General features: G+C 42.7%; 1 protein-coding gene across 3 annotated transcripts; it reads left to right on the forward strand.

Moving 5' to 3' along the window:
• Positions 1–1,768: 1,768 nt before the first annotated feature.
• On the forward strand, positions 1,769–106,049 carry MAPRE2 (microtubule associated protein RP/EB family member 2). Of its 3 annotated transcripts, XM_082499332.1 has the most exons (9): positions 1,769–1,793; positions 2,631–2,675; positions 27,955–28,016; positions 66,226–66,353; positions 78,570–78,715; positions 80,717–80,930; positions 92,775–92,914; positions 97,321–97,479; positions 103,076–106,048. In XM_082499332.1, exons 4-9 carry the CDS (start codon positions 66,233–66,235, stop codon positions 103,145–103,147), a joined length of 852 nt encoding a protein of 283 aa, XP_082355458.1. In that variant the 5' UTR covers positions 1,769–1,793; positions 2,631–2,675; positions 27,955–28,016; positions 66,226–66,232; the 3' UTR covers positions 103,148–106,048. The 3 variants fall into 3 exon arrangements, with proteins under 3 accessions (XP_082355458.1, XP_082355459.1, XP_082355457.1); XM_082499331.1 differs by lacking the exons at positions 1,769–1,793; positions 2,631–2,675; positions 27,955–28,016 and adding an exon at positions 46,112–46,344 and having other exon boundaries at positions 103,076–106,049; XM_082499333.1 differs by lacking the exons at positions 1,769–1,793; positions 2,631–2,675; positions 27,955–28,016; positions 66,226–66,353 and adding an exon at positions 45,662–46,344.
• The last annotated feature ends 2,511 nt before the right edge of the window (positions 106,050–108,560 follow it).

Genomic DNA, 108,560 nt, shown 5'->3' on the forward strand with positions numbered 1-108,560 from the left:
AGGGATGTGGGATCCCAGAATCTACGCAGCAGGACAGGTCACATAAACAGTGGAGAAGAAGCTGGGTCTCAGCTCGCATAGAGCTGCTGAGAAGGGACCGGCACTATTTCCGCTAACATGCATAATGCTTTCCCATCTCTAAAATAACAGGGTTACAGCAAATTCAAGTTATTTATTTCATAGCTTTGGGGCTCCCTCCCCCTCCCCCCTTTTTAAATTTTGTCTTCATTTAAATGTGCTTTAACTTAACGCCGAGGGGGAAATATCAGGTTGCATTAAAAGGGGGGGAAGACTCTGCACCGTTTCTCTTTTCCTCCAAGCCCTACTTCATAGTTACCATTACAAAAATAGGAAAAAACATCCTACGCAGAGATCACCTCCCCGTGTAGCATTTATGGGTACGTGACACTGAGCTTAAAAACATAAACCACTAGACTCCACGTGGGCAGGACTTGACTAACAGTCCATCTGCGGAGCAAAGAACTAAAGATAGGGCCCTGACGGCTTCCTCCGCTCGCTCCGCTTTCCAGAGCAGGTGGGACGCTTCTGCCGCCGGAGGCCATTTCTGGGAGCCTGAGGAAATCGGCGTCTCCTTCTGCAGGGCGGGCTCTCGGGTGGGTGCGGGGAGGAAGCCGGGGACGGAGGGAGGAAGGCGGCCAAGGGGGAGCATGCTGGAGCCGCCTCCCAGCCCCGGCGTTGTCCGTCCGACCGCCCGCGGGAGCCCCGGGACCGGCGGCTCGGGGGGGCCTGGCTGCGACCGGGGCCGCCTGTGCTCCCTCAGAAGTCGGCGGGGCCAGGGGGAAAAGGTGGGCGGGGAGGTGACAAAGATTAAGGTAGAAAAGAAAAAAAGAAAGGGAGAAGAAGAAGAAGAAGAGAAAGAAAGAAAGAAAGAAAGAAAGAAAGAAAGAAAGAAAGAAAGAAAGAAAGAAAGAAAGAAAGAAAGAAAGAAAGAAAGAAAAAGAAAAAAGAAAAAAGAAAAAAGAAAAAAGAAAAAAGAAAAAAGAAAAAAGAAAAAAGAAAGAAAAAGGAAAACAAAGAAAAAAAAAAGAAAAAAGAAAAAAGAAAAAAGAAAGGAAAAGAAAAAGGAAAAGAAAAAGGAAGAGAAAGAAAGAAAAAAGGAAAAAGAAAGAAAAAAAGAAAGAAAGGAAAAGGAAAGAGGAAAAAGAGAAAGAAGAAGAAGGGAGAGGGAGAGGGAGAGGGAGAGGAGAGGAGAGGAGAGGAGAGGAGAGGAGAGGAGAGGAGAGGAGAGGAGAGAAGAGGAGAGGAGAGGAGAGGGAGGGAATGAAAAAAGAAAAAGAAAAGAAAAGGAAAGAAAAAAGAAAAAGAAAAGAAAAGAAAAGAAAAGAAAAGAAAAGAAAAGAAAATAAAAGAAAAGAAAAGAAAAGAAAAGAAAAGAAAAGAAAAGAAAAGAAAAGAAAAGAAAAGAAAAGAAAAGAAAAGAGAAAAGAAAAGAGAAAAAATAATAATAATAATAATAATAATAATAATAATAATAATAATAATAATAATAATAATAATGATGCAGCCAGACGTGGGTTGGTGCACTCGGTGCCCTGTGCGTGGAAAAGCCGCCGGGCGGGGTGCTCTCAGCGAGGCAGGAATAGGACACTCTCTCGGGGGGGGGGGAGAAGGGGGGGGCAGTGCCGTGCCGTGCTGTGCTGTGCCCGGGGAGGTTTACGTGGCGCCTCCCGCGTGGGGCGGAGCGGAGCGGAGCGGGGCGGGCGGACAAAGCCGGGGCTGTCAGCGGGGCGGGCGGGAGAAAGGAAAAGCGGCGGCAGCGGGGAGCGGAGCAGGTGAGGCGAGCAGCGGGGGTTGTGCCACGCTGGCACCGGGAGCGGCCGGGTGGCTTTGCCTTGCCACGCCACGCGTGAGCGGCTGTGAGGGGCGTGGGCGGCTTTGTGCGCCGCGGGCGAGCGGATCGCCCCGCGGGGGGACGGGTCGGGGGTTGCGTGGGGCGCCGCCGGCCGGCGGCGCCCCACGCAACCCCCGACCCGTCCCCCCGCGGGGCGATCCGCTCACCCGTGGGCAACTCGGGGGGTTGCACCCAGCGAGTCAGCTATCCCGTGGCAGTTAAGCCAGAAAAATCTCGGGAGTAGTAACGACGAGTAGCATCACTAGAGAGTAATTAGTGGTTAGGGGACTTAAGGATGGAGTAGCGTGTTTGCGTGTTTGTTTTGTCGCCGCGAATAGTTGGGGACCAGAGAGAGGAGTTGTTGGCCGGCTCTGCCAACGCCGTGTGTCAAAAACAGGACGGCGCTTACCACTGCATGAATGTCAAATCCTTCCCTACATAACCAGTTTGCACGTCACCCCTGAGTTGCGAGCGTCCAAAACAGCTTCTGGTAACAGGGGCTTGAAAGGAGCTTTTCCTTCGGCGTGCTGCGTGGTAGGGAAGCTCCGTAAGGAATACAGCCCATTCCAGAGAATGCACCTAAAAGCCTGATGATTCAGCATGCTGCATTCACTGACCGAGCGTGGCAGCTCCTGCGAGGAAGGATGCAGCGGTACGGGCAGATATTCACACTACCTGAAGCTGCAAGCTTCCTTTGCAGTGGTGGCACATGTGAGATTGTGGAAAAAAAAAATAAATAGAAAAAAGTAATTTACCACCAATTTTTTATTTTAAACAGCTTCTTCTGGTAATTCAAACAAACAACCCTCTGGTGCTTTCTACGGTGAGTGAGTTATAGTTCTTTTTGTACTTTACTTTCTTCCCAAAGGCATATTTGCTTATCTGTGGCTCCAAACTGCGCAGCAAATGAATTGAGGCTAATAACATAAGCTTGTTACTTAACATAGTGAGAAATCTAAAGTGGTAAAGAGGGTGAAAACTTTTTACAAGAAATACTGTAGCAATTTTGCTATGTTTTAAGAGAAGACAAACGCTGAGACAGAGATGACATTTTAGAAGTGGAACAGCAGAACAGTATTTCGAACAAAGCATCGTACAGCTTAAAGATTATTTTGTAAGATGCACTCGCTCTTTTAAAAGATACTGTCTTTTGAAGTCAAATGAACTGCATAAAAACTTCTACAGGAACGCTATCGCAGGGTAAATCTTTTAGTCAGGTTTCTGATTGCTTCTATGAAGGGCTTATTTAGAAGTACCATCTCAAGGGCATATTGAGATATTTATTATTCAACAGCGGTGTGAGCAACTGTACACACTGGCAAATCAGGATGCCCAGGTTGTGGGCCGAATGCTCTCCAAATCCTTGGCATACGCACGCTCCCTCCATCCCTTTTCCCTGAGATACAAGGACTCCTGCTTTAATCCTTGTTTATGTCTTTACTCACACAACTGGGTGTGTGGGGTGGGCCTTCACCCAACGAGTGAGAAGATATAAAGAGCACAAAATGTCTTTGTCTCATGCAAGGGTTGTCCTCAACCACTGCTGAGATTCAATGGCTGCTTGTTAGTAAAGCCCTCGTGGTGAAAATCATCCCCAAAGTGGAGGATGGGAGGGTTATGACCCCTTAACTCACCTACTGCCGTATCCTGTGGGTGCAGTGTTTGAGTGACAGGAATCTCTCCATCTTCCTAAAACACTCAAGATTTATGGTACTGCTGCTGCAATAGTAAAGTTTCATACCATCCCTAGCAGGTACAGAATGAACAGAGGTGCTATATGTAATCTATTTAAATGCAACCAAGGGCTTCAGAAACGACTAGCAGTTGACGAATTTTACTTTTCCTGAGGGCAAGTGTGGTTTCCTTCAGTCTACCTCAAATTCAGGCTACAGAATCCATGAGCTACTTCAGCTTCACAAGGAGAAAAGGATCAGCTTAGTAAGAGAGGGAAGGAGTCAGGGACAGCAGGATGTGGGGCAGTTAACATCTTGTGGGGTTGGTGTCTCTGAGATACCTACGCCTTTTGGAGATATTTCAGAGACAAGAAAATATGGATATTTTTCTATGACCTCACTTTGTGGGGTGTGCCATACCAGGTTTGTATGACGGCCAATTGCCCTATCAGACTGTATCAGAAGGCCTGGTGCTGAATATGGTTCGGGGTATCTTCTGCTCATTTAACGCTTTCGGCAAATGGCCACTTACCAGATACCTGTTCTTCAACGTTAAGTCTACCAGTGTGCCTCTTCCTCTGAGAAGCAACAGGGACTCTTGTGCCATCACTTTTGCTCCTCAGGCAGGAGAAGCTGCTTCTCCGCAAGGGCAGTGGGGACAGCTTACTGAGGAGGACACAGAGTCTCTCTAAAGTACGTTGGAAATAACCTAGGCAATTGCCGATGCCACCTGATAGTCTGGGGCTGGAATAGTTATTTCAGCCCTATGATTTCGTTTGTAATGGCCTGATTTAGTTTTAGTCTGATAGTCCAAATCTAAGGCCCCTTTCTGACAACAAAACTCTCAAATCATATTTCTTTGAGGTCTTACAAGTGCAAGAGTTCGCAACCATTTATCATTGTCTCTTTTGGCTAATTGGCATTTTTCTGTGTTATTTTCCTGACCGTTCCTCCAAATATTTGGAGGACTTAAAAAGCAAATGACACCCTCTCCACCCCCCACCCACCCCTACTCCCGAATGGATAATCACAAGAATTCGTCCTTGGTTAATCTTCGGAAAAAAAATTTGGGCGCCTTCAGAATTACTAAAACTTTTGCTAAAACTTTTCATTCAAATTTACCTTAAAACAGCTTTAATCCCGGCCCTTCTTCTCTGAAGCCTCGCAACGCTGAAACCTTAATACAGTCAAGTTTTAAAAGCATAGCTTGATTCCAGAAGAGGGAGAAACATTAGACTAACTAACACAATTAGGTGAGTGGAATGCATTTTTCCCTCGGGCACCTCTGGAGAGTGATACTCTATCATGTTAAAAACCGTCAGCTGCTGTCACAGGCGGAGCTGGGCCGGGCCGGTGGTTGCGTGAGCCGCGGGAGGGCAACCTGCCGCTGGTGCAGAAAGCCCCGGTGGGGAGCGTGCCCACGGCAGCACTCTGAGTCACTGGTGGCCCAAAGACCAACCATTGCGCGGTGGCGCACGTGGTGTTGTCGGGTGAGGTTTAAATGAGATCCTGAGCCTTTCAGCACTTTTATATATTTTTTATTTATTTATTTTTATGCACATATGTGTATAAAGTCCTTGTTTTGGCTTAGCTCCTTTGAGGATAGCTACAACTGCTGATGTGAAATCCTGGCAGCTTCAGTGGGGCTTGATTTCTCACCCATGAAAAGGTGAGGTGATTTGGGGAAATCCATGTACGGCTTTTGTGTCCTTTTTGTCGTGGAGTGGCTGGGGATCCCCCCTCCCCTGCTGACAGTCTCGATGATGTCCGTTTCTGGGACCAGTGACCTCAAAGACAGAGCAACGGGTGCTCTAAGTGGGGGAAGGGAAACTATGAGATTTAGTCTGTCTGCAGGAAAGGTGGGTGGGGAGAGAGCCTCAAACAAGGTCTTTTTTTTCAAGGGGTTTGAAAAGACACGTCATGGACTGTAAGGAAGCAGCAGTGACTCATCTGCATTTGGGAAAGTCAGGTGAGGGAAAAGGGGACTGGCAGCAGGGCTTGAGAGAGGGCAGAGAATGTGAAACCTGAACTGCAGGGAAAGGATCCCGAAAACAAGAATACTCTAGGAAAGCTGTCAGGGCAAGCGTTTATCATATTATTATCTAACTGGATCTCAGAACAGTTTCCCCTTGCATTTGTCCCCAATGAGCTGAAGCGTAGCCCCAGCACGCAGGCGCAGGACAGGCAGGATTAAGGCGCAGGCCTGTTCTGGGAGTGCTGCCCAGCGTCGGCCGCCAGCAGCGGGGCTGCCCTGCGCTATTTTTATTATGGCTGTGTCCAAAAAGTGTTTTAAAAAGGCTGAAGGGAAGCAACCCTGCTGCCTGACAGAGTCCCTGTAGCAAGAGCAGGGCTTCAAGTGGGGCAAGTATGCTCAAATCTGATCAGCAACTGCTGCCCTAAAGAGGGGACAGTTCTTCACAGTGGTCTGGGAGAGATGCCTGATGGTGGTGAAGAGGAGGAGGTAGAGAAGAGGAAAACATGACAAAGTTTGTGGGGACAGCCTTGATGATCCTGGTTGAACATCTCCTCAGTCCCAGAAACTCCCGCATCTGGTGCGGAGTTTTGTGTTCATCCAGCCTCATTCCACTGAACCTCGGATGACCCCAGGTTTCAAATTTGTCCTATTTAAAGTTTAGGTTCTAGTGCTTTACAGGAGCCTGGTCTCTTCTGAGAATGGCTCACCGTGTTACTTTTTCAACTTCTGGGAAGGAACCAGTAGTATTTCTTCAGCAAGGCAATTCCTGATATTGAGTACAACATTTACTCAAGTTTAGTCCTTTTTCCTTACGGGATAACATTAGTAGGGTCCTAACAGTGGATAATCTACCTTGTACATAAATGACAAGCTTTCAGGTTGATCTAATTACCAATGCCAAACACCTTAAAAATAACAAGTTGCCAGAAAATACAAATCTTGCATCGATTTGGCAGGTGAGAAGGGAAGAAGGATGCAACATGCCCGGTCTATCAGCTATAAGCTTCAGACACCTCAGTTGTTTTAATCTAGTAAATCTTAAATTGTTAAAGTCAGCAGGGAAAAATCTGTCTCTCATTTCACTGCATGGTTTGGTTGTGCAACATCTGATGTGAAATGGTGAATATCTTCTCAGGCTACTCCTTCCAGAGGAATTTTATTAAAATAGGCTTTGATCTGGTAACCATTTGATGTCCCAATTAATACTGGCTTGAATATACAGTAGTAACAGTCTCTTTGGACAGTTTGAATCACACTGCAAGCAAAGCACGTCAGGTTTTATCAAAGGAAAACAATCTGTTTTGTTTGGCTTTACAATATTCTGACTAAGTAGGAACGCTGGGAGTAAACATATTCTTGAAGCTTCATTGCAATATGGCACTTGAAACTAACCTTGGATGTCATGACTCATCTTTGCTGGGAATGCGGCATCCCTTGACCATCTTATGATTCTGAATCCAAGAATATTTGCAAGCCAGAGGCAAAGACTGAGACTAAGAGGCAAAACTGAAGCAATAGATGAATACCTCTCTTGATTTCCATCAGAATCTTGAGTTCTTCAAGTCTGATGTTACTTCAGAAGACACTGTCTTGCAGGAGTACCTGCAAATGCAAATATTGTTTGGCAACATTTAGGTCTTGTGGATTTAATGGCCAAATAAACACGTTTCCAAACACCTGCCAATATTGTCTGCTTTGCTTTGTAGAATTGGAAATAGCTCATTAGCAGATGGCATGAGCACATTGTTGGTATTAATAGACTGATACACACAAAAGGAGAACAGGTGACTTGTGCTTGTAATTAAGCTAATCACAGAGGCAGCAGAGAGCTCCTATCTTATCGGGATTACTGCTTAAACTCCAACTACTAGACCGCGCCAACAGAGCAAATTTGATGCTCGTACAGCATTGAGTGCTTTGGGGTTTCCCTGGAGTGGTTAGCGGCCAGGGTAGGACCTCCCACCCATGCAGCTCTGTTCCACTTCCACAGGTTAGTCTGCAGGTCTGCTGGAAAGCTAAATAATTTAGTTATTACTGAACAATTGGATATTTAAAAACCCTGACAGAAATAAAGTGTGCAACCCATACAGACTAAACCTTAAAGGTGTTCATTTATTTTTTTCCTGCTTTTACATATTTTTCTTGCAGCCCATGTTCGCAGCCATTATTAATTACAGTAACTTTTTATAGTCATTACCCTTCTATTTTTTTCAACTCCATTAACCCTTTAACTCCCTCATGAGCTTTGATGTCAGTCATAATAATGAGAAATATTTACCAAAAAAAAAAAAAAAAGGCAGGAAATGTAGAGATTGGCAATTGGTTGTGAACATCTTTACGGCACGTTAGCAAGCCACAGGAAATTTGCTAGGGATATACCTTTCTGTAGGGGAAGCGAGGGCTGCAAGGTGCGCCTGAAAACAGTCGGGGGAATGTCAGAGGAAAACTGTGTTTGCTGAAGTTTTGAACAGCAGCTCAGGGTTGCCTGATCTCTCGGAAGACTTCTGAAGGGCAGATTAAATGATTCCAGATGATGACAAAAAAACGCTGTAAAGAAAACAAAGAAGGTCGAGGTTTTCAGCCACTTCGGGCTTACTTTTTCTGTGCCTGCAAAAAACCCATACCCATCCACTGCTGCTCCTTCTGCACCTCCTTGCCTCTTATCTTTGGGATACAAGCTCCTCCCAGCAGGGTTTTTTACGTTCTTGTATCTGTGTTGTGTCTTTTATGCCCCGAGCTGAGTCCCGACTCCACCATGAGGCCGGTGGCAATTCAGCGAGGTAGCTTCATTTTCTTTTAGCCTTAAAGGCCTGGGTATTGTTTTGGCTTTTAAAGGAGCTGGGGTTGAGGTTGGAAACAGAGCCTAAAGATCACCCCCTTTCAACCCCCGTTGGCAGACAGAGAATGGGCAAATCCGTCCCTGGGTGGGCTCGAACCACCAACCTTTCGGTTAACAGCCGAACGCGCTAACCGATTGCGCCACAGAGACCGCCGGGTTGCGTATTTCTATACCTTGCTCAGGTGGGTTCCTCCTTGTGATCGGCCGTGATGTTTCTACACCCTCCCTCTAAACCGCCCGTTCACCAGGCGGAGTCTCGGCTGCTGTTTTGGCATCTGCCTCCCCTTTCCCAGGCCGGTGGTGTGTTCCGTAGGGAAGGCGAAGCTCCAGGAAAGGGGCACAGCAGAGATTTACAGGGTAGCCATCCCCCAGCCGTGCAGCGGAGCCAGGAAATGCTGCGCCTTACCAAGAGGAGCGAGAAGCGGTCTCTGCCTTCAGGGGTCAAACACGCTGCTTTATCGAACCGAGAGCTTTTGGTCCAGGCGGCTGTAACAAGGGAGGGGACTGTGGCACGAAACAGGACTAACGCACAGTCTAAGTTTTCCCCTGTAACTGAAGTGTCAGCAGACGGATTAATTCTGTCCTTTAAACATTGGTGCCTTGCTAAATACGAGCAGATTTACAGGACTTCTTTCGACCCTCCTTGCTCAGGAATGCAAATATGTTTTTAAGGCTTGCCTTTGCATGGTAGCAGCTGGCAAAAGCAAGATGACATCAATAGGGATGGGTAGGACTGAAGTGGCTTCTCAGTAAGGACTAACCTACCAGCCCCTGGCTTGCAGCTGGGTACTCCCCTCTCCTAGTTTCGGCTGCTAAAATATGATGCGGTCAGCTAAGCTTTAGCGATTTCCTCTGGGCATGATGACAGAAAGCATGATCGCTCTTACAGCTGGATAATGCTGCGTTTGCCATTAGGACAGCAATAAAGTAGTGCCAGCAGGCAGTGCAGGTGGGCCCTCGTACTTGTAAGAGGTGTTGGCGATATCCAGAAAATAAGATATTTTTTTTTCTATGCGTGGGGTTTATTAGGAGTGAATCCCAGGCACTGAGCATGTTCTTTCTTGATTTTATTTGCAAGCTGCTACAGGTGAGACCATACTCAGTTTCACCATTTAATGGTTTACTACTGTAGTATGGTTACTACCAGCTAAACCAGCAGATCCTTTAAAAGTTAAAGCATCATCTCAGGTATCTTCCCAGTCCTGTATTTCTAAACAGAGTTTCAAGCCGCAGCCTGGGAAGTGCATCAGTACAGAGTTGGCTGCACTGAGCACAACGCGCCGGTACTCGTATCCCAATCTCTGGTCTTGTCCATCTCCTGTGATATTCCTCCTCTTTTCACCCACACCTGTGGACTCCCCCAATACGCCTGGGAAACATCAATTCAAACTAAGTGACAACCCAGCCAAGGATGACAGAGCTGACCTGCTTTGTCAGTTGTTGCTGAAGCAGATAGAGAAGCCCACGGTGCGCCCCTCTGCTAGAGGACCTCGCAGTAGGAAAGAAAATGAGCTCGTCTCTACTTCTCCCAGCTCCGCATTTAAATAGAACCGCTTTCTTTACTCCTGCATGCTATGTTTAATTTATGAACTTGCCAAGATGTTATCTTTTTTTCCCCAGAATCATCGGACTTTCTTTAAAGAGTGAAATGGTTTCATTGCCCTTAGAGAACGCTGCAGAGTTTTTTGCATTCATGTACGGTAGAGCATGAGGTTACAGACTTTCAGCCACAGAAAGGGACATGGGTATCTGTCCTTTAAATATGGATTTTAAAGTAAAAGATGCTTTATTTTGCCTGCAGAAGTACAGAAGCAATGAGAAGTGAATGCTGTAGATTATTAAGCAAAATTTCTTGTTGCAATGAAGGCGGCTTTTTTCCTCCATCTGACACTCTGGGAGGTGGGGGAAGAGGAGCACAGGCAGCACTAAGCTTCTATTCTAATTTTATAGTAAAAGTTCCATGTGGATTGTCCTGGTTTGAGGCAAAACAGAACAATTTTCAGTATGTTCAGTATATTTTAAAGACCAGTCAGCATTTGCAGACAGAAATGGCCTGGTACTGTTCAAAGGGATGAATGTTCCTCTTGTACGACTTTCTAAAGTTAAGATTTGGCCCAAATCACTAATTCTCGAGAAAATACCTCAACTCTTCATATCAAGATGGAACAATCACTTCAGCTTAAATACAGGAAATGTTGGGCATAATAGCCATTACTTGCACAGATCTTGTTAACAAGAACATAATTTCCTAATCACTCCCTTGAAAGCAAACCCAGATGATAGAAGCATAGTTGAGCTCCTGCCAAATACCTCAAGAACTCTGATTTCACACCCAAGCTCCCGCAGGAGTGCCAGGATAACCTCAACTATTCAGTGAAAAAAAAAAAAAACACCTTAAGCGCTGTGCTTATAGTTCCTTAGACTTGTGTTCTTAAATACAAAATCTATCAGTTGGGATCGTACAAAAGCTTGAGTACGAAACAAGAGTGCAGACATCTAGATATGTTTGTATTGTGCACCGAGGCGCTATATAACTCTGCAGGCAACATCCTAGTCTGTCTCCCCAGCCTCTTCAATTAGGCCTCGAGAAAAAATAAAGTTGACTTTTTTTTTTTTTTTTTAAGATGTAGAGTAATTAGAGGACAAAAGAACAGATTCTAGTTTTTATTGGTGGTGGTCCCTCCACAGTGAAGGCACGCGTGTGATTTAACAAGGCGTGCAAAGGGCTTTCATCTTGCATCATCTTCATGATGTAGGTGATGAAAACAAGAGCCTTCACTGGTGATGGAGGCTCATCAAGAGGTGATGCAAGTGGCAGTTGCTGCAAGTCCATAGATGAGTTGGTTTTCCATGCAATGCATCTCTAATACAAATAAACACTGAAAGCTGTTAGACTTCCCTCAGGTTGTCACAGCAGTGCTTTTGAAAAGCAAACAACCGAGCAAGCTCACCCACTAAATGTTTGTAGACTATGTTGCAGGAACTGCGAATATTAGAGGCAACTTTATTTTTATTTATTTACTTTTTTCCCATTAGCTTGGGAAACTATCAACTAGTTACCTACTTTTTTTTTTTTTTTAAACAGAGCACACAACAAGTTAACAAAATTATTATCTTGCTTCAGAGAAGTCTTTTATAGGCTCTCTGGGTTTCTAAATGGGATGAAGGGTGGAGCTTGTCATTTAGCCACACCCATGGTGAGATTTATAAAAGGAAGTTTTCTAGGGGAAGCTCTTTTCTACCAGTCTATGACAGCTGGAAGTTTTATTTAACAGGGTTTTATTATTTTTTTTTTTAAATTAAAATCTTACTATGTCAAGGCCTCGTAAAGGTTCCCATAGTGGGGATGTTCCTCTAAATGAATCTTTGAAACAGCAAGGTAAGGTAAGTCATGGAATCTGTTTTACTATTTTAGTTCATTTTTACACATACTATTTCTGTGGCAAAGAGCTGAGTATTACTGTAATTTCAAAGGTCTGTATTTTCTCTGCCATGTGTAACTGGAGTTTTGTTCTCTGTGCTTTTGTTTTCCTGTAACACTAACTCAAATGGAAAAAAAAACAACCTTGAAACATCCCCAAACTTATTAGAGTTTGGAGAGGTTGCTATTTGTCACAGGGTGGTCAGGCTTTCAGGACTGATGACTTTGAGGCCTAATTTGCAGCACCTGTCCACAACACTAAGGTTAGTGTGGTGGTTGTAATTATGCTGCTGTTTGTAAGTCATACCAATATTAATTTCTCAAGCATACAAATAAAAGATATGCTATGCTTTATTGCACAACTGCTGTGACTTAGTCATAACTTTTTGATACACCCAGGAATCCTGCCATAATTTTTGGTTTATACTGTATCACAGTTTCCTTATGTATACATGCAAATACTTGCTTATAGGTTTTTCTGTTCAGCGGAGGTCTTGTGAGTTACTGTGGATGTCCCTCAATGAGATTAGTTGCTGTAAAGGTTTGTTTGGTATTGCACGTGGGTGTTCATATAATTCTGTAGACAGGTCTGTATCAGTTTACAAGATGACAGGGTGAAATCCTTCATAGTCGTCAACTGAAGTCAAATGCATTGTATCAAAAAGTGATCACAGCAATGTAGGGTGTGTAGCATGGATGTGTCAAGAATGCTGGTCAGCATAAAAAGTGCCTATCTCATTATACTGCTTACCTAGCTCTGGGCTTATTGCTGGTGTGACGGTAAAGCGGAATTGTAAGGAATTGGGGAGAGGGGAATGAACCTTGATAATATTTTTTTAGGATTTCCTTTCAGGCCTCTGGGAAAATGGAGGAAAATCCAGACTTCTTTGAAAACTTAATAAGCAACCAGAGACAGGTGTCTTATAAGTTAACTTTTTCCTCCAATTATTTTATCTGTACATAACTAGGTTGGAGAAGAACCATAAGTTTTCTCTTGCAAGCCTTCAACTTAGAAGGTGTAGAAGTCACTAATATTTTTATTTGTTGTGCACAAAACATGGGAAGTGTTTGACGGTCACTGGTCTACTAGTTGTTCTCCAAAGTATACTAGTATAACTACCACGTGCTACCAAAATAACCAAAGTAATAGTCTCCACAAAACTGGTGGTGTTGATGGGTTCTCTTTTTCAAGCTGTAAGCAAAACTGTCAATTAGCGTAGCTGGCAAAAAGCTGACCGATGGCTTCTTGGGCAAAATGGTATGATGCAAGTTGGAGAGGCTGTCAGAGCATTTTGACTTTGTGTGATTAGTAAACATGAGAAAATAAATGTCTTGCGTTTGAATAGACACATTTTCCACCTTGATAATACTGGGGGGGGGGGGGGGTTGGAGCTTTTCCTGTCAATATTATACTTGTAGGATGCTGAACTTGAGCAGTGTGGTCATCTCTGCTTTTTACCATGTGTTTTTACTGATATGTAGCAAATTGTGGCTGTTCTGGATTGTGGTGAGGAGTCTTGTTTGACAGCACAGCCATCTCCTGTGAGGGAGTCCCCTCGGCTTTATCCGCTGCCATTCTTCCGGGAGGTTGACCTGCTGCAGTTAGATTGTTTGTAGGTATTTTTAAGTGCATTGCATTTATTTTAAGTGCCTGATGTAGACCAAACTCTTAAAAAATATTTGCTATTATCTTTGTTGTATTGCTACCATAAATGGGAGAGATAAAGGAAGAGGAAAGTATTCAATACTGGCAGAGAATCTTAAATGTCTTTGCTCTTGGATACTTTTTGATGGGTTTTCTGAACCAGGGAGAAAGTTTCTTTCAAGTGGATAATCTAGAGTTACTTACTTTTTGATATTGCTGCATAGCTTAACATGTTTGTAAATTTGGCCATTCCTCTAAGCGGGGATTAAAGTGACTTCTGTCATTTAGTGACTTGAAAAGCATTATTCATGGAATAAAGTACTTATCCAGGGTAATTCTGACACTAACCTGCTATTCAATGTAAAGGAGTCAAGGGACACCAACTGTCTTATGGCCAATTATTTATTATATTTGATAAATTTAGATAAATCTCCAAAAGGCTACTTTTGGGTAGCCAAACAACAAGCCTTAGGGCACCATCTTCCTCTTCCGATTTGATTTTTGGAGCCACATATGTACTAAATGCAGAAAGTCCACAACGATGACTTCTTAGTGGCAAGCTGAGTAATTAAGAGGCAGATGGCCAATGACAATCTCTCAGTAACTTATTTCTTTGAGGTGGTGTACGAAGACTGACACTGACAACTGTATTACTCTGTGGAATTCTGTTAGTACTTTCACTTTTCAACACTTTTGCTATCAGAAGATTCAAGCACAAAACCTCAGCGTATTTGGGTGGAAGGAGGTTCCCAGAACGGGGATGGCAGAGTGGAAGGAAAGAGGCCCCGTCACAACGGCAGCTTCTGAGTCTTGGCCCAGCCTTTAAACCTTGCTGGCCCTGCAGTCCTCAGTGTCTCTCCTTATTTCCCGTCATCTCTTCCACTATCGCCAAGAAAGTGAGTTTTCTGGCTCCTGGATGGGGACAGAAGTGCGTTTTTCTCTACATTCCTGGGCCAGCCAAAGTCAGTTTTACCGGTACCCCTGAGAAGACCCACGCTGACCCTGCTTAGCTGGGTGCCTTATGGCTTTATGAATCACCACACCACTGGGCCCCCTGTTCAGCTGTCGTTTATTTAGATTGTGAAATCCTGAAATCAGAAGGGTTTTACAGATCCAAAAAATCACTGCAGGTTCTTTAAAATGGCTGGATTTCCTTAAATAATATTTTTTTTCTCTCAAGGCAGTGCTGTCAGACAAAAAAAGTCAGCCGGTTTTTGCTGCCCTAGTTTAGTTCAAGTAAAACCAAGTTGCTGAGTTCAAACAATGTCTTCTAGACTTGAGTTTTTTCAGTTTTTGTTCACCTGACAATCATGCATATAGACAATTCCCGTCAGAAGGAAGAAGCTTGAAGTTCAGCTCCTTTGTGCAAGCTGGAAGGGGAGTCACAAAGGATGTGGTATACAATGAAAACTCTCCTTAGATATCAGATCTAAATAACAAACTAGGAAAGAAATGTAACTTCCAGTCAGATGTCACTTGGCTTGAGACAATGATTTTTGAGGTGTGTTTTTAGGATGCTTGAAGGCCACATCAGGTAAAGGATGGGATTAGCATCCCGAGTATGACTTCAGGATGATGTATCAGCTCTGCTGCAGCAATAATCCTTCATTGGGATGCAGGGACTACAGGCAACATGTGATCGTGTTAGAAAACCAGACAGAGAAATCCTACGACAGGCTTGTTGAATGACAGGGAACTTATTATGTAGCTGTGGAACGGACCAACAAGAAACGTTTGTCTGACCAATGGCAGTGATATCTCTTGTCTTCCTTTGAAAGGAACGCGTGGCTACTGGTACAGTTCTGTCCATTAAAACAATGTGGCACAGAGGAGTGGATGCTCCTTTGTTTCAGCATTTACTGTGCGCTACTGCAAGAAATTCAAAGTGCTGCCTTCTGCTCTTTGACCGTGTAGATCTTATTCCAGGTTGTGTCAAATTCAGTGGTACACAATAAGACATGAGTAAAATGTGTATGTTATGCAGTAGCATAAATGCATCCATTTAAATCCACTAAGATTGGTGGTACAGGCTTATTTCCTGTATATGTCCTGCTGTGCAGTATGGCGTTTATCTATGTATTTTTTTTCATGACGACCTGTTTACATTTCATAACTCGCTTCTAAAACTTGAAATTGCAGGAAAAGGTTTGCTCAGGGTGATGTCTGAGGTAAAACTGGATGGTATTTCTGCTTTTCTCATAGCCAGGAGTGTACAAGCTGGTCCTGGAAGGTGCTGGCAAACCTGCTCGGAAGTAATCGCTGGGGGCTGGGTACCAGCCTTTGTGTCTGCAGAGTGCTGCTGCGGGGCCTGGAGCTGGCCTGAGCTTTATGGGGAACCACCCACTCTTTTCTATTATGTGACCATAAGTGAGGCGGTAGAGGCTTCCAGCCCACAAAGCTGATTTTGCTAGGACGTAAAAATACATGTTAGAAGAAAAAGCACTTATCAACAGGGGAGAGATCTGGTGGGTGAGATTAAAGCTCTTTAACAATATAAACCTTCTGTGTCCAATGTATCCTGTGCAGTAGGGTCCTTCCCTCCTATCTTTTCTAGTTCTCTAATTTTGGGGGTTCTGAAGCTGAAGAAATTCTGTGCTGTCCCCAAGAGAGTTTATTTTCACTTCTTGCTGAGCTTGCCTTTTGCTTCGAGTCCCTGGCATGAGCCCAGTACTTTGCTTGGGCATCTCCTGTTGTCCACTTCTGCATCACATTGACCACAGAGGGGTTTCATTCCTAGCTCGCCTCATGGCATGCACCCACAGCGAAGCCCCACAACAGTCAGATAAATACCTTTCTGTGTGTACAAACATACAAACTCCGAGTTGAGTTCTCTCGCCATGTTACCAGATGCCTTTCCGTTGGTATCAAGGAGACACAGGCCCACCTCTTCTGGGATGTGGGCTGCCAAAGCACGTGGCTTTATTCAAATTAACAAGTCAACTGTAAAAGAACTTGCGTTCCTGAATTTATTGAGTTCTTAGTGTCAGAAAACTGTTACACTGGCTTGCACATCCTGTTTTCCTACGTGGAATAGTAGGAGAAAGAACACAGCACTTCAAACAAGAGAAGGTTGTATCTCTACTGAGAGGCAGGGATTTCTGGGATTACAAATAGCGTACTTCCCAGTGTAACATTGTGTCACTTGGTTAAAGTTGAGACAGCTTCAGCTGAGTTATTCCGTACACACCTTGTATGTCAAAATATATTATCTCAATCATTTTCATATTCTGGAAATTAACCTTCAACATCAATTTGTCATCAAAAAGGAGTAGGAAACCTGAACCCTGACAGTCTTCTCTGGGATACAGCAGTTTCTCAAAACTGACACATTACACTGAGGGAGAACAGAATAACGCTGGAGTAAAATGATGTGCTTGTGCGCTCGACAGGCAAAAGGCATTTAGTCTGATAAGGTGCCAAACAGTGTCATTTGAGAGCACTGCAAAGACTTCCAGCTGTCTTGCGTATGCTAACTGAATATCTGGGTGAATTAGAATTTGTCCCTGGGAATATTTCACCAGAAGTGACCTTGCCTGATCTGGTTAATTCAAGCTCAAGTGCAGCTTGTTGCAATCTCCTGATAAGACTTCTGACCAAGACTGCATTTCTCTGAGCATCTTACCCGATGCTGAAGTGAAGGACTGTGTTTGCAGAAGCGCAGCGGGGCTCTCCTCTCGGCTGCTTCCCAGCTTGCTGTGGGAGATGCTGCCCTGCTCTGTTGACTCATGCGGAAGGTGTGGTGTGTTTTGACCAGGAATGGAAGGGCGTAAGAGTCGCAGCGGAGCGCAGCAGATCCTGAGACAGGCCCTGCAGGGAAATCAATCTTATGGGAAAGCGTAGGTTGAATCTTGCATTTTTGCTACGTGAGTTAACAAGCAAGCTGACTACCAAAAAGGGAGAAAAATTGGACTTATACCACGAGCATACATAAACTGCTCATTGGATTGTGAGAAAGAGACCTGCTTTCAGCTGATGTTGGATCCTTCAGCTGCGGACGCTATCCGGCTGCTCATTTGTTCCACAAGTTACTACTTTGATTCACCTTGGGCATGTTCAGTTCAGTAATATCTTGTTACAGGGACTTCCAATAGCTGACTAATCTTGCTGAAAAGAGAAGGGCTTTGTTAAGCCAGTGCACGCTCGGGGAATAGGGATTTCATTTGCAGTTTTATTTTGAGCCTCAGAATGCATGTTCACCTTTTGCAACGTATTTTATATCTAGCGCTGTTTATTAAAGCGGTTGTGCATGAAAATATCGGATAGTTGCCATCTTGGGAGCCCTGGATGCACAGAGAGTGAGTTTATGCAAGACAGGAGGTGTGCCGAGCACTCTTCCAAGGCTCAGCTGAAGGACACTCTGGTCACTCTGAAGCAAATCAGCTGCTAGGAGGCTGCCGCTACAGCAAGTGCCACAGTTTGAAGAAAACTTATCTAGCAAGATGAATAGGGGCTAGGTCGTCTAGGGCAGATTGCACGTGCCTGAGAGGAAAGAGTGAGACTGGTTCTTCTGTGCAGGATTTGCTCTACTGAAAGGTTTATGAAAGAGGGGGACAAAAAAAAAAAAAAAAAAAAAAAAACCCCAAAAAAAACAACCCACCAAACAAACAAAAAACCCCAAAACAAACACCAAAACTGCCAGAGTTTTGTTTCCCAATCTAAGTTAACAGGCTTTGTCTTCTAGATGTGAAAAATTGGCCAGTATAGAACAACTGTAGTCAACTATAAGGGAAATAGTGTGTGTGTAAATGGCAAATCCATCCAAAGTATCCGTTTCTCTGGTTAAGTGGTGACATCTCTTGCTTAGTTTGGAGAGCAAACAGAAAAGGCAGTGAGAGAAGTATCTACACTTCAATTGTGTATACTACTGAAATTAGTTTAGTGGTCCTCCAAATCAGTACTTACAGGCAGTGTGCTGAAGGAAAACTTTACGGAGCAGAATGTTGTGGAAGTTTAAATTCAATCTGATACTGTAGAATAACTTAGAAACTTCCCAGTTAGCTTTTGTCTAATGAGCAGAAGTGATGCATGTGCCTCCAAGTTAGTGGACTGGTCTAATGTGTTTTGTGGCTCTTGTCTCCAGAACAATGTAAAGAAAAAATAATTCCTGTGAGCTTTGCACTGCAGCTTCTTGGAGGGGATACTGCAGATCAAAAATGCAGCCCAGAAACTTGTGATTTGGTAGACTTCAAATACAAACTATACTTTCAGAACAAAGTGACGTTAACTTGAGGGGTTGAAGTTTGACAGCTAACCTTTTGAACCCCCTCCCATCTGACTTGCCTTAGTTGTGTAGTATCAGGGAGTACCTAAATGAGATAACAAGTTGTCACTCTTATCTCGGACTGGAATGTTTTCCTTCAACTTGAAGTTCACAAGCTGTGATCAGGTGGCAATGTTATTGTAACTGAAGGAGTAAAAGGTATTTATGCAGCTTTGAAATACAGTCCTGCTCTGAAGAATTCCTCATTGACACTCTTCATTTCCCTTTATATAGAGACCCATTTCTAGTTTCCAGCTCTATAAGCACTCAAGATCCAAAAAGCTCAGTTGGCTCTGTGCTACCTTTGTTTCAAATGCACAGATTTTGCAATTTTAGCTCTATTAATTACTTGTATGGGGTCATTACCACAATGCAAGTGCCCTCAAGCTTCAGTGCATTTTAGCTTTCCCATTTTGCAGGCAGGATGCAAGGTTGCCCCCCGGTTTGTGACAGACCTTTTACAAGTTCAGGCTTTTGATCCTTACTGAGAATATAGGTAGCTTTTATATTTGTCAGTCTGGTGATCAGAGCTACTGCCACCTGGGTAGGTTAAGCAAATCGGCACTCACTGTTTTGATACATGAATAAATACCAAACAGTGTTTCCCTGCCCGCTCCCCCAAGGGATCTAATTCTGTCAACATACCCAGATTGTGTTACCTGTGCCAAACACGGCAATTGCTGATTGCTGTCGGTCAAAATACGTGTGGAAGAGTGTGAAGTGATGGTGTGCTGTTCCTCCACCTTGTAGATGAGGATGGTTGAAAGACTGACTTATAAGAAACTAAAGGGGATCTGCCCCTCAGCAGCTTGGAGGAGGCTTAAAACATGCTCCTCAGAGATTCATGATCACCTGGCTGTGATAATGTCGTTGGGACCACCTGACCGCTTTTTTCCTTTCAGCAGAGATTGGCACCGAGGGATGATTATTGCAGTGTGGATCTGTGGAAAAGTAACTCTTATATACCACCTGGGAAAACTGGATGGTTGGGATTGATTAGGTGAAAATGAGAGATGAAGACACTCAAATATTTTTGGCTTTTGGTTTATGACTCGGAACACATGGGGTGATCTGTGCAGTACAAATGAAGTGATGCTACACCCTTCAATGTTATCTTCAGCTGTCATGTGAGCACCTTATCTAATCAGAGGTTCACAGGACATTTCCACAAACTATAGCCTTACAGCCTTCATAGGTTTGTACATCTGTAATTGACGACAAGTAATCCATTCTGCTCACACAAGGGGAGCCCAAGAACTCTTTATCTGCTTCACCAGTGCCAGAAAGAGCAAAACTTTTTTAGATTTATATATTGTATATTATGTACTCTAAATATATATTATATGTTTAGATTCTTAAGGACTTAAAAAAATCAAGATACAAGATTTTAGCTATTTTTCCCATTGCCACAGATACTGGAATCTGTCTTTACATCCTTGAGTTAATCCCATTTTTCTGGACAACTTGAGGCAGAGAAAGACATGCTGGAACTGTTAAAAGGGCTGAGATGGCAGTCCAATACCCTAACTAGGTGTTGGACTCTCTTCCCTGGGTAAGGCAAGCAGGCAACGAGCAGCCTGCAGTATTGATACTTTTACATGGAATGATTGGATGACACAGGCTGAAAGAGATCATCTTGTCCAACCCCTGTTGGGATTCAAAGCCATCCCAAACAGATCAGGCTGCTCAGGAACTTGTTGAGCTCTGAACGTCTCAAAAACGTTCAGACTTTCCAGCCTCCCTGGACCCAATGTTCAACCACCCTCATGATGAAAACACTTTTCCTAACATGTAATCAGGATTTGCCCTGTTGAAACTTGCCTGGTACCTCTTGCAATGTCAATGTGTGCTTTTGAGAAGATCTTGGCTCTATCTTCTCTACACCCTCTCCTTAGGTAGCTGTGGGCTGCAATGGTACATCCCCACACACCCTAAGCCTCCTCTGCTTCAGGCTGGACAAACCCAACTCAGCCTCTCCTGCATCATGTGCTCCATCTCCTTAACCATCTTGGTATAGTAGACTGGGCTCCAGTATGTCTGTCACTGGTTTGTGGCTCCCCAGTATACAGGGTTCACTTTCGCAAGCCCTGAATACAGGGGAATAATTACTGCCTTGGATCTACAAACCCAGCCCGGTGTAGGGTTGCCCTTCCCTACTGCAAAGGGCATACTGCTGACTCTTTTCCAACTTGTTGTCCACCAAGACCCCCAGGTCTTTTCTCTGAAGTTGGTCTCCAGCTAGCTGGCACCAAGCAAGGTCAGGGCAAGAATTTGCATAACTGCTTTCCAGACCTGTCCTTGCCTCTTTCCTGGTCTGAAATAGGCATAGATAGGGAATGTCGCATTGTTTTAGAGATTATTTTTACTTTTTAAGTAAAGCTACTGAATTCTGTAACTTAGTATAGATCACTGGTAGGTAAGGCAGACAACTGGCAGGCATGGCTGTGTGCTCATAGCGGAGCAGTGTATTACAACAGAGGGTTGGCAGGAGCGTTTATTCCCCTCTGTGGCCACCAAACTGATTTTTGCTGAATATTCTCTGATATGCTTAATTTTCTTTGCTCATTGTAAAGAGAGGTCTGAAAAAACTAATCTCACAGTAGCGGGGGTCTCAGCCCATGTAATCTCGGGCACCCTGAGCTACCTGCACTTTTCTCAGGCATGTCTAGATGTGTAAGGGTTACAGTGAATTTAAATTTAAGTTACTTCCTGAGTTTAAACATCTGTCTTTTAAAGCTCTTAAACCAACTTGTGCTTCTAAATATTTTGCTGGTCCTGAAGCTGGTACGTTTTAGATCCCCGAAGCAGTTCTGAGAGTCCCTCGGTTTGCTGCAGCTGCCTGTATAACCCTTCATGGAAGTAATCTTTGGGCTTTTCCTACCATGCTTGTTCAGTAGGCTTGTTTTCAAAGAATGTCAACCTGGGTAACTCAACATATTATTATGCCATCAGGACTCCTTGTGTTAATCTTCAAGTTTAATTGTCTTAAAAGAACTTCAAAAAAATATCTCTCGGGTCAAAACGCAGACACAGGTTTTGGGGTTTTAACATCTGAATGTGTACCTTGATACTTTTTCCTTGAATCTTCTTTGTAGTTATAAGTTGCTGATTAGCTTATAAATATTCCGCCACAAAATGAAGCCTAAAGCTGGGCACAGGAAATGATAAATGTACTGGAAACTTGTGGTGGGTTAACCTGGACTGAAGCAGTTGCTGCTAGCTGGCCTTCGTGTGTCTTTCACCCCTTTCATATGAAAGAGGGAAAAGCTGATATGTGTTCTCCCATAGCTCTGTGTACCCGCCAGTCTCCAGGCTATGTTTGAAGAGGAGATCGCGTCTGCTTTTAAAGCTTAATAATCCAGCCCACTCGGTGGAGTTGTTCCCTGTACCCATTTCTGGTCATCAGTACCAGCCAGTGAGTTCCTGCTCTCCCAGTTACGCCAACCCAGATGTTGACGGGGCCATGCTGTGTACTGAAACAGGGAACTGCCCCACATTTATTTTTTTAAATCTGCCAAAAAAGGTAACTTTGAAATTAGATCCCTTTTTGCATCTGCTTCAGAGTGGATTGGATTCAGAGTTGTTCCAGAAAAACTGAGGGGCAGCCCAGGGATATAAATAAGGAAGGAGCAGTTAAGGCTGGAATGCCTTAAGGCCATATTATTGCCAAATTCTTCATAATATGAAACCTTAGTGCTGGCTTTTGTTGCCTCACTATAAAACATATGCATCACAGCAGCATAACTTTATGTTTATAGAGGAAAGTATAAAAAGAAATGTGTTAAGCGATTCTAGTATATGACACAAAGCAGGCACTTAATCAACTCTGGTTATTCTTAAACCAAGTGCATTCTGTAAGATGGTATAATGCCTACCAGAAAAACCCATCAAAATGCATAATATATACAGAAGCACATCAATAGTAAACTGCGGTCAAACGCGCAAGCCACAAACAAAATTGGTGATCGTAGTGGATGCAGAAGTCAGCAGATGTAGGCACTGACAACACAAGAACAGATTTTTAGTTAGTGTCAACATTTCAATTTCTATGACATCAATGACTCTGAACTAAAGTTTAGGCAAAAGGATGCCTCAAATAATTGCAGGAAAATTGTTTTCTCAAAAAGGAGAAAAGAGATACTATTTTTTTTTTGGTTGAAATGGAGCTAAGTGTAACGTGGCATCCTGCTGCTGAATACAAAGAATGACAAATACACATTCTCATCTGTTTGTCCTATTAGGTCTGCCACCTACTGCTTGATATGCAGGTTTGGCACTGCTTGTTATGCCAAAAAAAAAAAAATTTACCAAATCTGTCACACTAACTAAAATCACATGAACTGAGCTCTGTTACACCCTTTTCAAGTTGGAAGATAATTACTGCATCTCGAAGTTACTGGGCAGGAAGGCAGGGAAGGTATTCGTTAATAGGAGGAGGGCAGGTAGGCTGCTGCACAAAGGTAGGTGTGACACTGCAGTTGGCTGGAGCTTTGAACCCAGCATTGTCTCCAAGGCACTTGCATTTTGGAAACTCCAGTTTACAGAAGGCTGAGGAGGGACGGGAGAGGACAACAGAAATTACAGAAGTTGATTTACTGCTCTAGGGGGAGGAAAAATCTAGTGGCTTCCCAAGCAGGGTTAGAAGAAACCTTCCTGAGAAAGGATGCATATTCTTGCTTACAAAGATGTTAAGCAGGACATGCTTGGATTTACTTTATATGTAAATGACCCAAAAAAGATTGGTAGCTTTGCAAATGAGAGGGAGGGAACAGAGTTTTATAAGAAGTCTCTAGGACTTTTTTCATGCCAATAGATGACTTGAAATCAGAGCACTGACAGAGAAGCAGAACCACTGGGACAAAGCCGCTTGAAATGGCAAGAGCAAAAGAGGTGGGAAGCTCTGTCGTGCGTTCGGTAGCAGCATCTCGCGTCTTCTGGGACTGCCTTCCCTGTGAAGCACTCCAGGTCAAACTAGGGCATTTCTCACAGGTTTAGAGTTGGAGATAGTACTAAACTCGGCTCTGTTACTTGATTTTTTTGCTTTGAGTCTGTCTTTGTGCCTTCCATATGCTGCTGCAGAGCCAGCCCTACTCAGGGGGAGAGGACTTACCCAGGAACAGTGAGACAGCATAGGGTTGGGCTGTTAGTTCACAGTAAGTTGAGAAATCTGCCCAACTGTTAAGCGTATGGGGGGGGTTGTTTTGGTTTTTCTGATTCATGCAGAGCTCATGAAGACAGCAGTTCTTTCCTTTGACACTGGAAGCCTTAATCTTTCAGTTCATCTTTTCAACAGGAAAGCGTATGTAAATAGTGGTATACACTGTTTTGTGATTTACACTCTGAGTTTGTCCATTTCTGTAATTTGTCGAGCTATTCTCCACTCATTAAATGCCTGGATAGCAGCCACAAGGGGTTTGCTTGAATTCTTTCAGTTGCTAAAAATAAGTTGGGTTTGAAGTTGTTTTCTGTAGCCACTGAGGATATTTCAAGCAATAATAGGTGACTGTCAGCCTATATTACAAATTGTTTTCATGCAACACCACATTCCCAGCCCTTGGTTAGGGGTGGGGGGAGGAAAAAAAGACCTGTGCCGTATGGTAGAAGGCATCTAGTCCCCTGAGACACAGTAGCAGAAGACAGGGTTCTGCGCCCATACGGGGCATACAGCTCCCTGTGACAAAGTTTTGAAAAAATATCATCAAATGTATTAGAAGGTATTTGATTTAAATCCTCTTAATAACATTCTATCCTAACTTTTCTTCCTTAGTCCTTCAAACTAACAGCTGTGGGTAGTACTTTTCATAGTATGACTTTACGATGTGCTTCTAGAACCTGTTTTATCTTGTTTTCTGCAGATTGCCTTTGCTTCACTGTCTTTTTTTTTTTTTTTTCACTTAGTTTCTTGGCTTTTGGCTCGCTTTCTCATATCCATCTTGCCCATTCCTTGTTTTGTTTGGGTTTTTTCTTTTTTCAGTCAGTATTCATTCAGAATAAAATCAATGTTTTTCAGCATTTTAAGGGATATTGTCATAGAAGCCCTTCTGTGTCAGTTTGTGTGAATGGGTTCAACAGGTAACTAAGTTTGTGGATGAAGCAATAGCTACCAGAAAACAACTTCACAGGGAGGCTAAGTATGCACTGAGAGGGTGCAGGTGAAAGCCTCCCAAGATCAGAGAAACCCTGAAAGACAGTGGTCCACTTAACATCCCAAGATCCCATAAACTCCAGACAGCAAGAGTCTGCCAAACCTGTCCAAGGCCACCACCAGCACACACTAGGATCACCGGCAGGTTGCGTAACTCAACTGCATCTGAGAAAGCGGCAAGGGTAGGCTACAGAGCTATAGCCTGGCGAAGCGAGGACACCCCTGAGGAACTTCTTGAACTCCCAATGGGAAACCAGTGGCCCACCAGTCCAACCTCCCATGGCTGGGCTTGGCCTCCTGACTGTTGCTCAAGCAGGGTGACACAAGTTGTTTCAAGAGTGGACTGCAGGAGGAGGGTAACTGAATGCACTGTGTGAATAGTCATTGGCTGTTAGCAAAATCTGCCCAATTCTTTTAACATTTTTCTAGTAAATACTGGCCTGTTTCCCCCCAGCACAATCCCCTGATCAGGAGAACAGAGAGTATAATACAGGGAACTTGCACTATGTGTAACTTTAAAACATTAAGCAAATCGTAATTTCCTGTCTTGAAAAATATGTATGCCTTTTTTCTTACTTGTTTCACTCTGTGGGATTTTCTAAGATTCCTCTTTAAATTGTTGTTAAGGAAATCATTTTTTTTCCCCTGCTTTAAGGTCTTTCCTATTTTCCAGATCTTGTAGATCTTTATCCTCTTGCTTTTTACCCCTTGACCTTTTTCCTATGGTCACCAATGTGGAAGGAGTAAGTTCTTCAGATGTCTTTGTAGATGAGGAGACAGGAACCTATATTAAAATCAGTGCAGTCTCTGTGTGATGGGGAATTCAGAGTAACTGAATTGCGCTCACTGGTTTGTGTAGAGTGGTGATATGATGCCAGTGTCTGCAGCTGAGAGCTATGCATGGCCTGGCATGTAGTGGGAAGAAAGATGGCATCCTTTCCTCCCCCTTGTTTTCATTGCACACTTTTATCCCTCCACCCTTCCAAAGAAGACACCAGCTCCCCATTGTTACCTTCCTCACAGCCACTAACTAGGACCTCTGCTGCATTCCTTTGTCCACCTAAATTAAATTCCACCTTAATGATCTGGTGTTTCCTACCACTCCCTTGCCTGGGTGCCGCTCCGGCATCTCAAGCCAGAACTACAGGTTGAGGTGTTGGCATGGCTTATGGAGCAGGTGGAGACCTGGCAGTGGTACTGCACACAGCAGCAAGCAAGTGCTAATTATCTCATCTGGCTGTAGCCATCGCACTGCTCCCTGTACCTTGGGTAAGTACCTGTATGCAGGCAAAAAGTCAGGAGCCGTTGCTGAGACGTGATATATGTACGGATCAACCCAAAGAGGTACACCATCATCAGTTTTCAAGTTTTAGGAACCTCTGCTATGAGGACTTCTGGTTTTTATTTTTTAAGACTACGTGAATGAAGTTCAGTGTGGTGTTATTATTCAAATGGCTCTCAGACTGAGGTCTACTTACTGAAGGCGATGAAATAGTTGTCTGTCTTCAATATGCCATAAACATCACTCTCTTCAGAAAGTATAGTGTAGAAAACGTTCCATGAGTAAATGAAGTCTCGCATTTCTAAGGGAAATTGCTGTGTCTCTCAACTGCTGTTCCCTGTTAAAAGTTCTGGTCAACGCTTTCTGATGCGAGATTACTACTTCTAACCATTGTCTTAAGAGTGTCCCATCCTTACAAGTTGTTGGATTAGTGCTGTTGGGGCCCAGCTTAAGTTTGGGCGGGTGGGGGGGAGGGGGTGTCTATTTGAGTGAAAGCCAACATACCATGATGGATTTGCTGTTCCGTTGCCAATAGGATGCCTGAGGTTTGTCAGCTGTGCTGGAATCACTTTCCACATTAAACAAATGGAGGAAAAAGAGTACATTGAAAAGCAAAGCTTAAGAGGGTTGGAGAGATTCAAAGAAATGAAACAATAACATGTTTAACAGTGAATTCCCATTCTGGTTTGGCTTTAAGGTAGCCAGGCTGCTAGCAGCCTTCCTAAGTTCTCTGCCAGGATGAGTCACAGCTCCTGGAGCTGAGATCCAGTCCTTTGGACAAGCCATCTTTAAAGGTCTGTTTACCTTTCCCAGATGATAATGAATTGGAGTGAGATTTGCTTTATGTTTTCCTCCTCTTAAAAACATGGTTTATGACAAATATAAATTCACCTGTGAGAGCTTCTTGCATCCCTCAGTCCTGATTCAACCCAAGACCCACTGGAACCCTGTCTGGTGTAGTTTTGTGCTGTTATGCAGAGATGGATGCCTTTGGAATACCCCTCCCTGCTGGGCTGTCTCAACTAGTTGACAAGGAATGCAAAACAAGCAATAACGAGAGCCCTGGTCTGACTGTAAACCATTATTTACCTGCTAGGAATGATATTTCCTGCTGACTGGGAAGGCGAATTAAGAAACTTAGCCACGTAACCCTAATATGTAATTCATGGCACAAACCGAAACCCATATATGGCTGCTCCTGCTGATGTTTCTGGAGCCTGTAACAGAGCACTTGAGAGAATGGATGTGAGGACAAATCTAGCAATTGTAGGCAATCACATCTAGGAACACAGAAGGGAACGGGTCTTGATGTAGCTTCTACAAGTGGGCAGCATCAGGACTTCACTGCTAAGTGAGGCACTTCAAAGGATTGCCAGTGGTTCTGTGTTGTATTGGCAAAAGTGTAGTCACTGAGTATCAGTTCATGTGTTTCTCAATAGTAGATTTATTTTTTTTTTTTCCCCCCTCTGAAAAGCTGTTTGGGCAAGTGAGGCAAGGCCCCAGTTGCATGACGCAATGGTCATAACTGATTGCCTGTGCTCTGAAGAAGCCTGGTCAGATGAAGGAACAGCAATGCGCCTGGTAATTATTCATAAACTCTGAATGTAGCACTGCATAAGGGACCTCATAGATTTGCTACTATATCAGAGGGACATCTGATTGTTGTGCAGATGTGTTAGACACTGGGCCATTGTGAACGCAGCTGAATTAGGGTATTGTAATGAAGGACTTCTCTTCTTGTTTCATTTTTAGTGTATGGCTATTGCATCACTGCCCAACTGATAGAAAGACCATTCAGTCAGTCTTTTTTTTTTTCCCCTGCTTGCTTGTTGAACTGAAGGTTTTCATGTTTTTCTTTCCAGTACCAAATTGCTGCAAGGAATTGTTCAAGCCGGCAACCAGGGAAAGTGTTTGGATGCTCAAAGTAAGTATGCTTGTGTGTTTGTGTGTGTTTGTTACAGTGCTAGAGACTGAGAAAGTACCCAAGAACTTGTGGTTGTCTGTAAAGCAGTAGCTAGATAAGTTTGGTATCAATAACTGATATTCCTTTGCAACATCTTTGTGTAATTAAGTTTCAAGTCATCAGGACTTACTCATTCATGAAACAGAACTGATGAAAGTTAAACTGGATGCCACAGAATTTTTTTGAAATAATTTGTGGTTTTGACTGGAGTAGGAAGGAAATGCTGGCAGAAAGGAATACAAAAAAAAAAAAAAAGAAAAAAAGAATACCAAAGGTGGACAATGAATCTAATTTCTCTCTCCCCTTCTGTTTGGGAGCTTTGAGAAATTGTATTCTTGCTTTTTTTTTTTTTAGTTAAATGTTAGCTCTTCTGCACATTATTAGTGCTGCGTTCGTAAAGTTAAGTAGAAAAAGAGCAAAGTACATGAAGTGCCACTGCACCAGGGTTAGTAATTTCAGATAGAATTTGTAAGGTGCTGTCCCTTTTTTTAATCCCCAGCTATGGGAGTTTAAATGGCACTCCACCCGAGTTGGGTGTTGATTTAAATTGTCCAGCCACCAGCGTGGCATCTGTGAAATCCGCGCAGGGAGTCACCTGTGGAGAGTGGAGAGATGAATGAGAGGAGGAGATAGGAGGCCCACAAGGTGGCAATGTTTAGAAAGCCTTTGGAAAAGATGCGCCTGGAACAGATCTGGGCTTCCCGCCGTTGCCATCGCTCGCTCACTTTGTATTATTGCTGCTGCATCTGCGCTATTAAGCAAGAAATCTTCACTGTTGCCAAAAATGGAGCGTAGGATACCCCGTAATAAAGCTCCTATTTGAACCGATTCACTACCGGCAGTGCTCACCGTCCTGTGATAGATACCGTACGTGCCTTTTTCCCTTGGCAAGGAATAAGCTGCAGCATTAGTGGTTTGCAATACAGTGTGGGGTTTCTTTATTCATAGCTAGTGCTGAAAATATGCCTAGCACTGACATGAATCTAACTTTTCTCTCCCCTTCTGATTGGAAGCTTTGAGAAATTGTATTCTTGCCTTTTTTTAGTTTAATGTTAGCTCTTCTGCACATCGTTAGTGCATAATTTTAAGTGGAAAAAGAGCAAAGAACACAAAGTGCCACTGTACCAGGGTTAGTAATGTGTAGTGAAGAACTTTCATTTTAAAACATACTGTTGCATTTCTGCTAATACTTGTAAAGCTGTTGCACTGTATAAAAGCTAACTTTGGATGTAGGAGTCATCTCAGTTTGCACTGATGCTTTGTAGTTAAAAGTAAAAAGGTTTGAGTTATTTTAAAGACTTGTTTCACAGTGAAACTAGGTATTTTCTCCAAGTTATTTAATGGTCTGAAAAAGAATAATAAAAATAATAATAATAAAAAATATGTTTGCAGAAAGATTTCTCCAGATACATGATAGACATGAGAAATTATTTGGGTTAAGTTCTATGGGAAATATAGGAATTGCCTGTGCTCACCGGCACAGAGGCAGGTAAAGAGATGAGACTGACACTGGGAGAGGGAGAGTTAAAAGAGGAGCCACAGAGTTCAGATTCATCAGGCTGTGAGAAGAGTTACTTTCAGAGCAATTAGAAGATATGCAGGGCTTGAGTGCACCTGGAGATTCTCAGGAGAAGAACAGAAGTCTATAATTTAGAGCTGAAAGAGGCTTGTATGCCTCAAGGATGAAGCAATAGCTCTAGACTTTAAGAGGCATCTTGAAAGCAAGAACTAAGAAAATATGAAACGTCCTCCCCCCGTGGACACGCTCCTTCCTGTGAAGGTGTCGCAGATGGAAGTGCTGCGGGGCAATGCCCTGTGCTGGGCCACGGTGGGTATCGTCTGTCGCTTTCCACTCTGGCACAGAGTAGGTGCTGCTGCCTAAAGTCACTGCGGTTATACTGGTGGTGTCACAAGTACTTTGAAACAACAGGAAACCTAAAGAAAACTGAGTGTTGAGATAGTGTGCAGCCACAAAATGGACATTTATAAAAGCAGACTGCGTCCTACCTGTCTAATAGAAACTTATCTGACATGTGCAGATTTCCTGCAATGTGTAACCCTCTCTGTGAAGCAACAGACAGCTTTCCAGTGTATTCCCTGTGGATTGCTGCTTACTGTGTAGCCTTTCCTCTCCAAATCCCTTAGTCCTTATGGCCTATTATATGTCAAAATAAAGATCTAGCCATCAGCCTTCTAATACCAGAGATTCATTATATTGCTAGAGAATTAGTTGAGCTATTACAATTGCAAAAGCCAAATCCATGTAACATGCTGTTATGTACTAGTCTCCACTCGGGAAACCTTCCGGTCTGGTTTCAGTGCCTTTGAGCCTGACAAATGGGCATACTTTTTCATGGCGTTAAGTTATATGCACAACAACATGAGGAATGGATGTTGGAACATCCAAGGAATTTTACACCTTTTACACTGGGCTTTTGGCAGTTACAATTCCTTGCTTGATGTATTATCGCTAAAACATTTGCAGTGTACCCTAGCGTTAGAAAGCAATTCTGGGACCTGTTGTATTTCAGTGATTTTGAGATACAAGAGAAATCAAATACGTATAAAAAAAAAAATGTTAATGCACACGCATATAAGGTATGTTTGTGTGATGAACTACTAATTCATGAGGTGTTTAGGGGAGACCTGAACAAAAAGACCTGTACGAGCTTTTCTCTTCCTTGCACAGAAACAAATGTTCTCTGGTCGCTCATGCAGAAGCTGCATATAATTACTTAAACCAGGCAGACTAATAAAGCATTTCCTCTCACTTCTTTTTTCTCTACCTCCAGCACTGGTGCAGAAGAAAATACTACTTCTGGCTAAGAGCACTCTGTTTCCTACTCAGTTCCCCACTGCTTGTTTCCCCAAACGAGTCCTCTTAATGTCCCTCAAAGGCAACGTGACTTTCTTAAGGGCTGTTTTTACCTTTAGACCTTCTTAAGAAGTATGAAATAGGTGAACTTCTGGGCTGAGCAGGCTGCTTTGAAAGCATTTTCATTCTGTGGAAACACCGCAAAGTCCCCCAAAATGTAGTGGACGACATCTGTTTAGGACTCATAGGACACAGCTGCTGGGTTTGATCCAACATGAGAAAACTGGAGATCTAAATCCTGAACCTCAGAGACCAAAGTTGACTAATTGGAATGTTTGTTTATGGCTGCACACTCACCAGCCCCGTTCCCTTCTTAACTTAGGAATTGGGTAGCTTGGATAGCCTTTTATGGTGCTGTCTGAAAATATTCTGAACTTTGGGGTGATATTTATTTTTTCAGTGCCCAATACCAAAAATTATCCCACAGGAGCTCAGCAAAGCGGCTGACTCATCAGGAACGTAACTTTGCTTTTCAAAAAGATAACGTGTGGTTTTGTTCAGAGTTAATAATGACATCCTTTCCAGCGCAGAAGCTGTCAACAGTACTGACATACATTCACAGTTACAAAAACACATAGCCTTGTGGTTGGGGGGTTTTATTAAATAGAAACCTCATTTTCTACTGTAATGAGGAAAAGACACTGTTTTCATGCCACTAGTACCTTTTGTGCTCAAAATATTACAGAAGCCTTTTTTCATTTTATATACAATATGACTGTTCAGAGGTTACAAAATGTTGCTGCTTGTGTCATGACTGTTGAAGCCGTGACAATATACAATAATATAAAAAAAAAAAAGATACCCTTATTTCTAGTCGTCTTTTGTTGCCTTCTGCACTTTGTGTATCAATGGTGCTTCATTTAAAAGTTGGAGAATGTTTATTAAAGGATGTTTCAAGTAATGATTTGAGTTTTGCTCCAGCAAAATGTCCTTTTATTTTTTTTTAAGGACCTTAAAAAATATTAATCCTTGTCGGATACATCAAGTAGTGGTAGTGCATCTAGATACTGTTAAAATAACCGTGTCATTTTTCAAAGCAGTTTCTAGATGTAATAAATATAAACTAGCAAATGAGCAGGACCTAGCCTGATTCTGTGCAGTCATCTCGAGTCTGCCGTCAGGCTGGATCTGATAGGAAACCAGGATCTCTTTCTAGTGGCCTGTGTCTTGCCAGTCTGTTTGCAGTACTGACTGTGAGTGAGTGTGATCACTTGCTGACCACTTTAATGTTCGGAAGGTGCTACCAGCGAAGTCAGTACATAGCTCTAGATTTCATCTGGTGAAGGAAAGGCAAAGGCAGGAGAGATGGAGAACGGAAGGCAGATGAAGGAGTGTAAAAGGAAGATGGGAAGAGAAGGCTGGGCTGGCACAGTGGTGACTCCCAAGAAAAATGACAAAGAACTGTGCTGAAACCAAAATGCTGTTGTAGATGAGGTGGGAGGCATGTGGAGCTCGGAGTGCCATGGCTGCATTCTCATTTTTACCTTCTTTTCTGTGAAGCATGCATGTCCCTGACCTGTGGTGTAGCTTACCTGGCCTCTTCTCTAGTGCTGCTGCTAAAGCAGGTACCTGCACATCAGGCACCGGGATGCTGAGCTGCGGTGCTCAGAGCCTCCAGCAGCAGAGTAAAGTCCAGGGGGTGGACAGGCTCCCAGAATCCCACCATGCCTGCTAGGAGCCCAAGAGTAAAGAAAGGCTTGAAAGAGCTAATTCAGATATTGCACTTTATTTTAAGGAGGGGTTTGGGGGGCGGGGGGGTGATTGTTGCTGGCTTTTCTGGTTTTGTTTCTTGGATTTGTGTGGGGTGGTTGTTTTTGTTGTTTTTTTTTGTTTGTTTTTCTTAATCTAAGTATCAACATTTTCCAACACTGGGGCTGGAAACTTCGGTTTTCATTAGCTGACCGCTGGGATTCTTGTATAATTAAGTTGCTCCATGATCTGCCGCTTCCAGAAAATCACCCTATACACTGAGTCACAGCAAAGCGTGAGTCGCTGGCAGCACGCAGTACGCTAGTGAGGTCAGGTGGAAGCAACACGCGTTTCATTTTATAAGTTGTCCTTACAGTAAAAATGTTGCTTATAATAATGGCTTCTTCAGCCTTCTTGGAGACTTGTTTAGCCCTTAGGTAGAGTGTGGGAAGGCCACTGTTGTGTGCTCTGCTGTTGCGTTGCAATACAAAGTGGCAAAATTAGAGGTTTTCAGTGTCTTGGGACATAGTAATTTGTTGTCCTTGACACGTTTCCTTTGCTGTTAACTCAGGGCTTGCACTCAAGCCCAAATGTTGTAATCATCTGTATGGTCTTGCACATTTGTTCCTACCTAAACCTGGAGCAGGCACAGAAACAGGCGTGTGGTGGGAGGCACGCACACGTGGGCAAAGTGGGTGGCAGCTGGCTCAAGCCTTAAGAGCCCCAGCTGGAGATCTGCCACCAAAGCATGCACAGCCGCAGTCCGGGTTAAAAATCCTCTCCGAGTGATTAGATAGGCCAGGTAGATGTCATGGTTAGCATTTAGTGTGGGGAGCGCCAGTTTTACTTCTCTATGAATACCCGTTCCTCGCAGAGGGACGCTGGCAGTGCCCCCACGTTAAGGTTTATGCAGTGGCTTCCATTAGAGCTTCATCCTCTTATACGAGGCCTGGATTTGGCTCACCGCTAATGACCTGAGCAGGCTGCGTGGGATAAACACCCTCTGAACAGTGCTATAGGAAACACCCTTACGTTATATTACACATTTTTAAAAGAATAACTTGTCCTGGTGTTGAGTCTGTATAAAAAACCAATATTGACTGTGCTCAATTATTTTCAGACTTGGTCTGATTTCATAGCGAAGATCTTTTTTGTCTAATATAAGAGGCTTCATGTAATCACTCTTTTAAATCTACAGCTTATGTTTGACAAGTGGGTCATTGCTTAATGGAAGCAAGTAAATCCAGCTGTTTATCTTTTCAGGAAGACCATGCACTTTCTGTATGCTCTTGTCTGCTCAGAACAGAGGTGTATACATTTTTTAATGGTCCTCCCTCTATTTTAGAGCAGGGGTGTGAGCTTTATATTGCATTCCATCTGTTCCCTACATTTAAATAAAATAAAAGTCACAGTAGTAGTTCAGCTGGTATCACATTTGATCCACAAATTTATGGCAGCAGTTGTGGTACTATTAATTTAATTACTATGTGTGATTTTAAGAAGTTATTAATTTGGCTTTATAGGCAAAGTTTGCTGTTGTACATTGCTTGCAAGTTTTCCTGCTTCCTCGTTTCTCTTCTTCAAGCCCCAGCATCTGTGTGTGGTGGTGTTAGCTGATGCACCTTCCACTAGAGCCGGCCAGCGGTAAGGTTTCTCCCAACTAGCTTTGCCTTTTAATAACCGGGCAAGGGCATTTTTTGGCTAACTGGAAATTTCAGGATTGCAGAAAGTGCTTGGTAAGCTTTCTGTAGGGTGCTAGTATCTAAATAAAGCACTTGCAGTGCTAGGTTAATAAAGGGCTCAAAGCATTCGTGGAAACTTGGTCTAATATGTCAAGTTCCAGAAGTCCTGTCAGGGAACGCCTGTCACCGAGAGAAGTTTCCTGATACGAATTAGCAATTTTTTTTTCTTTTTTAATTCACAGTGCTAACATAAGTGTAACATGGTTAAAGCTGTCTGAAAAGTATTTTTCCTCTTCATTTGAAAGCTATTTTATTAACAGACTTTGGATAAATACTAAGATTATAATGCACATTGACTGTTGCCATTGGAAAAAGTCTGTTTTCCATTAATAAATGAGGAAAGGAAAATGTTATGATTAGTAATGGTATTGTGTAAAGTGGCAATGGAATTGTACTTAGAAGAACAGTTTCTTGCTCCCAAATGCTCGAGCATTTACAAATAGTAACTATTACTTACAAGTGTGTTAAAGATCTAAATACTTAACAGCAAGTTAAAAAGCATGCGTGTAAGAAATTATCAGAAATTAAAGAACAGAGTGCCTCAGATGCTTGCATTGGGTCCAGAAGGAGCCTGAAATAGCTTAGAGCAAGTCTACTTGAATGGCAAGACAAATTTCTTGTTAAAAAAATGGAGTGTGTGTAACATATATATTTGTTCTTGCGCAAAGAGAAACACTCCTCGATTTCTCTGTGATTTAGTGATCACCGCAAATCCTCGCAACCTGGTTCTTCAGAGGTGCCGCAGGGGTTTCAGCTCCTCAGTGCAGTAATGGTGGCAATGTGTCACAGGAGGTGTGCGAATCCTGGGTGTTATGCAGCCCCTAAATACAGGTGTTGCTTCATGGGATGGCGGTGGGCGAACGTGCCCTCTGCTTAGCAGGCAAGTACTGTAGCACATTCCTCTCAGCCTGGATGAAATGAGGCGTAATTAGCTAATGACAGTATGTGAGCTGGACAATAGGTATGCCAGGGACTTTGAGAGAAGGAAATCAATTTGATCCAGGTTTTTTGCAGGTGGCTGATGAAGGAAAGTGGAAATTGCCCAAGTGCTACAAAGGATTATGCGTGACAAAGGAAGGGTGGAAAAGAATGGGAGAAAGAACAATGGAGGGGAGTGGAAAGAACAAAGGGAGGAGTTTATCTAGTTGTAGCAATGGAGAAAAAGGATAGGATTTGCGTAGCTGCAGAGCTGGAAGCACTGCATGGATCAGGAAGGAAACCATGGAGGAAAGGATGGGGACCCACCACGGTGGTGCTGAGGGTGGAGCAGAGGCAGCTCGCACAGACTTGTGACAGTAAGCGTGTTGAGGAAGCTGGTTGTAACATGGGCCTGTTTCTGCACTGGTAAAATGCAGAAAGCTGACAAAAATTAGTTTTTGTAACATGCTGCAAATGCCCCAGATAAAAAGCAGTTACCAGGAGAAAGGGCAGGTGCCATACAAAAAAGGACACTGCTGTCTGTGTAGCTTCTTGGCATTTGCTAATTTGATGGGCACACGAGACACATTTGCTGTAAGAGGATGATTTGTAGGACACTGTAAGGACACGAGGAAACTATTTGTAGAGTATTTTGCAGCAAGGCACCAGGTTCTTGGGCCGGGGTTTGCAATCGCAGAAATTCTCACACACTACTGAATGACTTGGCAGTGGGATTTTGTTCCTGGTCAGGCATGAATACTCTCTGTATTTCTTTCACATTAGCTAGAGTATGTAATAATGTTTATGTTGGCTTTTTGCTGGGTGTGGGAGGACAGACGTTTAATTAACAGTTTCCTGGGACAAAGTAACCCCTTCAAATCTTGGTTTGTAATGATCCAGTCCTTTGTCAGCTGGTTGAAGCACTTTTGATTCAGTAATAGGTGTCCAAAAACTCAACTGACCATCTTTTGGAACCATGACTTTCTTGTGCAAGCCTTCTCCCTTCCTCTTTAGCACAGGTGAGTGTCTTGGACAGTTCGGAAATGCTGACAAATGCAGCATTGCTTGTGACAGGTTATAAACCCTGTGCAAACTTCATGTCTTCAGTATCTATAATGGTGATATTGGACAAGGTGCAACACAATGCTGAACAGATCTTAGCCATTTGATTTGCATGTTACCCAAGTAATTTAATGCCCCATATGACTATTCAATACCCGCATTTAAGAAGTTTAAATCCTTTGGAATGATTATTGGCTATCAGCTTCACAACTCTTGTTGTACACTACTAACAGAGAATCATTGATCCCAAGAGCTGTTTTTAACTATTCTTGAATTCTTAGTCTGCAGTATCAATGCCAAGCCAAGTTTTCAGCAGAATAACCTAACAAGTAGTGTTGAAAGTCATCATTGGCCAATAAGGTGTCATTTTAGTGTGGGATACAACCACATCAGATTTTCATGTTAGAAACCTTGTCAAATGGTGTTGCAAAGCTTCTCATTTGTCCTCCCGCATGCCCCAATGTTGCTTGTATGAAATATGTTATTAGACTGAAGTACCTTCAAAGTAAGGGGTACCTTCACGGTGTCCCACAGCATCCTCATAGGGAAGCTTAGGAAGAGTGGGTTAGATGAATGGACAGTAAGGTGGATAGAAAACTGGTTGCAAGACAGCTCAGAGGGTTGTGGTTAGGGGTGCAGAGTCTAGTTGGGGGTCAGTGATGAGTGGTATTCCCCAGGGGTCAGTACTGGGTCCAGTCCTGTCCAATATATTCATCAACGACTTGGATGAGGGGATAGAGTGCACCCTCAGCAGGTTTGCTGATGATACAAAGCTGGGAGGGGTGGCTGACACACCAGAAGGCTGTGCTGCCTTACAGAGAGACCTGGACAGGCTGGAGAGTTGGGCAGAGAGGAATCTTATGAAATTCAATAAGGGCAAGTGTAGGGTGCTGCACCTGGGGAGGAATAACCCCATACAGCAGTACAGGTTGGGGGCTGACCTGCTGGAGAGCAGCTCTGTAGAAAGAGACCTGGGAGTCCTGGTGGACAACAGGATGACCATGAGCCAGCGATGTGCCCTTGTGGCCAAGAAGGCAAGTGGCATCCTGGGGTGCATAAAGAAGAGTGTGGCCAGCAGGTCAAGGGAGGTCATCTTCCCCCTCTACTCTGCCCTGGTGAGGCTGCACCTTGATTACTGTGTCCAGTTCTGGGCTCTCCAGCTCAGGAAGGACAGGGAACTGCTGGAGAGGGTGCAACATCACAGAATCACAGAATTTTCAGAGTTGGAAGGGACCTCTAGAGATCATCTAGTCCAACTCCCCTGCTAAAGCAGGATTGCCCAGAGAACATTACTCAGGACTGCATCCAGGCGGGTCTTGACAATCTCCAGAGAAGGGGACTCCACAACCTCCCTGGGCAGCCTGTTCCACTGCTCTGTCACCCTCACTGTAAAGAAGTGTTTCTGTGTAGTTGAATGGAACTTCCTGTGTTCCAACTTGTGCCCATTACCCCTCGTCCTGTCACTTGGAACCATTGAAAAGAGCCTGGCCCCATCCTCCTTCAACCCACCCTTTAGATACTTGTATGCCATAATAAGGTCTCCCCTCAGCCTTCTCTTCTCCAGGCTAAAGAGTCCCAGCTCTCTCAGCCTTTCCTCATAAGGCAGATGCTCCAAGCCCTTAATCATCTTAGTTGCCCTTCGCTGGACTTGCTCCAGCAGTTCCCTGTCCCTCTTGAACTGGGGAGCTCAAAACTGGACACAGTATTCCAGTTGTGGCCTCACCGGTGCAGAGTAGAGGGGGAGAATGACCTCCCTCGACCTACTGGCCCCACTCTTCCCTATGCAGCCCAGGATTCCATTGGCCTTTTTGGCAACAAGGGCACATTGCTGGGCCATGGATAATTTACTGTCTACCACAACCCCCAGATCCTTCTCCTCCGAGCTACTTCCCAGCAGGGAAGTAGCACCTATACTGGTGCTTTGCATTCTTCCTCCCCAGGTGCAGGACCTTGCACTTGCTTTTGTTGAACCTCATTAGGTTCTTCTCTGCCCAGCTCTCCAGCCTGTCCAGGTCACGCTGGATGGCAGCACGGCCCTCTGGGGTGTCAGCCACCCCTCTCAGTTTGGTATCATCAGCAAACTTGCTGAGGATACACTCTGTCCCCTCATCCAGGTCATTAATGAATATATTAAACAAAATTGGACTGAGTATTGACCCCTGGGGGACACCACTGGTTACAGGCCTCCAACTCACGTCTCATGATTAGGGGACTGGAGCACCTCTCTTATGAGGAAAGACTGAGGGAATTTGGTCTCTTTAGTCTGGAAAAAAAGACGGGTTGAGGGGAACTTTGATCAAGCTTACAAATACTTAAAGGGTGGGTGCCAGGAAGATGGGGCCAGGCTCTTTTCGGGTGGACAAGGAGGTAACGGGGCACAAACTTGAGTATAGGAAGTTCCTCCTGTGGGTGCCAGGAAGATGGGGCCAGGCTCTTTTCGGTGGACAAGAGGTAACGGGCACAAACTTGAGTATAGGAAGTTCCACCTAAACATGAGGAGGAACTTCTTTACCTTGAGGGTGGTAGAGCACTGGAACAGGCTGCCCAGGGAGGTGGTGGAGTCTCCATCTCCGGAGACATTCAAAACCCGCCTGGATGCATTCCTGTGCAACCTGCTCTAAGGTGGCCCTGCTCTGGCAGGGGGATTGGACTAGATGATCTCCAGAGGTCCCTTCCAACCCTATGATTCTATGATTCTATATTGCTGGTATTTTCAGTGTAGTATGTAAGAAGGAACATCAGAGGGGTAGATTGTCCACTCCTACATGTTTTTTCACTTGTCTGCATTTTTCCAGATACGTCTCTTTAGCCCCAAGAAAGCCAAAGTTTCCTCAACGACTGAAAATATATAAAGATATGCCAGGTTTTTCTTCTACTTTCTCACATTTCCAAATCCTTCTAGGCTCTTTGCATTTAGAACTTATTTCATTGGTATTGTTTAGGCTATAGATGTTTGAAGTTCTGACTTTTTCCAGTGATAACTCTCATAAGCTGTACTGTATGGAAACTTGAAAATCCTAAGTCCTTCCCTTCTAGAACACGAGTCTCACCTTCGTTTAATTAAGGTTTTGTCATTCTCTGAAAAAGTCTAGGAATTCAGACTACCTGAACATTTTGAATGTTTTTGGTTTGGCCCTTTGTAGTCTCTACATCTGAACTCTGACAAAACAAGCCCAGAAAAGTTAACACCTCGCTGTAAATGGAAGTGGTAATGGCAAATCTAGAAAAGCTCCAGCCAAATAATTCCATGTAAATGCATGTGAATGAGCCATGAGTCAGCCTCCTGCCTGAATTCCATTCAATCGGTATTAAAGGCAGAGTGAGAGGAGTTGTTACTTAAAGCATTTATTGATCACAGCCTCCGTTAACAGGTTTTCAGATGAAAGCAGCTCCCCAAGGTGTGCCTGAAACTCTGCTATAGCATCATGGATATCACAGAACGCAAATGTAACAGACACTAAAGAATTCAAAATTTGGGTTTGGTCTGGAGTTAATGGAAGTAAAAAATTCTTCTCTTTGCAGCCATCCTTCACGGAGTGCTTCCTGCTCTCACTAGAGCTTTTTGTTATGTAGGAAGTGTTGGATATTCAGTGTGAACTTCTTATGTTTTAAGTACAGAATCCTTTGATGTATACTCAAGAGTGCTTCTTTCTAAATACTTTTTTTTTTTTCTTTAAAACAGCTGGATTTAGCTAAACCTTGAAAGGGTTGGATTTAATAAATGTCCACTAAACCTATTTATTATTTTTAATCTAACCATTAATATTAAAAGTATATAACTAGTCTTAAAATATCTCTCTACTCAAGGGTTTATGAAATCCTGTTTCTGTGATCAAAAAAAAAAAATCCTGGTTTTGTAGACAGTATTTGAATCTTGAAATAATCCTCTGATTTCTGTTTGATTTATACAGTAACTATAAAAGGTAGCTGCTGCCTTTTTAAAGAAAAATACCCACAGGCTGCGGCTCTTCAAGACCTCTCTCTTTAGCGAGGAATTCATACGCTGATGGTCAGATTGGATTTGCAGCTTATTAAGCTAAGTTTTCAAGAATGCTTAGCTCACAAAGACCCCAAGTTCTATTTCACTCTTCCTCACAGGCACAGAACGCTTCTTAAAATATGAAATGTGACCTCTGAAATATAAATATGTCCGTATATTTAAAAATAGACTTGAATTACCTCATAGGGATGTGGTCCGTGCACATTGTGTAATTGGGACAGCCCCCTCTTTCTTTCTCTTTATCTGTCTCTCTCCAGGGAAGGCAAATAATCAAGACTTTGCTTAAAGTGGCAACACTATAATCCCCAAGGGTGGGAAGCTCATTCTTTATCTACAGGATGTCTGGAGTGATAAGTAGCTGTTTTATTAAAACTCATGCAGTGTTTCTTTGTCCTGACAAAAATATCATTTGCTGTTTGGTATGGTGAGTTTAAATACAACGTGCCCTGAAATTTAAGGCATAGCATGAAGGAACAGGATGGAGGTGGGAGAATTTATTCAGTGCTGTGTAAACAGAGAAAGTCTATAAAGTCATCGTTTTGAATTTTCACTTGAAGTGATTTTACGCCACAGTGGGAGCTTTCCTTTGGCCTGATTGGTGCGGTTGACATTGTCAGGGAAATGGGAAATGTGAGTACTTCTGCGTAACCCAGGTTCGCTTGAAACTTATCATACACCACATAATATCTGATATATGTTTACTGTGTTAGTAACACTGCTGCTGTTAATTCCTTTACAGCCGTTTCTGTGTAATACATTATCATTACAGGTTAGAAGTGTGCACTAATTTAGGCTGGCACAAGCCAGTGCTCTCTAATAGGCATGCAGTTGCAGATACCTCATTTGTACTTCCTGTAGATAACATGCAAATCTGGATCTCCTAAGCCATCTGTTACTAATTTTCTAAATGAAACTTTTATTCATGGTGTATACTATCAGAAATTAGGCTGATTCTGATGCAGCCTGATTAAGTATGCTCGTGGTTATACCCATCGTACTGAATCCCCTCATGCTGGGAGTAAAGTATGTCTGTGTACCTTAGTGAACTGGAGCTTCCTCGAACGAGCAAGATGTGCCCAAGACTTAACAAAGTAACTTTAGCTCTTTCCAAACTTTCTTCCTGATATGCTTCATTCACTTATTTTCAAATCTAAACTTTGTTGGCCAACTCCTTCAGGGACAGCCTGTTTCTGCACGTGTTTCTGATAAACACACACGCTTAAATGCTAGAAATAACTTTGATCTTGCTCTACAGTGTGCAAATCTGTTGCTTTGCAGAATTTTGTTAATCTTTATCCTGATAAAGGAGGACTATGATAACAGTTAAATTAGAAAAGCAGACACATTAATCAGGACTGCTGCTTTACAAAATCTGTTGCTACCTTCTAACTGCTTGTTTGCCTGAAATCCGATTTTCTTATTCTCTTTCCCAGTGGAAAAACTGCACTTTTGTGACGGGAGTGTTCATGAAACTCATCAGAAAAGTGAAGTAGATGGCCCCAAATAGTTATACTTTCATGGTGTCTGCTACAGTTTGAAGTTGTAGCTGTGGTGTATTCTGAGAGCAGTGCAACGAATATCATACTGATTCTGTTATGAACTTGGCCATGAACAGAGGTGTCAGATGAGGGATGCTCATTGGCCACTCCAGGGTTAAATGTGTTTTTCTTCATCTCTGCCCCCCTCCCCCCCCTTCCCGAGTTATCCCAGCAGTGGGGAATTTCTGCAGTCATTAATTGTATTTATACTTTGGCTGTCACATACAAAACTCCCTAAAACTGTGTTTGTTTGTTTGTTTGTTTTTTTTAATCTTCTGACAAACATAGCAGCAGAAGTTTCTAGTGCGGCCATCAACTCTGTTTTCAGAGGCTGCACATTGTTCACTTCTTATCAGCATTTAAATACTCATAATTTATTTCCACATTCGCTGCCTAGTATAACATTCTGGCTCAAGCATGCCAAAGGTCTTTCTAACACTGCATTTTGGGCTTTTAGGGGATTTCACTCTCAGGCATTATAAATTATGCTGCATGGCCTTTTTACTTCATTAAGTGAGGCCTAGAGCAAGTAAGGAGAGAGGAACCGAAAACGAAAGCTCTGAGGAGGAAGGAAGAACCAGATTTTTGGAGAACGATGTTTCGGCCTGTTGCAGTGCTCGTTAGTGTTTGCTCTGCCCAGCTCACTACAGCAGAAATCAAAGTACCAGTGTGCATGTGCTGGGGTAGGTGGTGCCGTTTTCATCCTCAGCACAGCTGGGACTTGCTGTGTTCTCCAGGGGAAGTGTGGGATCACCTTGTAGCCAAAGTTGGATGGGAAATGGGGAACAGCAGGTTAACATGGCATGGGAGCAGGTTGCCCTGAGAGGATGTGACATCTCCATCCTTGGAGACTTTCAAGATTTGGCTAGGCTACCATCATGTCACCAAACCTGACCTGATCTCGTGTTGGTGATAATCATGCTCTGAGTGGGAGATAGGGCTGAATGACCTCCATAGGTCCCTCACAGCCATTGCTTCTGTGGTTCTCACTCAGTGCTTAAAGATCTATGACATCAGGTTTTGTAATTCCACCTTTTGGCATTCATTACTTGCCTGGCTCTTCGCTTTGCTTAGTCTGCAGATCACTTGTGGGTACTAGATTTCAGTACTTTCAACATATGTTAGGTGGGGGCTTTTATCAACACCATGCTGACCTCTTATTCTTCAAGCTGTTTTTCTATTTGTATGCCTACTGCATGTAGAATCTATAAAGGCAGCACAGAGGCACAGGCGGCACCTAATAACAGCAACAGGTTCCTCTTTCACGTTCTGTGTTGCTGGATCCACACCCCAGACGTCTTTGCTCAGAACGATGAAAGTGGGAAGAAGACGCTGGTGGTTTCCTGCACGTAAAGATAAGAGTCGTGTTTGTGGGCTGTGCAGTGCTCGGAAACAGAGATGTTAGTGAAGGCAGTGCCATGCATACGGAATCCATATTGTTGCCCCCCAGGCTGTGCTAGATCAACCGAAGCAGCATGTGCTTTCTGAAAACCAGCAGCAAGCTGCTTTTGCCGAGGCCTGGCTCAGCCTCTATAAAGGTAAGGTACTGCGTTGAGGCAGCGTGTGTCTTCTGACCTTGAATCCTAATGCAGAGGCAAGAAGGGGTCTGAAGCGAGGTTGCCGCGCTGTCCTCACCTGCACTCTTCGGTAGCTTTGCCAGTACGTGTTCTTAAACAGCTTTGGAGACTTCAATAAAGAAGCTTCTGTTCTTTGCCACTGGTGAAGAAATAAAAATATTTTTACAAGTTAGGGCAGCAGAATGTTTTACTGCTCGCTGCCTAGCAGAGCAGGTAGGGTTATGTCTGGCCCCTAAAGACCTACTGTAGATTATTTTTATATTCTGTCACCGTGTAGCATTTCTGGCTTCTCCGTGCTTTTGAGTGTTACTAAGACATTTACTGGCTTTTTTAGCAGAATGTATTTTGTTGCTTGTTTTGAAAAAGACTCAAAGGCAACTTTCTCTGGTGGGTTTGCTGTTGCCAGATGAATGGAACGTTTTCCAATAAAGTATGTCAACTGCAAGTGTCCGTAGGTTGGTTACTGAAAGTGAAATTTGAGTATATTTGAAAACCTGGCAGAAAGAATAAATAAAGCCTCTTGTCTTGGGGTTCAGAGGACCGTGGCAAGTTGGCAGAATAATTTGAGTTTTGTTAGAGATTGCTCTGTGTGTGTATGAATGTATACGTCTGATTCAAATCCAAGTAGATTCTCAGCGGTCCAAGTGCTGTGCAGTTGATGTTTAGTTATTGATTGTATTCGCCTTACAAGCCCTCTGTGAATCCAGAGTCTATATCATGAGCATAATCATGTAAACTAAGCTTTCAGCAAAGTGTCATTTCAGTCTGAAAGGTTAGATAAAGATTAATTAAAATTTTGTAACATCACTTTCTTCGTGCAGAAAAAATCTGAGGTATAAACCTTATAAAACTCATGCTCCAGAACTTTTGAGTTCTAATAAAATATCAGCATGTGCTTCTGAGAAAATATTAGAAATACTCATATTGTTTCCATTTGATCTGCCACCTTAAAACTTGTTTTAAAAGAGTTGGATTTGGGGGGTGTGCTTATTTTTTTTTTTTTTTTTTTTTTTTTAAGATGTTGGTAGATCCGCCCAAATGTGTGTTTTTTTGCTTTTTTGCACGTAACAGCCTTGAGGTCATACAGACCTGTTTAGAGACTGTGCCCATGGTCACTCTTGCTGGTTTCTGTTTAGATAAAACAATTTGTAAACAGTTGGATGGTTTGTTTTTCTGATGTGGTAAATGTGTGAGTTTTGATCCACTGTTGGGACATGAGGGTGGGTTTTACCACGGTGAAGTTCAGATCTGCTTCTGAGGACGACCAGCATTGCTCTGTGGTTAATGTCAAACTTGGAAGGATGTTGCTATTTAGGCAAGGGGAAATATACAGAAATCATAGAGATATGCAGAGGGAAACAGTCTGGGGGGATAAGAAACCTTTTTAAATGAAGAGGAGGAAGAGATGAGGGGTCCTGTGAATGGTAGTGCTAACAGAGCTAGCAGTGCCACCAGTTTGGTGCTACTGCCTTGGCAGGTTTTTTCCCCTTCTTGTTTCTGACCCAAGCAAGATTTTTTTTTTTTTTTTTTTGAAGGATGTGCCATCAAATGGTTTCTCTGTGTAAACCTGAGAGCAGGAGAAAGCTGGAAATGTGCAATGCAGCTTGAAAGGCGTTTTACTGAGCTCTCCAGCAAAGCTGTAAGTGGGGATATAGAGCTTGGTGACTTGGATGCTCTGGTGCTTGGGGGCGGAAATCCAGGTGGAGTAACAGATACAGGAATGGGGAAAAAAATAGCATCAGTGAACTTAGACCTTATGGGTTTTGTACAGTTAGGAGTCCATGATTTCTGACATAGTGTATCCTTGTACCATTTAATATTTGAGCACATTTTTGTTAGCAAAATGTCTACCGTATCAAACGCAAAACCTGTTCTTGTGAGCTGCGGCCGGTGGAGCTGGCAGGCCAGGGCAAGCTGTGTGCGGGGGAGATGGCCATTAGCCCAGGCGCACCAAAACGGAGGGGAGATGCTGGGGAGAGCTGGGGCTGGGCGGTGCGGTTCCCTCTTCGGTTTAATGCCGCTGCCATCTGGGCGCTGCAACACAGCAGCGTGGCGCGGGGGCTTGTTTCGTGCGTGGGGGCTTGTTTCGTGCCGATTGCCGAACCGCGAGCCCGAAATAGCCCCGCGGTGTGGGGAAAAGGCATGTGTGGTGTGGTGCCGAGGCATCAAAGGGGGAAAGGCGGGTGGTGCTGAGCTACGGGGCTTCGAGCTCTCCGGTTGTTCTCGTAAAAGCGGGGCGAACCCGCCGCTGTCATAGGGAGAGGTGGGCAGAGGGAACGGCATGGTTCCCCTCCCCGTTCCTGGAGAAGGACGCGTTTCTGTGCCGCCCACCAGTGCAGGGACACGCGTGGAAGCGGCGGGATAACGGTGTGGCCGCCGGGGGACGGGGGGGGGAAGGCTTTGTCTGCCGTCCCCGCCGAACACCTCGGCCCGTCCCCGCGCGTCCCACCCCCCGCACACGCGGGGGCGAGCGGCTCTTTTGTGCGGGGGGCCCAATCCCCCCCCCCTCTCCCCCCCAAATCCCCGCTCCCCTCCCCGGGCGCAGCGGGGCGGCCGCGGCGCGGAGGGAGGCGAGGCGCGGAGTCGGCCGGTTGCCATGGCGAGGGGGCGGTCACGTGGGGCGGCGGCGGCGGGGCTGACGTGCGCGGCGGGGCGGGGCGGGCGGCGGGAGTCGGGTGCTGCTGCTGCTGCTGCCGCCGCCACCGCCACCGCCGCCACCTTCCGCACACCAGCCAGCGCCGGGGCTCTGCGGAGCGGCGGGGAGCGCCAATGCCCGGACCGACCCAAGCCCTGTCCCCAAATGGCGAGAACAACAACGACATCATCCAGGATAACGGGACCATCATCCCCTTCAGGAAGCACACGGTGCGGGGGGAGCGCTCCTACAGGTACGGCGGGCGGATAGCGGGGCGGCGGCGGCGGCGGGAGGAGGGGGAGCTGCAGAGCGGGGGGCGGTTGCATAAGGCGGGCGGGCTGCAGGCCCCCGCCGGCTCCCGGTCCCGCTGCAGCCCCCCCACACCCCATCCCCGCCCACCCCGGCCCCGGCGGACGGTCGGGGGGACTGCGGCGGCGCTCGCATTGTCCGGTTGGAAAGCGTTTGGTGAATAGGCAGGGATGTCTTGCGGGGGCTCGCCGGGTGGAAGAAAGGCGGTTAAAAATAATAAAATTTAAAATATATATAAAAAAATAAAGGGGGGAAAATAAAAAAATTTAAAAAAAAAAAAAAGGAAGGAAGGGGAGAACCCCGCGCAGGCAGCCAGCTCCCCCCTGGAAAGATCCGCAGCACCTCGCTGCGGATCTCGGAGGCGGCGCCGTGCGGGAGGCGGCGGCGGCCGCCGGGGATGGCGGGGCGCGGGCAGCCCCTGCCCGGCCGGCAGCCCGCACCGGGCACGGCCCTGCCGGGGGGAGGGGGATGGGGCGGTGGGGGGACACACGGGCGCCCCCGCCCCCGGTACGCCGGTCCGGGGGTGACAGCGACACCCCCCCACCCCCGCTCATCGGGGCGGGGGTGACAGCTCCCCCTCCCCCGTGCTTTGGGGGGGAGGGGGGACGGCTCCATCCGCCACCCCCGCCCGCCGCGGCGGTCGGAGCCAGCCCCATCTTGTATTTATTTATCTTTTTTTTTTTTTTTTTTTTTTTTTTTTTTTTTTTATTTCGGGGAGGTGGGGGCACGTCCTTTGTCGCAATTGTAGGCATTTTTGACGAATCGCTTGGCATGCGCTGCTGGCAGCGCTTCTGCATTAACATCTCTGACAATATGTTCCGGCAGATAAGCTCATTAAAATTGTTTGCATTGTTTGATAAGGGTCGCGGCGCAGCCCGGAACGCAACTGGTTTTTATGTGCTCCTTGCTGCCGACTCGAAGGGTGATAATACGGCCGGTAGCTCCCCTTATGTTAATATACAGTTATTTTAAATCCTGCCTGGATGACAGCAAGCAATGCCTCTGCAGAGAACACGCCCCTTAAAGCTGATTTTTCAAACCGCAGGAAATGATGCTGCTTTCAAATATCTGACTAAAGTGGCGAGTTGTATGCTCGATTAGATGAAAACAAATGTGGATGACTTGGCTTGTTTGTCTGAAGAAAATCCCAGTCTTTTCTTTCTTCTGCTGAGGAATAACAGAGCTGCTACCGGTGCAGCTGACCATTAATAACCTTAACACTGAATCTCATTGTTGATCGCACACTGACGGGTGATCGTGAAATGTGTCGCAGACCCAAGTGTGAGGTTTGTTTAAATACCACGAAATTTAGGCTGTCCCTCCCTCTGAATCTGTTGATACTTTGTGTAGCACAGCCCCCATGCACACATTTAGCTCAAAGTAGCAACGTTGGTTTTGTAAAGACCTATTTCTACTTGCAGAAAGATTAGAGCTCTCACTTCGCTGTATCTGAATTTCAGCTGAGCAGTACAAGATTCTGGTTTAGAGGAAAGCTGTATTTTCATCATGTACCTAAGCAGAAATATGGAATAGATTTGAAATTAATTACCATGCATCTATCTTTAGTTATTCTGTCATGTGTCATAGGTGCTACTGATTGCTGTCTCACTGCTTTCCTTCAGAAGGTTTCTTTGGAAAATGTCTGTTGAATGGGGTTCTCCGTTATCCTTGGGCAATATGTTTGCATGTCATTTTCTGCAGCCATCAACAAGTCAGTTTCCTTGTCCTTCTGCCTGTCGTATCGTACATTGAACTAAGACTAGAAAAGACATTTTGTGAGGCTGCTGTGTTAAGCGCATGATGACAGAAATGATTATACCGCTTGTCCAGTTTTCCAGAAACTATGAAGTTATTCTGCATCTGAATAGTCTTTCCTCCAGAGGAGTACTCCTTAGTCTTGTAGAGCTTTGTATCCATTTGTATCCATATCTAGAGCAATATAAAGGAATGGAGAACTACTAACGCTAAGGTTACATGTTATTTTGGGGCAGTAAACAAATAATCCAATCTTTTTTTTTTTTCTTTCAGAAGTAGACCTTTAATGCACAAATAAAATCTCCACTGGAGAATCCTGTTTAGGTTCTCTTTTCTTTGTGGAAACCTACCCTGATCTAGAGTCATGGCACCCAAATCTGTTGATTCCCCTTTTCTCCAGTAGCTCTAAGTACTTTGTGAGGTAAATATCAACCATAACAGAAAGAAACCTTAAAGAAAATGTGAAAACTGGTGAAACTTGTCCTTGATACTGGAATATAATGTGCTTTTAACTTCCAACTTCCACAGAAATGTTTAATAGCTAGGCTAGTTTGGTCCTTGCTAGGTTTGACTTGGAGCAGAAGATCACTAAATAAAGCAGATTAATACCATCAGGATTGTACCTACTGTCACGCTGGACTGTTGCTGCCATACTGACTTCGGAGCAGGCTTATGGAGCAGCCTGTACAACTTCACCATATGACACATCAAGTTGCTATGCCTCTGATTGTCGGGCTGGTTTGTTCTATCTGCATCTAGAAATATGGAATAAATATGTCATTAAACACAGCCCGAAGCATGACATCAGATCAGCAGTTGTACAGATCTAGAAGTACATACTTTGCTCGTAATACCCTTCTGCATTAGCGCAGCTTTGCTCTTAAGTTAAACTGCACTTACTTTATGTATAGAGGTTCGGTATTTGCCTTTCACGTCTCTCTTCTGTAACATCAGAAATGTTTTCTCATTTTTACTTTTAACAAACTGTGTTTCATAAAGATTAGTGTTGATCAGACTAAATTGGTGTTTACCAGTTTAGATATTCTTGTTTAGATATTCTCAGGCCTAAAAAAAAAAAAAGCTTTCCTGTTTCAAATACCAGCTCCTACCAAAGATTTGATATCCAGCTCCCAAAGCAGATTTAAAAAGAGGTAAAGTTTATACTGTTTTGCAGACTAGGAAGCTGACGTGAAAGGAATTGCCCTGAGTTATCCACCGAGTTAAGGACGTAGCAGGGAATTGAACCTATACCACATGAGTCCCAACCATGTGCTCTGTATGCAAAGCCACAAATAGTTTCCCCAAGTCTTCCAAAGGACATATTATATTTTGCAGACAGGGACATACAGGCCCGAGGTGTTAAGTTTCTCATCCAGCCTCACTTAGCTGGTAAATGGAAACTGGGCACTTTGGCATAAAATTTAGTCACAGGGAGATGTTAACTTTCAGAGTAAAAAAAAAAAAAAAAAAAAAAAAAAAACCAACAAAAAAACCTCTAATCAATCTTTATCTCTCTAGTGAAATGCTGTTTCAGGTGCTCTGGATCAGGAGACTGGCTTTAAAATTTGGGTGGAATTGAGGTGTCATTTTGTTGGCCAAAAATAAATTTGGGCTCATTTCTGAGAACGGCATTACATTCAATTATAGTTTTACTTGTATGTTCAAAGACAACTGAAAAATTTCAACGGGAAACCAAATCAACAGCTGTGTGGAGAATTTTTTTAAGCAGGGCATGTCTGCAGTGCTTTTTTGCCAGACTCTAGGCATCTTGTGTGGTTGATCAGCTCATCATGTTTTTAAAAGCTGGCTGTACAAAGAATTTGAATATTTCCAGGTTTGAATGGCATACCTAGTGTAAACCACTCCAGTCTAAAAGGCACAGACTGTTGTACCTTCCTTAGCAGGATATCACATGTAACATGGTTCATCTGTATGCTGCTAGAAGAATGTTTTCCTGGTCCTTCGTACACTGGATATATGTAGTTTTATACCCAGAATTTTCACAAAGGCGGAGAGAAGAGGTTAATTTCCTGATTATTTTTCTTCAAATTGCTAAGCTAAAAAAAAAAAAAAAACTAAACCAAAAAGAAACACAGACAACTTTCCTATCTTATGAGTATGTACCTTTCTAATGGTATCTGTTTTAAATATTTGGTTTTCCGAAGTGTTGCCTTGCTTTTAGAAATCATTAAGCTGCCAATGTGCAATGGTACAGTGCCTAATAATGAAAAGTGGGCGGAAGCTGTGATTTCCTCACCCGCTGCTGAAATGCTCTAGGGTGTTACAGCGTGTATCTGGCCGTCAGAGTTTACTGCTGTGGGAGCTGAGAACTTCCACGCTGAAAGTTGAGATTTACGTTATAGCAAAACCTGTTTTGATCTTTGCCTTCCCAATTCCTGATGAATTGCCGGATGCAGGCTGGCCCCAGGTGGCAGGGAGCATCCTTCCCTCGGCAGGACGCATCCCTGCCACTGTTGCTGGCGTCTCGGTGCCTTCCACACGTCTGCAGCTTTACTCGGGGTACAAAGCGGGGGACGCTTACTGTTTTGCCTTACTCTGGGCAGAAGGCATTTCTTGCTCTAAAATTAGGTTCCACTGAATATGGTAAGCAGGTAATTCTACTGAAGTAAAAAAAAAATAAAAATCATTTGTGGTGTTAAAATTAATAGATTGAGGCCCAAACTTTTCCTGCTGGGAGGAACATACAGAGTAAAAGCAGTGAGTTGTCTTCTCACTTCATAGTACAGGGGGGCATGACTGTCTTCGTCCTCTGAAACTGTAAATGCTGGTCAAAGCAAATGCTACTAAATGTATTGGTAACAGAAACATTATTTCCAGAGGTGTTTGCCCTTGGCCTAACTGCTCCTGTTGCAGATTATGAGAATTTTGTCCTAGGTTTCACTGGAAGCAGGAGAAAGGCAATAATAAATGTTTGTTTAAAAAAAACAAAAAACAAAACAAACAAAAAAAAAACAACAAAAACCCTTGCCCTTAAATCACACCCTATAAAATTTGTCTTGAGCTTTCCTAAAAGTGGTGTTTGTGATAACCCCCTTGTCTGTCAAGCATGTGGATTGCAATAAGATAGTTACTAGCTATCCAAGAGAAGACCATCCTGATGACTGACAGCCAGCAGCTACTAGCCAGCATAAGAGGTACCATGCAGAAATCTTTGCTTGGTTCCTGGGGGCTGAGGTACCCTCTATTTTCTCTTCTTTCACTTTCATAAAGCTGGCTTCCTGATGCTGCTGCTCTTCTTTAATCTTACTTTTTGGTTAGGAAGTACTCTGCCTAGGGAGAGCTGTTTTGGTGAGTACCTTCTGCTGGGTGGTCCAGCTCTCAAAGTACAGGGTGAAACTGTTCGAAGATTATTGGGAATCACATGTGAGTGCGTGTAAATGTCTCAGAGGGTTATGATGACTCTGCTCAATACTGCATTGATGGTTTGAAGCCTAGATAGCCTGTCCCTGCATTTTTGGGCTACCTCTCTTGACCTGGATTTAGATCTTCCTTGAAGGAAGTATCTTCTTTTGTGAGTTGAGGCTGATTCTGAAAATCAGGGGCTAAGAGAGAGAGGTAGCTTTATGGAGGGGGAAAAGAAGAAAACACTCCACAGACAACCCAGTTTGTGTAAGGAAATGAAAGTAACTTTCAGACAGCACCATCTTCTCAGCTTGCACCCAAGCGCTCTTGCTGAAACGGTCTGAGTACACCTCACTTGCACCCAGCCTCCGTGGGTTTCGGAAACATCCTGTGGGTGGGAGGCTGCATTCTGTTTTTTTGTTACGTGGTGTAGTTTTTTTTTTTTAAACTACCTTGTTGAGCTGCATAGCAACAGTACTGTGTTGCTGGCATACTAACGAAAAAAAAGAGTGAGTTTAGGATATGCAAGAACTGAACCTGATGCTGTCACTTTTAAAAATGAACATTTTGGCTTCTGCCTAGTTGTTGGTTTTATGGTTGTGTGGTTTTTTGTTGTTTTTTTTTTTTCTTCAATCTAGCCTCCCTGGAAAAAAGGCACTGAAAAATATGCTGTGTTGTGAAAGAAAAGTGATTTGGAGGTGGGGCTGTGGACCAAGAGAGCCTGATTAAAGCTATTTCTTTGAGGTTTTTTCCTTTGCACGAATGGGTAGTTTTAGGGAGATGCAGCTACCTTGTGACAGGCAGACTGGAGCACAGGAATGTTCTCCCAGGTGACATACCTGGTCTAACCTTTTTGAGATATAAAACTTGTTTGGGGAGGCAGTAAGAAAAAAAATAAGTGTAGTAGGTCTACGTTTCAAGCCTTGGCATTTGAATGAGTGACTCTTTAAAAATATCTTCAGAGGTTTTGGCTTTGGGGCTTGCAGGGGGAGGTTAGTTTAATTTGACAGTCTTTTCTCCTTCCTCATGCCCTAAGCTAATTATAGCAAAGGCTTGGTAAGGAGGAAAATAAATCGTGTGCCAGCCTTCTCGTTTTGGAGATGCAACTTTCAGCCTTTGTTTGATAATTGAAAATGAGTGGTCTTGCCACATCTGTTCTCAATCACGCAAACCACTGCGCGGGATGGCAGGAAGGCTGTAGCGCGGGCGTAAGCGTGGTGGCAAGACTCGTGCTGCACCGACACAGCATTTGGATAACCACTGCCTCCTCGCCCGCTGAATCCTGGCCTCCAGCTAGCGGCACCGATCGCTCGCTTCCAGTATCAGCGCTAGGGAATGTAAATGGAAAACATCCGTGTGTCTTTTGTGGATGCTGTTAGCTGAGCACTGCATAGCTGTTTGGGTCTTGCTCAGATCTCTGCTGCCTGACTCACCAATAAAGCATCTTCTTCATATTGTTTCATTACAATAAGGTGGGAGGGGAAGGGGAGTATCAGCCATAAAAGTTTACTGAACATGCGTTTAACTGTTGTTTTTTTTAAAGTAGTGGCTTTTTTTTTATTTTTAATGCAATTCTGTTGTCTCCATGCTACTGCATATTTAATTTAAAATGAAAATCATGCCTGTAATATGTTGTCAGAGGTTTGTCTAGTTTTCTGGTGGTATACCAAGTCGTTAAATATTCGATAGAGAAGACTGTATACTGAAAGCACACTCATTAAATGGCTCATCTTAACCACTTTGAAGTTATTTCTTGTCTCCCATAGAGTCCCATGCTTAGTGAAGGGTGCTTTTGTGTTAAATCTGTTTTTTGCTATGCTATCCAAACAGGAAATGTAAACATTCATCAGTGAGTACAGACTTAAGGATGTAGCTTCCGTAGGAAATCCTACAACTGTGCCAAATTGTTCTGCCTGGAGAGGAATATGCCATGCAGGTTGTGGTCTTGATCTTCTGGTCTTGCTGCCTTATATCGCTTGTGCGTGTTGACCGGGAGAGGGAAGGGGTTCAAAATATGAGTGAGGTGGTGGAAGATGGAGCCTGTGGATCTGGATCCTGCACATGTGGAGGGCCAAGGACAGAAATACTGGTGTGACCTCATGTGAATTTAAATAGAAACTTAGAGTGGTCTGGAAATATATTTAAACAAGCTATGTAAACTGAAAAATTCTCAGTTTGGAGTTTGTTTTGGGATTTCTTCTGTGTAAAAACTGGGTCCTTCTGCAGTGTGGCAGCTGACAGAGTAAAGGAATAGCTTATTTTGCTCTAATGGTATAGGGTAAAGCAATGGTGTATGTTCCTGTTTTTCCATATGGTTGTGTGCATTGTTTCAGAGGTTTAATTTTTAGTATTATGTTTCTTGGTGATTTGGAACCCTGAGAGGTAGTTAGTGAGATCTGTGGACTTCAGTCCTATCTTTTAGGAGTAACTCAAGTGAATATCCCCCCTACAGCAGGGTTCCTCGGTACCGTACAGATTTCCTACCCAAGCAGCTGTAATTATTCAGAGATGGACATGAATGCAAATTCTTGCCTGTCACTCTGGAATGCAGTGTTGATGCTCAGAAAGGCTTGCTGGCAATATGTATTAAACAATTTTGGGGGAATGAAAATTCATTTTAGGCAAATCTTACATGGTTGTTATGCTTCGCTTCTTAAGGTTAATGTCTGTGGAGCTAGTCCAGTAATATCATGAATAGGAAACACTGAAATATTTGAAGTAGAATATGCATTTGCTTTACTTATGGATTCAGTGTTATACAAATCATAGCTTATTAAAATAACTATACAGTCTGTGAGTCATTGTTTGTATAGGAAGCAGAGCACATAACCCAGTGATATGAAAGTCCTGCCGGAGCTTTCGTATACAGAAAGACTATGGTGTGTAGGAGTGGAACATGGAGGCAGCGAAATGGTAATTGGTTGAGTAGAAGGGATACATTTTCTTAAAAGGACAACATTCACATGTAAATAGCTGTTCTGTTGAAAACCTTGTTATGCAGAATGGTTTTTATGATATTTTACTGAATTATTGTTTAGGGTCCATGTCACTCCTTGCCAATATTAATGTTTTAAAGTTACCCAAGATGTAGATTGTGAATCAGGATCTGAAAACACTGTTTTCAGTCAACATGTTCACATTGTGCCAGTTGTCAAACTCAAGGTGGCAAAAGGAAGATTTTCTTTTTTTTTTTTTTTTTTTTTTAATATATATTTCTGCCTGCAGAAGTTTGGCTTTCCAATGGACACTTTTAATCTGAGGTCCACAAGTGTAAAATGAGTTTAACATAAACAGGGATGCTGTAGAACTGCCTTGTCTCTTAAGCAGCTCTATTTTTAATATGGTGAGGTGGTTCTTTCCACTGCCACCTTAAGCACTCCATCTCTAATTGTTCCTGAAGTGCTAGACAATACGGACCTGGTGGTGCTGGTGAACAAGACGAACATGAGTCAGCAGTGTGCTCTTGCAGGGAAGGCGGCCAATGTTGTGCTGGGCTGCATTAGCAGGCATCTAGCCAGCAACTCTGCAGAAGTGATTATTCCCCTCTGGTGCTTGTGAGACCACATCTTGCATACTGTATCTGAATTTGGCCTCTCCAATTTGAGAAAGACAGTGACATACTGAAGTGAGCGGGATGGAGGGCCACCAGGATGGTCAGGGGGCTGGAGCATATGAGCTGGGTTTGGTCAGCGTGGAGAAGAGAGAGCTCAGGAGAGGGGAAGATCTCATTGCAGTCTTTAGCTGCCTAATGGCAGGGGGTGTACAGAAGATGGAGCCAGGTTCTTCTCTGAGGTGCATGGGGAGAGGATGAGAGGCAATGGCAGTCAGCAGCTGCAACAGTAGAAATAGCTTTAGATATTGGGAGAAAAGTTTTCACAGTGGGCATGGTCAAACACTGGAAGAGGTCACCCAGAGAGGCTGTGGAATATCTGTTCTTGGAGAACCTCAAAACTCAACTAGATGGGACCATCTGCAGCCTTCTCTTGCTGGCTCTGCTGCAAACAGGAGGTTGGAGCAGATATATATGGAGCACTCCACTGACCCAAGTCACTTTATGATCCTATTTTGTAACTCTAATAGGCATAAACAGCTCTTGAGTTCAAAACAGCACACAAATCAAAGTCATGAAATCAGGCACTTTACAAGTGAAAGGAATAGCATATGATTACAGATTTAGTACTGCCACCAAGGTGAAATCATCTTATAATCAAAAGTTTCAAATGGAAAAGAAAAATGTGTGTATGCAGTTGAACTGGGACTGCATCAATTTCAACTGTTTTCTAGCTTAATTCTTGTAAAAGCTGCAGCTGTAGTGCATTAATTACTTCATATTGCATTCTCTAAACCACTGGGAGCAACTTCTGCAATTTAGTACCCAGGGATGACCAAAAGCTCATAGACACGCAGTAGAGCAGAGGGGTAGTTTTGCTTTGTCATAAAATTAATTATATACATTGCAATTAAAGATTATGTCTCGAAGTTAAAAGCTGATAAATTACTCCCTCTGCTTTTAATGGATTGTGTATTTTTTCATGCAGAAAATATTAATGTTATTGATAAGATTAATCTGCAGAAAATGTTTATCTATAAGCACAGCTCTTCAACTGTCAGATGTGGGCTTAGTTTGATGTGCTTTTACAGGGAGTGGTGCAGAACCGTCTTGTCGCATGACCTACATTCAGAGGGTTGAAGAAACTAAATACATTGCAGCGCAGGTTATTACCTTCTTAACTGCACTTATATGTAGTCAAAGGTAATTCAAGCAATAAACTTTTTGGTTTTTTTTCCCTTGTTTATTGTGGGAGTTGAACTTGGTAATGTCACCATTCACCAGCTGGAAGCAATACAGTTTAGGAATCCACCTCAAAATATTCCATGAAAGGAGGTCAAATCCTATTAAACAGGACATCTACGCTTCTCTTAGCTTAAGGTACAAGGCTTTACTGGGGCTCGTAGATAAAGACTGTTGTAACTGCCAGTAATTCTGTTTTTACAATCACAGTTGCATCAAAGGAGTAAGCACCATCTAAAGAACATTATTGGGGAAAACAAAGCTTCGGGGATTTCCCCCTTCAGATAGGCAGGAGATTTTAAAAGCCAAAAGAAGACTCTGACTTCACAGACCTTCAAAGACCAACATGGTTGAAAAAAAAAAAAAAAATCAGTTTAGGGGAAGCTTTACTTGATAGTGGTAGTCTCAGCAATTGCATTGGTAGTGCCGCAATGGTAAAATAAGTTTGTGGTTACTGGCACACTGCGAGAATAATAAGTTACATAAATTACAGATGGTTGAGCTAGCATGTTCATAAAGGGCAATTTACTCCATTAAGGATTAGTGAATTCTAGTTTTAGTTGCTCCAAAATTAATTTAGCAGTTAAGCAATTGCACTTAGAAGTTCATCCCTCTCCTAGATAGTCCTTGGTAGGATTAATTCTTAAGTGCAAGTCATTTACTGGTAATATCTTGAGCACCAGAATAATTTCAGAGTGTCTCCTTCTTTGTTATAGTATTAACTCATGAGAATGAGGGAAGAGGTCAAGTTGCATTGGTATCCAAACCCAAAATTAAGTGTCGTGGCTGGTAGCGTTAACACTTGAAATCTGTATAATATTAATAATGATTTGTGGGGAGTTTGTACAAGCCAAAGATGGGGTATTTATTTGGGCCTGTTTCAACAACATGAGAGATGTCAAAACTCTGAGGGTTTTTTTATTATTATTATTTTTAGTCTAGCTTTCACCAGTGGGTGGAGGCAGAAGTGGGGGAGAGGTTGACCGCAGAGCCTGGTAAAAAGCTAAGTAGTCTGTTGGCCCAGTGGTCTGCAGAGGCAGTGCTGGCAGGGGATTTACATGTGGTTCAGGTAGCAGATGTCTGCTGGTGCTTGGCCCTAGAAAGCTGCACGCCGAGTGCCCCGCGTACCCAGCAGAAAGCCTGGCCCTTCTCCTTTGAATCCCAAATGGCAGCAGAGCTGTGGTAGCAAAGGGAACCCTGGACAACCATACCAGAGCTTAATATTTTATGCTACAAAAACCTCATAGCCATGTTATAGAGTGATGCACCAGTGAAAGCAGCTAGCACGGTTGCCTGTTGCTTCATCTGTTGTCACCTGCTTGTTTACAACCTCAGGTTAAAGGTGGCTTAAAATAAACGTTGTCGTCATCTTATACCCCTGCTCAGTGTCGTCACCTTCGTGCCACGATGACTGGTTCAGGGATGGAGCCGGGCTGGCTGCCTGTCTGGCAGCTCGGCAGCTCTGTCGTGCAGGCTGTGGTCCGGCACCTCTGCCTGTGGGTCCTGGGATGGTTGCGTGGGCAGTCGCTGTGCTGTTTCTCCTCCTTTTCCAGGTGTCCCACCATGCGCCTTCAAAATGCCTACTTAGAAGGAGGCCACTTTCGAAGGGCCTCACTGTCGGGAGCAATGGGGAGTTGGACTCGGTGATCCTCCGTGAGTCCCTTCCAACTCTGGGTATTCCATGATTCTAACATGTGTGTATATTAAGGTTAGAATAAATGTTGCAATGCATAAATCGGTGTGTATTTACATTTGCTCTGTATGTAAAAGAGAAAAGTTGATGCATGACAAAGTCCTTGTTCTCTGTATCATATTACATCATTTGCGAGTAGAAAAGGTGCATTGTAGTCCCTCTTTAGCTAGCGCAAGACCTTTCCCATGAGAGTGCTCTCCGGGTTAACTTCGCATGCCTTGGACAACCAGGCTTTATGAAGTGTGCTGCAGCCTCCTCTTAGCAACCGGCAGCTACGTGTTCGCAGAAAGGCGTTGCATTTCCCCTTGTTTAATCCTCCCCTTTTCCCTTCTTCCCAGACTTGTCCTCCTCTGACACCCCTGGATGCTGAGTGCCCGTCTCCTGCTGAGTCACTGCCTGGCTCTGGGTGGGGGCGTGAGGCGCTTGGAGGCCGCTCAGGCCCCCCATCAGGAGGGCTATATAGTATTACAAAATCGCATTTGCCATTACGTTATGCTTGGAGTGAACCCGCGTGTTGCTTTAGCCTTTCGCCTCCGAATGTACACATGTCAGAGAGGGGAAGGGGGGGGTGGGGGGGGAGGCGGGCAGCAAAACCCTGGATAGGTCAAAACTAAATTCATTTGGTGACTTCATCTGACTCTAGCTAGTTGGATCTCGTCCCTGCTGAAACTCCCAAGCCTGCCCACTGCGTTTTCTGGACTTAAAAGGCGGAAATGGCAGGAGTGGGGAGCAGCGGGCTGCCTGCCCTGCCGGAGCTGCTGCTGGGCTGCGGCGTGGCTGCTGTGCCGGTGGGTTATGCCTCCGACATAGTGCCTCGGGCTCCCGGCAGCGTTGGTTTTTCTTCATCGGGGTTTCTGATTATTTTTATCCCTTCCTCATCGGGGGCAGATGTTTCCCTGGTGTAGGCGCTCAGGTGCGTGGGTGTATCCGTATCATTTTGCCTGGGAGTTCACTTGCTGCGCTCAGGTGGGCAGTGGCGTTGGGGACAAGCTCTCCTCAGCTGCTGTCTTCATTTCCCAGTAAATCTGCATTTGCTGAAGCGCTTAGGAATCTACCGTCTCAAAATACTCATCCATCATCTAGCAGGAGCAAAAAGATAGGAGTTTCCCCTGTTATCTGCAGAACGCAGGCCAGGAACTGAGGCTTGCTAAAACATGCTGCCTCTCAAGGCATCCTTTTCCATCAGCTTTTTGAAGGTTTTCTAATTACAGAATGGCCACAGATCCTCTTCTGTTTTCTGAAATGTAGGTGTTTCTAATTGACTTGGGTTTACTATATAACATAAGGCTGAGAATCATCTTTCTCTGAATCAACTGTTCTGTTGTTGTTTTTTTTTTTCCTTTCTTCCCCACAATCCCCTTGCCTGTTGTGAAAGGTAGACTAGTTGCCAGTGTCTATTGTGAACATTTTACATGTTGAATGTCTTTAGGGCATCAGAGCAGCAATTCAAGCTTAAGATCTTGGAGTTGAGAGGAGGAAGGGGGAGGGTAATAACTGTAAGTAAAAGCAGTTTATTTTTTTAACATTGCAGCCTTGCCACACTTACGTTCCTCTCATTCGGCCCACTTCAAAGGCTTTTGTGGTTCTCCATTAATAAAATGCCTTCTTAATTTGTAGTAACATTCATTTTATACTGAAATTTGTGTGTCCTTTCCCCATGTTAACAAGTGCCTGTGCGGCACCAAGCACTGCTATTGCTTCGTTGGACTAAGGTGCGGCGTGAGGAGGCCGTGCACAGCTGTGGTTCACTCCTAACCAGAGTGAATGTACCATTGTGGAAATGGTGGCGGCCAAAGGGTCTGAATTGCCCCCATCTTGTGCAAGCTGTTGATGTCTGCCTTTCTTGAACCCCTGTCCTTTGTCAAGAATGTAATTTTTTTTTTAGTTGAGATTCGTTTACTTACAGAAATTGATAAGGGGCCGTTCAGGGTATGCAAATACTTTCAGCCGCAATTAAGATACCATGTAGTTCAGTGTTAATGTCGTATTGTACTTTCAGAGGCAAAGGTGAACCCTGAAGGAAAAAAAAAAAGGCGTTAGTATTGCTGTGGAGACATGGTGTTATGTATTGCATTGCCATACAGTTTCAGTGGTGGCAAGAGTAATGAAGGAATGAGAAGGTAGTTGGAGAAATGAAAAAATCTTACTTATGCTACGCAAATGTGGCTGGCAGATAAAAAAAAAAAAAAGAAATTCAAGCAAGTCAGTGAATGTGGCTTGTCCCTGTCAGGTGCCCTAAAATATTCCAAGCACTACTACGTCATTTTCTTGGATTTTATAACTGTTCTTCTGATTTCAGTCGTCTACCCTAATTTCATAACTGCTTAGTGAATAAACTTAAAACTATTTTGTAAAAAGTATGCAGTAGACAGTGTAATGCATTGCTAGTTATTGGGCCATCTCAGAGGGTTTGGCTCAAACTATGGATATTGTTTGAATCCTTTTGATTGTGTTTTTCAGATTTGGGGGAACTGAATGTCTGGAAAAGAGCCAGTATATTTTTTGCCTCACAGATAATACCCTTTTTGGTTTATTTTTTAATTTTTTTAAAGCTGTATGTACCACAAAACAGAATTAACCACCAGTCTTTATAAGTTACTCGGCTTTGGGTCTAAACCAGTCTTTGAGACCCATCATAAACATTTATGTAGGTCAGAACATCCCAGTGTTGGCAGGCAGCCTCCAATTTAAAAGAACAAAAACTTAAAACATGCCTTAATCCAATCAAAGTAAATCTCTAGTACTCTACACTCACTTGCGTGTAAACAGGGAACTGTGATAAGAACAACAGAAAATACGCTGTTTGCTGTGTTAAATGGTAATCCTGCAACATTTAAGCAATCAAACTGTATATGGATTGCCTCCGTATGGTCTAGACTCTGTAGCATGCTTCACAAATCATTTTAGGTCTTCCAAGTCAGATCCATGTTGTGAGCTAAAATGGCATTCAGAAGTGAATGCGATACATGGATAATAAAATATTTTTAACGATTCCGGGCCATTTAGTAACAAGAGAACAATGCACAAGAGATTTGACATTCAGCATTTTAAAGGTGTGAATTTCTCCCAATATTACAACCAGAGGAGTCTCTTCTCCTTTTCTTCTTTTTTCCATGGCAATACCTCATTGTGATTAATCCTGAACTGTTTGAGTTTCTGACTAGATAGAGCCTTTACATTGCTTGCTGCAAATACTGCTTCGGTTGCAGTGCTCTGATGTGAGTGCTCCGGCTGTGGCCATTGAATTTCCTGCGGGAGTACAGCGTAAGTCAAAAGGGTGGGTAAGAGCAGCCGTGTCAAAGCTGTGCTGGGGCGCTTTGTGTTATTTTTCTGTCCTCAGGACTCCTTTTGGTAAAGACAGCTTCCAGCATAACTGGCCTCTAATGGCTGTGGCAAGGCTGTATGCAGTGAATGTTAAAGAAGCTGGCAAGGTCCAGCTGCGAATCACCTGCCATCTCAGGATGATGGGAAAGGATGAATTTGCCTTCTACAGGGATGTGGCCACTGAGGCTGGCAGGATTCTTCCTTCAAGGATTTTTGTTTTGCAGTAGCTTACATCTAGAAAGCCTTTCCAACAGGAGCTACAGCAGTCTCTCTCAGCTACATCTTAGCCTTTCTGCTCTCTACCTTCTGCTTCAGTAATTTTTGGTGCGAGATCTTTTGTTTTACTGGCAGTATTTATCCTGATGCTATCAGGTACCAGCTTCCAGAAGTCCGCTCTTTGTGTTGTCGTACAGGCTTTCTACTGCTTTAAAAACTTAACATCATGCCATGCCTAATTGTACAAACCAGGAAAGCCTTGCCGGTTCAGAGGCAGCGGCACGTGCGATAAGTTTTTACACTGCAGATAGATTCATTGCTGTAATCCTCCCACTCTTGCCGTTATTACTGGTTTGGCGTAATGCAGCTTCTGCTGTCAACAACTGTTAGTTTCTGCCCGGAAAAATAAATATGCCTCTTGCAAAACTGTCCTTAAACACAGCTGGATAACACCTTGCAACAGCTGTAGTTATCTGCAGCAAGAGCAGTGGAAAATGCCTAATGGCCGAGCATTCAGTGCTGCATGTAATGCCTTAAAAAATTAATACGCCTTTGGGTGTAACGTTTACCATTGGACATGCTGAGCCAGTATATTTCTGATTGGGGAAACTGCTTAAGCATATACATGATTTTCATCACTTAAGTAATGCTCTGGACTCGGGTCTGGGGCGCTTAGCTATGCGCGTGTGTTTTTCTGAAATGGCCTGGATTAATATGTGAAGACTCTCTTATGGCTTATTCGTCTTTATTGGGGATTTGAATCTCACTTTCTTATAAGTAAAACAAGGCAGAGGCCTTTGTGGTTAGGCAGAACTGTAACGGCCAGAGGTGGGGGATGTGATGCGTTATCTTCAATCGGCTTATAGTTGCTGTAGGATTGCCAGGCATCTCTATGGAAGGTGGAAGCTTAAGGATCTCGATGAGGTAGATGCTGATTTTCAGGCTTGTATAAGCCTCTTTGCAGCCTTATGCTTGAGAGCCTTCAGCCTAAACAAGGGAAAGCCTAATAAGTCGAAAATGTAAATAACGTTACTGGGAAGTAGTAGTGCATTAGGACATACAAGTAAGTTGTTAGCTACTTGGCTGTTCACAGCGTGCAGCCAGTGAGTCTCCACCTGTCCAGCTGTTCTCTTGTGTTGCCTCACAGATGTTTATTAATATGTGTTTTGAATCTGGATTGCGTTTTTCAAAGCAGTTCAGCACGTGGGGAACTGGGGCCTGGAGAAAACCCGGGCCCAGCTGTGGATGTCGAGCGCAGGGATTCCTGTCTGTGGCCGAGCATGGCAGCTCCCTTACCTGTGCCTGGCTGCTCGTTGGGTTGTTGGGTTTTGTTTGTTTTGGGTTTGTTTTGTTTTGTTTTGTTTTTTTCTCAAAGTCTGCCTGTGTGGCAAACAGGATATGTGTGTATCTGAGCACCAAATTAGAACATGCTTACTGTAAAGGAAACTTTTCCCAGCTGAGTTTATTTAAAACATAACCATTAGGAGGGTGGGGGACAGAAGAAGCAAAGACACGGTGAACTCTTTCGAGAAATGCAAAGACACGGTGAACTCTTTCGAGAGAAGAGGCTGTGGAGGATTCAGACATATGTTAACTAGTCACTGAGAATAAATGGCAATGGCACACTGTTGATTTTTTTTTTTTAAACAGAAATTCTGTTTCATTTTGCATACACTTGTTTAAAATTGTATTGATACACCCTCATGCTTATCTGTGTGTGTGAATGTGAAGCTATTGTCTCTAACAAATAGCCTGAACTTTCATTTGACCCATAGGCCATAATTCATGTGCAGTCACAGCGTTAAGTTCTATTACAGATATCCTTCAGGGTATCATTGTAAATCTCAAGGTTATTAATTTGCTTACTGTTTCCTGAAGTAGAGTTCTCCATCCCGTGCACTGCAGCAAAGCAGGTTGTTTGCTCTCCTGACACTTGCAGAAGGATAGGTATTTGTCTTTGCAGTGGCTTTTGGAAGAAGATGATGAGGGAATTTCGTCTTCCTTCCTGCGTGTGGATTTTCTTGATCTTTTTAGCAGAGTAGACTTGCTGCTTTCACTACAGGTAGTTGATGGTTGTTCTGAGTTCTGCCTGGTCTCGAGAGGGCAATTAAAATTTGGATGAAGTAGTGGCAATTGCAAATCAGAGTAGCTTTACTTCAAATGTTAGCATCTAAATATCTTTAGCTTCTTTAGGAGTGGAATGTTCCATATTGGTCTTTTGGCTTAATATTAAACTCGCTATTCTGAATCTGAAGTGAATAATAAAGTCACTATTAAGCTGTTACTTGAACTGATCTTACAAACAATACTGAACGCGTTACTTCAATAGTGACAGTGGTAGTATCTTTCTGTTTCTTATCGATATGAAAAGCCTAGGAATAATAAAGTAAAAACCACGCTAACAGTGACGGTTTAAACTTCAGATGCCATTAGTAACAAAGGTGCTGTTTGCCTTTGCACTGGGCTTAGCGCCTTCCATGCTGACGTAGAAGCTAAGCTTTCATGGTTAGCCATTATGGTGTGGTTTCAAGAGTTAAAAGGGCACTCCCTATTTCTAAAACTTTGTTCCTAGCGCTCATTTCAATCCAAGCACTTAACGTGTGCCAAGAAAACGACCTTTGCTAACTGTTACAGTGAACACAGTGCTATGTTCATGCAATTAGCTGTGCTATCTGGGAGCCTGCTAGGAAGAACTGAACAGGCTGAGGACAGGCTGATTTCTTCTGTAATTTGGAGGTGCCCATACAGAAGTGGGTAGAGGGGCAGCCTGGTTCTGAATGAATTGCTGGCAGTAGTAGCCTGACTATCGGAGCATGAATTTTTTGAGCCTACTTTTTGTTTAATTTTTTTCCTTCTCATCAGGCAAATCTGGATATTTTATGTTTTGGATCTTAACATCAGTAGATGGGGATAATTTGACTGATCTGTGTTTGTGAAATTTGTTTCGTAGAAGGTGACCTGTATTATGAACTTTGTCAATCTTGTATTTTATATGCATTCCCTGCTGTACATACTTAGACATTTACATGTTATTGTGTCAAGTTTCATGCTGGTGGTTTTTTTACACTTTTTATTTGGGTTGCTCCAGCACACCTAAAAAATGGATGGAGTTAACCTGCAGTCTTTGTGTTCTCTGCAAGCTTGTCTATCAAGCTTCAAACAGTTAACATCTTTGCAAATTGCCAATGAAAATAGTCCACGCAGACCTCAGATCCCAGAGAGGACATCCTGCTCTCTTTCACTGGGGGAGAAGGCTGAGGTCCAAGGCTGAGGTGGCAGAACTGGCACCAAAGCTAGCCAGTTAAATGTTAGCTACAAGGTGTCACTAGAGACAAAGGTGTGCAGTCCCCACCAAACCCTTTCTTTCCAAGAATAATAGCTCAACTTTGACTATTTGATCATTTTTTGAGACATCTCATACGTGGATTGTTACTAGTGGGCTTCCTGAAGTCTGCTAGTCTTGGGAATATTAATTACTTTTTTTGTGAATGACTTGACTCTGCTCTTTGAAACTCTTTATGAGATAAATTTGAATGTGCTTACCTCTTCTATTGGCAATGTCTCGCAACAGAAAGATGTGACTAATGTTGAATAACAGGGAATAAAATCGAGTAGTATGTGTTTCCAGTCGACGCACTTGGGGACTGATGATAAAAGCTATTATGAATTAGACCTACTTGCATCAAAGGACCTTAGCTAACTAGAAGGACCTGTTTAAGATGATGTGGCTATGAAAAATTTTAGCACAGAGTGGCATTTTCCGAGGTGTTGGTGAAATGTTATTTGAACACAGTCTGAAACTGTTTGGCTGTGTTCAAGGAGGACTGCTGACATGACCAGTCAGTAAGGACCTGACTTTATAAGAGACTCAAAGGGATTGATTTGTTTAATGTAACCTACCTGGGCACTGGGACAGACTCTTTAGTGCGGTCCCTAACGCATTATGAAATTGGCTCTGGGGAAGAAAAAGCCATTAGAGCCGGAGGATGGTGTTGGCAGAAGAACAAATGGGTTTAAGCTGAGAGGAAATGTTCCTAACGATTTAGAGGAATTGGGTTCTGCACCAGCTTTCTAACCACATGGTTGGGAGTGCGTGTCTCAGTTACTTTCAGGATAGAGGTTGGTATATTGATAAAATAGATTATCTGGTATTCACTCTGTGACTGTTAGGAACTGAATTAATGATCCAAAAGGCCCCCATCCCAGTAAGAAATCAGTAGTTGAATAAGTAGGACAACTACATCTTCTAGAAGTTATCTGAAAATTAAATACTGGTTTAGGCAGTCTGATCACCCTGCAGTGGCAAAGAGGGATAGATGTCAGATCACACTATTTTTGCAGCACTATGTCACAAAATCCCAGGTCTCTGATCCTGTCTGTTTATCTTTAGGCTACATCTCATTCTTTTTTTTTTTCTCTACCTTATTAGCACGAAGCAGAATGCTTTAGGTTTGTATGTTCAAGCTCACAGTGACAGCCAGAGAAATGGTCATAAATTCCAAGAGGACATTGAGGAGGTCATGTATCATCAAAGCATAAAAATTAAGCCTCCTTTCTCAATGACTAAGAGAAGATTGTGCAGTGATACAGCTCTTCCTTCTTTTTTTGAACAAGTAAATTCATTGTATTCAGAAAACGATCATCAAGATGTCAAAAATATTTTTTTATCCTTTTTTTCCTAGTTGGGGAATGGCGGTCAACGTGTACTCTACCTCTATAACCCAAGAGACTATGAGCAGACATGACATCATCGCATGGGTTAATGATATATTAGCTTTAAACTACACAAAAGTCGAACAACTCTGTTCAGGTAAGAAAGCATGCTCTACAAATGTTTATTTTAAAACCACTTTAAAAGTCTGATGTGTTGAAAATAGATAACTTTTAACTTTGACATAAAACAGTTACTCTGAGAAAAGAGACTAATATATGTGCAAAGGAAGCATTTTTGTGTTTGTGTTAATCATGGAAAGATAAGGTGCCTTGAGAAAGCGAAACAAATGCAGAGGTGAATGGAACAAAAGTAGCAGAAGATACACAGAAGTAGTAAAAAGGTTGACTAAGCAAGAAAAGGATATAGTGATAAGCTTTTTTGTTTTAAAGCTACCCGGGTGGTATCTTTTCAAATGGAGAGTGGACATAGCTGAAAAAGAGACAAATAGACAACCCACACCCCAGGTGAACAAAATTCTCCAGCACCTTTTCCTTCCTTGTAAGGGTCCTCAAATCCCTGCTGATGTTTGCAGGAAAAGAGCATAAGTGTGAAGGAAAAAAAAAATGGATTTGAGGAAATGAGCCTTTAGCTGCTGTGAGGGCTTTAGAAGTTTGTCAGGAAAATCTGCCTGTTTCTCTTAAAGCGTAACTGAAATCTTGTTGTAAGTAAATTTGGTAATGAGCCCTGAAAAAAAGGGTGATGGTTTGAATACTTTGGACATTTTGGTTAATCAGAGTGGCAGCTACAAGATACAGGGTCTGTAACTAGATGATGGCTAGAAATGGCACAAACAAAGGCTGATGTTTCACTAAGAATACAGATGCCTCTGGGGAGTGATTCTTTCTGATTTCCTACTGTGATTTTTAAATTTGAAGATGTTTGTGTTGGAGAAGATCTAACTTAGATTGCTACTTCCAGACAACTGACATGCTGGGAATATCTTACTTATGAAGACAATGGTCTAAGTACATAGAACTGAAACCGCGTTACCACATTTCAGCTATTTACTGGTCCAGCTGAAATGCATAAATGGGGCCTTATAGTCATATATTTGAATTTACCTGCCATTTTGGGTAAATCTTCTGTCTCGGAGACATTCCCTGAAAGGTACAGAAAATCCTTGGAGGATGATAGCCTACTCTTTAAAATTTAAAAAAACAAATCTCAGCTGCAGAAGTGGGCTTGCATGCTTGCAGGCAGGCACAATGACTATAAAATCGAGGTTGAAAAAGTGAAGGTTAAAGTGCATGTAACTAACTAATATCAACTAGACTAAAGACATATAATGTGGGAAATAACCTTTTTAACAGTTATTAAACTTGAAACTGAAATGCTATATTTAGCTGTTGTTAGATTTACGTGTCTGGAAGTTAGCCGAAGTATTTTCTTTTGGTGATTTATACACCAAGAAAATATTCATGTGAGGATGTGTGTGCACATGTGTGTAAATACGGGTGTAGCTAAATATAGGTAGATATATATAGATGTACACACAAGCACACACTTATAAGGAGACAGAAAGATACAAGAAAATGGTCATTTTTATCCCCAAATACCCAAGGTTTGCCATTGTTTGAAACAGGAAGCATACTAGACAAGTTATTGACTTGTTCCTGCATAGCTATTTATATGCTCATAAATAGTTGAAAGGAAGCTTTTGAAGTGAATTCTCTCCATCAAGTTAAATGTGTGTGGGCTCACAAAAGAAGAGAAAGACAAAACCCTTTCCTAAAATAGGGGGGAGGTGATCTAAGAAAATTTTGATTATGCAGAATACAATGAGTTAAATATATTTAAAAAGATCGGATGGAGAGACTTCAGCTGGCAGGCAGGAGAAAAGCATGGAAACTGTCACAAACCCACTGTCCCATTTCATTACACAGCTGCTTATACAACTTTTTCTGTGACCTCCAGTGAGGATTTTGGGACGCACCACAAGGGAAAAACTGAAAAAGTGTTGTCTCATTACAGCTTACTCCATCCCGTATAAAATTAAATTTTTTTCTTCCTTTAGAACTTCCTGGATTGTATTGATTGCTATTGTTACCTGATTCTTTTACATTCATATCTTAACAGGTCAAAGCTGTAAACTTGAATTTCCCCATTTGGTTTGATAGCCAAGCTGGGTAATTGCACTGTCTTATTTTTGTGTTAACGTTCATTACAATCCCAGAAGGGGCTTTAATAGTTCCTTATCTGAAGAAGCATTTTAGTGCAGTTCTTCCTGTGGTCCGGAGGACTTTACTCTCTGAACTGATGAATCTAAGCTCTGCTAGATTACTGCAGGCGCTAGAGCACAGTAGTCTTATGGAATAGGTCCTTTCCATTTGGGACTGGATAGTCCTTTTCTCACATGCAAGACATGCACACGTAGAGACCAAAGCCAGATGGACAAGAAGCTTTGGGAATCCTTCTGTATTTAATACAGTTTACCCTGTAAACGCCAAGTAGTTTATTTAATGTACATGTAGTTTATTTAGTGTACTTCTAGTGTAGTTTACAGGATGGAAACTAGGGGAGCAGTAGCACAAATAACCAGCCAACTACCAGGCAGAGCACCAGCAAGCATGGTAGTAGTTTGAGAACGGCCGATCTAACTCATTCGTTCTGGCGTTCCTTTGGCTGATGTTCCTTGAAGCGTTGGCAGCTTTCATGCAGCTTAACATTAGTTTCCAAAAACACGAGCATTTCTCCAGGACTTCAAAGAGAAGGAATATGTGGGGAAACTCTTTACGACTATGAAGCATTTCGCAGCATTAACAGGGAGCTGCAGAGCCACTGTAACTGAACTTTTATAACCTGCTTTAAAATTGTATGGGCATCTTCTTTTTGTAGAAAAAAGCATTACAGTTTGTCATGCTGTTATGTGACTATTCAGTTCTTGTTCATTTTAGTTAATAAGATGCAATAGAAAAAGCTAAATGCAAGGCCCAAAAAAGCTGGGGAGAGGAGGGGATCCTAAATCTGAATTAAAAGCTCAAAGGCGTTACTTTTAGGAGGCACGAGACACCTAGATGTGGCATATGCTCATGTTCAGCACCTAGCTGTGAGACCTCACGGGTGCCCACGTTTTGCAGCCAACCTAGCAATAATTTTGGACGTTCTGAGCTTAAGCAAGAAGGAATAATGCGACATTCTGCCTTTACTAAAGGCTTTATTCAGAGCATACCTAAAGCTTAACGTGACAGTTCATAATAAAGACAGAAAAAGCCATCAGACCTTCTTTTTCTCATTTTCTGTGGAGAAGTAGCTTTGATAATACCCATGCTGTAGCAATACCGGCCTATTCCCCAATTGCTAGTTAGAGGAACAGAGCTGCTAGGATGAGAAGCAGCAAAGGAAGAGGCTGGCTTAGTCATAAAGTGTTTGTATTCTTTGGGAGTCTTAGATGTGTTTTTGTCTCTGCTAAGTAGGCCGAGCAAAGCGCAGTGTCCCCTGAGCTTTCTGAATGCCTGATGTAGTAGCGATGTGCCAAAAAGGCCAGGTTATGGATGGATGCAGCCCTGGAGAGTCTAAATTTAGTCTACAGCTCCTCTGGCAATTTAGTTTTGACAGTTCAAGAGAGAAAATCTCTCTGAGCACCTCAGCAATACCGTTCGCTTCGCTTTAGGTGAGTGTCGTTTTGTCAGTTTTTGGTCTCAGTGTTTGACTTCCCGCAAGGTTGTTAACCTGAATATGAAATTTATAATCCATGGTTTTAGTTGAAGGCATAGTGCATTGCCTTTAGATGGGCATTAGACTTGAGAGCATTTAATTTGATACGTGAATGAAAAATAATAGAGAACAACTGAGTGGATTCAATGTAGTAGGAACCCATGTGCAACACCCATAGGCTTCGGGAACAGGAGTTTCAAATGAATTATGACACTAGTTGTTTCTTAGGAGTCATGCTATTCTTGTAATGAATACACAGTGGCTTCTTGAAAAGAATTCTGACTAAACAGCTTATAACTGAATTTTCTTTACTAAGGCTGTTTTTCATCTATAGGGAATACCAAGTGAACGTGTTACAGGGCTTTTCATGAGTGTTTGGCTGCTACGTGAGAGTATGTTCAAAATAAGAGTCAGGCAGGAGACTATTAGAGGGCTTGCATATGAATTAAAAAGAAACAATACAAAGTATACCAGCTATATAAATTATGAGCAAGGAAGCTAGAAATGGTAAATGTGTATAGAAAGGGAAGTGCAGCCTGAAGTGAGGTGTAACTTCTGACTTAGCTGATACTTGTGTGATGCTTTGAGGTTAAAGAGATATGGAATCTTTTTTTCCCCCCTTCCTGCATTTGAAAATTCTCAGTAGAATTATAAACTTGCAAATTGTCTGGCCTCCAGTGCATACACACCTTCTGTCTTTCAGGATTTGTATGCAAGGATCAAGGATTAAATGCGGGGTGGTTTGTTGGTGTGTGTTTGTTTGGTTATGTTTTTTTCCTTGCTTTTAATAAACGCATGTATTATAAAGAGAGCATGTGGTTTGGCATTTTCAAATTTTAGACTGTGATGCTTTCTCTGCAGATGCCTTGGGTGGTGCCACAGGGAATTCTTCACGTGGCAACTGCTGTAGCTCGTACCATATCTCAGTTGGCATTCCTCATGTGAAAATATATAGTCCCTTTATACGTACATCTTGTTTGGTACACCACCACCCCAATCTCGGAGGAAGGCAGGCAGTGTGACAACAGGGCAGATGTCGTTCTTTGTTTGACTTTGTGTTGGGATTTGGGGGAGACCTCCGTTGTGGCACCTGCAGGCTTGTTGTCCCTCGCAACCGGTGCTGTGCGGGGAGGAGGTTCGCTCCTGGCTTGTGGAGGGTCTCCAAGGTGTTCTGCTTCCAGACACTGCACGCTGGGGCTCTGCAGTGTGGGGTTGGTCACCAGCCCCAAAGCCTGGCAGTGGCTGTTCATAAGGTGGCCATTGTGTCCCCAAGACCACCCAGCTGCCGGTCCCTCAGTGGCAGCAGCAGGGAGGAGGGTGCCAGGCGCAAAGACCTCTCTGAGCAGTGCTGAGGTGACTGAAGAAGGTGGTATGGCCAGACAGAGAGGTGGTGAGGAGGGCTTTTTCTTCTGAATGTCATTTGTGTCTGTATATATATATACATTCAAACAGGGTGTATTCTGTGGCTTAGCTGCATGGAATTTGCTTTTTCATGTCTTAGAAGGTGTATTTTGCTCAGTGTCTATATTAACCCATAACTTCCTACATGTGTACTACTAAAATCTGTACTATATAGTACTTATTACTAAAATCTGCCTTCCAGTACCTAAAGGGGGCCTAAAGAAAAGATGGGGAGGGCCTCTTTATCAGGAAGTGTAGCGATACGACAGGAGGTAACAGTTTTAAACTGAAAGAGAGTAGTTATAGCTTAAATATTAGGAAGAAATTCTTTACTGTGCGGGTGGTGAGGCACTGGAACAGGTTGCCCAGGGAAGTTGTGGAAGCTCCATCCCTGGAAATGTTCAAGGCCAGGCTGGATGAGGCTTTGAGCAACCTGGTCTAGTGGGAGGTGTCCCTGCCCATGACAGGGGGGTTGGAACTAGACGATCTTTAAGGTCCCTTCCAACTCCAACCATTCTATGACCCTGTTGGAGCATTTGGTACCAGCATGATTTCTGTGCAGCCCAGCGTGGCTAGGGCCTGCAACGCTGAAGCAAATTTCAACATCAGTGGTTTGTTTTTTTTTTCCAGTTTGCAGCCTTGCAGAGGCTGTGTCTCTAGCGAAACTTGGAAACATGATTAAAACATGGCTTGATCCCATTTGCACTCTGTAACCAAGCCATGTTTCAAGGAACTGGCATGTTGTCCTGAGGTCATGCAACACAGAGAATGCTTAGTGTCAATGACTCTCTAATGTCTTCCATATGATGTTTAGGATTAGAAGGATACAATGGATGTTAATGATTGGATTTAAGCTCATTGCCAAGACTTTCTGAGGAAGCTTGCAAAGCAGTATCGCGAGATTTTCAGCCAATAATATTTTTTTTAAATGTTATTCATTAAGAATTCAGGAGGAATAGAACTTAAACAAGGCTTTTACTTTTTTAAATTATTATTTAATTACTCCTGGTACTCACAGTCAGTTGCTTGATCTCCCCCCTTTCGAAAGAGCTTGTTAGATTTTTGCGTGCTTTTTTTTTTTTTAGGCATGATGAGTTACGCAGCTATTTTAAGTTAAATGGGAACTGTGTTTTTTGAAATTGTTCTGATCTTCCTGTTTAAAAATTAATGAATTTGAAAATGAATTATTGCTAAAAATTAAGTATTAAAAACTCTGCTGTGTATAATTTATAAGCAGCTTAATGATTTACATATTTAAGAAAAAGAGAATACAAGTTAACACAGGGGAAGCCTCCCTGCCACATGCATTATTTAAAATGATCAGTAGGTATTTTGGATTATGTCATACAAACACCCTACCTGCGTGCAACAGGACTTTCTGAAGAAGATGTCATTTAGACGCATGTATCTCAATGGCCATCGGTGAGGTTAGTAGGGGGTATGTAGTTCTGTAGGTTGTTTTCGGTGGTAGCCGCGCTGCTTTCAGAAGCTGCCATCTGTATGCAGATGCTCACTCTGCCCTCATCGAGGCAGCTGTGCTCATGCAACTCTGTGCAGGAGTACAGGGCTGTGCTCTAATCTGCATCATTTATGGTTGTTTTGATTGTTGTTGGTTTTTTTTTTTTTTTTTTAAGTGCCCTCCCAAGACTGTTGCTGGAAAGGGCTCAGGCCAGAATGGCTTCATTGGTGCACAGCCCCATCAACACTTGCTTCTCTACAACTAAGCAGGCAGTAAATTGATGTGGGTTTGAACATTCACCAGGAAATGGGGGCTGAAACCTCTTAAATTTTTTTTTTTTTTTTTAATTGGAGAAATAGAATTGTGTTGACCTATATCCTAGGTCATACAGATACTGCTGAAAATCTAAATAGGAATTTGAAGACGGTTCTCCAATGGAGTGCTCAACATGAATTGTGCTATTTCTTAAACACATGGCTATATGTAACACACCTTCATGCTCACAGACATGCCCAGTTTAAAAAAAACCTTCCGTGGCATAACAGAACCGCCTATATATTTGAAATCTAAATGAAAATCTATACTATGATATCTAAGTCAAAAACCCATCTTGGCATCGCTCCCACGGAAGCAATTCTAGGAAGCCTGAGGTAAAAGGCAAGCCCCGAGTGCTGCTGTACTGTAAACAATGATCGCTGGGCTTTGAGGTTTTTTTTTCCCCTTTTTTATCAAAACCATTAGGTCACACATGCTCATTGCAAGTTACTGCCTTTTTTTGTTGTTGTTGTTGTCCCAGCAACAGAAACACCGGGTGTGTGCCGTTTCCCATCAGTGTTAGCAACCATTGCTCCAAGTGAACTGAAGTGCTGATGACTAATATGCATACAAATCATCCTGTATTTTCCAAATGCGAGGACAGGTTGTTGCAGCTTTGGAGGGAATGAATAATTTGAAGGAATTTGTATCTAATGTGACTGGATATATGTTTTCAGATTGACTGAAAAATATTTCCTTAAAGCAAGCAAGCAAATGAACGAACAATTCTAATTACAGAAAAAGATACTGTCAGCCTTTTTCCCGAATGGGATTTTTCAAAAATGAGTAAGTGAAAATGAAACTGAAGCCTGGTTAAAAGGTTTCAAGTTGAATTACATGCCATTTTAGAATGAAATTCTTACTAAGCATTTATAGCCAATGTCCAGTGCAGCGTTTAACTCCTTTTGCTGTGGTTTGGGCATCAGAATTAAAGCAAAGCAGCCCCGCACACAGGCAGGCCCTGTTTTTTCACAGGCCTTTTGTGTTCCCATGTCGGCTAGTGTGGTTTTATGTGACTTTCTGGGATCTTGCTCCCACACGCTGCAGGGATGAACAGGGAGGAACAGCGTCTTCTGACATTTGATGTGAAGGATTAACCTGTCTCTTCCTCTAGGGGACAAATATTAACTTGGGCATACCTGAGCTTATACTACAGTATTTCCACTAAATACTTGATTAGTATACTAAGTACTCAATATAGTATATTCAAAGAAGTTAGTTTGCAAATATTTTCATTTTCCTCTATAAATATATAAACATAAATGCCAAAAATAGCAAGGATCCGATCTTTCTTTCCAGCTGAAGTCTAGGAGGTTTACCAAGCGGTAAAAACTTGCAGGAAAACAGGATTCTCTTGTTTTCATTGTTATGTCCTTTAATTTCCTTGTGCTTTAAATAGTTAGAAGCAGAAGTACCTGTGATTATCAAGAAAATACTTGTTTGCTTTTTTGGATTCGTCAGCCTCCAGGTGGAAGAGGAGAAAGGAGAAAAACTGAAAATCTGTAATGATGCAGAGTGCATATGCTTCAGAGCAAACTGTAAGTCGGTATGGACAGTCTGGGAAGGAAATGCAGAAGCAGGGAAATAAAAGTATAGGGCAAAAGCTAGAATGACTTCAGCATTCTTTACTGCCAGGGGGAACTAGCGAAAGATTATCTACAACTCTGAAAACGCTGTACAAATGTTGTGATTTTTATAGACTGGGTAGAAGCTTCTAGCTTTACCACTGCATGTGGCAAAACTCTTCAATTGTAACAGCTTTAAACAACCACCTCTTCAATTCTTGATTTGTTCTTCTGTGTCTTTGTTCTGCCCCAGCATCCCTTCCCCTCCCGCACCGGTGGGTGCAGTCCCCCCGCTGTCCTTTGCCGCCTGCTCTGCCCTGAGCCTGCTGTGGGAAGCCCAGCAAACACCTGCAAACCCTGTAACACTGCTGGGCTCGTTCCGCTCATTAATCGGGCCAAAAAGCAGCGGCTGCTGGGGGTGTCATCCAGCACAGCCCTGTTTGCGGGTTGGTTTTGGAGTCTGGCCTGTGGATGTCTTCTGTAACTAATGGCTGCATCGATATTCTAGATCAAAACACGAAATGGAATTTTAGCCAGTGATTCTAAAATGCTCGTCAGCTAATGCAGGATAAGAGGTTTTTAACATTGATCCCTCTTCTGCAGTGCTACCAGCTGTAGTTTTCATCTCTCATTTGAGTAGATTTCAAATTATTTCTGTTTGTGTGTGTGCATGTACCTGTTTATGCACACGAAAGTTTTTTGGTCTTAAAGACAGATTTATTGTGAGAGCCATTCTGGACGGGTAGTATGTGTGCAACTCCTCTGTATAGATTTGTTAAGTTTTTTTTTTTTGGTTGGGTTTTTTTTTTGGCATTCAGGGTTGGGGTTTTTTTTTGCAGAAAATGTAGGGAAGTTTTTAAATCTTGTATGAAATATAGTGGCATAAAAATCCTTTTGTTCATGTAAATTATGCAAGAGGCATGTCAAAAGCCTTGATGTCATTATCTCTGTCACTTTATGTTGTGTCAAAAATATTCCTTTCCCATGCACCCGCACTGAAGCATCTGTTGTGTAGTAAATTGAATAGGCCTAAAGTGCTGTCCAATATGCAGAGGACCACGCATCTATATGCTGTGGCTGTGAGGTAAAGGCATCGCAGTCTTGCGCGAATTAAGTAGGGCTGCTCTTTCTGCAGGAAATATCAGTGATGGGCAGTATAGAAAGTATCATCCCCATTCTGCTGCACTGATTTTTACCATTCAAATGCAATGGGATAACTACAAGCTTTAGGGGGTAAAATTTTAAATTATATATAAATACCTATATAATGTTAAGTATGTACCTAACCTCGCTGTCTAAAATCAGGTAGTCCCAGCTGATTGTAATGACATTTTTTACTTTCTCCTGTTTCCGTAGTAGACAGGTCTCAGCCCTTTGGGAGTCGAGAAGAGTTTTCTCTCTTTGTAGTTTACAGTAACTACGACTACAGTTGTAGTTTAGTTCAGTCCACGTTTGCATGTTGCCTCTGTACTTCAGGAAGGAGCATTTTAATGAATTGTGTTTGCCAGTGTAATAAAATCCTCCTGTTGGGGAAACAGCCCGGCAGCCGGCTTCGGTGTTGTATCAGAGAGCAGGTTCCTGCTGTCATGTGGATGTAGTCCAGTGTTTTCTGCCCTCGAGTGTTGTGCAGACCCAGGACCACCCCCTGGCTGGCAAAAGCACAGAAACAACTGCCAGCATGATGGGAAGGAAACACAAGGAAATACCGTAACTAGAGTCTTAAACCTGGTAAGACTCTATCTAAAGGCATGCAGAAGGAATTTGCATTACCAGCAGAAGGAGGAAACCTCATGTGAACACTTTGGGTTTCTAGTTTTCTAAAAGGATCTAGATGAAAGGTTGCACAGTGCATTTTCAAAGCCTCCAGGCAATTACTTAGATATCAGAGTAAAGCTTATAACTGGGATATGGGGGGGGATGAAAGGACAGAGTTAGGAACAAATTCAATTTATAACATGAAGTGATTGCATAATAATCCTCTTTACATGAAATTAAATAGTAATAAATGTAGTCGAGCCATGCTTTATCTGTATATCCGTGCTTTTAATTGTAATGTCATTTTTCTGTTGCCAGATATTTACCAGTTCTCTTGCTAAGGATGAGTTTTGAATAACTAATTGTGTTTATATAGCTTCCTATAAGAAGATGCAAATTTGTCAACTGATGTTTGTAACTTGCCAGGAGGCTCCTTTTCATTTAGGGAGTATTTTACTTTGATTCCTAATCATAACAAAACCATTGCAAACAGCTAAGCACAAGGTGTCCTTGGAAAATCAGGTTGTTTCTTTTTCCTAACAGTTTTTCCCCACAAAGCTAGACAACATGAAAAGATTTTTTTATTTTATTTTTTTTTTAATGGCAGTGGTTTTCAGCACTAAAGCTTGATCTTCAGTCCCTTAGCAAAACTCCTATCAGTATTTTGGGAAACATTTTTGGATTCCACTCTGCTTTTCGTTTTGGGAAGTTATGAGCCCTGTAACCCTTCATTGATGGTTGAATGGATACAGAGAATGAGAACTCTCTCATGCATAAAGTTGGACCTGTCAAAACACATGCATATCTCTGGAGAAAAATGTCTTAAACTTTAAGGTATTGTTGCCCCTCCTGTAAAACTGGGCAAGCCAGGTGTCTGCTTTGTTAATTTGGATTCTGTATGAGCGCTCAGCAGAATATTATTTTTTTTTTTTTTTTTTTTGACAAAAACCATTGTCGTTGATATTGAGCTAAACTGTTAGGTGAGATCTGGACTCTTGTTTGTCAAAGCTGATCTGCACTAAACGCACCAAAGTCCTTTTTGTGGAAGTGAAATTGGACTTGTCAGGAGTAATCGGGCGATCACTTCCCTGCCCTGTGTGTGTGCACGCTCTGCAGCCCTCTGCTCCAGAAATGGACTTCACTGAATCTTTGCTGAGTGTAAAGCATTTATACAAAACTCTCTTCTGAAGCACTGAAATTGGTTTTCCTCCGATTTCCTCAAACGTTTTCAGCCTTAATTTCCAAACATTTGAGTGTCAACAATGAAGACTTATTTTGCAAATGACAATGACATGACGATATTGTAGGAGGAAGCTTCCTGTGTACAGGAAAAGCACCCTGTTAGCTGTACTCAGCACACTGTTAATTTTTTCTATACAGTTGCAGCTCTGTGCTGAGTTAGTTATACGCACACAGGCACACGCACCCCTACCTACGAACGTGTAATTTCAGGTAGTCCTCAAAGTTGAACTCAGAAATCTTATTGTTTTGAGTGAGAGCTAAAGCTGGTAGGCCAGCTTCTGAAATCTATGGATGGACTATGCTAAAGTCTGCTTACTTAAATGCTTTTCTCAGGAGATGAAAATCAGTAGCAATGTTTGTTTTAGAGGGGTAGGAACTGGCTAGTATGTTTTAACAAGCTGGAGCTTTACAATTTTTTATTTTTTTTTTTAAATCATGCTTTGATATAATCTTAAATGATTGCCTTGGACTTGATTGGCATTTGGCTACAAGTGCCGAAAGAAGGAAGATCTTGGCTTGGTTGAATGTAAGGGGCTGTGAGGATTGAGGGAGATTATTAAGAGATTTCCATTTTGACTGTGATCTCACTGTATGGACAGTCCTACTGTGTATAGGGACTCCAAGAATATCGGTTTTAAATAGAAGAAAGATTTACTTTGCATTAGTCATGGTGGTTCTTCAGATGCTACACAACAGCGCGTCGTGCATCCAGACTGAATGGAAAAAGCCCATGTTAATATGTCACACTGTTCAGTGTACACCAGACAAGTAGATCTTGGGTGCGTAGTGTTAGGTTGAATTACAGCTAGGACTTACTCAGCACAGTGGCTTTCTGCTCGTGCTTTCTGCTAATGACATTAAACGCCATTTGGTCTTAGCTGGGTGCATCTGGATTAACGTCAATGCATTCTCTTGTTATAGGAGCAGCTTACTGCCAGTTCATGGACATGTTGTTCCCAGGGTGTATTAGCTTGAAGAAAGTAAAGTTTCAAGCAAAGCTGGAGCATGAGTACATTCACAACTTCAAACTTCTGCAAGCATCATTTAAAAGAATGAATGTGGATAAGGTAGGCATTCTGTATTTCTATTTCAATCACTACAAGTTTCAAAAGCTGTATAAACTGGGTGAGGTCAGTAAATAGGGGAAATAAACCTCAAAATACTTAAAGTCCACTTTTTCAACTTTTGGACTGAGAACTGGCATACAAGTTGTATGTGAAAACGTTCTTCTTGACCTTTCATTATCTGAAAAGGGTATTTAGGCATGAAGGAAGAAATTTGGCGTGCTCCATTTAGGTACCAAGTGAAAATTGAGTCCATGTGTCTGCTGAGAAATTGTGCAGCCTAGCTCATTATATCTTAATATCAGAGACCCTTTTGATAAAATACCATGTGTTGGAAATTCCTTACTGTCAGTGAACCTTAATTTTAGATACAGCAAAATTACTAGTGACCTGAATTTCCAACCAAGTAACTTGGAAATATACTGTTCTTTTAAGTATTCCATGTTTCTTGTCCAAAATGGGATTTAAGGAATTTAAAGTATTCAAGAGCTAGAATAATTTATCCAATTATTTGATAGGTTGGCCAGCACATGTGATCTTGTAAAGTTAAGAATAGAGGGCTCTTAGAACATGGCTTGTTCTAGCCGTAAGGTACCGGTATGTGCTTGAATGTGTGAGTTTGATGGGCTCACCGGTATAAATTACTGTGCTGATAAAAATGAATAATTAAAGTTATATCGTCATACTTTTTTTTACACAGATGTACTACCTGTATATCCTTTTAAGGTTCCGCTCTGCCTTTTAGTGTTGCCTTATTCTGAAATTTAAACAGTCTTAATAGAGAGTCCTGTAAGACTTTTTTTAAAGCAGTGGAAAACGCTCATTATTTCCTGAGATGTTGTGGATGCTTCTATTTACAGTGTAACTTGTTGTGAAACATTGGAAAGCCTAATAAAGTTAACATTGTCTATTTTTCTGTAGGGAGCAAAATCGCTATACTTTCTCAATGCAGAATTAAGATACAAAAGGAACAACCTGAAAGGACAAGCAAAATGCTATGTTAATCCTCGTAGGAGTATCATAGACTTATAACATGCTGCACAGTTGTCTTAATGTTGAAGAAGAAATGAAAGTTGCAATGGTTTTAGGTACCTCTTTCCAGCTGAAAATTGAATGCGTTCAGGCGGCATTGAGATCCATTTAACTTGGCTCTTTAATCAGCTGCATGAATTAAGCAAGGCAGGGCAGCCCTCCTGCAGCATTCCCTTCGTTGTCCCTGTCTGCCCACAACATCTGGGAAGCCTGAGCCTCCTGCAGAGCAATGCTGAACCACCTCCTTACACTGCCACATCGGCCCAAGGCTTCTTTTCTGTGAAAAATTTTGCAGGATGTGGATATGGAGAGATCCTCATAGCGTTTCTTCTGTTTCACTAAAACTTTATAGGCATCTTAGCCAACTTCTGTGTGTCCCCGAACTGTTCTATGTATATATACGGAATGGAAAAAAATTACAAGGTTAAAACCTCAGGGTTAGTTCATATGATGAACATGTACTACCAAAATGTAGGTTGGTTTGAACTTCAGCACGTCTTGGAAAAGCTGTTGGGGTTTTTTTTGTAGTTCAAACAGTAGGACAGAGAGCAAGAAACTCCCGTCTGGACCTTTTGAAGAATTGTTCATTTTTAGTATGTCCATTAAAAACAGAAATCCCTAGTTAGTTGAATATAGTGTTACTCCCAGAGCAGCTTCATTCATTGAGGCTGTCACTGCAATAAGAAAGGAGTAAGTCTGTGGAAGAGCAGTTATAAAGGCTTAAATACACCCACTGTATAGCCACTTCAAAGGCTGGGTCTTTGTTTTACTTTGGTTTTATTTCTTATTACGAGCACTTCCAAATCTACCATAATTTCCTTTCTTTTAGGAAGAAAACAATGGCAGAGGAATGAATATATGCTGATATAATCAATAGATTTTTTTCAAATAAGTGTGTATTTTTTTCAAGTGTAGTTTTTATATTTAAAAATGGCAATGATATATTATTGGAACCTTTATTCTACCTTTCAGGTAATTCCCGTGGAAAAACTGGTCAAAGGGCGCTTCCAAGACAACTTAGACTTCATTCAATGGTTTAAGAAGTTCTTTGATGCTAACTATGATGGGAAGGAGTATGATCCCGTGGAAGCTCGACAAGGCCAAGATGCTCTTCCCCCACCTGATCCTGGTGAACAAATCTTCAACCTGCCCAAAAAGTCTCACCACGCAAACTCTCCGACTGCAGGTATTTTGCGTCTTCAAGAATTCCATTTCTGTCTCTGAAGACTATTATAAACTGTGATCCATTTTATGTAAACACTAGTTAAAAATTGTTTCCTCATGTGGGTGGGCCATTCTTTTTGCCTGGTCATAGGCTCAGCATCTGAGATGGCAGAAGCTGATTTCTTGTGGTGCGCTCTGTCGGGCGTAGGGTCTCCCCCACTGAACCCTTGATGTAAACGATGTGGATACTAGCGATGTCTGATGGTGGAGACAAAGGCATTTAACCTTTTTGTCAAAGAATGTGGTGTGTGTAAGTGTATTCAAGAACATTAAATGCAGCGTGTTTCTCTCTCACTTCCAGCCTTTCAGGAAATTGCTGGCACAGGCTGATTTCTTATTTAATAATTTTTATGGTGAGTGAAAAGTTTCCAAATCTTAAGGGCTGACCAGAAGGAAAAACTTAATCAATCTGTGGTTTTATGTGTGCTTATTGTTCAGGTACGCTAGGAGCAACATACAGCTATTGCTCTTTCTCCAAGATACCTCTGTCTTCTAACTTTTTATTTTGTGTTTATATTGGGTTTTGCGAGGGCAGAGTTAACTTTCTTCACAGGAGGTTGCATGGCGCTATGTTTTGGATTTGTGATGAAAACGGTGTTGACGACACAGGGATGTTTTAGTTATTGCTGAACAGTGCTTGTACAGCATCAAAGCCTTTCTTGTTTCTCAGACTGCCTCGCTAGTCAGTAGGCTGAGGGTGTGCAAGAAGTTGGTACGGGGACACAGCCAGGACAGCTGACTCCAACTGGCCAAAGGGATATTCCATACAATATGACGTCATGCTCAGCAATAAAACTAGGGTGAAGGAGGAGAAAGGGGGGGAGGTTTGGAGTCATGGCACTTGTCTTCTCAAGTAAGTGTTACGTGTGGTGGAGCCCTGATTTCCTGGAGGTGGCTGAACATCTGCCTGCCGATGGGAAGTAGTGAATTAATTCCTTATCTTGCTTTGCTTGTGTGTGCGGCTTTTGCTTTACATAGTAAACTGTCTTTTATCTCAACCCACGTGTTTTCTCACTTTTGCCCCTCTGATTCTCTCCCCCATCCTGCCGGGGGCGGGGAGTGAGCAAGCGGCTGTGTGGGGCTCAGCTGCCTACTGGGGTTAAACCATGACAGTGTTTCTGGAACAGGCCAAAGGACTAAGCCTGATCATTGGTGTTTATGTAATATGGGTATGACTGGTCGCTAAGCAGATACCATTTTTTGATAACTGAGAGTTAAGTGAACAGGAGAGCAGCTGACATTTTTTTTTTTTAAATAATCACTAAACAAGTGTTACTGGGGTTGGTTGCCTATAAGTGTTTGTCCTGGGTTTACTTTATTCGTGCTAACCCAGTCCTCAATGATTAATTTTCAGTTGGCATAATTCTGTGACCTGTCTTCTCATAGGCTCAGATACGTACCAGTGGTGGCAAAGGAAAGGGGCAGGTATGGGGCGCACTCCGTTTTGGGCTGGCTTATGCTCTGGAATCACATCCAGATTTCAGTGTTTTGCTCTGATCACTTCTGACGTCAAAGCGGGGCATACTTGGCCAGCTGCCTTCAGCTCATTAGTGCTTCCAGGAAATTGAGCACCTAATAGCAGGCCAGTGCTGCTCTGGGCTTTTAAAGCTTGTTTATGTCTTTGTTTTGCACCATCTTGTGCCTAAACTTTTGAATTTCGGGGCCTGGTATGCTATAATTTCCCATGTGATGTCTTGCACTCCCTTTGAAAGCAAAAATACCCCAAGTGCTAATGTCACGGTGTTATCCAATTGAGAAATTGGAAAAGACACTTTTATTAAATACAGACTTTACCGTGCCTGTTAGTTCTTCTTGCAGATGGTCTGTTTGCACCAAAATCACAAATGTGTCATCCAAATTAAAGTTGTGGAGGTGACAATCCCAGAGAAATATAAAACAGCTACTGGAGTGGGACTAGCCAGCTGATATGCAGGATGATGCAGGGATCTCGTGTCGTTGCTGGTTGTATGAAGCACATGTCCTGTGCCTCCTCAGCCCTTGTATGGAATAGGACAACTGAGATATAATGTAGTGATCTTTGGTAAGATTCTGTGGCTGTGGAAGTTAGCTTTTTCATGGAAAGCTTCCTTCATTATGAACTTAAACATCGTCCAGAAGCATGACAGGCAGGACACTGGTTTAATTTTTGTTGAGCTGGGGGTGTGGGGTGTGTAGACATTACATGATGCTAAGTGAAATAAGAGTTGTAGCTTGTATTGCTGCCTGCATTTTAGAACAGGACTATTTCATTTAGGTGTCCGTCATTCTTGGGTTTTCATTTCACTGATGTGTTGTGTCTTTGTGCCTCATCTCACCACGTCATGTACCCTGATTGCTCGAAAGGATGGGAGCCCTTAAGAGGTGCCTGTTGATAGAGGACACCCTGGGAGGAGCACCGTATGTATCTGCAAGCTTTGCGTGTGCCTCATCTCCTCCTGTTTGGGAGTAAATTGGGATGATGTGGAAGCAAGTCCTGGATAGGTGGGAAGTTACCATGAAAGATGTGCTTCTGTACTTCTGTCATGTACGTGTGTCTGTGCGTGCTCACACGCACTTACCTGGAAATGAAGGAGTATTCATTACAGTTGTTATAGGAATCATAATGTGCACATGTGAGTAAAACAAACTTAGCCATTTATACTAAAAGGGCAAGAAAGATAAGGTTTCATGAGTTCCCCTGCAGCAGATTAAGAATTCCCCACCCCATCTGGAGTTTTGTCTTTCTTGATGGTACAAGCACAAAGAGGGAATATATGCCCATGAGTAAGTGCAACATCAGGTGGCGTAGTTCAAACTGCTATCTATAGCTCTTATGTTGATTATTTTATGTTCTTGGGTCTTCGGTGAAATGGCTGAGGTTTTGGGTATGGCTTTACTTCCACTGACTTTGTCGTGGGAGCAGTAAACATTGTGGGCTGCTTGATGCAATAACCTCTTACACCAATGCAGCAAGCATTTGCCAGCATCTGTAGCAGTTTGCCACAGTAGCTTGGCTCTCTTTTTTTTGTACATTTTCTTTTTTTAACGTCGCTTTTTAATTTGTGTGGTTTGCTCTACATTAGCACTGAAGCTTTGAAATTTTACTACTGTCTTGTTTCACTTCATTAATGAAACAAAAAGAAACAATAGTGAGAGAAAATCAAGAACCCAGAAGATCTTGCAACATAATCCAAAAGTTTTTAAATGGTGTGCAGTGAACATATGTGAATGTATGCACTTACTGTTTAGCGACAGGAGCAAGTAGACACATGGATACTCATTCACACTATATTTTTTTGTTTTGGCAGACCTTTTAAATATGCTATTCTAAATTGATCAAATAGCTAAATAAATTACTTCTTTAGAAATTAATATATTAGTAATTTCATATGTGTTTCAGATGATTCCTGTTGTTCCACAGAATAACTCTTCCAGTGCCCTTTGCCAGAGTTTTGGTTTTGAGTGATTTAGGAGGTGCTGATCTCTTTAATTATTCATAACTACTTTATAACACTCTGTTCTAACTCTGTATTTTCAGAAGTGGACTAAGATATGTCTTTCAATTAACAAGAAAGGGGTCAAATCCCTAAAGCCCGCTCTGAAAGCTTACCCAAAAAGGTCGCTGCCATGAGTTAGAACTATTTTTGGTATTTTAATCTGACATTAAAGCTTGACAAGACCCATGGTATCAGGTAGCTGCTTTCCATACCTATACATGGGTATTTACCTATAGCTCTGCAAATTCTGAGTGTGGTCTTTATTTCATTTTTTAAAAAATGCTTTTAAAACAAACCGAAACTTGAGAAATGTGAAAACGCACCGGGTTTTGTGTTAACTCTGGGGAGCAGCCCAACAGCCATGGCCCTACCCCTTCCAAAGGCGATCCGACTGGGGAGTCAGCACAGGTCAAGGATAATGCAGCTCGGAAATGGAAGCGTAAATAGGTGCCTACAACTAATCGGCTGTGCCACCCTCGCATTGCCTCGTCCCTTCCCTAAGAGACAGAGCCGATTTGTCGTCGAGCTGATGGCTGTATGGAGGGTGGATGCCTTCGGTAACATATGTAAAAGGCTTCTTCTAGAAATAGTAGGAGCAGCAAGGATTTGCCAGGTAAATACAGCTCCCTGCTGGGGGAACAAGTATGTTTTCATCCTTCGAGGAGTGGAGCCAGCAGCACAGACCACCACTGCCGGCTCCCTGCCAACAGCACCACAGCTGCTTTTAGATATAACGCCATCTGCCAGCCCTGAGCCGCCTTTCGATTCCCCTACAGCCTCCCCTCTTCTCTAATGCAGTGGTAAACAGCCTACAGATGTAGAGTCAAAATTATGGTAAGGGATTAAAATATTAGGGCACTGTTGTTTGTGCCGGTTCTAATGCTGCCTGTGGAAAACCGCAGAAAAAGCTTCATCTGATCGAATTGAAAATGGTGATCAGGTTGTCGGGATTTTAGCTTAGTGTCTTATGTAAGGATTCCTGTGTGTCAGAGCAAATCTCCATGGAGCGCTGCTTCATGTATGGGTGTGAGGTGTCAAAAATACATGGGTAAAAGAAAGCTTAATAAAATTAATTATTTACATAGAAGCTAAAAATGCGAGGGGTTCTTAGATCTGAAGGCTGTTAGACATTTTAGTTTGAAATATTCAGTGAGAGCAGGATGACTAAAGCAGAGCTGGAAAATACTGGAGGATCACATGAGGGCTAAAAATACTCGCGTTATGACAGGGAAAATAACCAGGGCAGAATGAACTGTTTGTGCACGAGTGCTTTATATATAATGTGCGTGCTATCAAAGACCCAATTATGCAAGAAAAATACCGATTTTTCTTTAGGGAAATGGTATATCCTACTGTGGCAGATGTGCTGTAAATTAATTTTGAGGGATAAAAATACTCAACAAAACCAGTCTTTATTTTAGCAGCTACTGATACGATTAGGACGCCTGAGGGACTCAAGAACTCCTTCCAACGCTTTTTTTTTTTTTTTCCTTTGCTTTCCACCAAAACGTACCACCTTTTTCCCCAGATGGCAGGCAGTCGGTATTGGCGACGGTAACCTCTGCTTGCAGTGGTGCGGTGCTCCGGGACGACGTGGCAGAGCGGGAGATGGGAAGAGCCGTGGGGCAACAAACTGGAAATGCTTTTGTGCCTAGTTCATACGAGGCCGAGGAATTGTACCAGCCGGCGGGAACTGCGGGTGCGGTGACAGAGCTGGCCTGGGAGGTAGAGAGGAAAGTGGCTGAGCCTTAATACAGGCACACCCCCTCTGCCAGCATGAGGAGGGTTTAATTTTTAAACCCACTGAGCCCAAGAATTTAGACCACGAAGCAATGCTGCTTGCAGCGCAGGAGCTGGGGCCTTTTTTTCTTGAATGAAGAGTGTTTGAAAAAACAGCGGTGAAAATGGCTCTCTTAATTTTTGATGTGTTATGGGTGTGGTTTGAATGCCTGTCTTAAATTTTGCATGATCTTTTGTATTTCAATATGCTATTCTTCACATATTTTTCTTTCACACTTAACTTTTGAGACTGCTTTTTCTGTATAGCTAAACAGGTAGTTGAATTTTATAAAATGCAGTTTAAAAGCATTCAAAACTTTACATTTTATTCTTCTGTTAAGCCTATGTGGAATGGTCTCATGCATTGAAGATGAATGCTTGCATGAAGATGCAAGACTGCTTGCTGGGGAAGGACTTTTTACTAGGGCATGTAGCGATAGGACGAGGGGGAAGGGCTTTAAATTGGAAGAGGGCAGGTTCAGATTAAACATTAGGAAGAAGTTTTTCACTTTGAGGGTGGTAAGGCACTGGCGCAGGTTGCCCAGAGAGGTTGTTGAGGCCCCATCCCCGGAGGTGTTCAAGGCCAGGCTGGAGGTGGCCTTGGGCAACCTGGTCTAGTGGGAGGTGTCCCTGCCTATGGCAGCAGGGTTGTAACTCGATGATCTTCAAGGTCCTTTCCAACTTAAACCATTCTATGATTTTAAGATGTTTCTAGAGAAAATAGGGGCTTCAGCTGAGAAAAATTAATGGTTGCCATTAAAATGTTTGTTATTTTAAAACTAAAGAAAAGTCTTCATTTATGATTGGGGCAAAAGCTGGAGTTAGTTCCCATCTGTCAAATCTCCTATTAAAGATGAACTGAGGGAGCAGTGCCATCAAGAAAACTTTTTCATCTGACAAGTAGACTCCGTTGTATGTTCTTGCTTGGATCGCTCTTGAAATTGGTAAAAGATGCTTTGGTTTCAAGTATTGTACACACTTCTCTTTGCCAGCTGTCTGGCAGTGATGGTCAACATAGAGCTCATCAGACTGTGCTGTAGCTAGCAGCAGTGGAGGTATGGAGAGCTGAGGGGACAGAGGGGTCCTGCCACCCCAGGAAGGTTAGTGCCACAAAATAATTAGGCAGCTGCATTGCAGCACGTTGGGATGCTGAAAGTCAAGTCAGATTTTGTCCGAGGTCATTTCATTCCCATTAAGCATCATTTGTCATCACTTATGCCATTAAGCATCCCTAAATTGAGCGGTTTCTAGCACCCTAGTGTAGCTGCAACAATAAGCATGTGTGAAAATTAATTCATTTACCGTTCTCACTTGTTTGGTTTAATTGGGTGGAGGGTTTTTCTTTAGCTCATCAAGAAATTGCGAGCTCTGTGGCCTCTTGGTGTGTTTCTTTTTTCTTCTGTGGCATGAGTCAGAAATATTCACTCTATGGAGTCCTTTAATGTGACTGAAGATGTACTGCGAGTGATTCCCAAATTCCACTGAAGCAGTGGCTGTGAGGGCTCAACCAAGTCTCATGCTTGCTCAGGGCTTCCATTGCTCTCCACGCCCTCCTCACGCACATCCACATTGTATTCATGCATGTGTTTCCTTGGAATTTTACATAAATATTTAACAGCATACTAATTACTCATACAGCTCCAGGGAGGGTTTTTGTCTAAACACCAAGTAGGTCTCTTGCCTGCAAGACTGCGCTTGTGATGTAAAGGGACCTGGAATTCACAGTCTAGCTTTGTTGTACCCAAAACCTGCACAGCACCAACATCCACAATTTTAAATTTCAGAAGCGTACATCTGTTTGTGAAACACATGTCTCTAGCAAAAAGAATAGTAAAGCTGAAGCTGGAGGGGGGGATGTATTTAATTATAATGGACTGACTAGGAATTGTTTCTGGAGCACCACAGGTAGAAAACTGTAATGCATTTCAAAGCTGGTTCATCTAACTTATTTCAGTACAAGAGCAAAAGAATTTCTTTCCACTGTGAACTTATTTTTCTCATCTCTGCTAATTTATATGGGCACGTACAAAAAAATTTATCCAGGTGCTAATTGAAGCAGCTGTGATATTGTTTAAAAAAAATTCCAATTTGACCCTGCATTGACCTAAAATCAGAGCACGTTGTAATAAATGTTCTCACATAACAATGGAGGTGGGAAGGAACCTCTGGGATAGTCCAGTCCAAGCCCTCTGCTCCAAGCAGGATCACCTAGAGCTGGTCGCCCAGGACCATGTTCAGTGGGGTTTTGAGTGTCTCCAAGGATGGATATGCTGCAACCTCTCTGGGCAACTTGTTCCAGTATTTGATCATCCTCACAGTGGAGAAGTTTTTTCTTATGTTTAAATGGAAGGTTTTTTTTTTTAAATATGTGCCCGTTGCCTCTTCTCCTTTGAATGGGTTCCACTGAAAAGAGCCTGACTCGGTTGTCTTTGTGCCCTCCCTTTGGGTATGGATAAGATCCCAGCTCTCTCAGCCTTTCCTCATATGTGAGGTGCTCCAGTCCCTCAGTCATCTTCATGGCCCTTTGTTGGACTTTACCCAGCATGCCCACATCTCTCTTATACTGGGGAGCCCCGAACTGGGCCCAGCATTCCAGATGTGCCTCACCGGAGCTGAGTAGAGGAGGAGGGTCACCTCTGTTGACCTGTTGGCAATGCTTTTCCCAATGCAGCCCAGGAGGCTGTTGGCCTTCCTTGCTTGCAAGGGTGCCTTGCTGGCTCATGCTCAACTTGGTGTCCACCAGGACCCCCAAGTCCTTTTCTACCACACTGCTTTCTAGACCGTTGGCTGCTAGAATGTACTGGGTCATGGGGCTGTTCCTCTCCAGGTGCAGGGCTCTGCACTTCTTTTTGAACATTTAGAGTAAGCTTGAAAAGAAGTTGGTAATGGGTAACAATTATGGCACTGATTACAACACAGTTCTCTGTGATCAGTGAAAAGAGCTGGTTATCAGATATCTTGTATATAAAATATTTGTATAATTTTTTGTGCTTTCTCAGAATATGTAAATGGGTTATATAATTTTTTCCATAGAAGATATGACATTGGACAGAATTTAAACTGCTTGGATTATATAGTCCCACTGAGGAATGCATTAGGAGTTATTCCATACTTGCACTAATTGACTGCAAAGCCATTGTGGTGCTTGATAGCAAAGTCTTTAAGTCTACCAAGATCTTTCATCTCCATTTAGATATCTGGCCATCTCAAGTATTTCGCACTACTCTACCAACCAGCATCCTTTAATTCTTTTACGAAATTAAGCTTCTGTTAGAAATGAGAGGCTTACCTCTGAGCTGATTCTAAAACTGATGTTTCAGAATAAATGTGCAGTAAAGCTTTTTTTTTTTTCCTTCAGGAAATTTTAAATTAGAAATCCCTAGATGTTCTCTGTTGCAATTAAGTTCCATCCAGCTGTCGCTGATACTGTCTGAAACGCTCAGGTTATTTAGCTGGTTTTTATCTGCGCTAGTGAAATGGGGATATCGCGTTCATTTAAAAGCTGATCCTGAGCAGCAGAGCGAAAGTCGATTTCTTTTGATTTGCGTGGACTTAGTAACACTGTGCTGTAGAAACTCAAAAGGTTTTGTTGGTTTTAAAGGAGGGCAGAATGCAATGCGGTGTATTGGTGGTATCCAGCCCTCTCCGTCTGCAGACCGTGATGTGACTTGCACAGCACACTCTGGGGGGGCCCCTCAGCTGCCAATAAGAGAGAATACCTGGGGACTAAATGTTTGTGCCTGCTCTGCCCTTAACTCTCTGCAAGTTAAAAAGAGGTGTGTACTTAATGATTTGGCTTCCTGTGATCAGTAGCCCGTGCTGCAAAGAACCAGCTCGCTCCGCAGGGCTGTGGAACATTAAAGAGAGCGATATGCCGTGGCTGCACATCTTGCACCATGACCTCCCAGGAGGAATGGTGAAGAGCCGATAGGCCAGGGGATGCTGTCCTAGAAAAGATGAGCAGCTCCTCCTGTGCTTGTGTGCAGGTGCGTGCTGCCTAGAGAAGGTCCGGTGCTGCCTTCGGGTAGAAGAAGGGTTGTTAGTAGAGGGGGGAGCTGCGTCAATCAGCCAACGTTTCACATCTGAAGGTCCATAGCTTGCTTTATAGTATTTAATTTTCAGTTGATATCCTCAACTTGCAGGTATACAATACAAGAAGAAAGAAACATTGATACCTTGGGTTAGTCTGCATTGATTTTATTTTAAATTTTGTATGGGTAACTTTTGCAGTTGCATGTGGTACAAGTATGCACTAAACTTCAGGCCCAACTAGAATGCTATAGGCAAAGCAATTATTTCATGTGTGTTTATCCTGCATATTTTGACACCAGTTTTCTTCTATTTATCTGCTAATGCAGATGAAAATTATTTTCGTGGCTTGACAATCCTTAACAATCCTCCTCTTAAGCAGCTGATTAGTTGAAAATGTGGACTGAACCTGGAAAACGTGTGATGAAGGCAGGGTGCTAAAGCTTGTGAAAATGAAAGGGTAAAGTTTAGGAAATTGCCTAAAGAAGGAAAGAGCAGCAAAAGATCTTGGCATTTTTAGTGTTTTCCCACAAATTATTTATTCTTTGTTGATCAAAGTATGGTGTGAAAAGAAGTTTAATTTCAGGCATGTACACAACATTGAATTTTCTCAACTTTAGCAAGCTTGTGTACTGTATCCGAAATCTGGTAGAAGTGAGTTTGTGTATGTAATTATAAGGGTTTAGACCTGGAAGTTATTGGACTGGTGTCACTAGTTTAAAAAAGAAATGAATTTTTTATCTGTCTCATTTTAAGGAGCATAGAAAAGGAGAGTGGACATCTTGCACAGAAATGTTTACACAAGCCGACTGAATTATCAAGTTGTTTATTTATGTTCTGTTGGCATTAGGTGACCCAGTTAATACAGATTTATCCTTAGAGGTGGGAGGAGATGCTTGTTACAGAGGGAGGCCTGTGACTGAATCAGAGAAGCCTAAGCTAGCTCGATTCAATAACCCATTGCTGCTGTCCTTTCCCATCACTTTTCAGCTGCTCCAAGGGACCGCTGTACCCAGTTCTAGGTCAGTGAGACCGTGAGAGCTCCGTGGTTTGGTCATACAAGCCTCACAAGTCATCTTTCTCCCCCTCCTGCCTTTCCCTGCCTCCTTGTAATACCTTCTTAGTAACACCTTTGTAAAACACCGAATTGCTTTATTAAAGTGCTGACTGACACTGGGGATACATCGTGGAAATGACAACTTAGAACGATTTGTAGTGTGCCATAAATCAAATAATCTTATGGGAGGAACAGCTGAGGCGGTGTGGGGAGGAAGGTGGCTGCTGAGAAAGCCGGGGCAAATCCCTCTGGAATTGGTGAACTGCTAGCTCCAAGTTCAGCTGAGAGCTGGGTGCTTGCTGGATTTGGGCTTTCTCCCGCTCCCCGTGTGTCCCAGGCTTCAGAGCCAACAGGATTTGATGGTGGATAATGGCCATGGAGCTCATCCCCATGTCCGGACAACTGTATTTTGCTCTTTGCAAGAAACAGTGACAAACGCGGGTGTTGCAGAACTGGACTTCCGATTCACATGCCTGCTCAGTAAGTAAAATAGGTTGGAGAGAGAAGGCTGGGTTTCTGTTCTGTTTTCTTAACCCAAGCGATTTTTGTACCCGTTGAATGTATGCTGCATCCAAAATGTATTCCTAGTTGGGGGGAATAAGGAAAAGGCTGTGAGTCGGAGTCCATCGCTGGTGGGAGCCAAGGCAAGGTGGACTGCCGGGAGCCGGGCATTCACCTACTGGGGCTGAGCGACTAAATGGACCGGCCGACAGCGAGGAAAGGTGGGGAGGCAGAGCAAGGTGTGGCGAGCTGGCTGTGAGGTTTGCGTGCAGGCACTGCAAATCCTTTCATACAGACGCTCCCCTGCTTGGGCATCTGCGTGCCACGGGCGTTGTGAAAGAGTACCTGCGCGCTCTTGTTAGTTGCCGGTTTTGCTGGTGAAGATGTTGCTCCATATTCTGGCAGATTTGCAGTGCAAGTAATTAGAAACAAATAGCAAAACTGAAGCAGATCAAAACTCATCTCTCGGTCGCTATGGCAACTGTGAGTTCTCTGATGGATTTAATTCGGCGTGCACTGCCTGAATTTCAATGCCCTTGTCTCAGGCATGGTTTACATTTGAAAATGAGGAAAGCACTGTTTAGCTGGGTTTTTCAAATCTGTCTTTCTCCAGGGGAATTGAAGATCTGTACGCTAAATATGGGGCTGGAGGAATGGTCTGTTAACAGCATATTTTTTTTTTAAAGCTGAAAGCTGCTGACAGCTAAGGGAACTTTATATTCTTGGTTTGATATTTATTTGTTTTAGTTTCAGAGTTACTTCACTCTCAGCAGCAAACTCAAAGTAAAACTGCTAGGAAATGTGTTTTTTCCTTTCCCAAGGTATGGCAGCGCTGGAACTTCCTCCGCTGTCACCTTGAAGTAACAGACAGAATGGCTGTAAAACAAATATTTTCAGTACCAGGTTAATGGGAATGTATTTATCATGGGGATAAACGTTGTTATTTATTTATTGTACTTTTCAGGTGCTGCTAAATCCAGTCCAGCTTCTAAACCAGGATCAACACCTTCTCGCCCATCTTCAGCAAAAAAAGCTGCACCAAGCAGCTCAGCATCCAAATCAGATAAAGATTTGGAAACTCAAGTTATACAGCTCAGTGAACAGGTAAATTTGCTTTAGGCATAAAATTAGATGCATTCATCGTCACAAGCAGTCATGAAATCTAATATTAGCCTCTGTTGAATGATGCTCTCCAGAATTATGAAGGGACAAAAGATTGAAATAGCTCAGCTGGGAAGAAAAAATTGATTTATTGTTACAAATAACATCTGACAGAGATGACTGGTGTTTGCCAGTATTTTTAAAAGGTGGTTTTCAGGAAGAACAGGTGAGTATTGATGAAGTATGATAATTTTATTAGATTTTGAAATATATCTTTTATTTCACTTAGATAGGAAAGATGCCAATAGTGTCTTTCTCTTGTGTATTACAAATTTGAAATAAATCATTTTAATGTGTCGTCATGGAGAAAACAAGCCTGTTTGTAATACCATTGTATTAGAGATTTGCAGCTGTATCGAGACTAGCACATTGCATTCTGCTTTCTGGAAGGAAGGTGTTAAGAAGGTAATATGCCTTTTTCATTTAAAAATGTGATTTACCTTTGTGAGAGTACTTAGTTATATTACAAATAATGCTCTGCAATATAATTAATAAAGCTTCATAATTTCTTTAATGTTGGGAATTGTAAGGGCTTAATTTTCATTTATGCTATGGAGCTTTACATCACTCTGTCATTCCTGGAGATGCACGAGTGCCTGCACGGGACATAAATAAATGCTACTAATATAAATGAGGCCTGATCCCTGTGTTTCTCCTGGACGAGGGAAAATGGAAAGGAAAAAGCTCATATTTTACAGTCTGAGCTGCCTGGCAGCTGCGTTCAGGAAGAAGTCATTATTCTGGATCAAGTATAATTTTCCACAATTAAGGGCATTTCATTTTCGGACTTTCGTTGACCCAGACAACAAAGATTTCAGTTTGTTGGAGCACTGTTTGCAAATTTTTGGTTACTGTTATGCACTTAAAGGTGGTGGATGGATAGCCACATCCCAAACACGGCATACTGCAGATTCAGGCGTACTCAGAATTCATAATTCTGAGCAGTAGAGAGCACAACAGAGTCCACCAGCCTTCCAAATGAGCTCTTGTTTGTTGCTGTAACAGAAAAGTTTTTAAATGTTGCACAAGGAATAGATGTATATATTTGTCATGGATTTTTTTATAAGACTGGAGTTCAAACATCAGCTTAATGCAACTTTAAACCATGACATTTGTACTCAGAAGTCAGAATGTGTTTGCTTCAGCAGGAAGAGTTGGTTGGGATCTGAGCAACATAAAAATATTTGATCTTTACTAAAACAGGCAGTCACTATCACATCCACTGCTAATGTATTCCTAGCACATTCCGTGTGTGAAAACCTTAAGCTTTATATACAAATAACCCTGAGGGAAAACGGATTATTTCCCCCCATTACAAAAGAGGAGAAGAAATTTTTAGGATTTGGAAAGTTGGTGTTTTAATAGCTAGTTTTTCAGAGACCTCTTCTAGCTAGAATGGTCTGGAAGGGTTGGTTGTTTTTTTTTTTTTTTTAATGCTGGCAGCATTTGGTATTTCATTTCCCACTAATGGTTACTTGTGCACACTGGGGATATAACACAAGCCAAAAAAGCTATCCTGCGAGCAGCTCCGAGCCAGGATTTTCTGACCCCCAGTCTGAACATGCTGGAAGAGCCAAATTGCCCATTTTTTTACCATTCTCCAGCAACCAGGGAGATGAGGGCAGCAGCCACTTTTTACCCCTTTTCTCTCTTGATTATAATTAAGAAAAGTTGAATGGCGTCTGTGGATATCAAATGCCTATGTGGCTGTAGCAGATTTTTTTTTTTTTTCAGCCCTTTTATGAATGTCAGCTAAGGGAGATTGAAACATCTGAACTTCCATGCAATTTGTAGTGGAAAAATTTAAGTAGTGGGACTGCCCATACACTGTATTTTACCACAGTGTTGCTTAATGAGCTATTTGCAATAATCACAAGCCATCTGTAACATTTGCTATTTTAATGGCTCCCAACAATCTTAGTTTCTCTTAAAATGGTCTTAGCTATTGCCTTGGTCTGTGCTAGTAAATTGAACGCTTCCAAGGAATGTCACTGTGCACTGGAACTTGATTACCCATAGCATTAAAATGCTAGAGCGGACCCTGCTGTGTTTTTGGTGTGTCTCCCAAAGAGTTTGAGTGCAGTTAAGGAGACAGCACAGACCAGGGACCATAAGATATGGAGAATGGTCCCAGGAACCATTAACTGTATGTTAGCACACACATAGTTTCTGAAAACAGCACCATCGTGACTGCTCGTCTACAGTGTATGCTTAATGTTCAACCTGGTTCTGCAGTCCTGAGAGTTTTCGTGGTACCAATAAGTGCCATCAGGGAAAAGATGAGTTAGTAAGGACTGTTGCCTTTGCACCTGTTAACTGGATTGCAGAGGGTTGCTTCCGGTCCAGAGACAGAGCATGGGAGTTAACGTGCACCGTTGCGCAAACAGGATTAGCCTTTTGGCACATTCATAGCAACAAAGAGTAGCACATGGATATGATAATTGCCTGAAGAAATACAAATTAATGTGTCACAGGCAAGTAGCTGATATGTTACTGAAGAAAAGTTTGGTTTGGTTATAACGGTGTTTACTGTATACTGTAGTTAATTAACTATGTGCATATATGCATAGTTTAATGATTCCGTTTCTTAAAAAGGAGTGAATGTATAGAATGACAACGGGAGAATGCCTTCACAGTAAATAGGTCAGAAGGGGAGGCAGTCTGAGCTATTAGCTGCCAGCGTTTCAGCTGAAGTTTGTTGTCTTCCCAAGCTCTAGCAAGCACAGAGCAAGAGATCTGGAAGCAGTTACGTTCTTGTTCTGTCTGGATGCAGGTATTCCTCGAGGAATATGCTGCTGCAGATCCAGAAGACACGTCTTAGACCAAAATATCGTAAACTCCTGTTCAATTTTGCTATTCCTACTTTCATGAATAAATAGTTAATTTTAAGGTGACTGGTCATTGCATCAATCATAGATTCAAACTGTCAAGGGAAGACGTGGGTGTTAAACTCAGGCTGCTGGTCAGAAACGGGTTAGTATGTGAATGAGATGCTCTGAGATCCGGCCCTGGTAACAGGTCGGTTCTGCTGTCTGACACTTCTGAAAGTGCAATCAAAGGTCAGAAAAAGGCTTCGCTGGCTCAGCAGTTACGGAAAAATGACCTGATAGGATTTAGTAGGCTGTCAAAGCATTGTTTGAACCCTGCTGGTATCTTTACGAGTGGAAGGAATAAATCAAATTGCAGTAGAACTGGCAACACAGAACTTCATTAAATTGTATCAGTTCCCTGAAATGTAGCCTGTGATTTAATTTATTTAGCATATTTTATTTAGAAAATAATTTGTATAATTGCAGGCCTTAAAAGGTGGATACTAATTTGGCTATAATTAGGACGTGATTGGGGTCAGTGTGTTTGCTGTAAGCAGCTTCATCCATGATTATTCCTGTTAGTTGTTACACTGCTGTCTTCCAAATTTGAGAGCCACTTACATGTTATCCTGATTGGGTATACCCCATTGGACAGTAGTTTATGCTCCCATAGAATTCTTCTTTTTGAAATATGTATGAATGTGTGTATATATATGTATGTATAAAAATATATTGCAACATCTGTCGTGACTCATATGACGCCTAATCATTAACAGCTATGTTGCCCATAAATGATTTGCAGCAGTCCTGGTGGTGAAATTGAGACTGAGAGTATAGCTTGAAGACTCCTGTGAACAAGGTTGCAAAGAGAAAGATCCTGGCATTTGAGAGAATTTGTTGATAGGAACAGCACATCAGTCGGAGCAGAAAGTCCATGGTGCAGCCGGTCACGGCATCAGGGTGCCAAAAGGCAGGTCTCTAACAGTATGGCAAGTGGGGAGGTAGTAAAGAGGAGAGGTGAAAAAACAACACAGCAGTACTCACATTTGCAACTAGAGGACCTTGTAATTTCCGAACCATATCGTTTCCCCATGTGAGCTTTTCTGCTAGATCTACGTGTTTTCAGGGAAGGAGATATTGTAGGTTTCCCAACACATTAATCCAGGCAAAACAATGCAAATACTGAGCTGAAACTTTCATTAATTACCATTACGTGACACTTCTGGCAGCTTTGTTAGAAGCCACATCTTAATTAGCCCCAATTCCTGAACTTTGGGTTTTGATATAAGAGCACTGGGAAAATTGACCTTTAAGGATCAAAGTTAGGATGTATCCAAGAGGCGTAATGGGGGACCGTGATTTACTGCTGTCTATTGTGTAAAGTTCAATTTAGCACTTAAAAGAAAACAGGGACTTCATTTTAAGCTATAAAATTGAATATATATTTAAGATTTTTTTTTTAGCATGTAGTCTTAGACTGAGTTGTTTTGACTGTAGTGCACCTCACAACTGATGCATCACATCTTGGTTTATGTGCAGGTACATTCATTAAAACTTGCACTTGAAGGCGTGGAGAAGGAAAGGGATTTCTACTTTGGCAAATTAAGGGAGATTGAACTTCTCTGCCAAGAACACGGGGGAGAGAATAATGACCTTGTCAATCGGCTAATGGAAGTCCTTTATGCTTCAGAAGAACACGTAAGTTGAAGCTTAATTTCTTTTGTTTAGACAAAACAGCTTAATTTCATAAAAATTTATTGGCACAGTATTGGGTCATGTCTTGTACTTAGGTCGGCAGAACTTGTAGCAGCTAGGATTTCCATGTCTCCTCCCCAAAAAGGGAAGTTTGAATTTGCAAACAACAGACTACTCAGACTGGGGAAGGGATTCAAGAGGCCAGTTGCCTTTTGCTGCTTTAGTGTAGGTTTTGTTTTCCTCTTCCGCCTTTATGCATAAAGTCTTCTACTCATGTTCTTTAACATGTTGAAAATCACAGAAATTCTGACAGAGGTGCTGTTCAATGTCTACAGCTGTGCACATTCTCTGGCCCATGTGGCAGTGGTGTAATATGTACACAGGTTGCCAAATACATAATTGTATCTGCAGAGATAATGCTCTTTAGCATTTTTTTTTTATCCTGTTGCTATAGGCAAAATTCTTCCTTGTGCAAACCAAATAATCCCCTATTACCAAATTTCAGAAATGTATTGTCTGCAAGATTAAGCAAGAATCTCATTGCATCTTAGACTTAGTGCTGTAGACAGCAAAGCAAGAAGCTGCAAAGGGTGCTGGTTAAATTCCTCAGATACATTCAGGGATAATGATTCAGTGGAGATTTAGCTGAACTACTCCCATACATGTTAACTAAATCCCTGTATGCACTGTACTGACGATTGACCCTTCAGTCTCCAGCAGATGATGACTTTGGCTCCAGAGTGTATAAGCATCAACTTAATCTCTCGGCAGCACTACGGTACCGTAGGCTGTCTTAAATCTGTTCCCAGAAAGCTGTTGCAGCACTAGTCAGCTGACTCAAAATTACCAAAAGTAGTCCGAAGCAACTACTAACTCACGTGCTTTTCTGAAAAAGACTAGTAGAACATAAATGAAGGTTAGGTGCAAGAGCTTGCTGCTGACAGGGGCCACTGCTCAGATGAGAAGTGACAGGGGAAAGAGGATTTGTTCAACAGTGCAGGGTGAGTGCTAGGGAGGAAAAGGACGAGGAAACCATTATTTTCACAGGAATAAACAGTAAGACAAATTTGCCAGGCACGTGATAACAGGCTAAAAGAATTACATACATATAGTGGTCAGAAAACGTTTTCTGGATTCAAGAACAGTGATTTATTTATAAAGCAAAGCCAGAAAAATCCCTCTTCTTCCCATACCCCTACCACATCTGTCTGTCTGTTGGCTTAAATAGCAAGTGATTCCCTGCCAAGGAATGCATTTGTTGCTTTTCTTCCTGCAGTCTTCCTTACTGGCAGAACACATTACGAAATGTTCTACTTCAGTCCACATCCCAGTGTTTTATCTGCTTCCTCCCTCCAAGCCTTCCTCTGTTGAAAGCATCATCCATGCCTGTGCGTGAACTACATACAGCGACCTGCCTTTATCTAAAATGTGTTTGCAGTTGGAGCCTGGGTATGTCACCAGCAGGAGAGCGTTGCTTCCCCCAAGAGGAATAGAGGTCATTCCTCACGCAATTTTTTTTGTACCTTTTAGGGGGAGACTGGATCTTCTGGGGTGCGTTCCTCCTTTAGCTTAGCAGATGGACTGTAATTTGCTGAGGAAAGACCCAAACGCATTAGCACCAAACCAAAAACTGTGGTTCCCTTGGTGATGCAGATCTTGCCTGCTTTTTGTCTTCAGACTTTGCTGTCTCATTGCCCTGCTTTGCCCATCAGTTCTATTTTTTTCTCTTTCTGTAATAAATTTGTCCCAAGTTAAATTCTGTATCTTGCAGCATTTTTCAGGTTAATCTCTTGGTAACAGCAGTTTGGCTTTCCCAATCCCCAGATGGGAAATAGCCCAAATTCCCAAACCACAGGCAACTCCAGCATTCCCAGTTTCTTGCTAATGAGTGCATTGTAAATCCAGCTTAGATTTTTTTTGTGTGTCTCTGTTTCAGTGTCTCAAATATACAGAGGCAAAGTGGGAAAAAAAGGATTGCCTTAATATTCAGGATTTGTGACATTTATAAATGATACTGTGGCCATGAGGCTTTTCTTCAGGAAGAGGATGGGCAGTGATGCAGCTCACACATACTGCACAAGTGGTCCCTGACCAAAGCCTTGTGCTTGGATATCGTGACTAACTTAAATTTATTTTCAATTCGTACTTCCAATAACTGTTTTATAGCAATCTTAAACTCTTCCTTCCTAGCTGTAATTTGACAGGCTTCTACTGTATTTGACATGGCATAGAGGTCATGTCCTATTTTTCATATCAACTGTTCTTATTCAGAAGGGACAAGTCTCCCTTTTACTTAATTTTCTGTTACACTTAATTTAATCCTCCTAAAAGAAAAAATAAGAAAAAAATTCTGAACAGCACTTTAATTCGTCGCATATCCCTGTAGCTCTTAAGTGCCCCGTGAGCATTGTAGGCTGTCAGGTGAATCCTGTGTAGAACGATACACAATGCAAGTATAGAGTTTAATCCCTATAAAAAAACATTTTCCAGAGGTTTGATTATTGTAGTATTGTATTGAAGAGATTTTTACCAGGTTCATGTCATGGGGGGTGTGTGTGTTTATTTTTTTCAGAACTCCAAGTCATAGCGTAGTTTCACTTTTTTTGGCCTTAATTTTGAGTTTGAGTCTTACAGCACAAATATCAATCCATTTGGGTTCCTTGTTTTTAGAGATTCCCTTTTCTCTTCCCTTTTATGGTTCTGTTTTAAACCTCATCATTATGTCTCTGCTTATGCAAGAGGGATGTTGTATCTGCTAGTGTCACTTAAAGTTTGGCGGGTCAGTCTGTAATCCTTTGTAATTTTTAATTACGAATTGCTCATTTGTAATCCCATTTCTTCATAAAAAACATCAAAGTTGACAGAGAACAGTGTTAAAAAAGGATATATTTGGGCGGTGAGGAGAAGTGGCCCCTAGCGCTCATGCTATGACTGCTGTAGACAGCGTTGAGACCTTGGATAGTGTGTAAAGCTTTTGGTCATACGGTCCTACAGTAGGAGAGTGTCAGACTGATGGACCAGAAGAGGCTATGAGTCTAGTTGTGAAACCTGGAGCCGTGTAGGTCTTGGCATAAAGGAAAAACGTAGGAGAGCTTTTACTTTCCTACTTAGGCTGTTCCGGTTCAGTTCATGCAGAAGTTGGGTGGATTGCTGCCGTTTCAAGTCAAGTTTCCAAAGCAATTGCTCGAAATGCAGTTGGTTTTGTATCTTTCTGCTCTAGCAGCTACTACATCTGCTGCTGCTTTTGGTAAAAGGCACCCACACCTCCCCCGCAGCTGGTTTTCATAAAGTCTGGCTCTTCAGTCTACAGGCACACCTGAATAGTTTGAGGTGGATGGATTGAAGGGTCAAAAGAGAGCACCTCTCCTTGTGGGAGACACAGATGACCATGATCATGTGATCCAAGCCAGAAATAAATAGAACTTCCACTACTTTCCTTATTAGGGGATGCTATTCAAGGAGATTCCACAGTCCCAAGGTAATTGGGCATAGTGACTCTTGTCTTTCCCATTTAATGTATTTATACAAGCTGTGCATACTGAGAAGCACATGTCCAAGTCTCGGAACAGCTTCTGAGGTAGTGGCGTAAGATTTAACATTTCTATCAAAGGTAAGCCTGGCAAGAGAGGAGCTACCACTCTTCTTCAGAGCTGCAGAATAGGTTCCCAAGCCACTCCCTGTGGTTAGAGGCTTTTCCTATTACATGCGTGAAAGGACAGCATGTATGTGACCTATCAAATCTGCATGAGTGGGCTTTCTAATAGGTGTCTCTCGCAAAGTCTGCATACATAGAGCCTATGGAACAGGTGCATTCCAGAGCAGGCCACCTCAACGCATAAGGAGGGTCAGGATAGATGGGGTTAAGGGAACATGGCTCACAGCAGCTAAACAAGCTCCAGTTTTCTCACCCTGTAAGGCAGGGTCACGTTCTCGCAGCTGTCAGCTTCTTTCTGTGAAAATCCTGTTCTCTGCAAGTCTTGCACTCTTGCAGCCCATCACAGAAGTTGCGATTTTTAGATACTAGGCAAAAATGTGCTTTGATGTGATGTACCTACTGTATGTAATAAGGGCATAGTTCACCGCAAGGGACCATAAGGTGCTAAACTGCGATTGTCCTGACTGACATGTGTGGCTACTACCTGAAAATAGCACCTGAGTGATAGAAAGCTTGCTTTCAATTGGAATTTGTCGGTTTCTGTATGTGGTAAACAGCTGGATATTTCCATTTTATCGGCAAATGTTAGGAACCTTATTTTCCTGTTCTTGCCCTTTAGAAATATGAGTTTTATTGCCAGAAGGGAATTCTCTTATGGCATAGGCTGTTCTGCAGTACTCTGGGAAAATTCAAATTACGGCCTCCCTTTTCTATTAATTTTTGCCTCAAATTTGAAAAGTTAGCAGTGTCAATCTGTTAAAGTTTGTTGTTGAAGCCACTTGCTTCAAAGAAAAATTGCCAGGAGCCAGGCAACTTCTGCAGAGGTACCGCATCAGCGATGCTCCATTTTGAATGGCAGCTCAGTGTCTTGGAAAAGCATTTTCCTCCAGAGCTGCCTACAGCGGAGTGCTGCTAATGCAGGGCAGCGAGTAGATGTGGGGGATCTTTTCAGTGAACCATTCTCCAGAATGATGGAAGCCACTTGAGAGAAAAGCTGTAAATGCAGCTGCGCTTAATGGGAACGCAGAAGTAATGCCCTAAGAGTCAGACGGCCTTTTTGAGCTCTGATACATCCAGGCCAACGCAAGATACCAGGTCTGTTGTCTCGAAATTGGACATTGTTTAAAACTGCATGGTATCACCTGCAGCGAGGATCTAGCCCTCTGTTCGGTCAGGGATTCTGCTCGCAATGGCAGTTTATAATTCAGAGAGACAGCTCTGGAAAATACCGTGCATAATAACCATTTTCAAAAGGGAAGTGTTTATTAGTGATTAGTGCTTTTAACAGTAGTTCTATAAATCAGTGAATACTAGACTCCCCTCCCCTCCCCCCAAAGAAAATGTGTTTGCAAGTCTTTGGTTGTATTTTGTGGATTCTGCTAAAAGTCGCTGGTTTTGGTAATCTTTGAACTGTGATCTAGCATGGGTTTATTATTTTGGGAAAGCAGTATGCCTGACCTCATAAAAGAGGCCAAGTTGAATTTTTAAAGCAGGTGATAGCAAAAGTGTCTTGTCCATTTAGTACTATAAACCTAGAGTGAAGATTGTGTGAAAACTATAGCAGACAGGTTCAGAAATCCTTGGACAAACTGAAAATGAGAGGACATCAGGATGCTATGATACAGCATCTAACTGTTGAGCATCTTGCTGTCTGTCTATTCAAAATGTTCATTTATTGGAACAGTTAACACTCAGTGATGTTGAAAACTGACGCTTTTTCTGGGGAAATATCAGTGCCGCATATGCTTTGATTAAAAGCAGAGTAAATACATTTTATTGTGTTATTACAAGATGCTGCTTTTCTCAAGTAACAGCTCATTTTGTACTTAGATGCATGAAAATTAGAAGTTAAGTTTTAGGCTATGGTGAGTGCGGTGGGGTGGCAAGGTTACATCAGGAATGATTTCTGCTGAAGAATGTTTTGGGATCTCTTTCTCCCTGCAGGAGAGCCACACAGAAGAGCATGAAGGTGAAGAGCAAGTCCATGAACAGCCCCAGCAGCAGGAGGAGTACTGACTCACCCAGCGTCTCTGACAATTTTCGTTTTGTGTGAGAACTTTCTTCTGGAGAATGGAACATGTGTGGCCTCAAACTTGAAATCAGTTCACTCCCAGTCTGCCATTAACATTTATGTACCATAGTGAGTGCCAGCCAACCACTGCATTCTGTACCCATACTTTGCCAAGATGCATTTGCAGACGTCTTCTTTCAGTGTATCTTCCCAAGAGGTTGTAGGGCTACGTCACCTACTGTACATCACTGCAACTTCACCACTTGGCTGCTTGAGATTTGTTCTGCTCTTTAAAAAAATATATATATTTATTTTTTTTTTCTTTTTAGTCTTAAGTATGATACACTTGTAACTTGTTCTAACATATTTATATTGGCATTTTGTGTGGCAAGAAGTACCGTACCACTAGCTGTGTCTCTCACTTTGTGGTGCTTTCGCGTTTTCTAGTACATCTGCATTGGGGCATAAATTCGGACAAACAATTGGAATAAAGGGATACAGTGGAAGTCATACTCAAGCCATAACGATGAGGTGTGTTGTGGAGGAAAATGCTCATGTTGCTCATGTTTATTCCTTTCCTGCCTTCACAAAATGGAAGGCAGAGCATCCGTTTCACTAGGAGAGATTTAAACCCCTGTGTTAGAAAGCTTGTTAGAAAGCTGCATGGTATGTTTTTTGGCTTATTTCGGGAGGAACAGACATCCACTTAAGTTTTTTGAAAAACATCCCAGTTTTCTGACTAGTCAATAGACATTTCCCAGCTTTTCTTCCTTCCTGAGGAATCTGGTCCCAGCCTCCAGCTGCAGCTCTGCCTCTGCAGAGCTCAGTGCTGATGAAGGAGAGAAATCTCCTTGACACAAGTGTAGCTGCAGGACATGATCTGTGCTGTCATTCTTGGCTTCCCACCCCTCAGAAGAGGACAAAGTAGGCCAGCCATTTCTTTTGCTGTCCTTCCCCCCTCGTGCTGCCCTGGCCATACAAGTATGGAAGACAGAAAATTTCCTCGCTAGTGCAAGGCATGGGGAAAAAACAGCAACAGCGGTAGCCCGGAACCCCCCCTAAGCTCCCTTTGAGCGGGTGGTGGACACCTCATGGATGTTGACGCCTCTTCTGAAGTGCAGAGAGGGTAGTGAGGAGTCCTTCTGGAGACAGAGCACACATCAGAGGGGGACCAGGTGACTGAGGGGCACAGAGCCGGTTCTGCACTTGGCTGACCTTCCTCTGGTGAGGCTGCCACAGTGCAGAGCCACATCTGCCCTGGAGATGTCTGCAGTGAGAGTGTTTCCTTCCAGTGCAGTCCCATCGCCCTGTTCTAAATGACGGTATTTTATAAACAGAGATATCTTGAAGTGTATAAAGCATTCCTTATTTTTCTCATAAAACTGCGCCTTGTAGTCTCTCTGGATAGTTAATGCTTGGTAATCTTGGTCTCTCACTTGATTTTCTTAATTCTGGATTGTACCTGCTAAATCAGCATAACATGGAAGTCCCATCCCAATCGGCAGTCACTGAAAAACTCCAAAGCCTATTGAACAGCTAAATCATCGTAGACCTTCATGTGCTTCTAAAGCATAAGTTCCCAGCTCGCACACACACACGCACGCGCAGTTTTCTGTTCCTAATCAATCTTTTGCAGCTAAGTGGCGCTTAGTTAAATGTGAGATTCCTGCTGTTGTGTTACACCACAGACAATATATAAAATACTCTTAAGCACTAGAACAGGTATTTCCGGTTCCTTGATCGCTCCCCCTGCTCGGCGGAAGAGTTTCTGGACCCTGCGGGCTGAAGGTTTCCCAGCCCTGCCTCCAGCATTGACCTCACGTCCTACTTCGTGATGAAGCAAAAGTACTGCAACCTGTGGCCCAGCGCTTTCCTTTCCCATTTCGATTGGTTATGAATAAGGTCTGGTTTATAAAAATGTGTATATTCCAAAATGAGTGTTTCCAAGAATCACCACAAATAGGGGAATTGTCATTTTTGTTGTATTTGTGTTTATTAGAACATATGTACTTATTACAATTGTCATTGTAATAAACGGTAGTTCTTCATAATACTGTTGAACCGAAGAGCAGTTACTAATTTTTTCCAGTCTCCAGAATGTCCTTTAACCTGTATGGGATTTCTGATGGGGCAAGGAGTTTTGGGATCCAGGCTATAAACTTAATTTCATCGGCACCAGGCTCTGCTCACTGCAGTTCGGCCTTCTGCTAATACTTGAGCAGATGCACGGAGAGCACTTCAAGAGAAAATGTTTTTCTAAAGGTGTGCAAATGGTTGGGTTGTGGAGCTCCCCAGAGGGTTCATAGCCAGGCTGTTGTGCCTCTCTACTTTTCTCTCTTTGAAGCACATTTAAAAAAAAAAAAAAAAAATTAAAAAAAGCTGAACTTCATTTCCTGAAGATTCCTTATATCCTATTTCTGGTCTGAGGACCACAGCCCTCTCACTGCTTGTGTCAAGGGGGAAGTGACTGATGTAGGGAGCCGGGGCAGTAAGGTACCTCTTGGGCACTAGAGATTTGGCTGTGCTGAGGGGAGCGTGATGCTCTGAAAGGGGAAAGAGTTGTCCTTCTCCCCCCACCCCCTGTGAGTAACCCATTCTTCCGTTATGGTTTTAATATGCATTTGTAATTACCTTTACTAAATAGCACACCATAAAGCTTTGGTTATATATTAAATGTAAACTGAAAGGAATGTAAACATATGTATTGTTAATTATAAATAGTTAAGTAATGGCATAATAGATACAAAAAGTCTTATTCAGATGTATCAGTCATTTTACATTATCCACAAGTTGTCGCATGGTAGAGTAGATTTTTGTCTGAATATGTGAATAACTTGACTTGCGTTTATCTTTTTACATATTTAATAAAAAAATATATGTTAAAATGTGTGTAGCTCTAGAGACTATTCAAAACATTCTAAAATAATACTTTTCTGGTTTAAATACATATTTTTGTTTCATTAGTGACTGCATATGGGAGCAGGAGGAGGCAGCAGCTGCTTTAAAAAAAAAAAAGCTCACTTACTCTGTAGGAGTAGGTAGTGTCTGTTTCCCCAAGAGCTCAGCAACTTCTATCACCTTCTACAAATCAAAAAGAAAATGCATGTATGTATCTGCATGTAAACAGATCATTCTTCTTTATGGTAAATGCTTTCCAATTTCAGAGTATTAAATCTCTTGTTGTATCTCAGTTTTGATACAGTGAGACCGAAACTCAGCAGCCAGGTGAAGAGAGCACTGAAGCTCCAAGTGGCCTTTTCTTGCAATGGCCACGTACGCAGGGATGAATCTTCAGCGCAGTACCTGAAAGCCACCTACTTTTCAGATTAAAATACTAGTTTTTTGGAAGAAAAAGGGGAAACTTCATTGTAATTCTCATAGCTCTGGTCTTTTGCAGCATGAGCAGTGTTGCTGCAGTAGTTGCTGCTAAATCTCTAGGGCTTTGAACTATGTCTGAGGACTTCTTTCTGCTGTGGGTTGAAGCTACCCGGTTGTGTGCCACCACCGAGAGGTCAGTATGAACTTCCACATATCTCTGGAGCTGAGGCTGAACCACTGCCCAGCCCCACGTAGGGAAGGTTTCTGGTAGAGGGGAGGAGGATGAAGCAGGGACCAGAGGAGTCCGTTTCCAACCCAGGCACTCAAAGCAGGGAGAGCAGTGCTAGTTCAGTTGCTTTTCGTAAGACTAAGGGGGAGGCATGTCTTTGGGCTAGTGTGAATGCTCAACAGCATAAAAACGTGGTAATGTATCTTCCAGTTAAAATAGTTGAAAACTTTCCTGCTACAATGTTGTGACAAAAAAAAAATAATTGTTGTTAGACTGTTAGGTCATCTTCATACCACTATCTGACTTCACAAATAAATCTGTGATCATACCACTCTATGAACAAAAGCATTTTTATTCCCATTCATTGAGCCAGTTACCATCTAAGATGGCTAACAATTCGATATATACACTGTGCAACACATGATCTGTTTTTATGCTTGCCTTTATAGAGATTGTGGTGACAAGTTGCTTTGAAAAGGGAAAAGAAAGTTATTTGCCATGTCTTCATATAGAATGTGAAAAGCTGGCCAGAGCTTTATTTCCTTTAAAAGTGACACTATTTCCCTTTAGAAAGGTACAAGTGCAGGCAGATTATGGCAGTTCAAGTTTTATAACTTCATTTAATGAAATATTTCAAAATACTCCATAACAGTGCATCAAATTGTGTCGCTTCTGTGACCCTTATTTCCAACTGTTTCATAAATAAGTGCAAGACAGAGGAAAAAGGGAAGCCTGTCCACAGAGTTTCTCCAGTACAACCTCATTCAATCCATTTTATTCTAATTCTTTTCTTATTGGGACTCCCTCCAGATACTTTTGATGGATGGGTTAAATACAAACTGTTGCAATAGGTGAAAGTTCTGTGGCAGTGTATCTGGTATCAGATGTAATATTTAACTTCATCAGTGAGGTTGCTGGGTGCATATGTACATCAAACTCTGCGTTCCCCTTCAAACACAGGCGAGAGTGCTTTTTTTTTTTAAATAAACAGCCATCAGAGAGTCCTTGGGTGATTAGGGAGCATCTCCGTGGAGACCCCATGCTCCTTGGGCATCATGTAGGGCAGGGGCATGGCCACCCTGCCAGCAGGGAGGAAGGCTGGAAGACCCTTCTCATCACTCCAGCTGCTGCCCTGGAGCTGGACCGCAGCGGTGCCGGAGGGTGCAGGAGACTTCCTTCCCTGCAGGGCTCTCAGCAAAATCTCCAAACCAGCATTGACAGGATGGCCTGTGTCCTCTGCCTAACTCGAGCCTCAAGCTGCTTGAACTGTGACTGCAGTGTCAAGTTCATTTGGGGGGTGGGACCTTTGGCGTGATTGTTGGGTAAGTAAGTGGAACGCATGTACTTTCAAACCATGAGATACTTTACAAGTTGGCATGGTACTTCTGCTTTGTGAAGAGGGGAAGCAGATGCGCAGGCTTGTCCCCTGGTACCAACAGTAAGGGCTGCCGGGGGAAATCTGCCCTATCGATGTTGTGGTAGGTCAACTACTGTAACAGGCTCTACAAACTTAAATTGCAGCTGTTCACGACGATATGACTGGTCGATGCTCAGCTGAAAATATTAATAGGAGTTGCTGATATAAGGGTACGTTAACTGGTGAAAAAGAATGATCAGACCAGTGTTAAAGCCAGAGAAACGGTCTAAGAACTGAAAAGGGTGAACTTAAGGCTCAGCAGCTCAACAACTACGCTTCTGCCCTGTTTCTGGCAAGTGAGACGATAGTTAACTAGTTAATAAACATGCCAGGCAGTCCATCACGTCCCTCTGTGCAAGAAATGTAATATAAAGCTTACCTTGGGGAGAGCGGACAGATTGTTTCATTAGTGCTTCAAGGCCACAAAGTCCCTCCGGCTAGGGCAGCATATGAA

This window comes from Vanellus vanellus (genome assembly GCF_965231255.1).
Source record: "Vanellus vanellus genome assembly, chromosome: 2".
NCBI classification, from domain to species: Eukaryota; Metazoa; Chordata; class Aves; order Charadriiformes; family Charadriidae; genus Vanellus; species Vanellus vanellus.

Excerpts from the sequence above, each read along its gene's own strand:
- MAPRE2 (XM_082499333.1), top strand. The coding sequence starts at position 46,053 with ATGGCGAGGGGGCGGTCACGTGGGGCGGCGGCGGCGGGGCTGACGTGC. Across the intron at positions 46,345-78,569 it reads CGGGGGGAGCGCTCCTACAG|GAGCAGCTTACTGCCAGTTC; the intron begins GTACGGCGGGCG and ends CTCTTGTTATAG. Across the intron at positions 92,915-97,320 it reads TTATACAGCTCAGTGAACAG|GTACATTCATTAAAACTTGC; the intron begins GTAAATTTGCTT and ends GTTTATGTGCAG.